Source organism: Salmo salar, chromosome ssa14, assembly GCF_905237065.1.
Source record: "Salmo salar chromosome ssa14, Ssal_v3.1, whole genome shotgun sequence".
NCBI classification, from domain to species: domain Eukaryota; kingdom Metazoa; phylum Chordata; class Actinopteri; order Salmoniformes; family Salmonidae; genus Salmo; species Salmo salar.
In genome coordinates, this window is record NC_059455.1 from 65,313,367 (window position 1) to 65,432,056 (window position 118,690).

General features: G+C 41.2%; 5 protein-coding genes and 1 long non-coding RNA gene across 18 annotated transcripts; 5 read left to right on the forward strand and 1 right to left on the reverse strand.

Annotated features, from left to right (window-relative positions):
* Window positions 1-9,538: 9,538 nt before the first annotated feature.
* On the forward strand, window positions 9,539-15,955 carry LOC106569939 (proteasome subunit beta type-7). The gene is made up of 8 exons (XM_014141713.2): window positions 9,539-9,839; window positions 13,963-14,056; window positions 14,172-14,269; window positions 14,436-14,576; window positions 14,827-14,942; window positions 15,193-15,251; window positions 15,335-15,486; window positions 15,610-15,955. Exons 1-8 carry the CDS (start codon window positions 9,775-9,777, stop codon window positions 15,719-15,721), a joined length of 837 nt encoding a protein of 278 aa, XP_013997188.1. The 5' UTR covers window positions 9,539-9,774; the 3' UTR covers window positions 15,722-15,955.
* Window positions 15,956-16,237: 282 nt separating this feature from the next.
* Window positions 16,238-21,229, forward strand: LOC106569940 (histone H3-like centromeric protein A). Of its 2 annotated transcripts, none has more exons than XM_014141714.2 (5): window positions 16,238-17,441; window positions 19,397-19,564; window positions 19,731-19,861; window positions 20,479-20,553; window positions 20,783-21,229. In XM_014141714.2, exons 2-5 carry the CDS (start codon window positions 19,438-19,440, stop codon window positions 20,909-20,911), a joined length of 462 nt encoding a protein of 153 aa, XP_013997189.1. In that variant the 5' UTR covers window positions 16,238-17,441; window positions 19,397-19,437; the 3' UTR covers window positions 20,912-21,229. The 2 variants fall into 2 exon arrangements, with proteins under 2 accessions (XP_013997189.1, XP_045550641.1); XM_045694685.1 differs by lacking the exon at window positions 16,238-17,441 and adding an exon at window positions 18,531-18,553.
* Window positions 21,230-21,427: 198 nt separating this feature from the next.
* On the forward strand, window positions 21,428-26,594 carry LOC106569937 (LIM/homeobox protein Lhx9). Of its 2 annotated transcripts, XM_014141711.2 has the most exons (7): window positions 21,428-21,886; window positions 22,174-22,306; window positions 23,178-23,380; window positions 23,675-23,783; window positions 24,791-24,920; window positions 24,998-25,212; window positions 25,398-26,594. In XM_014141711.2, exons 2-7 carry the CDS (start codon window positions 22,181-22,183, stop codon window positions 25,767-25,769), a joined length of 1,155 nt encoding a protein of 384 aa, XP_013997186.1. In that variant the 5' UTR covers window positions 21,428-21,886; window positions 22,174-22,180; the 3' UTR covers window positions 25,770-26,594. The 2 variants fall into 2 exon arrangements, with proteins under 2 accessions (XP_013997186.1, XP_013997185.1); XM_014141710.2 differs by having other exon boundaries at window positions 21,428-22,306.
* Window positions 26,595-29,631: 3,037 nt separating this feature from the next.
* On the forward strand, window positions 29,632-91,658 carry LOC106569936 (H-2 class I histocompatibility antigen, Q10 alpha chain). Of its 10 annotated transcripts, XM_045694675.1 has the most exons (16): window positions 66,613-66,878; window positions 68,328-68,600; window positions 68,710-69,003; window positions 69,107-69,391; window positions 70,083-70,202; window positions 70,430-70,483; window positions 70,824-70,868; window positions 76,051-76,095; window positions 76,990-77,034; window positions 78,038-78,082; window positions 80,461-80,505; window positions 86,759-86,797; window positions 88,340-88,390; window positions 89,416-89,454; window positions 89,635-89,712; window positions 90,202-91,658. In XM_045694675.1, the coding sequence occupies exons 1-15, from the start codon at window positions 66,815-66,817 to the stop codon at window positions 89,709-89,711; spliced, it is 1,521 nt and encodes a 506-aa protein (XP_045550631.1). In that variant the 5' UTR covers window positions 66,613-66,814; the 3' UTR covers window position 89,712; window positions 90,202-91,658. The 10 variants fall into 10 exon arrangements, with proteins under 10 accessions (XP_045550640.1, XP_045550631.1, XP_045550632.1 ...); XM_045694676.1 differs by lacking the exon at window positions 89,416-89,454; XM_045694677.1 differs by lacking the exon at window positions 76,990-77,034.
* LOC106569941 (uncharacterized) lies at window positions 40,039-49,377 on the reverse strand. Its single transcript, XR_001320590.2, has 3 exons — window positions 49,030-49,377; window positions 43,607-43,714; window positions 40,039-42,454 (listed from the first exon to the last, which is right to left on the reverse strand). It is a non-coding gene; the product is annotated as an uncharacterized lncRNA (long non-coding RNA).
* A 992-nt stretch (window positions 91,659-92,650) lies between the features above and the next one.
* Window positions 92,651-103,951, forward strand: LOC106569935 (major histocompatibility complex class I-related gene protein). Of its 2 annotated transcripts, XM_014141704.2 has the most exons (12): window positions 92,653-93,072; window positions 94,832-95,104; window positions 95,255-95,548; window positions 95,709-95,993; window positions 96,210-96,332; window positions 96,615-96,668; window positions 98,630-98,665; window positions 99,312-99,350; window positions 99,911-99,961; window positions 100,766-100,804; window positions 100,912-100,962; window positions 103,478-103,951. In XM_014141704.2, the coding sequence occupies exons 1-12, from the start codon at window positions 93,018-93,020 to the stop codon at window positions 103,489-103,491; spliced, it is 1,314 nt and encodes a 437-aa protein (XP_013997179.2). In that variant the 5' UTR covers window positions 92,653-93,017; the 3' UTR covers window positions 103,492-103,951. The 2 variants fall into 2 exon arrangements, with proteins under 2 accessions (XP_013997180.2, XP_013997179.2); XM_014141705.2 differs by lacking the exons at window positions 99,911-99,961; window positions 100,766-100,804 and having other exon boundaries at window positions 92,651-93,072.
* The last annotated feature ends 14,739 nt before the right edge of the window (window positions 103,952-118,690 follow it).

Here is a 118,690-nt window from a genome sequence, read left to right on the forward strand (position 1 = left end):
ACTCAACAGTTTCCCGTGTGTATCAAGAATGGTCCACCACCAAAAAAGACATCCAGCCAACTTGACGCTAAATGCAACGCAATTAAGAAGGTGTTCTTAATGTTTTGTACACTCAGTGCGTATACAGTTGAAGTCAGAAGTCTACATACACCTTTGCCAAATACATTTAAATTCAGTTTTTCACAACTCCTGACATTTAATCCTCGTAAGAATTCCCTGTCTTAGGTCAGTTAGGATCACCACTTTATTTTAAGAATGTGAAATGTCAGAATAATAGTAGAGAGAATGATTTATTTCAACTTTTATTTCTTTCATCACATTCCCAGTGGGTCAGAAGTTTACATACACTCAATTAGTATTTGGTAGCATTGCCTTTAAATTGTTTAACTTGAGTCAAACGTTTTGGGTTGCCTTCCACAAGCTTCCAACAATAAGTTGGGTGAATTTTGGCCCATTCCTCCTGACAGACCTGGTCAAACTGAGTCGGGTTTGTAGGCCTCCTTGCTCGCACACGCTTTTTCAGTTCTGCCGACAAATTTTCTATAGGTTTGAGGTCAGGGCTTTGTGATGGCCACTCCAATACCTTGACTTTGTTGTCCTTAAGCCATTTTGCCACAACTTTGGAAGTATGCTTGGGGTCATTGTCCATTTGGAAGACCCATTTGCGAACAAGCTTTAACTTCCTGACTGATGTCTTGAGGTGTTGCTTCAATATATCCACATAATTGTCCTCCCTCATGATGCCATCTACTTTGTGAAGTGCACCAGTCCCTCCTGCAGCAAAGCACCCCCACAACATGATGCTGCCACCCCCGTGCTTCACATTTGGGATGGTGTTCTTCGGCTTGCAAGCCTCCCCCTTTTTCCTCCAAACATAACGATGGTCATTATGGCCAAACAGTTATATTTTTGTTTCATCAGACCAGAGGACATTTCTCCAAAAAGTACGATCTTTGTCCCCATGTGCAGTTGCAAACCGTTATGGCAGTTTTGGAGCAGTGGCTTCTTCCTTGCGGAGTGGCCTTCTAGGTTATGTCAATATAGGACTCGTTTTACTGTGGATATAGATACTTTTGTACCGGTTTCCTCCAGCATCTTCACAAGGTCCTTTGCTGTTGTTCTGGAATTGATTTGCACGTTCATCTCTAGGAGACAGAATGCGTCTCCTTCCTGAGCGGTATGACGGCTGCGTGGTCCCATGGTGTTTATACTTGTGTACTATTGTTTGTAGAGATGAACGTGGTACCTTCAGGCGTTTGGAAATTGCTCCCAAGGATGAACAAGACTTGTGGAGGTCTACAATTATTTTTGGAGGTCTTGACTGATTTCTTTCGAATTTCCCATGATTTCAAGCAAAGAGGCACTGAGTATGAAGGTAGGCCTTGAAATACATCCACAGGTACACCTCCAATTGACTCAAATGTTGTCAATTAGCCTATTAGAAGCTTCTATAGCCATGACATCATTTTCTGGAATTTTCCAAGCTGTTTAATGGCACAGTCAACTTAGTGTATGTAAACTTTTGACCCACTGGAATTGGGATACAGTGAATTATAAGTGAAATAATCTGTCTGTAAACAATTGTTGGAAAAATTACTTGTGTCATGCACAAAGTAGATGTCCTAACCGACTTGCCAAAACTATAGATTGTTAACAAGAAATTTGTGGAGTGGTTGAAAAACTCCAACCTAAGTCTATGTAAACTTCCGACTTCAACTGTATGCAGGGGCGGAAATCCCAGGGGGGACGGGGGGGACACGACCCCCCCATCCTGGGAAAAATATGATTTGTCCCCCCCAATATATCACTGTAAACATAACTATGTAATTTAAATAATATTAATAATACGCAATGAAAGCAATTGTGCTGATTATAGACACTTAATAGCTCGTTTTTAAGTTTCAAAAGATTGCGACCCCCCCCCGCCCTTTGCCTCACAATGGTTTGATCCACTGCCAGTTCCTTAGTTGGCAAGGTAACAGAGGGTTCGTGTCTACTGTCTGAAAGGCACTCAATGCACGTAACTGGCGGGAGGTTCATCCAGTCAATCGTGCCAGGGTTCACACACACACTAGCTGAATATGCAGAGCTAGCGTGCAAATATTAACTATTAGTACACCGAAACGCAAAGTAAGAACCCTAGTAGCCTAATATCTCAAAGACTAGTTGTTAAAATGTTCATAAGAAAGCAGTGAAATGCTAATGGAAATGTTTCACAATGATGTCATTAGGCAGAGCAGGCAACAGATGGCACACAGACAGCAGAGTTGGGGACAGATATGCAGGGACAGACTGGCAGAGACAGGGAGTCTCAGATTAGTTTGTTGAGTCTTTGTTTGGCAACATTATGAAAGGTTCTCATTTTTTTTTACTTGTAAAATAGGAACATAATTGGAAAATGACATGGATACCCCCACTCTCAACTTAAACTGGTGACTGAACTAAGATTTGTTAAAGGCAATGGTATTGCTGTTGTGATTAGTTGTGTAGTTTTGGGTACCGGTAGTTAGGAGTACGGCAAACACCTTATTTCTTTGGTTCCTCAATATACATTTACCATATTACAACGTAGGCTATGTGTTACAGCACTACTTTTGGTGTCCCCCTCAGGAATTGCTCTTGAGAAAATGTAATGTCCCCTCCAATTGTCCCCTCCAAAGTTGATATCAGATTTTCGCCCCTATGTACTGTGTTCCATTTAATTCTGTAGACTGAGTTTTAATATTTAATTCTATCGGATTGATACCATTATGACATAGACCTTCCATTGTTCACTTCATGTATCACTGCATGCAATGTTCCAAGCACACACATTTCCTCAAACAGGTACACATTTCCTTCATATCCACCATGCTGAGGAAGGGGAGAAAGGTATGATTTTTAGGTTGTAGAATTATCAAATAAAAAATTGTAGAAAACATTGATATTACAGATTATTCTTCAACTATTATCGTTTATTCATGTACTGCTAATGTAAATACGATAAGTGTGTGTTCACAATGTGTATACATTTCTCACAATACACAGAAGAGAACAAGAATCCTGGCTAAAGCTACTGAGGCTCCCAGGTAATGACCTCTATTTCTACCTAACACACACACAGACAGAGTCCATCTTACCTGGTCAACTCTTCACAGGGATTCTGTAACACCCCAGGTGGAGGTTCCTGTTTCAAACCAGGTTTCTGATCAGCAAGTCCAAGTGAGGCCAGTGGTGAACCCTGTGGTGAACCTATTGCAAAAGGTAAACGGTATCCACATTTTGTTATGTTACAGCCTTATTCTAAAATGGATTAAAAAAATTATTCACATCAATCTACACACAATACCCCACTTTTGCAAATGTACAAAAATTTAAAACAGAAATATTGAAATACTCGACATGTTACTCAGGTGCATCCTGTTTCCATTAATCATCCTTGAGATGTTTCTACAACTTGATTAGAGTCCACCTGTGGTAAATTCAATTGATTGGTCATGATTTGGAAAGGCACACACCTGTCTATATAAGGTCCCACAGTTGACAGTGCATGAGCTCAGAGACAGGATAGTGTTGAGGCACAGATCTGGGGAAGGGTACCAAAACATTTATGCAGCATTGAAGGTCCCCAAGAACACAGTGGTCCCCATCATTCTTAAATGGAAGAAGTTTGGTAGCACCAAGACACTTCCTAGTGTCACGTCCTGACCAGCAGAGGGCGTAATTGTATTAGTTTTGGTCAGGACGTGGCAGAGTTTTGTGTTATGTGTTAGTTAATTGGGGTTGGACTCCCAATTGAAGGCAGGTGTGTTGAGTAGCCTTTGATTGGGAGTCCTATATAGTAGTGTGTGTTTTTCCTTGGGGTTGTGGGTAATTGTTTCTGTTTAGTGTGTTTCACCTGACAGGACTGTTTGGCTGTCAGTTTTCTTGTTTTGTAAATTGTATAGTGTTCGCTCTTTATTAAATGATGATGAACACTAACTCTGCTGCATTTTGGTCCACTTCCTCAGACAGCCCTTACACCTAGAGCTGGCCGCAAAGCCAAACTGAGCAATCGGGGGAGAAGGGTCTTGGTCAGGGAGGTGACCAAGAACCCGATGGTCACTCTGACAAAGCTCCAGATTTCCTCTGTGGAGATGGGAGAACCTTCCAGATTGACAACCATCTCTGCAGCACTCCACCAATCAGGCCTTTATGGTAGAGTGGCCAGACAGAAGCCACACCTCAGTAAAAGGCACATGACAGCCCGCTTGGAGTTTGACAAAAGGGCACCTAAAGGACAAGATTATCTGCTGATGAAACCAAGATTGAACACTTTTGGCCTGAATGCCAAGTGTCACGTCTGGAGGAAACCTAGCACCATCCCTACGGTGAAGCATGGTGGTGGCAGCATCATGCTGTGGGGATGTTTTTCAGTGGCAGGGGCAGGGAGACTAGTCAGGATCGAGAGAAATATGAACAGAGCAAAGTACAGAGATCCTTGATGAAAACCTGCTCCAGAGCACTCAGGACCTCAGACTGGGGCGAAGGTTCACATTCCAACAGGACAACGACCCTAAGCACACAGCCAAGACAATACAGGAGAGACTTTGGGACAAGTCTCTGAATGTCCTTGAGTGGACCAGCCAGAGCCCGGACTTGAACCCGAGCGAACATCTCTGGAGAGACCTGAAAATAGCTGTGCAGCGACGCTCCCCATCCAACCTGACAGACCTTGAGAGGATCTGCAGAGAAGAATGAGAGAAACTTCCCAAATACAGGTTTGCCAAGCTTGTAGCATCCTGTCCAAGAAGACTCTAGGATGTAATCGCTGCCAAAGGTGCTTCAACAAAGTACTGAGTAAAGGGTCTGCATACTTATGTTTTTTTATATACCTGTTTTTGCTTTGTAATTATGGGGCATTGTGTGTAGATTGAGGAGTGAAAATAAACTATTTAATCCATTTTAGAATAAGTCTGTAACGTATCGTATTAGGTCATTTAAGAGTCTAATGTGCTACATAAGAATAATATGTTAACAGAGTGACAAAGGATATTCATTTGTATAGCAATCGACAACAACCATGTACTTTCAAAATCCCTGTCAGTTATTTAATTAATTGCAGCAAGCCGTTGCCAACCCATTTGAAGCTGCTAGGCGACATGGCTACAACGTGGATAAATTAGAACAAGTAACTGGCATAACACCCTTCTGCCTCAATGTGGCAGAGAGATTCATCAATGATGTATGCAGGATTACAAGTCTAAAAGGATCCCTGTAGATCTCTCTGATTTCGCTTCAATTCAAGATGCTGGCGATCAGAGAGGCTTTAAGCAGTGGGAGGACTACACATCGGACGGGTTTACCTTGATTGTTGGCCGTCTGACTGGGCTCGTCCTCAATAACCTCATGGATAATTTCATGAAGGAGTGCAGGGGGACATTAGTAAGCACGAGTGTCTGACAGACCTGGGTTTCAACATGGACATTTGCAATTTTCTTTGTGGATGGGCGAATTTCGTAGTTAGCATGACCGTAGTAAACGGACAGGAGATCAGTCGCACTCCGGGACCACTGCCTGTTGGCCAAAGCGCCGTCGACGACCAACGCCGTCACCTGAGAGTGCTCTCACATCCACAAAGAGGTTTAGAGGAGTCCAAGGGGCCCTTAGTCTCCAAGAGCCACAGTCAGGTAGCCAGTAGCACACAGAGATGCCCAAACTGCAGCACGGACAGAAAGAGATCACAGGTTTATGGTTCCTTTACCAATTAGTCCCGTACACATTATTATTAGTATGTCCAATTATTAACAGTATGGGTGTTAAGATTTGCAGTAGGCCTAAATATTGCAAATTGTCCTTTCTGGAAACTCTTTGTCATGCTACTGCTATATTACCACATTAGAAAAATGTGGTATTTTGTGTTGATTGGAAACTGTTGCCCTCAATGTAGTTGCACAATGGCCGAGTGGAATCCCTCTTTCACATGTTAGCCTATGAACACTGTGGACACTGTTGCACATGGATAGCTCCCAGTGCTAAATTGCCAAACTCAGAATGTAGGCCTGCTTCAACATTAATGAGCTACTAATTGTAATTCTGGAGCAGGGGAAGGAACTGAACATAAAGAGACATACGTCAGTGTGGTGTCTTTTGCTTCACGTTCCTTATCAAGCCCCTAGAGCAGGGGTACTCAACTACTATTTGAGAAGGTCCAGTGATACACATTTCCTATGTGACAAATGTCCGGATGGATATCGTCCTTTATTGACGCTGTGGTACAGCATGCTCTCGATGGACGTCCTGTGGACCCTTAGGGGACAGGCTGAATTTCTTCAGCCACCTGAGGTTGAAGAGTTGCTGCCGTGCCTTCACCACGGTGTCTTTGTGGTTTGACCATTTCAGCTCCCAGGAGATGTGTACGCTGAGGAACTTTAAGTTTTTGACATTCTCCACGGTAGCCCCTCTGATGAGAATGGTGCGCGCCCAGCCTGGTTCCTCCTGAAGTCCACAATCAGCTCCTTTGTTTTGCTGACGTTGAGGGAGGGGTTGTTTACCTGGCACCACGCCATCAGTGTCTACATTCTCTCTGTAGGCCATCTTGTTGGTAATCAGGCCTACTACTGTAGTGTCATCAGCGAACTTGAGGGTGGAGTTGGAACTGCGTTAGGCCACGGAGTCATGCATATACAGGAGGGGACTGAGGACGCACCCCTGTGGGGCTCCTGTGTTGAGGATCAGTGTCGAGGAGGTAATTTTGCCTTCCTTCACCACCTGGGACGGCCCGTCATGAAGTCTAGGACCCAGTTGCATAGGGAGGAGTTTAGTCCCGCAAGCTTTGTGGTGAGCTTAGAGGGCACTATGGTATTGAAGCTGTAGTTTATGAACAGCATCCTCACATGCATTCCTTTTGAGGGTAGTGTGAGGGTAGTGTGCAGTGCAATGGCGATACCGTGGATCTGTCGGTGCGGTAGGCGAATTGGAGACGGTCTAGTGTGTCAGGGAGGGAGAAGGTGATGTGGGCTTTGACTAGCCTCTCGAAGCACAAGCAGACAATTTTGATCTTTTTTTTAGCAATTGGTCTTTTGACCAATCCGATCAGCTCTGAATAATATCTGATGTGATTGGTCAAAAGACCAATTTGTGGAAAAATATCAGCATTTGGTTACCTGTCTAAACGCAGCCAGAGGGGGACACTATTTCCCATTTGACCAGTAGTGGGGTACTGTCCTGACCACACAAATAAACCACTCCATCAGAAACCACACCCTAGCTACACGTACAGTGCCTTCAGAAAGTGTTCATACCCCTTGACTTATTACACGTGTTACAGACAGAATTCAAAATGGATTAAATCGATTTTTTTCTCAACCATCTACACACAATACCCCATATTTTTGTAAATGTATTGAAAATGAAATACAGATATCTAATTTACATAAGTATTCACACCCCTAAGCCAATACATGTTAGAATCACCTTTGGCAGCGACTAAATCTTTGGCAGCGACATGAGTCTTTCTGGGGATGTCTCTAAGAGCTTTGCACACTTGGATTGTACAATATTTTCCCATTATTTTCAAAATTCTTAAAGTGCTGTCAAATTGGTTGACCATTGCTAGACAACAAAGTCTTGCCATAGATTTAAGTCAAAACTGTAACACGGCCACTCCGGGACATTCATCGTCTTCTTGGTAAGCAAATCCAGTGTAGATTTGGCGTTGTGTTTTAGGTTCTTGTCCTGCTGACGGGTGAATTGTTCTCTCAGTGTCTGGTGGAAAGCAGACTGAACCAGGTTGTCCTCTATGATTTTGCCTGTGAGTAGCTCAATTCTGTTTCTTTTTTTTTAGCTTGAAGAACTCTCCAGTCCTTAATGATTACAAGCTCACCCATAACAGATTCAGAGCGGTTGGGTTAAATGCGGAAGATGCATTTCACTTGAATGCATTCAGTTGTACAACTGACTAGGTATCCCCCTTTCCCTTTCCATTGATGAAGCCACCACTATGCATGAAAATATGGAGAATAGTACTCTAATGTGTTGTATTGAATTTGCCCCAAACATGACAATTTTTTGGCAGTATTACCTTAGTGCCTTGTTGCAAACAGGATGCATGTTTTGGAATATTTTTTATTCTGTACAGGTTTCCTCCTTTTCACTCTGTTAATTAGGTTAGTAATTGTGGAATAGCGACAATGTTGTTGATCCATCCTCAGTTTTCTCCTATCACAGCCATTCAACTCTGTATGTGTTTTAAAGTCACCATTTGCCTCATGCTGAAATCTCTGAGCGGTTTCCTTCCTCTCTGGCAACTGAGTACGGAAGGACACCTGTATATTTGTAGTGACTGGGTGTATTGATACACCATTCAAAGTGTAATTAATAACTTCACCATGCTCAAAAGGTTATTCAATGTTTACTTTTGTATTTTTCTAACCCATCTACCAATACATACTCTTTGCGAGGCATTGGAAAACCTCCCTGGTTTTTGTGGTTGAATCTGTTTGAAATTCACTGCTTGACTGAGGGACCTTACAGATTATTGTATGAGTGGAGTACAGAGAAGAGGTAGTCATTCAAAAATCATGTTAAACACTTATTGCACAGAGCGAGGCAAGTGAGGAAAAAAACTCAATTTAATCCATTTTAAATTCAGGCTGTAACACAACAAAATGCGGAAAAAGTCAACGGGTGTGAATACTTTCTAAAGGGACTGTATACCTGCTATGAATCCAAGTCTCCTGAAATATGGGGCTTAGTGGCAGACTTCTTTGGTGGCAGACTTCTCCCTGCGCAGGATGTTGTTTCCCATGTGTTTCTGCTACCAAGCGTCCATCCTCCCCTGAGCAACATGAAGACCAAGTGCGAGAAAATAGAATGAAAGTTCACTTTACCCTACATATAATTATGTTGAGAAACTGTTTTGTATTTTAAACTAATACTAAACATAGCATATTTACACTGGCCTTGTCATTTCCATAACATGTTTCACACTCCACAAACTGATAATGGTGCAAATGGCCTAAGATATGCCATTGATAGCCTACTTATAGTATGACCGTAGAGGGCATAATTTTTTTTACACGCCATAGACATGCATATAAAAGTATGCCTATTCACACTTCACCCGTATTCATTGCTTCTTTCGTTTTATTTTCTATAATTCAATACGTTTTGCACCAATTATGCAGCTGTTCATTTTCCAAACAGCTGGTTGTGAACCTACAACGGTAGTGCTATTTGGTATCCTTAGGACATCTCAAAACTTAAGCCGTACCCTAGCCGTAACCCTTACATAACCTTAACCATAACCCTTAACTAACCTTAACCATTTTAAAACGTCCGAGTTGGGACGGCCCAAGGATCCCGTTCCTATCAGCCAACCAGCCATTGAGAATCCATTTTGTTCGGTTTTGACAAGATGGTATACAGTTTGTCAGATTTGACTTTTCGTAGCAGGTTAGAACTTACGCAGCAGTTTAGGAGAATTAGGTTAATGTTAAGGAAATGGGTTAGGGTTTGCTAAAATGCACAAAAGAAACTACTTTTGACGTTAACTTAACAAAAGCTGTATCCCTTCTAGCCATGACCCTTTGTTCTCCCTGGCCTATACGGTATTTTGATTCGTCTGAGGCTATGATGTGTTAAAATTGAAAGTGAAAGAGTTCTCCCCACTAAACGCTGACACATTTAGCTAACACAGTTTACCTTGACAGCGTTTAACAAAGTAATAGGGGTAGAAAAGTAAAGTGCAGTAAGCTGTCTCACCTTTCACAAGGGGTCTCGGTTTGTGGATTCGTTCGCCCATCTTGATTGAAGATGCTCAATAATTCTCGACCTTACCAACCTCAAAGCGCTGGTTTTTCCTTCGAAAACACTCGCAGGTGAGTTCATTTCTCTGAGGCCCACATGGTAATTTGATAAACATTTACTCCAACAACGAAAACATCTTTATAATAATCAGGGCTGTCAACTTTTTAAGAAATCTTGGAGTGACTTTCATTGCCCTCTGGCACAACCCCCTAGACAGGTTTTACAGTTTTAAAGCTAATTTCCTGCAATTCTACATATTTTGATATGGCTTAGGCCTACTGTATGACCAGGGTGGAAAATAAAATAAAACCACAGGTCAGGTGTATTCAAGATGCTTTGAACATTAAATAAACACTCAATTGTACAACTTTGTTACTTTGAGATCTTTGGGATTACATTTAAAGTATGCAAAATATATTTTTTAGGTGGTTTGGCACATTATTCAAACAGTAATGAGATGAGGAGACTGGCAAATGGGAGAAACCGTGGGAAGGTTGGAAGCAGGGACTGTCCGTTCTCTGGTGGAAAGTACGTGCCAGGGAGTGTTACTACACCAGGGTTCCCCAATTGGTGGGCTAAATTTGGCCCGCGGGTGGTTTTATTTGGCCCCCCCAAGTTTTCGGCGCAAAAAGAAATAAAACATTTGTGTGGAATTTTCATTGTAGGACATAAAAGACTGTAAAAAGATCAGGAAATCATCTCCAAGTAATCTTAAGAAGTCTGCTCCCAAGTATTCCCACACATAATCGAGAGACACGTGATCATATACAAATGTAAGCAAGGTTTGAAATTATTATGTTTTTGTCAAACAAATCTGTTTGGGCTTCTTGCTGCCATTTCGCATTCTTGCTGCCATTTCGCAGTCTACAAATTATTTGTAATTATTTTCCGGCCCCTCGACCATCCGCTCCAGACAAATATCGGCCTGCAGCTGCATCTAGTTGATTATCCCTGCACTACACCAAGGCTCTGCACAGGAAATATTAATATTAATGGGTGATGGCAGGGGATAACCAAATCATAGATTTCAGTCTCCTTGTCAATAGACTGCTTTCAAGCTAAGGACATACATTTTGTAATTTGGGTGAACTTTCTTTAAAATCTTCCCTGTGGCTCAGTTGGTAGAGCATGGTGTTTGCAACGCCAGCATGGTGTGTGCAACGCCAGGGTTGTGGGTTCGATTCCCACGGGGGGCCAGTACAAAAAATAATAAAAAATGCATGAATTGAAATGTATGCATTCACTACTGTAAGTCGCTCTGGATAAGAGTGTCTGCTAAATGACTAAAATGTAATGTAAAATAGGTCTGGAAGAAAATCCTGCTTGCTCTCCAGGAGGGTTCACCACCCCAATCTATGTTTCCCAAGTGCTGGGTTTTTCAAAATGTTCTTATTATAACAATTAATATCTCAATCACAAACCTTCAAGAAAAATCGAATGAATATCACTATTCAGGTGATTTATGCCTACTAGTTTAAGATCCTTGCCATTGTCGTACTCTACATAGACAAAATATGACGTGTTTATGTGTTGTGAGTCCCCCTACCATCTCTGCTTAGCATGTGCACAATACCAAAATGTCAAGTTATATTTGAGGCCTGGAGCATTTAATATCCGATGTTTATTTGTAGGACTTATACAAAACTGTCCATGAATGGCTGCAAAAAATACATAGCCTCATATACTTTATTTTCAAACGCTCAAGTAGGCATATCAGATTTCAAATATGTGATTACACTGGCATAGTTACACATCAAGTCCCCTTAACAAACCTTCCCTGCTAAAACATATTGTAGGTCTCTGTCTACTGCCCTATCGTTGTCACAGCCTTAATGCCAATCACCAAACGAGGGGACAAATGCAAGTGTGGATTAAATCGACTTTAGTAAACACTGTCAAACAGATGCATTCTGCAATAGGCACGGGAGCAACGCCTCCATTACACCGATAGCGTTATTGCATTTTGGTACACCAGAAGTACATTTATTTCCAATGGAATGCTGCGTTTGCCTTGCGACATTGCATTGCAGAGGCAGTTGCGGTGCATTCTGTGTGGTGCGTACGTTGGATATATTGAACATATACATAAAACCGTATGCATAGACGGCTTGACACAAAAGGTAGTTAAAGGTGAATGTTAAACTTTTGTTGCACACATATCCAGATGATGCTGCGTACCATTTAGCGCAATGACGCTGTCGGTGTGATCGAGGCATAACAGCAACCTCATTTTGTTGGCATTGTACATAAAACAGTGCTGCTGTGCTGCTCTCTCCATCCAGCTCCACTCTGATCTTGATTAATCCTCTTGATCCCTTACATAACTAGACCAATCATCTGCTTCAAAGTGCCGTGGCGCACAGTGCTGTGATAGGACAATGATAGAGGTTCCGCTCGTGATGTTAAATTGCAGGTGCAGATGCTCTGATTTCAAAACGATTTGGAGCACAGTTGAAAAGTCAACGCACTGATTAGGCACTAACTAGTCAGGACGTGACTATAAAAATAAAAGCAGTACTTTTCAATGCGTGAGATATGAGGTGTGGCGTCTGAGCATGAGAGGAGGGTCAAATGCGTCACACGGCCAATGCGTGAGAGTTGGCAGCTCTGTTTAATAAGATGTTATGTTTGTACCACAGTGTTGTGAAAGATCTTGAGGTGGATGTGAGGGGCTCGAGTCAAGACCCAATTCATGCACAATTAAAGGGCTACTCGACCACTTTTCAACCTAATTTTCATTATCTCCAGCGCAATACAAGTGTCAACCAGAGGAGGCTAGTGGGAGGCGCTATAGGACTACTGGCTCATTGTAATGCCTGGAATGGCATGAATAGAACTGTATCAAACATATCTCAACCACATGTTTGACCCAGTTCCATTTAGTCTATTCCAGACATTACAATGAGCCCGTCCTCCTATAGCTTCTCCCACCAGCCGCCTCTGGATTGTCAACATATGTGAAAACAGCACATTTGTACGTTTTGTCTGAAAGAAATATAACGTTAAGTTCTACCCGATGACATCAAAAGTTAAAACAGAGATTCACGGTGCCGTGGGGAGCAAGAACACTCTCCCTTGGGCTAGAAACTCATTGCAGCTTTTGAAAATCACTTTTTTACTTTTAACCCTGCCCTGTGATTAACAATGCTTTAGGACCTTATCTTTTTAACCACATATCATAGAAATGTGCTGTTTTCACATACAGTGACTACCTCATGAAGCTGGTTGAGAGAAGAGTGTGCAAAGCTGTCATCAAGGCAAAGGGTGGATACTTTGAAGAATCTCAAATATAAAATATATTTTGATTTGTTTAAAAAAATGTGGGTTACTACATGATTCCATATGTGTTATTTCATAGTTTTGATGTCTTCACTATTATTCTACAATGTAGAAAATATTACAAATAAAGAAAAACCCTTGAATGAGTATGTGTGTCCAAACTTTTGACTGGTACTGTATGTAGACACTGGTTTGGTGCAGGAGATGAATGAGGTTGAAAAGTGGCGGAATTGTCCTTTAATTACTGTGCCTGTCTGAAATTGTTAAAGAAACTGATATAAAATGTCATTTATTCTGAATATGACACATTTTTGTCATTTTTGTAAATTTGTGAACCTACAGACTGTGCTATACTAAGAATATAGCACAGTTTAAAACAGGTTAATTACTGCAAGCCTACATATTGTTACCATGTAAATGCATAGTTTTAGCAGAGACTGTAGAGGAAGCTTTCCTGAATAATCTCTGCTTTTAGTAGGCTTAGGTTTAGAGCCCGACCAATATGTTTTTTTTGGGGGGGGCAAAACTTATGATACCAATATATCTCCTGACATACTATTTTACAGCAGGGAAATTAAAAAGTGCCATTTTCCCATACTGAATTTTCATAAATTGCCATCCAAAAGAGCAATTATCCAATAACTATGCTTAAAATGTTGATTTCATACTTTGTGACAATAATGACACATCATAAGAATGGCCGCAAGTGTTCAGATGAGCACGAAATTCCCTTTTTTTGTTCAATTTATTGAATATCGGTTATCGGTGGAGTTATCGACCGATGTAGCATTAAAAGGCCAATAATCGGCTGATAATATCAGTGAATCGATATATCGTTCTGGCTCTACATAGGCTAACACAATGCCAGTTCCTCTAAATACTCCCAACATTGCATAAAAAGTGCTCACTTTGCAGGAATGCTGTGTTGGAGGGGAATTTGTCTGAGCTTGGTTACAGTTCTCCTAAGGCAAGGAAGACTGGAACCACCATCGCTGGCATAGTCTTCAAGGTGAGAATCAGTCATTACACATTTTCTGCTTACTGTGATGTAGCTGTTTCAGGGTTGAGCTCAGCACAATCAATACCCTAAGTGTGATTATAGTTTGGGTATCCTCCCTCCACAGGATGGGGTGATACTTGGAGCTGACACAAGAGCCACTGATGACATGGTGGTAGCTGACAAGAATTGCATGAAGATCCACTACATTGCACCTAACATTTAGTAAGTGCCACAAAGAATACACCACGTACAGTATAATAGTGTAGCTTGTGTAACCCCTATGTAGATCAGCATCAGCCCCTGCACAATGGTAGGCACAGACTGGGGCTTTTGTTGAAGTCTATTTGAGCCACCATGCTTCACCCACTAATCTCAGTTTTTATTGTAGCTGTTGTGGAGCAGGTGTGGCTGCAGACGCAGAAGTCACCACTCAGATGATGTCATCCAATGTGGAGCTGCACTCACTTAGCACAGGACGCCCTCCCCTTGTTGTCACGGTTACCCGACAACTGAAACAGATGCTCTTCAGGTGAGCGAGAGCATGAATGAGTCTGTGACGATGGGAAAATAAGACCACTACAGTGGCCACTCTCATAACAAGGTTTGAATGCTCACAATCCAGTTACTTTCCAGACCATAATATAAAATAACAGACACAGCAGTGCCTTCGTTGATAGCACATCCCTCATTTGATTACAACATCCAGGTTTTATCATGAACATTTTGATGATGCTGTTACATTGTAGCGCTCTACACCTGAATTGTGACTTCCGCTCCAGGTACCAGGGACATATTGGCTCCTCTCTGATTGTTGGGGGTGTGGATGTGACTGGCGCTCACCTCTACAGCGTCTACCCACACGGCTCCTACGACAAACTACCATTCCTTACCATGGGTATGCTCTCCATTAGTTTATCTAGTCAATTCTTGACTCTGTCATTGATGGAGATTTTGTTTTAACCATCTGTCCATGTGTTTCAGTTCATCCTAATCACAGGTAGTGTTGTCTGTATTGTTTGTCTTTGGTAATCGTCTATTGCCATCAAATAATTCATCTGGGCCGTGTGAAGAGCTTCTAATGGTGTGAAGTTGTATTGAATATTGAAACATTAGATAAGGTGACATTACTGCCGTTGTTTTTGCAGGTTCAGGAGCAGGGGCAGCGATTTCAATATTTGAGGACAGATACAGACCAAACATGGAGGTGAGATGCAGTTATTCTCATTGAACAGTTGTTCATTTCATAAAATGTATTGCTCACCTGTCTTAACTGTCTATCTTGCTCAGCTGGAAGAGGCTAAAAAGCTGGTGCGGGATGCCATTGCTGCTGGGATTTTCTGTGACCTGGGCTCTGGCAGTAACGTGGACCTGTGTGTCATCACCCAGGCAGGGGTTCAGTACCTTAGGAGCTATGACCAACCTGCCCAGAAGGGGAAAAAGTGAGCAATACAAGTTTCTACTAGGCTACAACCAACAAAATGTTGTGAATATTACTTGATTATTCATAACGGGAATTTACAATATGCTCTCTTGCTCTCTTTCCTTTCTCTGTCTGTTTCCAGGGAAGGACAGTACAAGTACAAGCCTGGCACCACTGCAGTTTTGACAAAGACTGTCACACCCCTGCCTCTGCATGTCGTTGATGAATCAATTCAGCTCATGGACACTCAGTGAAATGTATGCTGCTGCAGGCATCATCAAACACACTTGTGAATTCCAACACTCATTAGCAAAAGTATCTACTTTAATTCTAAATAGCTAAGATGAACTTATGAATTTATAATGGCATTGGTTTTTGCATAGCTTATTACACATACTTGGCAGCTTTTGTTATTAAATAATTTACTTTCAAAACAGTATTGCAGTGTATGAAACATTAAAAGGCAATAAAATATTTCTTACATGCGATAATGGCATTAAGTATCAGCAACAAGCATTGGTAATTTGCATTGCGATCGCCTTACTGGTACGTAATACCAAAATACAATGAATGCATTTAGACATTTTTATTAGACCTACATGTATTAGCAGGTTCTACAAGAACATGCATGCAATAGTACATCACTGAGTACAGTTCCATGCACACAATAATGTAACTATTGTGGCTAGTCAGATTAATGTAATAGTTTGATTAAAACGTTCACATGCTTTGCAAGAAGAACGATTTGGTCACATTTGAAATCAGGCTAGCTGACGGAACTCTGATAAATGTGAAAAAATTGCCAATCAAAATAAACGTTCAACCATGTTTTTCTACCATGTTATTTTTGGGAAGAATATTTGATTCTGAGTTCGGACATAAAGCTTTAATGTGAAAACTACTTCTAAACACCGATTTATGCAGAGGAGTATTTAAAAAAATAAATAATAATGTATTCTTTTTTTAGTTTTTGCCCAATCTGATTGGGTGGGCCTGGCAGTGCCTGGCTCCCCAGTGGGTCCACCCAGGCCCACCCATGCCTTCGCCCCTGCTTAGAATTAGTTTTCACATATATCCTTTATATGTCCAAACTCAGAATCAAATATGCTTCCGAAAAATAAAGTGGTACAATGTTTATTTTGATTGGCGATTTTCTGCACTTATCAGAGTTCCATCAGGTAGCCTGATTTCAGATGTGTCCATGCAAACAGGATTATTAGGGAAATCGTTCTTCTTGCAAAGCATGTAAACGTTTTCATCAAACTATTATATTAATCTGACTATCCACAATAATCACATTATTGTGTGCATGTAACCGCACTCACTGTGATAACCCCCACCCCAAAACCATACACACATCTGAATCTAATAATTGGAATATTTCTGTCTATAATTTGTATTAGTAGAGTTATTACATATTACTGCTAGATATGCTGTTACTACTGTTATTTGAACCCGATTTATGCATGATCTGGCAATGTGCACCGGAAGCACCGTATGGAGGGTGTGACACGCATTTGCGGAGCCTCGGGAGGCTTGCATAGGCCAAATCAAGCTCCATACCACATCGTCATTGCTTCCCCAAAAAAACGTTTACAATGCAGAGGGCTCTGTATAGCTCCGCATTGACATAATTGGTTGATGGCTCTGCGCTGCTGAGCGAAGCTCTGACTTCTGCAGAGGCCCGGGTCGCAGTAAATGCTGTATGTCCAAAACAGACAGCAGCGTGACCATACATTCGTTTACCTCATGGAAAAGCAGATGCTCGATATGACGGATGGTTACATGTCCACAAACTCTAACACCACCCATTGGTGTAACGGTAAACAGGGCGTTTTTACAAGCCCATCATGAATCTCATTGGCTCTGCAAAGAGAAGGACACAACGAGCGTCGTTTGAATTTTGAGCTTGTCCTTGGGTCACGGAAAATATGAGTGTCAAAAAGTTCTTCACATAATATTTTGTATCGGCTGGTAAGTGTGTAATTTTTGCATGTTCTAAAGTTATGCTAGCTCTGCATTGTTTGCTATGTTAGATATGGCATGCTTGCTCAATATAACGTGAGCTACCTAATTGGGTAAGTTAGATGCCCAACGCTCTCTGAAGAACTATCGCTAGCTTTCTTTGCTCAAATGAACTTGTCAGTTAGCTAGCTAACTTTTGTTATTCTTGATTTGCCAAGATCTTTGCTTTCATACCGATGCCCGTTTACAAGTTAGCTTGTTGTGTGGCCAGTTCGCTAGCTATCTTTTATATTGTTTCCAGTTTGCCCCCGGCAAAAACAACATTCATTCAAAGATAGTATGTGTCACTGAGGGGGTTCGATTAATCTGGCCTATGGGTACACCGGAGTATAGCCGGTCACGTTATCGAGAGAAAAGTGGGGGGAGAGGCTTGCCGTCTCAAATAGAACATCAATCTGCGCCTCTGTCATTTTGTCAACAAGGCAGCATGGTGCATCGTCCAGACACCTCCATCTTTGTGTATTTTTGTGTGCGCAATTTTAGCATTTGTAAGAATTTCCTGCTATTCTCAGAATTTCTCCATGGCTAATGCTGTGTTCTTTTGCTCCAAATTGAATAAATAAAATCAATACTGTTAATTGCATTGGTTTTGGAATGTAATTCCCTTGAACGTTTGGCTTTTATTTTGGTGATTGTTGTCAAAGATTATAGTATTTAAAAAAAAAGTTGTATTATCTTTTCTACATACACTGAACAAAAATATAAACATGTAAAGTGTTGGTCCCAAGTTTCATGACCTAAAATAAAATCTAACTTTCCATATGCACAAAAAGCTTATTTTTCTCAAATTTAAAGGCCACTTTAAAATGTGCAGTTTTCTAACACAATGTCACAGATGTTTCAAGTTGAGGGAGTGCGCAATTGTCGTGCTGACTGCAGGAATGTCCATCAGAGCTGTTACCAGATCATTTAATGTTAATTTATCAACCATAAACTGCCGCCAACGTCGTTTTAGAGAATTTGGCAACGCGTCCAACTGGTCTCACAACCGCAGACCAAGTGCAACCACGCCAGCCCAGGACTTCCACATCCGGCTTCTTTACCTGCGGGATCATCTGAGGGTGAGGGGGTGCTGAGTATTGACTGTAATAAAGCCCTTTTGACGGGAAAACGCATTCTGATTGGTTGGGCCTGGCTAATTAATTTATTTAAATTAATTGATTTCTGTAACTCAGTAAAATCTTTGAAATTGTTGCATTTATATTTTTGTTCCAAATGCTTTATATTTGGTTTTAGTTGTTTTAAGTTTACACTGAAAGTGTTTTTCCATCCCAAAAACTATTTTTTTTATTGGGAAGACAGATAGAAAACCTTCATCAAATCAATCACTTTTTGCATGTGAAATCCTACTCATTACTACAAGTGCTTACTTATGGAACTTTTAGTTTTGCGCTGACTTCACCTCAGCAGAGCGGGGCACCTGGCTCACTTCAAATCGAATGCAATCAACTTTCAGCCAGTGCAAAACACACCTACACTTGCGCCCGCCCGAGATGAATTGAAACCCCTCACTCATTCCATGGAGGGCCGAGTGTCTGCAGGTTTTCACTCCTCCCTTGTACCTGATTAATTAATGTAATATCATGAATTAGTTAGGAACTCCCCGCACCTGGTTGTCTAGGTCTTAATTGGATACAATTTTGAAAGGAAATAACAAAAACCAGCAGACACTCAGGCCCTCCATGGAATGAGTTTGACGCCCTTGTCATAAAGGGAAATGATGCCTTTTATTTTTTTATCCAGTTTGAGTCCAACCCTTTTACCAACCCTTTTTACTTATTGGCTAACAGGTCAGGTGTGTGATGATGACATGCAAGATTAATGATGAAGTCCAAGAACTTATATGGTCAATACTGGATCAAGTCACTAAATGCATCTTTTCTCCATATTCTCTTTGCCATCAGGCGTGTGGCTTTAACGCAGTGTTGTGAACTAGTATTGGAGGATGCCTCGTCGCGATCCTGACAGCTCTTCTGCAAGCCGGCGCAAGGGTGCAACACCCAAGCGTCGGCCTCCAGCCCCAACCGCGCCTGCTTCAACATCACCGGCAGCACGGCTGAGCGGACCATCAGGTGAGGAAGATGGGGAGGAGGGGAAATGTGGGTTGACTCATGCCTTCTCAATCCTGACACTGAAGCAAACTTTTTGTTTAGCTATGTATGTGACCACTAGTTGAAAGTGTTATAATAATAATAAAAAGGTTCTCATTGTTTTTAAAGATGATTTGGATCTCTCTAGCCCCTGCAGGTCCAGCTCCCTCCCTGAAAAATAAGAGGAGGTTTCGCCCTGGCACCCGAGCTCTGATGGAAATTCGAAAGTACCAGAAGAGCACTGACTTGCTTTTGCGCAAGGGACCGTTTGCGCGCCTGGTACAATACCACTGGCTTTGTCGCCTCACTGTCTTGCCTCGTAGAGGTTGATTAGCACATGGCTCCTGTGGACCGATTTACAACCACCATTTTGTCTATAGGCACCTTACATTCTTAGATGGATGCTGCCACTCTAACAATACATTACTTGTTGTTGATGATACATAGTTAATCCTGTAAAGCACTGTGAACTCTGCTGTGTATGTGGGTAAACCTGTCTCTCCAGGATTTTGCGATTCCATATTTCTTTGCAAAATCGACAATTCCCCACATATTATGCGAGAGCTTGCATATTTGACCTATCACGGCACTATTACTGCATACAATAGTCAAATAATCTCAACATTATCACATAAAAATGACCAATCACGCACTTCAAAATGGGTCTTGCTATTTAGACTAATGAAGCCACACGTCAGCGTTTTTCCATATAAATAAATAAAATGCTGCAAAATCCTGGAGGAACTGGTGGTGTCTTAGTTTGGAATAAATAAAAGAAAGATTAACTAAAATACTTGTTTTTACACTTAAAGTTACTACCCCGAGTAAATATTTCCTATTAGTGATTATTTATCTTCAGTGAATTTCAAGGTTGTTTACTCAGGTTGTCTACTTAGGTTCGGGAGGTGTGCCAGACGTATAGCAGGGACTTCATGAGATGGCAGGTGTATGCTCTTCTGGCATTGCAGGAGGTAGTTTGGTTCCCACTCCTGTGCTTATTTGAAGAACTGTTATATCAATACTCTAAACCTTTATCTTACAGTTTTAAAATGTTTGATTATAATAACATCATAGTACACTTATTTTGAAAAAAGTTTTATTTACATATCTGCAATAAAAATAAAATCGTATCCCTATTAACTGTTGTCAATATGAACGTTTCCGGGTCATCAATTTTTGACACCATTCTTTCTCTTCCAGGCTGCAGAGGCTTTCCTCGTTTTACTGTTTTCCGACGCTTACCTGTGTACCATCCACGCCAAGCGTGTAACGCTATTCCCCCGTGACATTCAGCTTGCCCGGCGAATTCGAGGAGTGGATAATCTCTGAGAACACTCACATGAGCCATTGAGGAGCGAGCAGTGTGGCTTGGGGTGGGCCTGTTATAGCCTATTTTTATAACCTCAGTATATTCTATAACAAAATTCTCACCCAGGCAAGGACTGTTGACCAATGTTTTGATTTTAGAAAAAAGTATTTTTATACATTGAAGGAAAAACACTGTTGGGTATACTGCTTTAGTTCATCTGTGTTTTGGTCCTCATACCACCTAAGACAAGTTAGTATAGTGGTCAAATATGAGATTTACTGTAAATAATGTTTTAATGTTGGATTTCAATAAATGTTTTTATTCGGTAGGAAAAACTATTAGAAATGCCTCACATTTGTCTACCTGTTCCCATACAGCTATTGTAGGATTACAGATCCATACTTAGAACCTGGAAATTCATGTTATATTTCATGCCCAAATTTAACATGCATCTGTGGTGTTTGTGTGCATGTGGTTTTATCCACCGCCTTTGTCTCATTGTATTTTCAGCCTATGGTGTGGTGTTCCCAGATGCCCCTTTTGGCTCTCTTTTCTTTTTTTTTTTTTTTTTTAATTGGTCTCTTGGGACAGCTTTCTGCTGCCTCATGGCCCCTGATCTACCTGCTTTCCCAGCAGGCAGCGCAGCCAATCCGATCTTCTCACACCTGCCTGAAACAGCTCCTGATGGTCCTGTTTACAGGTGTGCTGAGGCTTCACTTGGGACCGAGAAACACACCAGGCAACATTTAGGGAGTTAGATGTTTAAAGTTAACGGCACACCAGTTGAACGACTACAGAGGAGCGGGAACACTGTTTTAGCGTATTATCACAATAATGGTGTGGACATGAGGATTTTTGGAGTCAAAGAGAAGGGGTTGGACAGAGAATAGTACGGTTCATTCAAGTGCCATAATGCACATTAAGTTGTCCTTTTAAAGGGGATATTGTTCAGGGATCCAGAAGAAGTGCATTCTTTCAGGACATCAACACGTCAGGTAAGATCATTTTATGCTCATGGGTCTAGTCAAGCCAATTCATTGAATAGTTATGTTAAAGAGAAATGTATTTGTTTGCCAAGATAATCTAAATCAGTTCTAATTCCACATTGTCTACTTGCATGTATTGTACATGTTTGTAAAAGGTGCATTTTAGGATTGGAGATGGAAGTATCAACTGCAAGGATAGTGTTAGAAATAAACATAATGAAGTCGTGTAATGAATCAGCAAGAACTTAATGTTATTTGATGTGATCCATATCCCTCATTTTCCCCTCTGTCACAAGGGCAATCATGATGTCACCAGAGGACAGCAGCACCATGGAGGGCTTATTGTATGGCAGCCTCCATGGTGACGAGGGGGAGGAGTCAGTGAACCAGGGGAGCAGACGATTAGGAGAGGATAATTCAACAGCCAGTGTAAGCCCCAGCTAGCCTGAACCAAGGATAGATATGAGCTATGCTTGTCTGTAGCCTGGTCCCAGACTGTTCTGACGTCCATACATACTTGTTATGACAACAATAGAGGATTTGGCGAAAACCCATACAGTACTGTATATGTGGACTATAATAATAGCATATGCCCCATATTTTTGTTGTTAACATTCCTAAACAGGCATTGTATCTGTAAAACAAATAATAATAATATGGAATTGGATAAATTCTTGACTAAGTATCTTCACATTTTGATAGTATTTTTTACAATGTAGTCCTGTGAGAACAGTCTCAATGCATGTCCAAGGGCCCTACACTCCATTTATCTTCTATGGGTTTTTATGAATAGTTCATGACTTCCCATAAAGAGAAGCTTTGCTCCTTTTTTGCACCGCTCCAGTAGCGCATGTCTGAGAACTGTTCCCGGTATAAACTGGGTTCAACATAATGCACGTGCATGTGCACGCTTCGGCTAACAGGCTTCAGCTAACAGGCTTCAGTTTGTGCGTTAGACCAACCACAAAACCACTATGTACACAAAATAAGCAGGAAATCCATGACCTACATTCTGAGTTGTCTTGTTTGATGGAGGTAATGGCGATTGCAGGGAAACCAGGAAATGTGGCTCTATTTTTATACACAGTGGTGGCCTCCACGATCCCCTAAAATGTCTCTTCGTGACCCTGTTAAATTATCTAGCGTTAATGATTGATCTGACATGAGTCCGTTTACACCTCTCCAGTCATGTCAAATCAGTGATTACCTCAAGTAACGGAGGAAGGAGGGATGCATTTGTAAAGTATTACAACGGAGCCCTTGTGACCTGGAATGACCTTTTTCTATTCTTGCTTTGCAGTCTCCAGCTACAGGCTTAGTAGAGGAGCCGTTGGTGTGTGCCGGCTGCGAGGGACGTGTTTGCGACCGCTTTGTCCTATTGGCTGCAGGGCGGGCGTGGCATGAGGCATGTCTCCGCTGTAGCCAATGCCAGTGTGAGCTCCAGACGCACCTCACACTCTTCTGCCGTGACGGCAGCATCTACTGTCAGCAGGACTACTGCAGGTGACTACAGTCTTCACCCACTTTAGACACTTATGTTCTGGTTGCTTTGATTCTGCCTCTACCTACTTATCTGCACCAGACTACTCATTTGGTTGTTTTGGTCCCATCTTCATTTTCTTGTACGGTAATACTCTGTAGGCTACTGACGACAGTCTTCTATTTGTACACTTTTCTCTTCTGTCTAAGAGGATTTCCTTTAGTGGAACATGTTAATGTTGTAAAAGACATGCTCAGTCCTCATATTGTTCAAGAATGATGAGTGCTAACAGAGATCTTATTTCTCTAACTGGCCAGGTTATTCAGTGTGGGACGATGTGCCCGCTGCTCCCAGCCAATCCCGTCGTCAGCAATGGTCATGAGGTCTGGTGATCTGACCTTTCACCCTGAATGCTTTTCCTGCCAGGTTAGCTATTTTGGATCTATAATTAGCACTTACAGTACCTGTCCAATTCTACTTTGACCACTAGCCCCTACCCTACCTCCTAGACACTTCTGTATAACTTTTTCAGCTCAAGGCCCAAATGAGAAATTTGCATCCTCCAATGACCCAAATTAAGAAGAAATGGTGTGAGATTTTGGATGTCTTTTCATAACTCGCGATCCACCTCTCACATGCCGACCCATAGTTTAAGAAATCCTGCCTCTCGAGTGGTGCAGTGGTCTATAAGGCACTGCATCGCAAGGCTAGCTGCGCCACCTAGAGATCCTGGTTTGAGTCCAGGCTCTGTCACAGCTCGACTGCGACCGGGAGACCCATGGGGCGGCGCACAATTGGCCCAGCATCGTCCGGGTTAGGGGAGGGTTTGGCCGGCAGGGATGTTCTTGTCCCATCGCGCACTAGCGACTCCTATGGCGGGCCAGGCGCAATGCACGCTGACACGGTTGCCAGGTGTATGGCGTTTCCTCCGATGCATTGGTGCGGCTGGCTTCCGGGTTAAGCGGGCATTGTCAAGAAGCAGTGTGGCTTGGCTGGGTTGTGTTTTCTGAGGACGCATAGCTCTCGACCTTCGCCTCTCCCGAGTCCGTACGGGAGTTGCAGCGACGAGACAAGACAGTAACTACCAATTGGATACCACGAAATTGGGGAGAAAAAGGGGTGAAAATAAAGAAACCCTGCCCTAGCCTTTCCGAGTATAAAGTGGAGCAATTACCCCCACCGTAAGCTAGGGGGGAGAATTCTTGTTTATTACTGAAACCTGTGGTAATGGTGATGTGAAATGCATAAAATCAAATAATTCTGTATTAGTCAACCTGGGTACACTTTCACTTTTAAAAGCTCTGACGAAGGCCAAGAGGCCCAAATGTAAGCTTGAATACACTTTAATAGGAACATAATAGGAGGCTATTGAAGTCACTCTCTCCAGGCACTGTTTTTAATTACATCAATGGTGGTAATTCTATATTTCATAGGAGTGTGATGTCACCTTGATGCCTGGAAACCTATACAGTCAACAGGGGCAGAGCCTGTACTGTCAATCACATTACCATGATGACTGCAGTGCTCCACCCTCTCACAAGCTCCACCTCAAGCAGAGAGAAGGTGAGTTATTCAAAGATGACAGATGGTATTCACGTTTACAAATGGACAGTCTGCTATATCAACCTACCTTGATACAGGAGAAGGGGAGGAGTCTGTCAGCAGCCCTGAGCCACGACTGGAGGATGGCGTTACAGGTGGCCGGGCCCGCAGGCGGACTAAGCGAATAAGAACATGTTTCCGCAGCGAACAGTTGAGAGCCATGGAGTCCTATTTTGCCCTGAAACACAACCCTGATGGCAAGGATTGGAGCTGTCTGTCTCACAGGACCGGTCTGCCCAAGAGAGTGCTTCAGGTTTGAGACATAGAACATAGGATTTTAACTGTGAACAAATTTTGACAGGAGTAGATCCCCCAAAAAATCAGTACAGGATTATGCGGACAAACTGTCGCCAATGGACATTTAGGTCATGCTTAAAATTATTGTGATTTCTCATCTCTATCTCTCTCTTATACATTCACACACACACACACTCTCAGGTGTGGTTCCAGAATGCAAGGGCCAAGCTCAGGCGTTCCCTCTCAGCCGACGAGTCGCAGAGCAACTCACCCGCCCCCCAGAGGTTCGACACCATGGCTACAGCCTCCCCGTCCCTAGTGACCTCCTCCCACCAGTCACAGTCCTTCCAGACCAGCACCATCGACCAACTGGAGCTCTCTCTGCTCACCGCCCCTCTCAGTGACCCGCCCCAAAGCCCCGCCGACCAATCAGCAGGCTTTAAAGACTCGTTCTTCCTGGACTACAATTCCCAGGGTGCACCAAGGCTCTCCCCTTTGATGACCTATAATTTTGGGGAGTCTGGATTGGAGAGAGAAGGCGATTCTGACACGGTACTTCAACCATATTATTGACCATGTTTATATTATTCTGGTGAGCACTACGCTATTTAGTCTTCCAGGACAACAAGTTATGACAGAAGAAGCTGCAAGTATCTAACTATAGTTGACAAACAAATGGCCTACCAAATGTCAGAAATTATAATATGGCCTGCAGAAATGCATCTAAATTATGGGTGAAAGTAGCCTAAGCCAGTAGGCTATACAGTCCGGTACAGAGTATCAGCAAAACAAATTACTATGGAATTATGATGGATCGAACTGCACAGGTAGCCTATTTTTTTCAAGTGAGTTTGACAATCAGATAAAAACTTCACCCATGATATGCGAAACTGAGCTTGCGCAGACCGCGAAAAACAACAGTAAACGGGATTCGATGTTTACATGCTACAGTATCCCGTCCAAGATCAGCATGTCCCAGCGTTCTTATCCGGGTGTCTCATAACCGGGATATTGTAATCGGGATATGATGTTTATATGAGTCAACTCAAAAACAGAATACTTGAGTATCCTGAATAATAAGTGGATATTGGTGTGCATGTAAACGTGGTCAATGTTAGGCATGTTGACGGTTCAGCTCTGTGAACTGATAGAATTTTAGTTATAGTAATGTTATGGTAAATTATGCATTTTATGATTATTCCTTGCTCCACGGTTTGTCATGGCTGTTATGGTATCAATATGCGCAAGTAGTTTAGAGATGTATAGATGCTTGTGTTTGTTATGATATTGTACACACTGAGTGCCAGGGAATGTGTGTAAGATCATGTATCTGAATCCCACCACAAATGACTACGAGCTCTTTGTACTTTAATAAATGGGCTGTATTAACTGATGGAAGTATAGGTTGTCTGTTTACTCATTGTCTAAAAGCATTTTTCAACAGATAAGATAATACAGTTCTTTAGCGATCAATCGGTCAAATCTGATAATTCATACCTTGCTAGATTATTTTTAACCCCATTATCTCCTCAATTTCGTGGTATCCAATTGGTAGTTAGTCTTGTCCCATCGCTGCAACTCCTGTACGGACTCAGGAGAGGCAAAGTTCGAGAGCCGTGCGTCCTCCGAAACCCAGCCAAGCCGCACTGCTTCTTGACACCATGCCCGCCTGACCCGGAAGCCAGCCGTACCAATGTGTCAAACCTAACGACGCCGGGCCAATTGTGCGCCGCCCCATGGGTCTCCCGGTCACGACCGGCTGCGACAGAGCCTGGACTCAAACCAGGATCTCAAGTGGCACAGCTAGCACTGCGATGCAATACCTTAGACCACTGCACCACTCGGGAGGCAGAGTTTCTTATCGCCACTCAGGAGGCACCCTGTATTGGTTTTAACAGACCAGGTAAAGGATGAATAGGAAGAGGTCCTGTGTGGCTCAGTTGTTAGAGCATAACACTTGCAATGCCAGGGTTGTGGGTTCGATTCCCAGGGGGGACCAGCACGTAAAATGTTGAAAATGTACGCACTCACAACTGTAAGTCACTCTGAATAAGTTTGTCTGCTAAACAACCAAAATGTAAAATGGCTACAATCTTCTTAAAATGTCAATTTACAAAGCACACACGACAGTCCTCTATGAAGATGACCGCTCTGTTTAGTAATTCCTTTAATCTATAGTGTGACCTCAATGGTTATATGATGTTTTTACTTGAATCGTTCAATTGAGAAAAGTGACTGATCCAGAGTATTTATGAATGTCTCTGATGATTGTCAGGAAACCGGACAATGGAATTCCTTCAGGTGTGTCGTCCTCCCCGTGAGATGATCATAATGACTGAGACCTTGACAAGGTTTATTCGAAAGTCCTAAAGAATCACTTCACAATAATTGGACACTTTCGAATCCATCAGTTAAGTGAGACCAGAAGAATTTAGATGTTGCATTGCATGTGCGTCAAGGGCCCGATTAACCAATCGCGGACAGAGGACACGATGCTGTCAGCTGAAACTCTTTACATTTATGGGGGTATTTGAAGGGTCAAGGCAGAAACACATTCTACAAGGTAAGCCAATGGATCCATCAATGCTAATGTATATGGTATCAGGTATGGACGTTGATATTCAGTTTGTCTGTGTACAGCAGGTACATATGATTCAGTACTTACATAGTAAATAGAACCATATACCTGTAGAAATATGCATGTTAGGACATGGTGTCTAGCAGCACACCTATCTTAACCCACTTGGTGCTATTTTAGGGTATTTGTGGGAAGGAGGAATGCTTGCTTGTTGCTCCACAGTTAATTTAGCCTTTTTCTTAAGAATCAGCACTTTGCGAATATCTGGATAGATTTGCAATCTATGATGCATTTGAGTCTTTTACTTTTTGTGATTTATTTCACAACTACTTTATATTTCCAACAACCTATAGATGAGATTATCCTCGTTCCTTCTCTGTGCCTCTCAGCCGATGCTCACTCTTTTCTCCCTGGCTCTTCTGGTTCCCAACCCGGGGGCACACGGGCACCCCCACTTCCCCCTTGCCATCCTGCCCACGTTGGATAACCCTGAGTGGGAGGCGGCCTTACTCCAGCTCCAGGACTCCCTGGATGTCCCCGAGGGCTGTAGCTGCGGCGGGCTTCCGCCCCAGGGGTCCACTTCTGGAGTTTGGGCCAGAGGACCCACGCCCGGCTTGCTCAGGGAGCTGGTGGCTGAGAACAGCTGGAGACAAGAGGGCATGAGGAGGGGCCAGAGGGGGGATCTGGAGAGGAGGCCCCTGGGTCCCTTCCCCGGCCACCCCATGGACACTCTGCACTACCAAAAGGGGGGAGAAGAGGGAGGAGGGCTCTTACGTCGCCGGAGGGCTTCAGGCTTTCAACAGAGAAAAGGGAGGCTTTGGGTTCCGTTTTGGAAGGAAGTAAAAAAGGAGGAGGGACTAAGACTTGTGGAGGGTGGGGAACTAGGAAATGGGTGAGGCAGAGGGATGAGCTGTCAGAGCAATCAATTGTGAGATTATGATTAGATATGTATCATGAAATAGACTTCCAAACCGTTAGACTAGATTTTACATTTTGTTTATCATAATTGTTACATACAATTATTGAGGATATGTGAATGAATATGATGTATTTGATGTCTATGATTGAATTTATCAATGCAAGCCTACAGTGAAAACAGTATTGTCATAGTGTTTATATTTTCTCCAGGTCTGCACAATTAATGAATATGAATAGAACATACAGCACTACAGAGGGTAGTGCGTAGGGCTCAGTACATCACTGGGGCCAAGCTTCCTGCCATCCAGGACCTATATACTAGGCGGTGTCAGAGGAAAGCCCAAAAAATTGTCAGACTCCAGTCACCCAAGTCATAGACTGTTTTCTCTGCTACCACACGGCAAGCGGTACCAGAGCACCAAGTCTAGGACCAAAAGGCTCCTTAACAGCTTCTACCCCCAAGCCATAAGATGGCTGAACAATTAATCAAATGGCTACAAGACTATTTACATTGACCCCCGTTTGTTTTGTACACTGCTGCTACTAGCTGTTTATTATCTCGACTAACTTGTACCCTCGGCGCACATTGACCCGGTACCAGTACCCCCTGTATATAGCCTCGTTATTGTTATTTTATTGTTACTTTTTATTTTTTACTATAGTTTATTTTGTCAATATTTTTCTTAACCAACAGTGCAGTTCAAGAAAGATTTAAGAGCTTGTAAGTAAGCATTTCACGGTATGGTCTACACTTGTTGCATTCGGCGCATGTGACAAAGTTTGATTTGACACCAGTAAGGGAAACAAATAGGCTTCACAGCCACTGAAACGTTCATTCGTCTATTTTACCTGATAGCAGCCTAAGTTTTTCAGTCCTCAAAAATCATTGGATGAATAAAAGCACTTTAGGCAACGAATTATGCCGCGTTCATACGCTAGTTGGTAACTGAAATGTCCAATTTGCTAACGTTGAACACGGCACGTTTATCACTACAACCAGTTAGCAAGGCAGAAATGTCCCATTTCCGAATAGTACATGAACGCGACAGTAATTAGTTGTAGCAGACCGGACTTTGAGGTTGGAGGTATTGTGTTACTGTACCTCCAACATATACTGTACCTCTCAAGGAAACTGCAAAACACGTAGTTCACAGGATGTATACGTTTATGTTATTTGTTTTTTATTTCTCGACGGAATGTATTGTTCAGAGCCAAAGCGGTAAGTTGTATACCACTCGAATGTCAAAAGTGAAAGTGAAAGTAAAAGTTGACTGCTGGATAAAAATAAAACGCATAATAAAAATCGTTTACCTACTGATATGATCGGTCTGTTGTAGCATAGTCGACAATATATTAGATTTATAGGCTATGTAGTCAACCTTATGTGCGTTATTCCACTTTATTGATGACCGTTACTCGCTAATGCGCACTTACAGGCCAGCCATAAGGCAAGATGATACAGTTACTTTGTTTAGGCTTAGGCCCCCATGATCAACCTTTTGTAAAACACATATGCTGCCTGATCATATTGCTAGCTGGTATGTTTGACATTTTACATTGTAGCTAAATTACTTCTGCTGTTTAACAAAAATATGAAACGCTCACACAGGAAGCAGGAAATTCATTGTTTTCTTAATAGTTTGACGACTCATCCCTAATCAACAAGTTCCCAAAAATAGTTTAACTTAATCAATAGTGTTAATTGATTAATGATTAGGTTAATACATTTGTTTTTGATAAATTGCAGAATGTGTTCCACTTCACTACTTCAATAGGCAATGAATGTAATAGCAGAGAGAAATCATACTACGCCTTGCATCATGATGTCCAAATGGTAGTTTAGGTTACATTGATGTATTCCTTATAGGCCTATTAAAAATCTAATCTAACCTAACTTGTAAGTAAGCATTTCACGGTAAGGTCTACACTTGTTGTATGTGACAAATTAAATTTGATTTGAATTGATTTGTAATAGGCCTGTATGGGCTACATCAATGTAACCTAAACTACCATTTAGACATCATGATGCAAGGCCATAGTATGACTTCTCTGCTATGATATTTCATAGAAGTTTCTTTTTTTGACTAGTTGGCCCCTTACAGAAACGATAGACCTAAGTATTTGACAGTGATTTCCTAGTGGCAATATGTAACTTTCTGGGCGACGCAACAAAATTCCCATAGAAATGTTAGTTATAGCTCTATCATTCTAATTGAAAGCACATCTAAGAAGCAGTAGATATGTTCTATGTACTCTTTCTATGCTTCCTGTTCTTAAGTTTTGTTTTTGCGTCTTTTACTTTTGTTTTTTTACACCAGTCAAACAGCTGAAAATAAAATATTTTTGGTTATGGAAAATGTATTTAACAGCGGTTTAGATGGTACAATGATTCTCTACACACTATACTAGCTTATTCTGGCACAAACTGAAATTAGGTTAACAATTAGAGTTTTAGCAACCAGGAAATGGCAGAGCTATTTATGCATAGTGAAATTTGAATGTTTTACAGCATGGCTGATTAACATGGAGAGAAGGCAAATTGAGACAAATTATCCCAATCTTAATTTTTTGACCTACAGAGATCTACTCTCTGAATTACATCTACACTGCCCTCTCAAAGCCAGTTGAATTGCCTGGTATCCATGAGTTCACTGCCATGGGTCTGATGAATGACATACAGATCGACTACTATGACAGTGTGGATAAAAAGAAGATTCCCAAACAGGACTGGATGAGGGAGAAGCTGCCAGCAGATTACTGGGAAAAAGGCACTCAGTCACGCAAGAGAAAGGAGCAGTGGTTCAAAGTCAACGTCAACATCCTGATGGAACGCATGAGGCACAACAACACTGGTGAGAAACTACACTTGCATTTTGTCCTACGCTCAACATTGATATTTTTCTTCAATTGTGGGTAATTAGTGGTCTACCTTTTCATTATTAGTTTTTTGTTTCAGATGTGCATGTCCTTCAGTGGAGGCATGGATGTGAGGTTGACAAACAGCCAGACGGCACATTGAAATTCATGAAGGGCATTGATCAATACAGCTACGATGGTGACGACTTCCTGGCCTTTGATGATGTCACTATGCAGTGGGTGGCACCAGTTGATCAAGCTCTGCCGACTAAGAGGAAGTGGGACGGGGTGCAGATCCTCAACCAGTACACCAAAGGCTACCTGGAGAAGGAGTGTGTGGACTGGCTGTCCAAATTCATGGAATATGGGGAGAAACATTTCAGTAGCACTGACTGTGAGTACTTATGAATATTAATCTCCTTAAATAGTGTAGCCTAACGATTGGTTTACAGAAAATGACCTACGAGATCAGAAATTAAATATGAATGTTCTCTGTTTATTCCCTCTTTAGCCCCTCCAAATATCTATGTTTTTACTAAAAAAGCCAAACCTGCAGGAAATGTCCACCTGACCTGCATGGTAACAGGTTTCTATCCCAAAGATGTGATAATTCATTTTAAGAAGAATGGGGTCCAACTGACCGAAGACGATGGAGTACTGTCGACAGGAGCCCGACCCAATAATGATGACACCTACCAGATCAGGATTAGTGTGCAGATCCCAGAGGCAGACAAGGACATGTATGAATGCTCTGTCAGCCATGCAATGTTGAAGGAGCCAATTGTGGAAAAATGGGGTAAGGTTATCCTAGTATTTAATATACTTTTATATATTTTCAACAAACCAGTTATTAGCATGGTTAGCAATTATGGTGAAAATCAGTTAGTCAAATGTTTGAGTCTGTTGTAAGGTCACAAATGAAGATTATTTAAACGTGAGTCAACAGTTTTTTCAAGCTCAATGTATAGGATTTTGTTGTTAGAGCTGGAATCCTTAGTTGCTACATCCATTTTTGGACTTAAATGAATGATGTTACGAACCGGCTCAGAGTTCGCAACAAAAGGGAGACAACGTGGAGACAAGGAGTATCAAAATATTTATTTATTAAATAAAGTAACTAAGTAATTAACAATGGTATCAGTAATCAGTAGTGTAAGTGAGTGTTTTGCATACCTGAATGTAATAATGCAGGGTGTTGAAAAGTGCCAAAGCAAATAACCAAAAAGCCACAAAAACTACACAACCAAAATCAACAAAGTGTCTGCGTGGAGAGAGTCTTCCCAATGACTGTGGAAGAGGTGCCTTTATCCTGGGACACACCCGAGCCCAGGTGTTTCCCATTTAGCTGACGACCCTTCCAACTCCGCCCACCGGCATCCTAATAAAGAAACAAGAACAAAGAGAGAGAATACGGCAGACAGAGTGGGAGGGTCGTCACCCCCCCCCCCATAAAACCGGGGACCAACAACGTACCAGCCTCTGCGTCCCAAATTGACAAGGGGTTACGTGTTCACAGTTCCACCTGCCCCAACCAACCTCCTCCCCAGACCTCAGCAACCTTTACACAGGAAGCAACTTTTAAGAGGAAAGAAGAAAACGAGACCAGGAGGGAACAGACAGGAACGACAGAACCTGATAACACCAAACAACGGTCAGTCACGTAAATATTCAGGAACAGGGCGCACGAGAGAGCGCATCAGCAATCACGTTATCAGTTCCCCGGATATGCCGCACCTCGAGATGGAAGGATTGTAAAAATAAACACCATCTCATTATCCTCTGATTAGGACACATCATGGACCTGAAAAAGGTGAGAGGGTTATGGTCGGTGTAGACCACAATAGGTACTACTCCCGACCCAACATACACTTCAAAGTGTTGTAGCGCCCAAATGAGTGCTAGCGCTTCTTTTTCAATGACCGAGTAGTTCAACTGATAACGGTTAAACTTTTTGGAAAAGAAACTAACAGGCCTCTCAACCCCAGACTCATCTGCTTGCAGCAAAACCGCCCCTGCCACCACATGACTAGCATCCACCTGCAAGGTAAATGACAAATCCACGCGAGGGGCAGCCAGCACCGGAGTTGAGGTAAGCAACCTCTTTGCATCTTCAAAAGCCTGTTGACAATGAGAAGACCATACGTAAACAGCCTTAGCTTTCAACAATTCTGTCAAGGGAGCGACCACAGTAGAAAAGTTCCTACAAAAGCCACGGTAGTAACCAATCATTCCCAAGAAACGCATAAGTTCCTTTTTTGTAGTTGGTGGTGGAAAAGCATCAATAGCTACCACTTTAGCCCGAACAGGACGCACTTGACCCTGCCCAACCACCTTTCCAAGGTATGTAACAGTTGCCTGAGCAAACTCACATTTAGCCAAATTGATCGTGAGGCGACCTGCAGCCAGACGTTCAAACAAGGCTTGAATACGGGACAGATGTTCCTCCCAGGTATCTGCATATATCACTACATCGTCCAGATAAACAGCGCACCCGGCCAGACCTGCAACAACCCTGTTCATAAGTCGCTGAAAAGTGGCAGGTGCATTACGCAGGCCGAAACTCATAACCGAATACGAGTACAGACCAGAGGGTGTAATAAAGGCAGAGATTTCACGTGCCCTACTCGTTAGTGGCACCTGCCAATAGCCCTTTAACAGGTCAAATTTGCTCACAAACTTAGCTGCTCCGACTTGATCTACGCAGTCCTCCATCCGAGGAAGAGGAAATGAATCTGGCTTAGTAACAGCATTTACCTTACGGTAGTCCGTACAAAATCTGTTTGTTCCATCCGGTTTACTGACCAAGATACAGGGAGAAGCCCAACTGGAGAAAGAAGGCTCTGCTATCTTACTCTCCAGCATGTACCTGACCTCAGCATCCAGACAACGCAGTTTCTCTGCAGAAACTCTATAGAACCGCTGACGAATGGGGTCAGCATCTCCAATGTCAATATCATGTTCTATCAAGTTTGTACGTGTTGGTGTATCAGAAAACGACTCTGGAAATTTCCGAATCAGACCAACCATCTCTTTTCGCTCATCAACAGGTAGATGAGTAAGAAGGTCGTCCAAAATATCCAGTGTCTCTGAATTTTTCAATCTACCTGGCAATATGCAATCGTCAAGACCAGGAACATCTTCCTCGTCATGCACAGACCTAGCATGAGAAGAACCACAGGATATAACGGTATCAGCCAAGAGAACAGGTTTACCGTCCTCTGTAGACTCCCACTGTTCAGTCTCCGTTGAACGTGCATAATAGGGTTTTAACAAATTTACATGGCACAGTTGGTGTGCTTTTCTCCGTTCTGGAGTGGCAACTACATAATTCTGCTCAGTGTACTGGCGCACCACTGTTTATGGACCTTGAAACTTGGCTTGAAAAGGAGAACCAACAATTGGCAGCAGAGCAAGAACCTGGTCACCTGGACTAAAGTGACGAGGCTCAGTTCGACGATCAAATATGCCCTTCATCCTTTCCTGTGAAGATGATAGTTTTTCTTTCGCCATTTCACCAACAAGCGTCGCCGGAAATCACACACATACGATAACAGGGACTGAGGAGGCTCGGGAGACTTCCAATCATCCTGGAGAACAGATAAAAGTCCACGCACCCTATGTCCAAACACAAGGTCATTTGGACTGAAACCTGTGCTCTCCTGTGAAACCTCCCTAGCGGCTAACAGTAACCAAGGCAACCCCTCCTCCCACTCCTTATCCATCTCAGTACAATAAGCTCTCAACAAAGACTTTAGTGTTTGATGGAAACGTTCCAGTGCTCCTTGACTTTGCGCATGATAGGCGCTAGACAAATTGTGTTTAATATGGAGCTGTTGGAGAACCTGACCAAAGAGATTAGAGGTGAAATTTGATCCTTGATCACTCTGAATGACCTTAGGGATTCCAAACAGTGAGAAAAACTGAGTCAAAGCTTTTAACACAGACTTAGTCGTGATAGACCGGAGAGGATAGGCCGCAGGAAACCTAGTGGTCTGACACATCACAGTCAACAAATAATTACTACCTTTTTTAGAACGAGGCAGAGGACCAACACAATCAATAATCAGGTACTCAAAAGGTTGACTGAGTACAGGAATAGGAAAGAGTGGTACCGGCTTAATAGCTTGATTAGGTTTACCAGTTAATTGACAGGTGTGACAAGTTTTGATAAAATCAGAAACATCTCTCTTTAATCTAGGCCAAAAGAAATGTCTTAATATGCGATTGTAGGTTTTCCTCACACCCATATGTCCAGCAACGTCATTGTGAGAAGTGGTCAAAACCAACTCACTAAGCTTAACTGGTACCACAACCTGACTAATCGCCTCCCCCAGAAAACAACTACCATGAGACATCCACTTTCTCATCAGGACATCCTCTTGGAGAAAATATCCATGTGCGACATCTCCCAACTGTTCCACAGGCACAATTTGGTCACGCAACTTCTCTAATGTGGGGTCAGTCCGTTGCGCATCGATTAGATCGGAGCGGGGTACAGATAATGGGATAACAGGGAAAACAGTAAGACTTCTTTGTGGTATTCTCATTTACCGACGCAGTAACTAGGTCGCCCTGGATCATAGAACGCGTCACTGCACACGCAGAGAACACCTCTGGGAAACTCCGCAGACTCTCATCAGGAATCCCTACAATTGACGGTGTAGTGGAAACCACTAGAGATGGAGACACAACAGGCCACACACGCTCACCAGCCAAGTTATTCCCAAGGATAACGTCAATACCCTCAATAGGCAATGAAGGACGCACCCCCACAACAACCTCACCTTTCACCAGTCCACAATCCAACATTAGTCTATGCAATGGAACTGACAGTGTTCAAACCTATTCCCCTAATTAGCACGCTATTCCCTGAATCAGTCTCAGCAGAGAAGGGTAACAGAGATTCCAACACAAATGATTCAGAGGCACCTGTGTCTCTTAGGATCTTCACTGGCACTAGGTTCTTACTTCCTAACAGAGACACAAAACCCTCCGTAATGAAAGGTAAATAGTCTGGATCAATATGGACTTTCACATGCCCCTGGGCATGAGACAATGTGTCAGGAGTGAACTGATGTGAAACAGGCGCAGCTAACGCCGTAGGCTTAGATTTAACAAAAGTACCTGTACTGAACTTATCCTTAGACCTAAGAACCGGACATTCGTTTTTCCAATGACCTGAGCTTTGACAGTAGTGACACTCTTGACCAAAGTCAGTTTTACCATGGGAGTCAGGCTCAACCCTAGTTGAATAAAACTCTGCCCGTGAACCAGAGTATCTCGGTGAGCGAGGTCCAAATCTCTCCGAACGTCTCCACTCACTCCGAATACGGGGCTCTACAAAAACAGTTTTGTGAGTCAAAACATATTCGTCTGCCAAAACCGCAGCTTCAGCGACAGTTTTAACTTTCCGTTCGTTAATGTACGTCGCTATACGATCAGGGACTGTGTCCTTAAATTGCTCTAACATAATCAGCTCACACAGCCCTTGGAAAGTAATAACTGCAGAGGCGGAACACCAGCGATTAAACTGTGAAGATAATTCTCGCGCAAACTCAACTTGAGTGTGCTTATCATCCCTTTTTAAAGTTCTAAATCGTTGGCGGTAAGCCTCAGGAACCAATTCGTAAATCTGTAACACCGCCGTTTTAACCTTATCATAACTGACACTGTCGGCTACACTAAGAGCTGAATATGCTTCCTGCGCTTTACCAGTCAGCACACACTGCAACATTAAAGTTCGGTCAGAACCAGGCCAACTCCTAGCATCAGCAACACGCTCAAACAACGAAAAGAATGTCTCAGGGTCCCTTTCATTAAACTGAGGCAACAACCGTAAATTCCCAACAATGTCAAATGTGTCCGGGGCACGATCAAAAGAGGAACGATTCCTAAGTAAATCTGCGTCACCTTCCCAGAGCAAACTCTCCCCTGAGAGCTTTCCTTCCCTAACCAACTCTAGTCGCTCTTGTTGCAGCTTGATTTTAGCACGCTCCATATCCTGTTTAAATTCCAATTCCTTTTCATATTTTAACCGATCAGCACGCTCCAAATCCTGTTTAAATTCCAATTCCTTTTCATATTTTAACTGATCAGCACGTTCCAAATCCTGTTTAAATTCCAATTCCTTTTTATATTTTACACGATCGTGCCCTAGCTGTAACAGAAGCAGCTCTTTCTGCTGTTCAAAAAGAAGACCACTAGGACTAACCGATGGAGCGGTCATTGTAGCATATCGGGGAGACGGCGAGTCCTCAGTAGAGGCTGCCCCAGTGGTAACGTCAAGAATACCACTCCATCAGATTGGCCTTCAATATTAACCTAATAGAATTTTTTAGACGTTTATCACTAATTTCAACCTTGTAGTGTTCAGCAACCTTCAACAGCTGTTCTTTAGTACATAAGTCTAACAGTTCCTCTGATGGAAAGCGAATGAACTCGTCTACATTAGACGCCATAGTCAGAGAGAGAGAGAAAAAAAAATCTCACTCAACCCCTCTGAGCACACCAGACCACAACAAGAGAAATAACAATCACACTGGCACCACAGAAAGAGAGATGAGATATGGAGCTTCCCCAAAACCTACAATAACTCAACCCTAATCTTCATGCAGATTTGCGGTGGGTAATTATGCACTGTAGCCCGCTGGCAAGGAAGTAACCCCCCAGCACGCTGGTAGATTCCACCAAGCCACGGATGTGCCCCCGAGACAACTGCTCAGTCCACAGACACCACACAAAAATAACAAACATTAACAATGCCCAACATATTCCAAAATGAAACACATCGCTAAGCCTATCAGGGGAAAAAGGCTATAGCTCCTGGTGGTAAGGTTCACTACCCTATCCAAATCTCCCACTGAGGTACACAGCTGATTGCACTCACGTCCTCAGACCAATGTCCCAACAGCAAGTAGAACAAGCGTTTCCAGGCTGGGCAGGGGCCTGGAAACTAACCAATGTACTCTCTCCAACACAGTACACGAACCAACCAAACAAAAGTAACCAGTACTGAGCACCAAACTCCAACTAACAAAATATACAAACAAAGTACCTACGGAATTTAACATACCTCCACGTTTTCTCCCAAACGCAATCCGTTCAAAATCCCGGATGAGCCCCCACTTGTTACGAACCGGCTCAGAGTTCGCAACAAAAGGGAGACAACGTGGAGACAAGGAGTATCAAAATATATATTTATTAAATAAAGTAACTAAGTAATTAACAATGGTATCAGTAGTGTAAGTGAGTGTTTTGCATACCTGAATGTAATAATGCAGGGTGTTGAAAAGTGCCAAAGCAAATAACCAAAAAGCCACAAAACCTACACAACCAAAATCAACAAAGTGTCTGCGTGGAGAGAGTCTCCCCAATGACTGTGGAAGAGGTGCCTTTATCCTGGGACACACCCGAGCCCAGGTGTTTCCCATTTAGCTGACGACCCTTCCAACTCCGCCCACCGGCATCCTAATAAAGAAACAAGAACAAAGAGAGAGAATACGGCAGACAGAGTGGGAGGGTCGTCACAATGATATATACCCATTGCATCTTGAAGAATATAACTTATGAATGCTTCCAATGAGCTTAGTTCTACTGTCGCACTCCATCAGAACCCAAGATACAGGCTTGTTTTATTCCAGTGTTTTGTAAATAATGTAAATGTAAACAAACACTGTATGGCTTCAGAACATGGTTAAAACTATAATTTGTATAACATGGATGGTTGGTCCTTGCATCCATAGCTCTGTCTATGAACTTGGGAGTGGTTACATTTCTCCAAGCCCATCGCACAGCTTTTTACCAAAATACAGGCGGTGTGACCACTTTGTTATTGTTTCTACGGACAGACAAACCTCTACCTACCTCGAGCATCACGCTTCCCCTTCACTATCTCAACTACCCCCCATTCCATTACAATAAAATCCTTCAAACTACTATGTTGAAGGTGTGTTCTGTACCTAGTGAATGCTTAATATGTCCTCTGGTCTTCCATACAGATGGAGACTGCTATGATTGTAGCCAATCCACAGTTGCTATCATTGCTATCATCATCATTGGTGGTGCTGCTGCCATTGGCATATTTATCGTGCTGTGGAAGACGTGCAAAATATCTAAGTTTCTTATATTGTGTATGAGAGAAACGGGAGCGATTATGGTAATTTCTGTAGAGTAGGGTTGTCAAGTACCCTTTTTGACATTAGTGCATAACTTTAGTAAATCTCAAGTAAGGAGGTATTGTATAATTATTTTTCCTACCCATGTGTTTCCACTGATTTTGTCCACTCTCATAATTGGTTTTAACACCTTGTTCCATTGTATTAGGTGCTGGTAATACAGGAGCTCCACCACCTACTGGGATCCAGGCCTCTCTAATTGGTACTGTTGATACAATATCATGCGTTTTACACCTAGAAGTCTGACAAGTATAGCAGTAGCACAGCAATACCAATGATCTGGTAGAGATGTGTGTAATGATGGGCCATCTCATGATTGTCATTTGCATTGATTTAATAACGTCTTGTGAGGATTCAATTAATGACAGCCCATCTAATCCATGTTTTTACACATTATCATGTTCCCATACTGATGAATAGCCCCATATTGTCTACATGTTGTTCTGGACAATACCGATCAGTATATATCACAACATCAATGAATCAAACTTAACCATGTACTTGCAAAGTTATTGTGTTCACATGACTCTCTTACTTTCAGGCAATGGGAATGGAGCGACCAATTTGAACTTGACCACCACACCAAGTAAGACATTATTTCAATACTTGTAGAGGACATATTATGTTTTACTGTTATAATAGTTGCTATAAGCAGAAAAGGTTCCATTTATTTTCTGAGAAGATTATGATTACAAATAAGAATGATTGACTTATAACATGAATTCCTGGCATTTAAGCAAATATGGCTTCATGGTGTTTTCCAGAGGCAGGTTAAGGAACAATACAATAAGGCCTGTCATGTTTGCTTTTATCACCTTTATCACAAATCATGTATTACATTCTTAGAAAAATGGGTTCTTTGACTGTCCCCATAGAAGACCCCTTTTGAGTTCCAGGTAGAATCCTTTTTGGTTCCAGATAGAACCCTTTTGAGATTGTTAGGTTCTAAATGAACTGTGATTAAACTCAGATGATTAGTAAATCTCCAACCAAGTGTTCATAGACAAAACAAAGGCCTTAAAATGTCCAAAATCTTCTGGGCCACATGTCATTATTACCACACTCCCTCAATACAGTTCAAATAACTTTCAAGCAACCTCCCTTTAAATAAAATGTAAACCCAATAGCATCTAGCAGGGCAATAATAGTCCAGCGACACTGAACATCAAAGGGAAGCGCATTAAAAAGAGTCTGCTGCAGTGAAAAGCACTGGAGCGATAGAGGGAAGAGAGAGAGAGAAAGTCTTAGCTGTTGACTTCAGGCTTGCACTGTCTGTCCGTCTGATGGTTTGTTTGTATGTCAAAGTTTCGCAGCAATGTTGCTACTAATCCATGCGAGCAATAACTGGTGCGGTCCCAAAAGATAACAACCACGACCTAGAGCGGTAACACCGATGATCGAGTTAAACACTTCACAAACTAAGCACGCTGAAAATAAACAGGACTTCTGCAGCATTGCACACACAATCAAACTGCCGCGCCAACCGAGAGCTACTTCTCTGAGAGCCGGAAGCGCTATCTTTATTTCCTCGTTCCTACTGCTGATGCGCTCTTAAAGTGGCAGCACACGGTGAAGGCACCGTGCAGGATTTCGCCACAGGTTTACTAACTCAGATACCTATGGTCTCTGTTCTATAATCACACCATGCACAATCTTATTTCCATTTCTCATCGAACACTGATAATAACATGTCCGCTGGAGCTGTTGACTTCCTCCATTTCAGCTTCTGGTTCCTAAGAGAGTGATAGCACAAGACTTGAAAAGCAAAAAGAAACACAAAACATAACAGTATTAACAATGTGTTAAGCTATGCATAATTATATATTTAAAGAAAAAAACGAAGTTTGATAACATGACGGTTCCCACACTCTCTTCACCTGACTCTATGCCTTTGGGATACTTCTCTGCTGGGTTCCAAAACAAATAAAGGCCCTAAAAAACCTCATGCTTTCCCCCAGTCTTCCCCATCCGGCCACAGGTTATAAGAGGTGTTCCCAAGCCATGTCATTTTCACTTTGTTCCCCATCTCCGTCTTCCTCCATGGCCACCTGATATACACCTGGGGTAGCCCTAATCATCGTTACCTCCTCTTGAGGTAACTCAGCACTGTATATACGTTTCACGTCAATGCCCTCAGAATGTTGTCCAGTGTACAATTACCCCAACATCTATCCTTTTTACATGGTGCATTAACCATTAAAGCAACTGACACAAAAACTATAGCGGGTAAAGTAGCTCCCAAACCCAACCCAACTGCATGCCTACAGTGGAATCTATTCTTCCTCTATCATGGCAACTTCCAGCTCACCCATTATGCAGCTGGATCTCTCTTCACGTGAGAAGTGTGAACCCACCGAGGAGAGACTGTGGTCTTTACCGCTGCAGGTGCTGCAAGGAATACTGTGTGTGGACCAGACCAATGCCGTCCAAACAACCCCCCCGGTGGATCTTGATGTACACTCGGTCTCCAGGATTCAGCCCGTGGTCTCCAGGATTCAGCCCGTGGTCTCCAGGATTCAGCCCGTGGTCTCCAGGATTCAGCCCGTGGTCTCCAGGATTCAGCCCGTGGTCTCCAGGATTCAGCCCGTGGTCTCCAGGATTCAGCCCGTGGTCTCCAGGATTCAGCCCGTGGTCTCCAGGATTCAGCCCGTGGTCTCCAGGATTCAGCCCGTGGTCTCCAGGATTCAGCCCGTGCTCTCTGTTAACTCCTGCTCTTCATGTGCAGCTGTCACCTGGGAAGATACACACTGCCAAGCATGGGTCATTTCCTGACAATAGGACTACATAGACTCTCCCATTATGGCCAGATGACTAATTTGTGACGTGAATAACAGCACCTGGTACTCCCATCGGTCTCCCAGTGACCACTTCATGTGGCATGAGTCCTGTGGTGGCGTTGGAAGAGTATCCAACCTAACAAAACTGTGAGTCACATGTCTTTTAATCACACTCTTCAGGAGATGTGATGATATTATTACAGCGAACTTCCCTTCCGGTGAGGTGGCTTCCTGTATAGCTGAATCTGTGGCTTTCCTTTCAAGTGTTATACGTTCTTTGACAAACCCCTCATTGAATGTTGACAATAGTGTCTGAAATAACAACACTATCTCTGCAACTCACCATGATCTGGGTCTGTGTAACGTTCAATTAAAATTCATAGTAGTCTCTATATTGTGCACAGTTAGCTGTACTTCCTCTCCTATGAGCTATACCCTGCAACAATATACACAGAGGAGTGATATTGTTTCCCAGAGAATCTATTACCCACTTAATTTATGAGCCACCCAGATCTCCTCTCCAGTCACATTCCATTCCACTCTCCCAATTCCCTATAACATTAATGCCTTGGCTTTTGGGACTCCATAGAATACACTAATAACTACATTTGCACATAAATCATTCCATCTAACACATAACACATCAGTCACTACTACTAATCTGCGTATATAATTATTAAACATACGAAAACATTCTCAAGTCAATTATTCAAATTCCAAAACTCTGTCACAGGATCCAACGAAAGTGGCGCCCCTCCTCGGTCGGGCGGCGCTCGGCGGTCGTCGTCGCCGGCCTATTAGCTGCCACCGATCGTTGTTTCTGTGTCTTTTAGTTTTGTCTGTCTGTTCCGCACCTGTTTTGTGTGTCATTAGTGGGGGCTTATTTAATGTGTGTTTTCAGTTGGGATTTTGTGCGGGATTGTTTATTGTCCACGTTGTGTTATCGACAGTTTTGTAGAGGGATTTACCGGGCTGCGCTCCTTGCCTTTTTGTGCCTTGGAATTATATTTTGTGTTTTATGGGCGCAGTTAAAAAATACGTGAACTTTGTATAGCGCCCTGTGCTTTTCGGCGTTTGTGTGTGTCAGGTTTATTAAAAGACACTCACCTCCAGCACCTCTGTCTCCTGCACTTGATTCCGCCTATCCGCCAGTTCAAATCAGACGTGACACACTCCCTCCTCTGGAACAATGATCACTCTTATGTTCCATGACACCTAGAAAACATATTGACTTGAACAGGGAAGAGAAAATACAAGCGTAATAATTTCACACCACCCTTGATGCGAGTGATATTGGAGAAAGGACCTTCCAATCGTTCTGTTCTATTCCAATGAAATGCACCCTCCCCACCCCGTGTAAGAGCAGACCTCGCACTCTCTTTATCTGAATCATAATTGAAATATTTGATCAATTATCCAACCCAAATTTAGAATGACAATCCTTAGTGCTTCACGTTGTTAAAAAGAAGAATGCTATTGCAACCTCTTTGCAATAAGGAATTGAGACCAAAAGCTTGAAGTTTCAAGTGTTTATTACCAAGGATGCTGTCAGCTGAGTTTATACTTTTAGAAAGTTTAAATCTTATAATCTTCCCTCCTTTTGGTCACCACCCTCTTGTAGGTGTCACTTCCCCAGCTATACATTTTATGACCCCAATGAGTTTCCCTTATCTCCCCTGTGGAATGTCCATGGTCCTTTCTTTGTTTAGCTAGATGTCAGAATCACACCCTGTCCATCTTCATTGTTCTGGGCCTGACCCTGCTCTCTGATCCTTGGCAATTTCCTCTTATCTGATTAGGTCAACCTTTCTAAATTAGCATACACACAGTTTCATGGTCTAAACTCCATTAATACTCACAGTAATCATTCACTAAACAGGATTCAAACAAACTACAGTTTAACTTGAATCATGTTACATTTTAACAGGATCCATTAATACTCACAGTAATCATTCACTAAACAGGATACAAACAAACTACAGTTTAACTTGAATCATGTTACATTTTAACAGGATCCATTAATACTCACAGTAATCATTCACTAAACAGGATTCAAACAAACTACAGTTTAACTTGAATCATGTTACATTTTAACAGGATCCATTAATACTCACAGTAATCATTCACTAAACAGGATTCAAACAAACTACAGTTTAACTTGAATCATGTTACATTTGAACAGGATCCATCAACGTTGAGTCTTACCACTCGAATTCGAGACCCTCAACTTACACTGTTAGAATGTACAGGGAAACCATATAAACAGTATGTACTACTTATATTACAGATATTAACTTTTCTCATGACGGCCCCCGTTTGTCCCTGTTTTAATGTCGCGAGTGACAAGTTAATGACAGATCGGTATCTCAATGCAATTTTATCCTAGATTACCATGCATTTCCCAGTGTATAGACCTAGACCTCTAAAATCAACCATGTACCCAAATAAACAGTTTAGGGCAACCCCTAAAATCATTTTACGGGCACAGTTGACCCCCCCCCCATTCTTCCCGGCACTTATTTTCTGACGTATCTTCAGATAGTGTAACAGTTCATCTTCCCAACGGCACATACGGAACTCATTCCTGTCACAGTTGATGGCCCTTGATAATTTCCTGATTTCAATCTCTGGGGAATAATCAAAATGTCCCAAGCAGTTTGAACATGATCTCTCTCCATACTCACTTCTCATGCACGTCTCCGGACTCGTACACCAGTTGATGGCTCGGACTCAGCTTTCCATAGTAGTGGTTCAGGACAGGGCTGTATTGAACTCCTTGATCGCTATTTCTTCAGTCGATTAGTTAGGTTGAGGTTCACACTGTTATTGGTAAAATTATCCCTGCCATGCATCAAGACACCATCTGTGTTCACCTTTACCATGACTTGAGAGAAGACCGAGCGAAACAACAGTTTAAGGCATTTCTGATTCAGAAAATTCGAACAACTATTTATCGTATGACAAGTATTACCTACCCAATTCCTTAATACAACATTCCTAAAACAAATGTCAAAGAGCATAACCACACACTGTTGAAACCATTTTATAAATTGGCTTATATTCCCTTATCATACTGTCGACCTCACTGCAGCTACCGGGTCAGGGAGTTAGAGCGCTAACCCTTAGGGAGAGATCCCGACAATACAACATACCCAATCTGGTGAAACTTGTATCAAAACAAGAACCAAAATAATAACACTGCCTATTAAATCAAAAATAAACAAATTAGAATATTAACATCCAATTAGAATTACAACTATTGATAATTCCGTAAGGAAATAATTGTATCCCATAAGGTAAAATAGACTATACTTAAAATCCTACTCTCTATCATTTCTAGTGAGGTTGATCAGGCCTCACCAGAATGTCAGGACAAAGGTCATTCAACACCATTTAAGTATTTTCTGTCCCTGTACTTTTTAAAAACCATTTAAACCATTTTAAAAACAAAAATGTAGATCAAGAACACACTAATGGCCAGGCCTTACTTATCTAGGAGCTCCCTCTACAGCCGAATCCGGATACCTTTATACTTATAACACTGCAGAATTTCACTAACTGCTCATTTCAAAGAGAGAGATAATGACTACCCCCATTCTCCTGGATGAGAAAGTGTACATTTCGTTAATATTCACTATACTACATCTTAATCATCAACCCAAAAGTTTTAATTACAAATAAAACATTATAATGTCCACTGTCCTCCCTCCAATCATTAATTGTTTGTTTTAATCTACCCCAACGGTTATGCATCTTTTATTTAGCATGTACTACCCTTAGACACAGCGACATTTATCTCGCCACCGAGTCTAGCGATTTAATCCCGTAATGACTGACTTCTCTTTTCCCCATGATTTTCCATAACCACGGCACTACAATGCCCTTCATGTTCATGAACAAACATTTTAAAAGGTCATTTTAGGTTTGGTAACCCCAATTATGTCACTTGACAGAATCTCTTCTCTCAAACTATACTAACACTTACTCCCGATATTAACTCCCATCTAATTTCCCATGACCCATCCACCCTTTCGTCTTATTCTATAAATCTATTTCAGAATAAGACGACATAAAATGTAAATCTATTTCATAATAAGACAACATAAAATGCCTCACGAGATTAAAAACCACCCAAGGTTTTCTGAGTTTGCAAGGAGTATTTTGCCGTTCTGATTCAAACTTGTTACCTTTTAAACTCCATTGTCTTTGATTCTCGCAAGTATTATCCAACCCCAAAATCGGCTCCACTTCTATCCATGTAAAATGATCTGGGCATTGTTACTGGACCTATGTTCAAAGACATGGTTAATAGCAGTATCGCCTTAGATGGTGCCCCTATTACCCGCTTAATGTCATTATTTTCCCTGTTGCAAATTTAGCATATATCTCATCATAAGGAATCAGTGATATTTGATTCCAGGCATCTTTTAGAAAGTTGTGTGATACGTGGTCTCCTGTCTCCCTTCACATAAAAACTGTCATCTCTATGTACCACTATTGATCGAACCGAGGCCATACACCGCTATTTAAAAGTTTCCTGCTCCGCTGCCTTTAAGTGTTTGCTGCTTTTCTTTTGTCAAAGATGCAAACGCTTGCATTGCTGCGTTCCCCCAGAATGCACCGGGTGCAGTAAGCTCCATTACCACACTCTACACTCATTCTTCCAATAAATGAAACAGGGATCTGTCGCCCTACACTTTGATGTTTTTTAGCTACTTTTCACTCCCTGTTTCTTTGTCTTACCTTGGCCATTAAAACCACCATTAGCGACTTTCACTGTGGCTGTATTAACCCCTTGCGCGACTGCGAAGTGAGCGGAGTTAGATTCCACTCCTGTTCTATTTCATCCACTACCCCCTGCAATAGCCGTTTTGATAATAGGTTTCAAATCTGCCATCAACGCAGACATACAAATTCTATCAATGTACTCACGTACCCAGTCTTTTTGTAGCTGAGTACATCTACTAATTTTGGGTTTATCAGTTTGTCTTTTGTGTTGAAAGAATGCTGACATCAAAACGCTTGTGTATTGAGCTTTTGATGCTTTTTATGGCATTGTGTCAAGTCATAATTGCATCTCTGAACTCTCTATTAGATTGGAAATTTACATCAGCAGTGAAATGCTGACCAATTTTATTGAGTTCTCAATTTCTTCCATATTCAAGACGAATTGGTAGAATGCTTGTGCGCCTCTATGGCTTTATTAAACTGTTCTTCCCCTAGCCCCCCTTTACAGGGAGACTTGGGGCCGCCGGTCGCCATTTCAGTTATTATTATTTCTAAGCCTCTCCTGATGGTGTCCAGGGTGTTTAAATCTCCGCATCCACGCTCTAATACGTGCCAATTTCAACTATTTTTCAGGTTGTGATATCCACTTCCCGGAGAGTAGTCACGGTATCGGTACCTAATAATTTGGTCACTGTACCTGATACCTTGTATTAGTCACAATCTTGAAGCTTCTGCCAATTTACTACTGGAGAATAGGTGACCTAATGTCTTATTCCAGTGTTACGCCTCAAATATCAATGTTGTTGACAACCCACATTACCAAAAATATTTCCACATAATATGTCACAATTCTAATATGGTGGTCCCGTGTGGCTCAGTTGGTAGAGCATGGTGTTTGCAACGCCAGGGTTGTGGGTTCGTTTCCCACGGGGGACCAGTACGGAGAAAACATTTATGAAATGTATGCATTCACTACTGTAAGTCGCTCTGGATAAGAGCGTCTGCTAAATGACTAAAATGTAAAATGTAAAAAAATATGTCACAATTTTCTGCCCCTATAGGGCATAAACCAACACGTCTTCTTATTGCTATTGCTAATACACCCAAATCATGTTCAAAACAACGTTCAAATATCTTTCTGCTTTTCTAACCATGAATGAGGCTGTCCTCCAGAACTTATAGGCAACCGTTTATCCCTATCCATAATCACTCTGCTGCCTCACTGCCACTGCAGCTGGGACTTTCGTCCCCCTTACAGATCTCGCAGGGAAATACCCTCACTAGGGACCTATCCTATACGGAACCTACCCTACACTGTATTTTTACCTGGATCTCGCAGAGGAAAACCTCCACTTGGGACCTGTCCTTAAAAGGAACCTACCCTACAGCATATATTTACGACCTGGATCTCGCAGAGGAAAACCTCCACTTGGGACCTATCCTTAAAAGGAACCTACCCTACACCATAAATAGTACACAAGGACCAGTACACAAGCATAACAATTTATCCATACACACACACACTCTACAGCCTCCTGGCCAGCACAGCTGGGCTTTCACCCTACCTTTATGGGTTTAGTAGGGAACCAACCCCACTCTGGATTTACCACCTAGGACTTACCCTCTGCAGGTTCTAGCCTGCTCGGGCTTACCTTCCGGAACTTACCCTATACCATGAAGCTATGACCGGTCGTAATACAACAAAAGCTCAGGCTTTCTAGGTCAGTATCCTAGGTTCAGCCAACGACTCATCTCCCAAGGATGTCAGAATGAGTGTTAACATGTGTAGGAACTATGCCTACCTTGTTTTTGGGGCCGCCTCCTGCTTCACTGATTCGGACTCTTTAGTTTGGTTGTAAATCGCAGTGAACCCTGCTTGCAGCGCCAATTGTTAGGTCTAAATGAACATAGTAAAACTCACGGACGAATAAAAAGGTCCAACCAAGTGTATTCACCCACTGGGTCACACAGCTGCATGAGACAAAAAACATTCACACAAGCACTGGTATTTACCCTTCCTACGTGGAGTCTCCTCCTCACACATATGGTCAGTCAATACATCTCTGTTGCGAGGCAGAACTTCAGTGATGACTGTTCTTTCTCACTTCATCGGACCTGCCTCAGCCCGCATTCCTCAATTCTCCCCACTCATAGCTGTGCTGTTGACTTGTACCAGTCTGTGGCCCCCCTCCTTCGCATAGGATCCCTAATGTCTAACAATAACATGTTCTGACAGTATTTACACATCCTGCCTTCCTCTCTCTCCCTCTGTGACATGATTAAGGATGTTTGAAGTTTATAGGTCAGAACCCATCAGTTCCTGGTAGAACCCTCTGTGGAAATTGTTCTACATGGATCCAAAAAGGGTTCTTCAAAGGCTTCTCCTATGGGGACAGGCAAAGAACCCTTTTAGATTCTAGAGGTTTTTTTTCTAAGAGTTTGTACCTAAAATGGGAGGATAATAAGTCATAATCAAGAACTAGGATTTAACACTAGAACTGCCGTAGGCCAACGGCCACTGACGTTTGATTTTGTAAGTAAAAAAATTCAGCCCCTCAAAAAAGCTATGTCCTGCTCGTTCCCTGACTCTTCCTAAATGTTTGTATTTTACACTGCTCATTTGTCAGAATTTTGAAATTACAAACAAAAAAGTATTTAGAGCCTTTTTACCTGTTTTTTCACAACTATTCCTATCTAAATCCGCCAAGACAATGTGCTGTAGCCAGCCAGGTGCTAATGCGTCTCTCTCTTCTCACTGAATGAATGACAAATGGATGAAGTCACTTCACAATCGAATTCAAATTAGGCCTAAATTGATCCCATTCTCGTTTACATTTTACTTTGTAAAAATACGCTCTTATGGGACTGTTTTATTTACTATAACTGTATTACTAATCAAATGTATTGTAGCATGTTTTACTTTCCCTTACGTGTTGCAGTACGCCTTTAGAATAATGTAAAACATATCCTTGACTATTATCCAAGTTGATGAGCGGGAAACAAACAATGCCAGTCAGCCCATGCCACACAGCCAGCCCATCGAAACTACACCTGTCACATCCTGACCCTAGTAAGATGACAGGGGGTGTTTTGGGTTTTTCTATGTTTTCTATTTCTATGTTTTAGTTCTAGTTTTTCTATTTCTATGTTGGGGTTGTTTGGGTTGATCTCCAATTGGAGGCAGCTGATCCTCGTTGCCTCTGATTGGAGATCGTATTTAAGTAGGGGTTTTTCTTCCTGGGTTTTTGTGGGTAGTTGTTTTACATTTTTTCTGTTGTACCTGATGGAACTGTTTGGTCGTTTTGTTGTTTTCTGTTAAAGTGTTTTCATTCAATTAAAATATGAGCACTCTACAATATGAGCACTCTACACCCTTTATACGACCCGTGTTACAACACCTAAACTATACCAAAACTAATTTCATACATAAGAGTTAGCCTACGGACAAGATTCAGTTGACAATAACTTGAGGAGAGAGAATATTAGGCCTATAAAATTGTACATGAAGAGATGGGTGCATCTTGTAATTGACAGATACAGGGAACGGAGCATCGCTTTATCAAATTGTCCTTCAGAGTCACATGCAGGTAAAACATTGTGATTTTTATAAAGTATCTGAAAGAGCATATTCTGCAGTTTCTATGACACTTTCCTTTTTCAAATAACTCTCAAAATTCAAGTGGTGCAGCTCTTTTTCCAAATGTCACTTTTTTCAAGAATATCTGTGCTGTCCATGCATTCAGCACATGACCACTTGTCTGGCATCATTCCTCTGGCTACTAAGCAAAAACTAGTAACATAAAAAAACATACAATTAAAATATGCTATTCTGTCGTGAATGGGTGATAGAAACCCGATAGAAAGTGATAATGGTGCATTTGACTTCAGTTAAGTTCTGGTTAGCCACCGATGTCAAAACCAATTCCTTGCTCAATGGCTTTCCATATCTGAGGAAAGATGAAACCAGGCTAGCGGGTGAGCGACTGTCTGAGACTGTGGTTTTGAGACTCATGGAGCCTTAACATGGGCAAAGGCAGAACTGTGACCATGTTCACATCAATTTCCCTAGCAGACAAGTTGATTGCAAAGAAGACTAGCCCACTTGGAACAGTGAACAAACAAAGGCGGGAGCTGCCCCCCTCTGCGCAAAACAACATACCAGCAGAGCTGTAGTCCACATCTGTGATGGAGAGTGGTAAAGCAACACGATGTAATAAGAGTGTTTGCATCCTCAGCACCATGCATCTCAGCACCATGCATCCCACTGGATCTGGCATGTGAGTTTCGTGAGAACCATATAAACGGCAAGATAGAAGCTACAGCAGCCAAGCAGGCCGCCAAGGCAACAAGTCCTGCTCTCTCTTTTCCCCCAAGCACCACAGTTCCCACTCGGGAAGAATAACACACAATGTCAAGTCGGCAGATGCACACGAAACAAGGCCCATGAAAACTGTGCAGTGCAACCGATTTGTTTGTGGGGCCTGCTCACACAAAGCCCCTAAGCTGTGTGCTGACTGTGGAACCGAAGCATAAAGAGAAGACACGATTGATTTGTGTGTAAAGGCACAGATATAAGGGCACTGTCACGAAATTCATCGTGGTTTTGCAGGGAAGACCAAAATGCAGCGGGTATATGGATACTCATTCTTTTAATTCACAAAAAGAGTAAGGCATCCACAGAAAAAACAAAACAATAAATGATACTCACAACTAACAATAGTGTGGCAGGCTCAACAAGCAGTGCTCACAAACAATCTCCCACAAAAGACAAACACACCCTACTATATGGGACTCTCAATCAAAGGCAAATAGACAACACCTGCCTTCAATTGAGAGTCCCAACCCCAATTAACCAAACATAGACATACACATACAACCAGCTAGATCAACATAGAAATACATAAACAAGGAACAGTGCCCAAAAACCCTGGAATACATAAATCAAATCCCCTACAACAAACACACCACCCCGAACCACATAAACCAAATACCCTCTGCCACGTCCTGACCAAACTACAATGACAATTAACCCTTATACTGGCCAGGACGTGACAGGCACAATACAGTGTCTGATACAATCAACAAATTACTGTTTTTATATCTTGTCATGAATATATTTCCACTAATATTTCTTTATGCAATTAATCCTTTACTATTGTTCATGCACTGGTGCTTTTGTTTAGAAATACAGCAGATAATTCACCTGCACACCTGGCTGTATTTAGGGAGTTTCTCCCATTCTTCTCTGCAGATCTTCTCAAGCTCTGTCAGGTTGGATGGGGAGCGTTGCTGCACAGCTATTTTCAGGTCTCTCCATAGATGTTTGATCAGGTTCAAGTCCGGGCTCTGGCTGGGCCACTCAATGACATTCATAGATTTGTCCCGAAGCCACTCCTGCACTGTCTTGGCTTGAGGTCCTGAGCGCTATGGAGCAGGTTTTCATCAAAGATCTCTCTGTATTTTGCTCCGTTCATCTTTCCCTTGATTCTGACCAGCCTCCCAGTCCCTGCCGCTGAAAAACATCCCAACAGCATGCTTGCGACCACCATGCTTCACCGTAGGGATGGTGCCAGGTTTGCTCCAGACATGACGCTTGGCATTCAGGCCAAAGAGTTCAATCTTGGTTTCATCAGGCTAGAGAATCTTGTTTCTCATGGTCTGAGAGTCCTTTAGGTGCCTTTTGGCAAACTCCAAGCGGGCTGTCATTTGCCTTTTACTGAGGAGTGGCTTCCGTCTGGCCACTCTACCATAAAGGCCTAATTGGTGGAGTGCTGCAGAGATGGTTGTCCTTCTGGAAGGTTTTCCCATCTCCACAGAGGAACTCTGGAGCTCTGTCAGAGTGACCATTGGATTCTTGGTTACCTCCCTGACCAATTCCCTACTCCCCCGATTGCTCAGTTTGGCTCTAGGAAGAGTCTTGGTGGTTTCAAACTTCTTTTATTTAAGAACGATGGAGGACACAAAAGTTGTTTTTGTCCCAGCTCGTGATACGTTCAAATCTTTCCCCACACGGCCGGCACACAAATTAGAACAGTGCAATAAATGTTCAAGCGACAAGATTCTCAGGGAGAATCGAATAGAAAAACATCAGACCATGGACCAAACACAAAGGTCTAAAGGTTTATTTCCTTACTCTCAGAAACAAGCCCTTTTAGTGTGATTGTAGTCTATTTTATGAGCTGTGTGTCTGATGCACTGTGATAATAAACATGCAGGGCAACAGATCTGTTAGTTTCAGTATGCCAGTATGCCAGAGAAGAGGTTTGTAAAATAAATACAAAGACACATCACATGCTATGTAAGGCACACATACAATATGTTGTATGCGGCACTATGAACAAAAATATGGAAGAATGGCATATCTTGTTTATGGTTGTTTTTGTTAGCTTTTGTTTACATTTTTTATTATTGTCATATTTAGAGTGAAATTAGGGACTGTGTTTTCTCCTTTTTAGTAGGCGAAGATGGTGGAAGTAGCAACTCATCAGACTCTGGTAATCTAATATTCCCTTGACCCATAATAATAATGAATAAAAATAGCAGACATGCTTTTATCCAAAGTGACATTCAGTCAGTCATGTGCATACATAATATCAATCAAAGACTTAGATTGTGTTTGTTTACAAATGATTTTGAGACTGTAGAAAGACAGTTTCCCTCTGCCACTATTTCAGGTAAAGGCAGCCAGAAGGAAAGGTCTTCAGACGGAGCCAGTGAGGAGGAAGTTAAGACGCCGATGCTGCTTAATTGAAGTAAGTCGATGGATATCAACCCTTCTTTCACCTCTTCTGACCCCAGTTTAATACAGAAATGATTTACTGAGGTAATTATGAAGATAGCATAAAATAAGAAGGAATTTCAATGCTGCATTAGTTTGCCTCCATAGAAGTGGTTACTTTTATGTAAAAAATGTATTCCCTCTGTTTATCCTACAAAGTTGGCATGTTCGATAAATAGACAGTTTTGAACATAAGGAACATCGGTTTGTTTTAAAATGTCAACGGGCAACACTTATGTTTTGTCACTAAAAGAGAAAGTTAAAGATCCTAACTGATTGGTTCATGTGAGGCCAAGCCATCGGCAGTATTTGACACCATCTATTTGTAATTAGAGCTCACTTATGTGTTATTCATGTCATTTATTGTAATACATAAGAAAATGTTTTACAACATTGCGCTGTAATGTATGTGTTCAATCTAATAATGCACATCTTTTCCATGTTGTGTATTTATGTGCAGGTGGCTAGATGACTTGGTGGCCTAACTTCCTGACCGGACCGGTCAATTCATTTCATATTATGGCTATTGATAATGCTTGTTATTCAGTTACACTGCTCAATTCTTATAAGCTTGTGATGGAAATGATAGTTACTTATAGTTACAGTTAGTATGTGCTGAAAAGTGCTGCATTTAATAGTGTTTGCTGTTCTTCAGTAAGGTTCTGTACTTCCAAATACACTACAGTTCAATGTAGCCTTCCCTGTAGCTCAGTTGGTAGAGCATGGTGTTTGCAACGCCAGGGAAGTGGGTTCGATTCCCACGGGGGGGCCAGCACAGAAAAAAAAATGTATGAAATGAAATGTATGCATTCACTACTGTAAGTCGCTGTGGATAAGAGCGTCTGCTAAAATGTGTCCCTTTCTCCTCAATGAATTTATTCTGTCGTACATTTCATGTTTTACTGTTACACTGGATGTTACTGTATGGAGAGAGGTTAACACACAATGAAAAGGCATCTTTATGGTATTTGTATCAGTCTTCAGGGATTGTAACTAGACCTGTACTAGATCAGGGTTATATAGGCCTAGAAGTATACTGTATGTTAGTATGTTTTCATTCCTCCGGTCTCTGCCCAATCGGTGACAAACTTTTCTTTTAAGTAATATATCAAAATAGTTATCGTACATTTTCAGTAATATTTGAGTAACAAAATAGCACTGTTATTCCGTTGGGTATTTGCAGTATAATTTTTGGGGGATTCTTTATATTAACCTAGGGCCCATTTCAAATCCGTTCACTGGGTTTCTAAGCTAAGACAAAGCTACACTCTTGAATTAATATGTACTGGATTTTCTGTTTCTATCACATTTTAACATTGTTTTATGCAGGACACAAATAATCTCAACATGCAGTCTTGAAGCGATGGTAAAAAATATTTTGTCTCTTGTCCCAAAAACCTTTTTTTTATTGAATATGGCCTTTTGTGTTACGCATGCTACGTGTGGACAAACTTATTTTGCCGAATGATTTCAATAATTTTGCATGGCATTGCTCTGTTACTATGTACTAACCAGTATGCTACATCACGTATCACTTATTTTGCATTCAGATGCACTCAGAAACACACATGCGCACATTGTTTATAACCTGTACATGCTTTTGAAAATCACCTGTATGATTTTTTGTTTTTGTGACACAAAAATATAAAAATTATAAAATACTCAATTTTTTGCACATTCTATCATTCAAAATAGGGTCTACCATACATTGTGTGTGTGTGTGTGTGTGTGTGTGTGTGTGTGTGTGTGTGTGTGTGTGTGTGTGTGTGTGTATATATATATATGCATGCATACATACAGTTGAAGTCGGAAGTTTACATACACCTTAGCCAAATACATTTAAACTCAGTTTTTCACAATTCCTGACATTTAATCCCAAGTAAAAATTCCCTGTCTTAGGTCAGTTAGGATCACCACTTTATTTTAAGAATGTGAAATGTCAGAATAAAAGTAGAGAGAAGGATTTATTTCAGCCTTTATTTCTTTCATCACATTCCCAGTGGGTCAGAAGTTTACATGCACTCAATTAGTATTTGGTAGCATTGCATTTAAATTGTTTAACTTGGGTCAAACGTTTCGTGTAGCCTTCCACATGCTTCCCACAATAAATTGGGTTCATTTTGGCTCATTCCTCCTGACAGAGCTGGTCTAACTGAGTCAGGTTTGTAGGCCTCCTTGCTCGCACACGCTTTTTCAGTTCTGCCCACAAATATTCTATAGGATTGAGGTCAGGGCTTTGTGATGGCCATTCCAATACCTTGACTTTGTTGTCCTTAAGCCATTTTGCCACAACTTTGGAAGTATGCTTGGGGTCATTGTCCATTTGGAAGACCCATTTGCGACCAAGCTTTAACTTCCTGACTGATGTCTTGAGATATTGCTTTAATATATCCACATAATTTTCCTCCCTCGTGATGCCATCTATTTTGTGAAGTGCACCATTCCTTCAACCTCATGGCTTGGTTTTTGCTCTGACATGCACTGTCAACTGTGGGACCTTATATAGACAGGTGTGTGACTTTCCGAATCATGTCCAATTGAATTGACCACAGGTGGACTCCAATCAGGTTGTAGAAACATCAAGGATGATCAATGGGAACAGGATGCACCTGAGCTCAATTTCGAGTCTCAGCCAAATTTCTGAAGGAATTACTTTTTGTATAAATACAATACAAGTCAAAAGTTTGGACACACCTACTCATTCAAGGGTTTTTCTTAATTATTTTACTATTTTCTACATTGTAGAATAATACTGAAGACATCAAAACTATGAAATAACACATATGGAATCATGTAGTTAGCAAAAAAGTGTTAAACAAATTAAAATAGATTTTAGATTCTTCAAAGTAGCCACCTTGATGACAGCGTTGCACACTCACATTCTCTCAACCAGCTTCACCTGGAATGCTTTCCCCACAGTCTTGAAGGAGTTCCCACATATGGTGAGCACTTGTTGGCTGCTTTTCCTTCACTCTGCGTTCCAACTCATCCCAAACCATCTCAATTTGGTTGAGGTCGGGTGATTGTGGAGGCCAGGTCATCTGATGCAGCAATCCATCACTCTCCTTCTTGGTCAAATACCCCTTACACAGCCTAGAGGTGTGTTGGGTCATTATCATGTTGTAAACAAATGATAGTCCCACTAAGCGCAATCCAGATATGATGGCGTATTGCTGCAGAATCCTGTGGTAGCCATACTGGTTAAGTGTGCCTTGAATTCTATATAAATCACCCCCACACCATCACACCTGCTCTTCCATGCTTCATGGTGGGAACCACACATGCGGAGATCATCCGTTCACCTGCTCTGCGTCTCACAAAGACACGGTGGTTGGAACCCACAATCTCAAATATGGACTCATCAGACCAAAGGACAGATTTCCACCGGTCTATTGTCCATTGCTCATGTTTTTTTGGCCCAGGCAAGTCTTCTTATTGGTGTCCTTTGGTAGTGGTTTTTTTGCAGCAATTCGAGCAAGAAGGCCTGACGCACGCAGTCTCCTCTGAACAGGTGATGTTGAGATGTGTCACTGTTACTTGAACTCTGTGAAGCATTTATTAGGGCTGCAATTTCTGAGGTTAGTAACTCTAATGAACTTATCCTCTGCAGCAGAGGTAACTCTGGGTCTTCCTTTCCTGTGTCGGTCCTCATGAGAGCCATTTTCATCATAGCGCTTGATGGTATTTGCGACTGCACTTGACGAAACTTTCAAAATTCTTAACTTTCCGGATTGACTGACCTTCATGTCTTAAAGTAATGACGGACTGCCATTTCTCTTTGCTTATTTGAGCTGTTCTTGCCACATTATGGACTTGGTATTTTACCAAGTAGGGCTATCTTCTGTATACCCTACCTTGTCACAACGAAACTGATTGTCTCAAATGCATTAAGAAGGAATGAAATTCCACAGATTAACTTTTAACAAGGCACACCTGTTAATTGACATGCATTCCAGGTGACTACCTCATGAAGCTGGTTGAGAGAATGCTAAGAGTGTGCAAAGCTGTCATCAAGGCAAAGGGTGGCTACTTTGAATCTCAAGTATATATTTATTTGTTTAACACTTTTGGTTATGATTCCATATGTGTTATTTCATATTGTTGATGTCTTCACTATTATTCTACAATGTAAAAAATACTAAAAATAAAGAAAAATCTTTAAATGAGTAGGTGCAGTGGCGATTTTAGCATGTAAACCTTGGTTTTACAAAATTTTAGATGCTTGCCAGCAAAGCGACTACACAACACTAAACAATACATGAATTGCACTATTAAGGCAACAAGCGGTGCCCACAAACTGTCCTACATAAAGCTGTCCCAACAGCAGAGCTTTCTTTCCAGCACAATGGAGTGAATCCTTACCACGGCTACAGCTGGCTATCAGCGGAGCCTTGTCTGGCAGTGAAACAATTAATTCAGCCTCGTTTACTGTCTTTTTAAAAAACATAGCTGATATGGCTGACCATATCTTCCTGGCATATTGCAGCATTTAGGCCATTTTTGGACTCACCTTGTTGTGCGCGGCGGTCCTTCGTTGGCAAAGTTTGTCATCAAAGAAAGAGAAAGATTTACAATTCCGAGTTGCCACTGTCACCGATTCCTTCCAAACAACTAATTGTTGAATTTGCGATTTCCTACTTGTTGTGTAATGTTTATGGCCGATGAGCACCGATACACTTTATCTTCATTATTTATTTTCATATGACAAGGATTAAAAAGGATTTGCCAGTAGATCGTCTACTTGATTCATGATGACTGCAAGCTAAGATTTTGAAAGTAAGATATTGACAGTCCAATCAAAGCTACTGTAGATATAACGTGATTTCACTTAATTTTATCTGTGGCCAATAACCTTGATTCTTCTAATCTAAGTCTATGGCAGAACTCAAAGGGCCCACATTCTTGATGTCTACCCTTACTAAAGGCGGGTGATGAAGTGTCCCCATGAGTGACAGAACACTGAGCCAATCGCAGCGCAATGTTGAACCAATCACGGTGCAATGCTCCTATTTTCTGCTGGCCTGCCCCACCACCACAGAAAGCACTGAGCTAGGCTGGAACACCTGCATTTTGGAGCTGCCTGTTTGTATGCAGCTTTATTAACTCAATGATATATATATATATATATTTGACATTGTTTGCAAACTGATATGTGACACGTATTAATGCCAAATAACATGCAAAACAAGCAACCCCCCCCCCCCCCCCCAAAAAAAAATGTGGGGCCACTGAGTAGGTGTGTACAAACATTTGACTGGTATTTATCCTGCTACTGGTCACTATTACTCCTGTTTACATGTAAATAAAATAACATTTTATTAGTCACATGCGCCGAATACAAACTGAATGCGCACAACAGTAAACCGATAATCTCATAGATAACCTCACCTGAATACCATATTCATAATGTATCAAATAATGCTTACTTATGAGCCCCAAACCAACAATGCAGTTTAAAAAAATACAGATAAGAATAAGAAATAAAAGTAACAAGTAATTAAAGAGCAATAGTAAAATAACAATAGCGAGACTGTATACACGGGGTACCGATACAGAGTCAATGTGCAGGGGCACCGGTTAGTTGAGGTAGTATGTACCTATGGGTAGAGATATTATAGTGACTATGCATAGATGACAACAGAGAGTAGCAGTGGTGTAAAGAGGGGGGGCAATGCAAATTGTCTGGGTAGCCATTTGACTAGATGTTCAGGAGTGTTATGGCTTGGGGGTAGAAGTTGTTTGGAAGCCTCTTGGACCTAGATTTGGCACTCCGGTACCGCTTGCCGTGCGGTAGCAGAGAGAACAGTCTATGACTACGGTGTCTTTGACAATTTTTAGGACCTTCCTTTGACACCGCCTGGTATAGAGGTCCTGGGGATGGCAGGAAGCTTGGCCCCAGTGATGTACTAGGCCTTGTGGTCGGAGGCGGAGCGTTGCCATACCAGGCAGTGATGCAACCAGTCAGGATGCTCTCGATGGTGCAGTTGTAGAACCTTTTGAGGATCTGAGGACCCATGCTAAATCTTTTCAGTCTCCTGAGGGGGAATAGGTTTTGTCGTGCCCTCTTCACGACTGTCTTGGTGTGCTTGGACCATGTTAGTTTGTTGGTGATGTGGACACCAAGGAACTTGAAGCTCTCAACCTGCTCCACTGCAGCGCCGCCGATGAGAATGGGGGCGTGTTTGGTCCTCTTTTTCTTGTAGTCCACAATCATCTCCTTTGTCTTGATCACGCTGAGGGAGAGGTTGTTGTCCTGGCACCACACGGCCAGGTCTCTGACCTTCTCCCTATTGGCTGTCTCATCATTGTTGGTGATCAGGCCTACCACTGTTGTGTCATCTGCAAATTGAATTATGGTGTTGGAGTCATGCCTGGTCGTGTAGTCATGAGTGAACAGGGAGTACAGGAGAGGACTGAGCACGCACCGCTGAGGGGCCCCTGTGTTGAGGATCGGTGTGGCGGATATGTTGTTACCTACCCTTACCACCTGGGGACTGCCCGTCAGGAAGTCCAGGATCCAGTTGCAGAGGGAGGTGTTTAGTCCCAGGGTCCATAGCTTATTGATGAGCTTTAAGGGCACTATGTTGTTGAACGTTGAGCTGTCGTCAATGAATAACATTCTCATATAGGTGTTCCTTTTGTCCAGGTGGGAAAGGGCAGAGTTGAGTGCAATAGAGTGCATCATCTGTGGATCTGTTATGGCGATATGCAAATTGGAGTGGGTCTATGTTTTCTGGGATAATGGTGTTGATGTGAGCCAATACCAGCCTTTCAAAGCACTTCATGGCTACAGACGTGAGTGGTACGGGTCGGTAGTCATTTAGGCAGGTTACCTTAGTGGTCTTGGGCACCAGCACTATGGTGGTCTGCTTAAAAGATGTTGGTATTACAGACTCGGACAGGGAGAGGTTGAAAATGTCAGTGAAGACACTTGACAGTTGGTCAGCGCATGCTCGCCGTACACGTCCTGGTAATCCATCTGGCCCTGCGACTTTGTGAATGTTGACCTGTTTAAAGGTCTTACTCACATCAGCTGCGGAGAGCGTGATCACACAGTCTTCCGGAACAGCTTGGGCTCTCATGCATGTTTCAGTGTTATTTGCCTCAAAACGAGCATAGAAGTAGTTTAGCTCATCTGGTAGGCTTGTGTCACTGGGCAGCTCTCGGCTGTGCTTCCCTTTGTAGTCTGTAAAGGTTTGCAAGCCCTGCCACATCCGCCGAGCATCAGAGTCGGTGTAGTACGATTCGATCTTAGTCCTGTATTGACACTTTGCCTGTTTGATGATTCGTTGGAGGGCATAGCGGGATTTCTTATAAGCTTCCGTGTTAGAGTCCTGCTCCTTGAAAGCGGCAGCTTTAGCCTTTAGCTCACTGCGGATGCTGCCTGTAATCCATGGCTTTTGGTAGGGGTATGTACATACGGTCACTCTGGGGACGACGTCATCGATGCACTTATTGATGAAGCCAATGACTGATGTGGTGTACTCTTCAATGCCATCGGAGGAATCCCGGATCATATTCCAGTCTGTGCTAGCAAAACAGTCCTGTAGCTTAGCATCTGCTTCATCTGGCCACTTATTTATTGATGTAGTCACTGGTGCTTTCTGCTTTAATTTTGGCTTGTAAGCAGGAATCAGGAGGATAGAATTATGGTCAGATTTGCCAAATGGAGGGCGAGGGAGAGCTTTGTATGCATCTCTCTGTGTGGAGTAAAGGTGGTCCAGAGTTTTTTTTTCTCTCTGGTTGCACATTTAACATGCTGATAGAAATTTGGTAAAACCTATTTAAGTTTCCATGCATTAAAGCTCCCGGCTACTAGGAGCGCTGCCTCTGGGTGAGCGTTTTTTTTGTTTGCTTATGGCGGAATACAGCTCATTCAATGCTGTCTTAGTGCCAGCTTCTGACTGTGGTGGTATGTAAGCTACAAAGAATACAGATGAAAACTCTGTAGGCAGTGTGGTCTACAGCTTATCATGAGATACTCTACCTCAGGTGAGCAATAGCTCGAGACTTCCTTAGATATCGTGCCCCAGCAGTTATTTACAAAAATACATAGTCCGCCGCCCCTTGTCTTACCAGAGGCCGCTGTTCTATCCTGCCGGTACGTCGTATAACCAGCCAGCTGTATGTTGATATTGTCATCGTTCAGCCATGACTCCATGAAGCATAAGATGTAATAGTTTTTAATGTCTCGTTGGTAGTTTAATCTTCCGCGTAACTCGTCGATTTTTATTCTCTAAAGATTGCACATTTGTTAGCAGAATGGAGGGAAGTGGGGGTTTATTCGATCGCCTACAAATTCTCAGAAGGCAGCCCGCCCTTCGGCCCCTCTTTCTCCACCTCCTCTTCACGCAGATCACGGGGATCGGGGCCTGTTCCCGAGGAAGCAGGATATCCTTGGCATCAGGCTCGTCAGAGTCGTGTAAGGAAAAAAAGGATTCTGCTAGTCCGTGGTGAGTAATCCAGTCCTGATGTCTAGAAGTTATTTTCGGACATAAGAGACGGTAACGGCAACATTATGTACAAAATAAGTAAAAAAACAAGTTACAAACAACACAAATAAACAAACAAAAAAACACAATTGGCTGGGGCACGTAAAATGTCTGTCTTCTTCCCCGGCGCCATCTTAATAAAGGGATATTAGTGTGCATGTAAACGTGGTCAATGTTAGGCATGTTGACGGTACAGCTCTGTGAACTGATAGACTTTTAGTTATAATAATACTATGGTAAATTAAGCATTTTATGATTATTCCTCGCTCCTACTTGTTTTGCTCCACGGTTTGTCATGGCTGTTATGGTATCAATATGCGCAAGTTGTTTAGAGATGTATAGATGCTTGTGTTTGTTATGATATTGTACACACTGAGTGCCAGGGAATGTGTAAGATCATGTATCTGAATCCCACCACAAATGACTATGAGCTCTTTGTACTTTAATAAATGGGCTGTATTAACTGATGGAAGTATAGTTTGTCTGTTAACTCATTGTCTAAAAGCATTTTTCAACAGATAATACAGGAGCATACAATACTTCAGCGATCAGAAGGATAATTCATACCTTACTAGATTGGTTTTAACAGACCAGGTTAAGGATGAGGTCCTGTGTGGCTCAGTTGGTAGAACATGGTGCTTGCAATGCCAGGGTTGTGGGTTCGATTCCCACAGGGGACCAGTTTGAAAATGTATGCACTCACAACTGGAAGTCATTTTATTTGTCACATACACATGGTTAGTAGATGTTAATGCGAGTGTAGCGAAATGCTTATGCTTCTAGTTCCTACAGTGCAGTAATATCTAACAAGTAATCTAACAATTCCCCAACAACTACCTAATACACACAAATCTAAAGGGGTGAATGAGAATATGTACATTTAAGTATATGGATGAGCGATGGCCGAGCGGCATAGACAAGGTGCAATAGATGGTATAAAATACAGTATATGCATGTGATATGAGAAATGTAAGATATGTAAACATTATTAAAGTGCCATTATTTAGAGTGACATTGTATAAAGTGACTAGTGATCCATTTGTTAAAGTGGCCAGTGATTGGGTCTCAATGTAAGCAGCAGCCTCTCTGAGTTAGTGATTGCTGTTTAGCAGTCTGATGGCCTTGAGATAGAAGCTGTTTTACAGTCTCTCGGTCCCAGCTTTGATGCACCTGTACTGACCTCGCCTTCTGGATGGTAGCGGTGTGAACAGGCAGTGGCTCGTGTGGTTGATGTCCTTGATGATCTTTTTGGCCTTAATGTGACATTGGGTGCTGTAGGTGTCTTGGAGGGCAGGTAGTTTGCCCCGCCTGGAGAGCCTTGCGGTTGAGGGTGGTGCTGTTGCCGTACCAGGCTGTGATACAGCCCGACAGGATGCTCTCGATTGTGCATTTGTAAAAGTTTGTCAGGGTTTTGGGTGACAAGCCAAATTTCTTCAGCCTCCTGAGGTTGAAGAGGCGCGGTTGTGCCTTCTTCACAACACTGTCTGAGTGAGTGGACCATTTCAGCTTGTCTGTGATGTGTACGCCGAGGCTACAATCCTCTTAAAATGTAAATTTACAAAGCACACAGAACAGTCCCCTATGAAGGTGACGGCTCTGTTTAGTAATTAATTTAATCTATAGTGTGAGCTCAAACCATTTATATGCACAAATACGTCCCCAATTACCCACTGCACAAAATACAGGATATTTTGTAGACACCCAACAACTTGAAAACCAATATACCTATAAGAAAACATAAAAAAAACGAATGCATCCAACTACCTATATAAAATGAGGACTTGACATGGCAAACAGAAAACAGAAGATAAGTTGTTTTGTGTTGGAATTGTAGCCATCGTTGGTGTTGTATGATCATTATAGAAGTCTATGGTTAAATTACATTTTTACTTGAATTGTTCAATTGAGAAAAGTGACTGATCCAGAGTATTTATGAATGTCTATAATGATTATGTCAGGAAATCGGACAATGGAATTCCTTCAGGTGTGTTTCCTCCCTGTGAGATGATCATAATGACTGAGACCTTGACAAGGTTTCTTCGAAAGTCCTAAAGAATCACTTCACAATAATTGGACACTTTCGAATCCATCAGTTAAGTGAGACCTGTTTCCAAGTCAGAAGAATTTAGATGTTGCATTACATGTGCGTCAAGGGCCCGATTAACCAATCGGGGACAGAGGACACGATGCTGTCAGCTGAAACTCTTTACATTTATGGGGGTATTTAAAGGGTCAAGGCAGAAACACATTCTACAAGGTAAGCCAATGGATCCATCAATGCTAATGTTTTTGGTATCAGGTGTGGACGTTGATATTCAGTTTGTCTGTGTACAGCAGGTACATATGATTCAGTACTTACATAGTAAATAGAACCATATACCTGTAGAAATCTACATGTTAGGTGTGCTGCTAGACACCATGTCCTATCTTATCTTAACCCACTTGGTGCTATTTCAGGGTATTTGTGGGAAGGAGGAATGCTTGTTTGTTGCTCCACACAGTTAATTTAGCCTTTTTCTTGAATGTGGCCCTAAGAATCAGGGCTTTGTGAATATCTGGATAGATTGGCAATCTTTGATGCATTGACAGTCTATTTTTCCATTTTGTGATTTATTTCACAACTACTTTATATTTCCAACAACCTATAGATGAGATTATCCTCGTTCCTTCTCTGTGCCTCTCAGCCGATGCTCACTCTTTTCTCCCTGGCTCTTCTGGTTCCCATCCCGGGGGCACACGGGCACCCCCACTTCCCCCTTGCCATCCTGCCCACGTTGGATAACCCTGAGTTGGAGGCGGCCTTACTCCAGCTCCAGGACTCCCTGGATGTCCCCGAGGGCTGTAGCTGCGGCGGGCTTCCGCCCCAGGGGTCCACTTCTGGAGTTTGGGCCAGAGGACCCACGCCCGGCTTGCTCAGGGAGCTGGTGGCTGAGAACAGCTGGAGACAAGAGGGCATGAGGAGGGGCCAGAGGGGGGATCTGGAGAGGAGGCCCCTGGGTCCCTTCCCCGGCCACCCCATGGACACTCTGCACAACTGAGGCTTTCAGCAGAGAGAAGGGAGGCTTTGGGTTCCGTTTGGAAGGAAGTAAAAAAGGAGGAGGGACTAAGAATTGTGAGGGTGGGGAACTAGGAAATGGGTGAGGCAGAGGGATGAGTTGTCAGAGCAATCAATTTTGAGATTATGATTAGATATGTATCATGAAAGAGACTTCCAAACAGTTAAACAAAATGTAAAATCCAGTCTAACATAATTGTTACATAATACAATTATTGAGGGTATGTGAATGAATCTGATGTATTTCATGTCTATGATTGAATTTATCAATGCAAGCCTACAGTGAAAACAGTATTGTCATAGTGTTTATATTTTCTCCAGGTCTGCACAATTAATGAATAGGAATAGAACATGCAGCACTACAGAGGGTAGTGTGTAGGGCTCAGTACATCACTGGGGCCAAGCTTCCTGCCATCCAGGACCTATAAACTAGGCGGTGTCAGAGGAAAGTCCAAAAGATTGTCAGACTCCAGTCACCCAAGTCATAGACTGTTTTCTCTGCTACCACACGGCAAGCGGTACCAGAGCACCAAGTCTAGGACCAAAAGGCTCCTTAACAGCTTCTACCTATTTACATTGACCCCCGTTGGTTTTGAACACTGTTGCTACTCGCTGTTTATTATCTATGCAGTCACTTCACCCGTATCTACACGTACAAATTACCTCGACTAACCTGTACCCTGAGCGCACATTGACTCGGTACCGGTACCCCCTGTATATTACCTCCTTATTGTTATTTTATTGTGTTACTTTTTATAATTTTTTACTTTAGTTTATTTGGAAAATATTTTTCTTAACTCTTTCTTGAACTGCACTGTGGGTTATGAGCTTGTAAGTAAGCATTTCACGGTATGGTATACACTTGTTATATTCGGCGCATGTGAGAAAGTTTGATTTGACACCAATAAGGGACACAAATAGGCTTCACAGCCACTGAAACGTATATTCGTCTATTTTACCTGATAACAGGTCACGTTTTTCAGTCCTCAAAAATCATTGGATGAATAAAAGGACTTTAGGCAACGAATTATGCCGCGTTCACACGCTAGTTGGAGAACTAGGAAACTGAAATGTCCAATTTGCTAACATTGAACACGGCACGTATAACTAACTACAACCAGTTAGCAAGGCAGAAATGTCCCATTTCCGAATAGTACTTGAACGCGGCAGTAATTAGTTGTTGCAGACCCGACTTTGTGGAGGTTGGGGCTCCAACATATACTGTACCTCGCAAGGAAACTGCAAAACAAGTAGTTCACAGGATGTATACGTTTATGTTATTTGTTTTTTATTTCTCGACGGAATGTATTGTTCAGAGCCAAAGCGGTAAGTTGTATACGACTCGAATGTCAAAGGTGAAAGTAAAAGTTTACTGCTGGATAAAAATAAAACGCATAATAAAAATCGTTTACCAACTGATATGAGCGTTCTGTTGTTGTAGCATAGTCTACAATATATTTGATTTATTGCGTTTTATAGGGTATGTAGTCAACCTTATGTGCGTTATTCCACTTTATTGATTACCGTTACTCGCTAATGCGCACTTACAGGCCAGCCATAAGGCAAGATGATACAGTTACTTTGTTTAGGCTTAGGCCCCCATGATCAACCTTTTGTAAAACACATTTGCTGCCTGATCATATTGCTAGCTGGTATGTTTGACATTTTACATTGTAGCTAAATTACTTCTGCTGTTTAACAAAAATATGAAACGCTCACACAGGAAACAGGAAATGCATTGTTTTCTTAATAGTTGTACGACTCATGCCTAATCAACAAGTTCCGAAAATAGTTTAACTTCATCAATAGTGTTCATTTATTAATGATTAGGTTAATACATTTGTTTTTGATAAATTGCAGAATGTGTTCCACTTCACTACTTCAATAGGCAATGAATGTAATAGCAGAGAGAAATCATACTACGCCTTGCATCATGATGTCCAAATGGTAGTTTAGGTTACATTGATGTAGTCATTTACATTTACGTCATTTAGCAGACGCTCTTATCCAGAGCGACTTACAGTCCTTTATAGGCCTATTAAAAATTGAATGAAATTATATTTGTCACATGCTCCGAATACAACAGGTGTAGACCTAACTTGTAAGCATTTCACGGTAAGGTCTACACTTGTTGTATGTGACAAATTAAGTTTGATTTGAATTTTAATAGGCCTATAAGGGCTACATCAATGTAACCTAACCTACCATTTAGACATCATGATGCAAGGCCATAGTATGACTTCTCTGCTATGATATTTCATAGACATTTATTTTTTGACTAGTTGGCCCCTTACAGAAACGATAGACCTAAGTATTTGACAGTGATTTCCTAGTGGCAATATGTAACTTTCTGGGCGACACGACCAAATTCCCATAGAAATGTGAGTTATTGATCTATCATTCTAATTGAAATAACTTCTAAGAAGCAGTAGATATGTTCAATGTACTCTATTTCTATGCTTCCTGTTCTTAAGTTTGGTTTTTGCTTCTTTTACTTTTGTTTTTGTACACAAGGCAGAAAGCTGAATATAAAATATTTTTGGTTATGGAAAATTTATTTAACAGCGGTTTAGATGGTACAATGATTCTCTACACACTATACTAGCTTATTTTGGCACAAACTGAAATTAGGTTAACAATTAGAGTTTTAGCAACCAGGAAATGGCAGAGCTATTTATGCATAGTGAAATTTGAATGTTTTACAGCATGGCTGATTAACATGGAGAGAAGGCAAATTGAGACAAATTATCCCAATCTTAATTTTTTGACCTACAGAGATCTACTCTCTGAATTACATCTACACTGCCCTCTCAAAGCCAGTTGAATTGCCTGGTATCCATGAGTTCACTGCCATGGGTCTGATGAATAACAGACAGATCGACTACTATGACAGTGTGGATAAAAAGAAGATTCCCAAACAGGACTGGATGAGGGACAAGCTGCCAGCAGATTACTGGGAAAAAGGCACTCAGTCACGCAAGAGCAAGGAGCAGTGGTTCAAAGTCAACGTCAACATCCTGATGGAACGCATGAGGCACAACAACACTGGTGAGAAACTACACTTGCATTTTGTCCTACGCTCAACATTTATATTTTTCTTAAATTGTGTGTAAGTTAGTTGTCTACTTTCTTTTTCATTATTAGTTTTTTGTTTCAGGTGTCCGTATCCTTCAGTGGAAGCATGGATGTGAGGTTGACAAACAGCCAGACGGCACATTGAAATTCATAAAGGGCACTGACCAATACAGCTATGATGGTGACGACTTCCTGGCCTTTGATGATGTCACTATGCAGTGGGTGGCACCAGTTGATCAAGCTCTGCCGACTAAGAGGAAGTGGGACGGGGTGCAGATCCTCAACCAGTACACCAAGGGCTACCTGGAGAAGGAGTGTGTGGACTGGCTGTCCAAATTCATGGAATATGGGGAGAAACATTTCAGTAGCGCTGACTGTGAGTACTTATGAATATTAATCTCCTTAAATAGTGTAGCTTAACAATTAACCTGTGAGATCAGAAATGAAATATGAATGTTCTCTGTTTATTCCCTCTTTAGCCCCTCCAGATATCAATGTTTTTGCTAATAAGGCCAAAACTGCAGGAAATGTCCACCTGACCTGCATGGCAACAGGTTTCTATCCCAAAGATGTGATAATTCATTTTAAGAAGAATGGGGTCCAACTGACCGAAGACGATGGAGTACTGTCGACAGGAGCCCGACCCAATAATGATGACACCTACCAGATCAGGATTAGTGTGCAGATCCCAGAGGCAGACAAGCAAACCTATGAATGCTCTGTTAGCCATATAACGTTGGTGCAGCCAATTGTGGTAAAATGGGGTAAGGTTGTCCTAGTATTTAATATACTTTATATATTTTCAACAAACCAGTTATTTGCATGGTTATCAATTATGGTAAAATCAATTAGTTAAAATGTTTGTCTGTTACAAGGTCACGAATGCAGATTTAAATGTGAATCAACAGTTGTTTCAAGCTCATTGTATAGGATTTTGTTGTTAGAGCTGGAATCCTTAGTTGCTACATCCATTTTTGGACTTAAATGAATTATATATACCCATTGCATCTTGAAGAATATAACTTATGAATGCCTCATGAGCTTAGTTCTACTGTCGTACTCCATCAGAACCCAAGATACAGGCTTGTTTTATTCCAGTGTTTTGTAAATAATGTAAATGTAAACAAACACTGTATGGCTTCAGAACATGGTTAAAACTATAATTTGTATAACGTGGATGGTCGGTCCTTGCATCCATAGCTCTGTCTATGAACTTGGGAGTGGTTACATTTCTCCAAGCCCATCGCACAGCTTTTTACCAAAATACAGGCGGTGTGACCACTATGTTATTGTTTCTACGGACAGAAAAACCTCTACCTACCTCGAGCATCACGCTCCATTTTCACTACATCAACAATCCCCCATTCCATTACAATAAAATCCTTCAAACTACTATGTTGAAGGTGTGTTCTGTACCCAGTGAATGCTTAATATGTCCTCTTGTCTTCCATACAGATGGAACATGCCGTGATTTTAGCCAATCCACAGTTCCTATCATTGCTATCATCATCATTGGTGGTTCTGTTGCCATTGGCATAATTATCGTGCTGTTTCTTTCGAAGAAGGGCAAAATATGTAAGTTTCTTATATTGTGTATGAGAGAAACTGGAGCGATTATGGTAATTTCTGTACAGAGTCGGTTTGTCAGTGCCCTTTTTGGCATTAGTGCATGACTTTAGTAAATCTCAAGTCAGGAGGTCAAACAAAGTGAAGTATTGTATAACTATTTTTCCTACCCATGTGTTTCCACTGATTTTGTCCACTCTCATAATTGGTTTTAACACCTTGCTCCATTGTATTAGGTGCTGGTAATACAGGAGCTCCACCACCTACTGGGATCCAGGCCTCTCTAATTGGTACTGTTGATACAATATCATGCGTTTTACCCCTAGAAGTCTGACATGTATAGCAGTAGCACAGCAATACCAATGATCTGGTAGAGATGTGTGTAATGATGGGCCATCTCATGATTGTAATTTGCATTGATTTAATAACGTCTTAAGAGGATTCAATTAATGACAGCCCATCCAATCCATGTTTTTACACATCAATCATGTTCCCATACTGATGAATAGCCCCATATTGTCTACATGCTTTTCTGGACAATACCGATCAGTATATAGCACAACATCAATGAATCAGACTTAACCATGTACTTGCAAAGTTATTCTGCTCATATGACTCTGTTACTTTCAGGCAATGGGAATGGAGCGACCAATTTGAACATGATCTACACACCAAGTAAGACGTTATTTCAAAACTTGTAGAGGACATATTATGTTTTACTGTTATAACAGTTGCTATAAGCAGAAAACGTTCAATTTCTTTATTTTCCGAGATGATTCTAATTACAAATAAGAATGATTGACTTATAACATGAATTCCTGGCATTTAAGCAAATACGGCTTCAAGGTGTTTTCCAAAGGCGGTTAACCTCTGTAGGGGTGTGGGATGCTACCACCTGGCCAACATCTGGTGAAATTGCAGAGGGCCAAATTGAAATTCAATTACTATAAATATTTAACTTTCATAAAATCACAAGTGCAATACATCAAAATAAAGCTTATCTTGTTGTTAACCTCTTACATCTAGACGTTCCGCTAGCGGAACACCTGCTCCAATATCCAATGATAGGCGTGGCGTGAATTACAAATTCCTCAAAAATACAAAAACTTCAATTTTTCAAACATATGACTATTTCACAGCATTTTAAAGACAAGACTCTCCTTTATCTAACCACACTGTCCGATTTCAAAAAGGCTTTACAGCGAAAGCAAAACATTAGATTATGTCAGCAGAGTACCAAGCCAGAAATAATCAGACACCCATTTTTCAAGCTAGCATATAATGTCACTAAAAACAAAACCACAGCTAAATGCAGCACTAACCTTTGATGATCTTCATCAGATGACAACCCTAGGACATTATGTTATACAATGCATGCATGTTTTGTTCAATCAAGTTCATATTTATATCAAAAACCAGCTTTTTACATTAGCATGTGACGTTCAGAACTAGCATACCCCCCGCAAACATCCGGTGAATTTACTAAATTACTCACGATAAACGTTCACAAAAAACATAACAATTATTTTAAGAATTATAGATACAGAACTCCTCTATGTACTCGATATGTCCGATTTTAAAATAGCTTTTCGGTGAAAGCACATTTTGCAATATTCTCAGTAGATAGCCCAGCCATCACGGCTAGCCATTTAGACACCGACCAAGTTTAGCCCTGATCAAACTCCGATTTACTATTACAAAAGTTTCATTACCTTTGTTGTCTTCGTCAGAATGCACTCCCAGGACTGCTACTTCAATAACAAATGTTGGTTTGGTCCAAAATAATCCATCGTTATATCCGAATAGCGGCGTTTTGTTCGTGCGTTCCAGACACTATCCGAAATGGTAAAGAAGGGTCGTGCGCATGGCGCAATTCGTGACAAAAAAATTCTAAATATTCCATTACCGTACTTCAAAGCATGTCAACCGCTGTTTAAAATCAATTTTTATGCCATTTTTCTCGTAGAAAAGCGATAATATTCCGACCGGGAATCTCCTTTTCGGCAAACAGAGGAAAAAATCACAAAGACGGGGGCGGCCAGGTCACGCGCCTAAGCCCACAGTCCCTTGATCGGCCACTTGAGAAAGGCGATAATGTGTTTCAGCCTGGGGCTGGGATGACGACATTCAGGTTTTTCCCGGGCTCTGAGCGCCTATGGAAGACGTAGGAAGTGTCACGTTAGAGCAGAGATCCTTAGTAAAAGATAGAGATGGCAAAGAAGTTCCAGAAATGGTCAGACAGGCCACTTCCTGTAAAGGAATCTCTCAGGTTTTGACCTGCCATTTGAGTTCTGTTATACTCACAGACACCATTCAAACAGTTTTAGAAACTTTAGGGTGTTTTCTATCCATATATAATAAGTATATGCATATTCTAGTTACTGGGTAGGATTAGTAACCAGATTAAATCGGGTACGTTTTTTATCCAGCCGTGAAAATACTGCCCCCTAGCCATAAGAGGTTAATCCAGCCGCCTTGTCAGATTTCAAAAAGACTTCACGGCGAAAGCAAACAATGCAATTATATGAGAACAGCGCCCAGCAGACAAATCATTACAAACAGTAACCAGCCAAGTAGAGGAGTAACAAAAGTCAGAAATAGCGATAAAATTAATCACTTACCTCTGATGATCTTCATATGGTTACACTCACAAGACTCCCAGTTACCCAATAAACGTTAGTTTTGTTCGATAAAGTCCCTCTTTATATCCAAAAACCTCCATTTTGTTAGCGCGTTTTGTTCAGTAATCCACTGTCTCAAACAACATCTGGTGAAATTGCAGAGCGTGAAACTCAACAAAACAGAAATTCTCATAATAAACATACATAAAAGATACAAATGTTATACACCAGCTTAAAGATAAACTTCTTGTTAATCCAACTGCTGTGTCAGATTTCAAAAAGGCTTTACGGCGAAAGCAAACCATGCGATTATCTGAGAACAGCGCCCAGCAGACAAATCATTACGAACAGTAACCAGCCAAGTAGAGGAGTAATAAAAGTCAGAAATAGCGATAACATTTATCACTTACCTTTGATAATCTTCATATGGTTGCACTCCCAAGACTTCATGTTACATAATAAATGTTTGTTTTGTTCGATAAAGTCCCTCTTTATATTCAAAAACCTCAGTTTTGTTGGTGCGTTTTGTTCAGTAATTCATTGGAACAAAGCGCGGTCATAGCAGGCAGACGAAAAATGAAAAAGTACCATAAAAGTTCGTAGAAACATGTCAAACGATGTTTATAATCAATCCTGAGGTTGTTTTTGTCATAAATAATCGATCATCTTTCAACCGGACAATAGCTTCGTCAATCGAAAAGGAAAAACAAGAAAGGCACGCTCCCGGTCACGCGCAGGACTCATGTCTGGACATTTCAACTGTCCTCTCATTGAAAGTGGTGTTTCTCCCTCATTTTTCAGAGTAAAAGCCTGAAACAATGCCGAAAGACTGGCCACATGTAGTGGAAGCCATAGGGATCGTGAACTGGGTCATAAGTCTTTGTATGGCGGATAGGCTTTCAATGGAAAAACAGCCATTTCAAAATAATAGCACTTCCTGGATGGATTTTCCTCAGGTTTTCGCCTGCCATATCAGTTCTGTTATACTCACAGACGTTATGTTAACAGTTTTGGAAACTTTAGAGTGTTTTCTATCCAAATCTACCAATTATATGCATATCCTAGCTTCTGGGCCTGAGTAGCAGGCAGTTTACTTTGGGCATGCTTTTCATCCGGAGGTGAAAATAGTGCCTCCTACCCTAGTGAAGTTAACTTCTCTAGGGCCAGTGGGACGATTTCGTCCCACCTACGTAACAGCCAGTGGAATCCCGTGGCGCGTTATTCAAATACCTTATAAATGCTATTACTTCAATTTCTCAAACATATGACTATTTTACACCATTTTAAAGACAAGACTCTCGTTAATCTAACCACACTGTCCGATTTCAAAAAGGCTTTACAACGAAAGCAAAACATTAGATTATGTCAGCAGAGTACCCAGCCAGAAATAATCAGACACCCATTTTTCAAGCTAGCATATAATGTCACATAAACCCAAATCACAGCTAAATGCAGCACTAACCTTTGATGATCTTCATCAGATGACAATCTTAGGACATTATGTTATACAATACATGCATGTTTTGTTCAATCAAGTTCATATTTATATCAAAAACCAGCTTTTTACATTAGCATGTGACGTTCAGAACTAGCATACCCCCCGCAAACTTCCGGTGAATTTACTAAATTACTCACGATAAACGTTCACAAAAAACATAACAATTATTTTAAGAATTATAGATACAGAACTCCTCTATGCACTCGCTATGTCCAATTTTAAAATAGCTTTTCGGTGAAAGCACATTTTGCAATATTCTAAGTAGATAGCCCGGCATCACAGGGCTAGCTATTTAGACACCCAACAAGTTTAGCCCTCACCAAAGTCAGATTTACTATAAGAAAAATGTTATTACCTTTGCTGTTCTTCGTCAGAATGCACTCCCAGGACTTCTACTTCAATAACAAATGTTGGTTTGGTTCAAAATAATCCATAGTTATATCCAAATAGCGGCGTTTTGTTCGTGCGTTCAAGACACTATCCGAAAGGGTAAAGAAGGGTGACAAAAAAATTCTAAATATTCCAATACCGTACTTCGAAGCATGTCAACCGCTGTTTAAAATACATTTTTATGCCATTTTTCTCGTAAAAAAGCGATAATATTCCGACCGGGAAATCGTGTTTTAGTACAAAGAGAGAGAAAATAAAAATATGGTGTCGCCCTGTGCACGCGCCTCAGTCTGATGGTCCTCTGATAGACCACTTACCAAAGGCGCTAATGTTTTTCAGCCAGGGGCTGAAATTACATCATTCAGCTTTTTCCCGGGTTCTGAGAGCCTATGGGAGCCGTAGGAAGTGTCACGTTACAGCAAAGATCCTAAGTTTTCAATAAACAGAGCCAAGAAGCCCAAGGAATGGTCAGAGAGGGTACTTCCTGTACAGAATCTTCTCAGGTTTTTGCCTGCCATATGAGTTCTGTTATACTCACCGACACCATTCAAACAGTTTTAGAAACTTTAGGGTGTTTTCTATCCAAAGCCAATAATTATATGCATATTCTAGTTTCTGGGCAATAGTAATAAACAGATTAAATCGGGTACGTTTTTTATCCGGCCGTGTAAATACTGCCCCCTAGCCCTAACAGGTTATGGAACAATACATTAAGACCTGTCATGTTTGCTTTTATCACCTTTATCACAAATCATGTGTTACACTCTTAGAAAAATGTCCCCATGGGAGAACCCTTTTTGGTTCCATCTAGACCCCTTTTGAATTCCGTGTAGAACCCTCATAGGAGAACCCTTTTTAGAACTCTGTGGAAATGTTACTACATGGAACCCAATTGGGTTCAACCTGGAACCAAAAGGGTTCTACCTTGAACCAAGAAGGTTTCTTCAAAGGGTTCTCCTATGGGGACAAGAAGCTATACCGCCTGCTGGGATCCAGGCCCCTCTAAATGGTACTGTTGATACAATATCATGCGTTTTACCCTTAGAAGTCTGACATGTATATCAGTAGCACAGCAATACCATTGATCTGGTAGAGATGTGTGTAATGATGGGCCAACTCATGATGGTCATTTGCATTGATTTAATAACGTCTTGTGAGGATTAAATTAATGACAGCCCATCTAATCCATGTTTTTACACATTATCATGTTCCCATACTGATGAGTAGCCCCATATTGTCTACATGTTGTTCTGGACAATACCGATCAGTATGTAGCACAATATTAATGAATCAAACTTAACCATGTACTTGCAAAGTTATTGTGTTCACATGACTCCGTTACTTTCAGGCAATGGGAATGGAGCGACCAATTATAACATGATCCACACACCAAGTAAGACATTATTTCAAAACTTGTAGAGGACATATTATGTTTTAATGTTATAATAGTTGCTATAAGCAGAAAAGGTTCAATTTCTTTATTTTCCGAGAAAATTATGATTAGAAATAATAATGATTGACTTATAACATGAATTCCTGGCATTTAAGCAAATATGGCTTCATGGTGTTTTCCAGAGGCAGGTTAAGGAACAATACAATAAGGCCTGTCATGTTTGCTTTTATCGCCTTTATCACAAATCATGTATTACATTCTTAGAAAAATGGGTTATTCGACTGTCCCCATAGGAGAACCCTTTTTGGTTCCAGGTAGAACACTTTTTTATTTATGTAAAACCCTCATAGGAGAACCCTTTTTGGTTCCAGGTAGAACCCTTTTTGGTTACAGGTAGAACCCGTTTGAGTTCTGTGTAGAACTGTATGTGGAAAGGTTTCTACCTGGAATCCAATTGGGTTCTACCTGGAACCAAGAAGGTTTCTTCAAAGGGTTCTCTCTCCTATGGGGACAAGAAGCTATACCGCCTGCTGGGATCCAGGCCTCTCTAAATGGTACTGTTGATACAATATCATGCGTTTTACCCCTAGAAGTCTGACATGTATAGCAGTAGCACAGCAATACCAATGATCTGGTAGAGATGTGTGTAATGATGGGCCATCTCATGATTGTAATTTGCATTGATTTAATAACGTCTTGTGAGGATTCAATTAATGACAGCCCATCTAAGCCATGTTTTTACACATCAATCATGTTCCCATACTGATGAATAGCCCCATATTGTCTACATGTTGTTCTGGACAATACCGATCAGTATGTAGCACAACATCAATGAATCAAACTTAACCATGTACTTGCAAAGTTATTGTGTTCACATGACTCCATTACTTTCAGGCAATGGGAATGGAGCGACCAATTATAACATGATCCACACACCAAGTAAGACATTATTTCAAAACTTGTAGAGGACATATTATGTTTTAATGTTATAATAGTTGCTATAAGCAGAAAAGGTTCCATTTCTTTATTTTCCGAGAAGATTATGATTACAAATAAGAATGATTGACTTATAACATGAATTCCTGGCATTTAAGCAAATACAGCTTCAAGGTGTTTTCCAGAGGCGGGTTAAGGAACAATACAATAAGACTTGTCATGTTTGCTTTTATCACCTTTATCACAAATCATGTATTACATTCTTAGAAAAATGGGTTATTCGACTGTCCCCATAGGAGAACCCTTTTTGGTTCCAGGTAGAACCCTTTTTTATTTGTGTAGAACCCTCATAGGAGAACCCTTTTTGGTTCCAGGTAGAACCGTTTTTTATTTGTGTAGAACCCTCATAGGAGAACCCTTTTTGGTTCCAGGTAGAACCGTTTTTTATTTGTGTAGAACCCTCATAGGAGAACCCTCTTTGGTTCCAGGTAGAACCCTTTTTGATTACATGTAGAACCTGTTTGAGTTCTGTGTAGAACTCTATGTGGAAAGGTTTCTACCTGGAATCCAATTGGGTTCTACCTGGAACCAAGAAGGTTTCTTCAAAGGGTTATCCTATGGGGACAAGAAGCTATACCGCCTGCTGGGATCCATGCCTCTCTAAATGGTACTGTTGATACAATATCATGCGTTTTACCCCTAGAAGTCTGACATGTATAGCAGTAGCACAGCAATACCAATGATCTGGTAGAGATGTGTGTAATGATGGGCCATCTCATGATTGTCATTTGCATTGATTTAATAACATCTTGTGAGGATTAAATTAATGACAGCCCATCTAATCAATGTTTTTACACATTATCATGTTCCCATACTGATGAATAGCCCCATATTGTCTACATGCTTTTCTGGACAATACCGATCAGTATATAGCACAATATCAATGAATCAAACTTAACCATGTACTTGCAAAGTTATTGTGTTCACATGACTCTGTTACTTTCAGGCAATGGGAATGGAGCGACCAATTGTAACATGATCCACACACCAAGTAAGACATTATTTCAATACTTGTAGAGGACATATTATGTTTTACTGTTATAATAGTTGCTATAAGCAGAAAAGGTTCCATTTCTTTATTTTCTGAGAAGATTATGATTACAAATAAGAATGATTGACTTATAACATGAATTCCTGGCATTTAAGCAAATATGGCTTCATGGTGTTGTCGTGTCTTTGGGGTACCATTACACTGAAGATATGTTTATCAATTAGCTCCCTGTAATTATTATCACGCGATTAAACTGATTAATCGTTTAATTGTAATTAACTAGGGGATCGGGGCACCAAGGAGAATATTCAGATTACAAAGCTATAATTTTCCTAATATAACTTTCCTGTACTATAATATTATATTCTATTATAGTATAGGCCGATTATCTTCTTGTTTAAATGGTGTATTTTACCTCTAGTCCAGTCTCATTCCAAACGTCGTAAATTGTTGTATCTGCACGAACCCAGTCTTTACTGAAATCATCCATACATCAATTGTCTTAAAATCATTTATTTACTACACTAAGTAATTAACAGAAAAACATACAAACAGTAATTATCGTCACAAAGGATTGGTAGAGGAATGTGCCCTTGTGGGCTAAACAGGCAGGTCGGCCTGTTGAACAATGGGTCATAAACGGTCCGCTGAGAAGTTGCACAGAGTTCATTAATATTAACAATTGACAATTGAAGGCTCACTCATTCGGGAACAATTGCAATCAATATATATTTACGCTCAGTGTGTCGTCGTGATCCTTGTTCGAGAGTTCTGTTCTGTTGGGGAGTTTTGTCCGCATTCTCTCTCTCTCTCTCTCTCTCGGTTAGAATGGATCTTTCAGAGCGACATTCATTAATGTCGTCATAGAATGGTTGTTTCGTTGGTCTTCGCGTTCGATGATATAATTTACTTAGCTGCAGACTAATAATTAATATCAAAGACTTGTTCTTATTCTGTCGGTATCAATAGTCTAAAAGTTAACCACGTGGTATGGTTCACTTTCAGTAGAGGAATTGGAAGGTAAAACCTATTAGCCAACGGAGTGTAGGCCTGGTCTGAAGAAATGTAAATCAGGGGGTGTTTTATAGTGCCCATAGAACAGCTTGTCAAATGACGCCTGGTCCTGTATGGGTCCCTGGGGGCGTGCCTATGACTGAGTTAGATTTGGTTACAGAAATACAATTCTATCACATTACATCAGTACATAGCATCTCAATGTCTTACAAAAGCTTTATCCTTATTAATACATTCTATACAACCATTATGATGCTATTATATAAACAGTTTTATGGTAATATGGCTATATTGTCTCTTCTGAGTATCACAAAATTGTACCAAGCGGATCAGTTCGTAGCTGGATTCTTCACCAATCTTCCATACCTTCTCCAGAACACAAAATGTCGCTTGGCTCTCCAATTCTATGAGTTGGAAGAATTTCCTGTGTCTCTCTATGGGCCATGTGGCCAGAGACTCTCCTGGAATTTTAGAGTTTTTACGACCCTTTACACACAGGGTGGATTGGGGGGAAGGTAGGGGGTGGTTTTGCAAAAGGGAGGGGGGTCAACTGTCCTCCCTGTACCAAAAGAGGCCAACGTCATGACAGTGTTTTCCAGAGGCGGGTTAAGGAACAATACAATAAGACTTGTCATGTTTGCTTTTATCACCTTTATCACAAATCATGTATTACATTCTTAGAAAAATTGGTTATTCAACTGTCCCCATAGGAGAACCCTTTTTGGTTCCAGGTAGAACCGTTTTTTATTTGTGTAGAACCCTCATAGGAGAACCCTTTTTGGTTCCAGGTAGAACCGTTTTTTATTTGTGTAGAACCCTCATAGGAGAACCCTCTTTGGTTCCAGGTAGAACCCTTTTTGGTTACATGTAGAACCCGTTTGAGTTCTGTGTAGAACTCTATGTGGAAAGGTTTCTACCTGGAATCCAATTGGGTTCTACCTGGAACCAAGAAGGTTTCTTCAAAGGGTTATCCTATGGGGACAAGAAGCTATACCGCCTGCTGGGATCCAGGCCTCTGTAAATGGTACTGTTGATACAATATCATGCGTTTTACCCCTAGAAGTCTGACATGTATAGCAGTAGCACAGCAATACCAATGATCTGGTAGAGATGTGTGTAATGATGGGCCATCTCATGATTGTCATTTGCATTGATTTAATAACGTCTTGTGAGGATTCAATTAATGACAGCCCATCTAATCCATGTTTTTTACACATTATCATGTTCCCATACTGATGAATAGCCCCATATTGTCTACATGCTTTTCTGGACAATACCGATCAGTATATAGCACAATATCAATGAATCAAACTTAACCATGTACTTGCAAAGTTATTGTGTTCACATGACTCTGTTACTTTCAGGCAATGGGAATGGAGCGACCAATTTGAACATTACCACCACACCAAGTAAGACATTATTTCAATACTTGTAGAGGACATATTATGTTTTACTGTTATAATAGTTGCTATAAGCAGAAAATGTTCCATTTCTTTATTTTCTGAGAAGATTATGATTACAAATAAGAATGATTGACTTATAACATGAATTCCTGGCATTTAAGCAAATATGGCTTCATGGTGTTTTCCAGAGGCGGGTTAAGGAACAATACAATAAGGCCTGTCATGTTTGCTTTTATCACCTTTATCACAAATCATGTATTACATTCTTAGAAAAATGGGTTATTCGACTGTCCCCATAGGAGAATCCTTTTTGGTTCCAGATAGAACCCTTTTGAGTTTGTTAGGTTCTAAATTAACCGAGTAAAACTCACGGACGATTAGTAAAGCTCCAACCAAGTGTATTCACCCTCTGGGTCACACAGATGCATAAAACAAAAAACAAAGTCACACAAGCACTGGTATTTACCCTTCCTATGTGGAGTCTCCTCCTCACACATATGATCAGCCAATACATCTTTGTTGCTAGGCAGAACTTCAGTGATGACTGTTCTTTCTCACTTCATTGCACCTGCCTCAGCCCGCATTCGTCAGTTCTCCCCACTCATAGCTGTGCTGTTGACTTGTACAAGTCTGTGGCCCCCCTCCTTCGCATAGGATCCCTGATGTCTAACAACAACATGTTCTAACAGCATTTACACATCCTGCCTTCCTCTCTCCCTCTCTGACATGATTAAGGATGTTTGAAGTTTATAGGTCAGAACCCATCAGTTCCATGTAGAACCCTCTGTGGAAATTGTTCTACATGGAACCAAAAATCAAATCAAATCAAATGTATTTATATAGCCCTTCTTACATCAGCTGATATCTCAAAGTGCTGTACAGAAACCCAGCCTAAAACCCCAAACAGCAAGCAATGCAGGTGTAGAAGCACGGTGGCTAGGAAAAACTCCCTAGAAAGGCCAAAACCTAGGAAGAAACCTAGAGAGGAACCAGGCTATGAGGGGTGGCCAGTCCTCTTCTGGCTGTGCCGGGTGCAGATTATAACAGAACATGGCCAAGATGTTCAAATGTTCATAAATGACCAGCATGGTCAAATAATAATAATCACAGTAGTTGTCGAGGGTGGAACAAGTCAGCACCTCAAGAGTAAATGTCAGTTGGCTTTTCATAGCCGATCATTGAGAGTATCTCTACCGCTCCTGCTGTGTCTAGCGAGTTGAAAACAGCAGGTCTGGGACAGGTACCACGTCCGGTGAACAGGTCAGGGTTCCATAGCCACAGGCAGAACAGTTGAAACTGGAGCAGCACACGGCCAGGTGGACTGGGGACAGCAAGGAGTCATAATGTCAGGTAGTCCTGAGGCATTGTCCTAGGGTTCACGTCCTCCGAGAGAGAGAAAGAGAGAATTAGAGAGAGCATACATAAATTCACACAGGACATCGGATAAGACAGGAGAAATACTCCAGATATAACAGACTGACCCTAGCCCCCCCGACACAAACTACTGCTGCATAAATACTGGAGGCTGAGACAGGAGGGGTCAGGAGACACTGTGGCCCCATCCGATGATACCCCCAGACAGGGCCAAACATGAAGGATATAACCCCACCCACTTTGCCAAAGCACAGCCCCCACACCACTAGAGGGATATCCTCAACCACCAACTTACCATCCTGAGACAAGGCCGAGTATAGCCCACAAAGATCTCCGCCACGGCACAACCCAAGGGGGGGCGCCAACCCAGACAGGAAGACCATGGTTCTTCAAAAGCTTCTCCTATAGGGACAGGCAATGAACCCTTTTAGACCCTAGAGTTTTTTTTCCAAGAGTGTGTACCTAAAATGGGAGGATAATAAGTCATAATCAAGAACTAGGATTTAACACTAGAACTGCCGTAGGCCAACGGCCACTGACGTTTGATTTTGTAAGTAAAGAAATTCAGCCCCTCAAAAAAGCTATGTCCTGCTCGTTCCCTGACTCTTCCTAAATGTTTGTATTTTACACTGCTCATTTGTCAGAATTTTGAAATTACAAACAGAAAAGTATTTAGAGCCTTTTTACCTGTTTTTTCACAACTATTCCTATCTAAATCCGCCAAGACAATGTGCTGTAGCCAGCCAGGTGCTAATGCGTCTCTCTCTTCTCACTGAATGAATGACAAATGGATGAATTGGCGATAATTGTACAAGTCACTTCACAATCGAAATCAAATTAGGCCTAAATTGATCCCATTCTCGTTTACATTTTACTTTGTAAAAATACGCTCTTATGGGACTGTTTTATTTACTATAACTGTATTACTAATCAAATGTATTGTAGCATGTTTTACTTTCCCTTACATTATTCTAAAGGCGTACTGCAACATGTAAAACATATCCTTGACTATTATCCAGGTTGATGAGCGGGAAACAAACAATGCCAGTCAGCCAATGCCACACAGCCGGCTCATCGAAACTACACCTAAACTATACCAAAACTAATTTCATACATAATAAGAGTTAGCCTACGGACAAGATTCAGTTGACAATATCTTGAGGAGAGAGAATATTAGGCCTATCAAATTGTACATGAAGAGATGGGCGCATCTTGTAATTGACAGATGCAGGGAATGGAGCATCGCTTTATCAAATTGTCCTTCAGAGTCACATGCAGGTAAAACATTGTGATTTTTATAAAGTATCTGAAAGAGCATATTCTGCAGTTTCTATGACACTTTCCTTTTTCAAATAACTCAAAATTCAAGTGGTGCAGCTCTTTTTCCAAATGATACTTTTCCCAAGATTATCTGTGCTGTCCATGCATTCAGCACATGACCACTTGTCTGGCATCATTCCTCTGGCTACTAAGCAAAAACTAGTAACATAATAAACATACAATTAAAATATGCTATTCTGTCGTGAATGGGTGATAGAAACCCGATAGAAAGTGATAATGGTGCATTTGACTTCCGTTAAGTTCTGGTTAGCCACCGATGTCAAAACCAAGGCCTTGCTCAATGGCTTTACATATCTGAGGAAAGATGAAACCAGGCTAGCGGGTGAGCGACTGTCTGAGACTGTGGTTTTGAGACTCATGGAGCCTTAACATGGGCAAAGGCAGAACTGTGACCATGTTCACATCAATTTCCCTGGCAGACAAGTTGATTGCAAAGAAGACTAGCCCGCTCGGAACAGTGAACAAACAAAGGCGGGAGCTGCCCCCCTCTGCGCAAAACAACATACCAGCAGAGCTGTAGTCCACATCTGTGATGGAGAGTGGTAAAGCAACACGATGTAATAAGAGTGTTTGCATCCTCAGCACCATGCATCTCAGCACCATGCATCCCACTGGATCTGGCATGTGAGTTTTGTGAGAACCATATAAACGGCAAGATAGAAGCTACAGCAGTCAAGCAGGCCGCCAAGGCAACAAGTCCTGCTCTCTCTTTCCCCCAAGCACCACAGTTCCCACTTGGGAAGAATAAGACACAATGTCAAGTCGGCAGATGCACACGAAACAAGGCCCATGAAAACTGTGCAGTGCAACCGATTTGTTTGTGGGGCTTGCTCACACAAAGCCCCGAAGCTGTGTGCTGACTGTGGACCCGAAGCATAAAGAGAAGACACGATTGATTTGTGTGTAAAGGCACAGATATAAGGGCCCAATACAGTGTCTGATACAATCAACAAATTACTGTTTTTATATCTTGTCATGAATATATTTCCACTAATATTTATTTATGCAATTAATAATTTACTATTGTTCATGCACTGGTGCTTTTGTTTATAAATACAGCAAATAATTCACCTGCACACCTGGCTGGTTATATTATTATCATATTTTTAGTTTCTACTTTGTCAAAAGAAGCTGTAACTGGTCTTTATTACTAATCAAATCTACAAGTAAAGGTGATCAAATGTTTTTATTGTAAGGGAAACGATAGGCCTACGTTTTTTTCTATGACTTATACAAAATATATCCTTGACTCTACCCAAACAAAACTACTGTTCTTTTTTTAATATATATTTCCATGAATACTTCTTCATGCAATTAATCCTTTACAATAGTTAATGCACCATTTATCAAGCATGATTGCGCACCTTGCAGGTTGAAATGCATCTCATGCATATGCTAAATGGGACTCCCGGCAACGTTCTCTATCGGGTACTTACAGTGGGGAGAACAAGTATTTGATAACCTGCAAAATCGGCAGTGTTTCCTACTTACAAAGCATGTAGAGGTCTGTAATTTTTTATCATAGGTACACTTCAACTGTGAGAGACGGAATCTAAAAATCCAGAAAATCTCATTGTATGATTTTTAAGTACATCAGAAAAGCAGAATTTAATATTTGGTACAGAAACCTTTGTTTGCAATTAGAGATCATACGTTTCCTGTAGTTCTTGACCAGGTTTGCACACACTGCAGCAGGGATTTTGGCCCACTCCTCCATACAGATCTTCTCCAGATCCTTCAGGTTTCGGGGCTGTCGCTGGGCAATACGGACTTTCAGCTCCCTCCAAAGATTTTCTATTGGGTTCAGGTCTGGAGAATGGCTAGGCCACTCCAGGACCTTGAGATGCTTCTTACGGAGCCACTCCTTAGTTGCCCTGGCTGTGTGTTTCGGGTTGTTGTCATGCTGGAAGACCCAGCCACGACCCATCTTCAATGCTCTTACTGAGGGAAGGAGGTTGTTGGCCAAGATCTCGCGATACATGGCCCCATCCATCCTCCCCTCAATACGGTGCAGTCGTCCTGTCCCCTTTGCAAAAAAGTATCCCCAAAGAATGATGTTTCCACCTCCATGCTTCACGGTTGGGATGGTGTTCTTGGGGTTGTACTCATCCTTCATCTTCCTCCAAACACGGTGAGTGGAGTTTAGACCAAAAAGCTCTATTTTTGTCTCATCAGACCACATGACCTTTTCCCATTCCTCCTCTGGATCATCCAGATGGTCATTGGCAAACTTCAGACGGGCCTGGACATGCGCTGGCTTGAGCAGGGGGAGCTTGCGTGCGCTGCAGGATTTTAATCCATGACGGCGTAGTGTGTTCCCAATGGTTTTCTTTGAGACTGTGGTCCCAGCTCTCTTCAGGTCATTGACCAGGTCCTGCCGTGTAGTTCTGGGCTGATCCTTCACCTTCCTCATGATCATTGATGCCCCACAAGGTGAGATCTTGCATGGAGCCCCAGACCGAGGGTGATTGACCATCATCTTGAACTTCTTCCATTTTCTAATAATTGTGCCAACAGTTGTTGCCTTCTCACCAAGCTGCTTGCCTATTGTCCTGTAGCCCATTCCAGCCTTGTGCAGGTCTACAATTTTATCCCTGATGTCCTTACACAGCTCTCTGGTCTTGGCCATTGTGGAGAGTTTGGAGTCTGTTTGATTGAGTGTGTGGACAGATGTCTTTTATACAGGTAACGAGTTCAAACAGGTGCAGTTAATACAGGTAATGAGTGGAGAACAGGAGGGCTTCTTAAAGAAATACTAACAGGTCTGTGAGAGACGGAATTCTTACTGGTTGGTAGGTGATCAAATACTTGTCATGCAATAAAATGCAAATTAATTACTTAAAAATCATACAACGTGATTTTCTGGATTTTTGTTTTAGATTCCGTCTCTCACAGTTGAAGTGTACCTATGATAAAAATTACAGACCTCTACATGCTTTGTAAGTAGGATAACCTGCAAAATCAGCAGTGTATCAAATACTTGTTCTCCCCACTGTATATGCTGAAAGGCCAGGCAGTTCTAGTGTTAAAAGCCCTTACACACTCAACAACCTAGTGGGGAACAACATGACACCTGAATTCTAACCAATAAATTATCTGTACTGAGTATGATTATTATAACACTGAAGTTAAATGTCAAAAGGGGGAAAACTAAATATAACATTTCAGATGTCACATGGTACTTTCCCATTCAGGAAGTTCATTTTAATTACTTTTTTACATATTAGTCATTTAGCAGACACTCTTATCCAGAGCAACTTACAGTAGTGAATGCATACATTTCATTTCATGCATTTTTTATTTTTTTATTTTTGTACTGGCCCCCCGTGAGAATTGAACCCACAACTCTGGCGTTGCACACACCATGCTGGCGTTGCAAACACCATGCTCTACCAACTGAGCCACAGGGAATTAATGAGCTGGAAACTGGCCATTGTTTGCTATAAGGATTTTTCAGTTCATTTTGGAATATACATGCCTATAGAGGACCAATGATCATCACTATATAACTGTATCTAACTAAAGATTGATTCTCTTTTCCCAGTGACAATGGATGGCGCTAGCAGCACTTCCTCTGACTCTGGTAATGTTCTTCAAATATATTGCCAGTTATTTTATCTTATACAGTGCATTCGGAAATTATTCAGACCCCTTGACTTTTTCCACATTTTGTTACGTTACAGCCTTATTTTAAAATTGATTAAATAGGTTTTTTCCCCTCATCAATATACACACAATACCCCATGACGACAGAGCAAAAACAGGTTTTTAGAAATTTTTGCAAATGTGTAACCCCCACCCCCAGAAATATCATATTTACATCATTATTCAGACCCTTTACCTGTATTTGGGGAGTTTCTCCCATTCTTCTCTGAAGATGTTCTCAAGCTCTGTCAGGTTGGATGGGGAGCGTTGCTGCACAGCTATTTTCAGGTCTCTCCAGAGATGTTAGATCGGGTTCAAGTCCGGGCTCTGGCTGGGCCACTCAAGGACTTTCAGAGTTTTGTCCCAAAGCCACTCCTGTGCTGTCTTGGCCTGAGGTCCTGAGCGCTATGGAGCAGGTTTTCATCAAAGATTTCTCTGTATTTTGCTCTATTCATCTTTCCCTCGATTTTGACTAGTCTCCCAGTCCCTGCCGCTGAAAAACATCCCAACAGCATGATGCTGCCACCACCATGCTTCACCGTAGGGATGGTGCCAGGTTTGCTCCAGACATGACGCTTGGCATTCAGGCCAAAGAGTTCAATCTTGTTATCATCAGACCAGAGAATCTTGTTTCTCATGGTCTGAGAGTCCTTTGGGTGCCTTTTGGCAAACTCCAACCTGGCTGTCATTTGCCTTTTACACAGGAGTGGCTTCCATCTGGCCACTCAACCATAAAGGCCTAATTGGTGGAATGCTGCAGAGATGATTGTCCTTCTGGAAGGTTCTCCCATCTCCACAGAGGAAGTCTGGAACTCTGTCAAAGTGACCATTGGGTTCTTGGTCACCTCCCTGACCAAGGCCCTTCTCCCCCGATTGCTCAGTTTGGCCGGGTGGCCAGCTCTAAGAAGAGTCTTGGTGGTTCCAAACTTCTATTTAAGAATGATGGAACTGTGTTCTTGACGACCTTCGATGCTGCAGAAATGTTTTGGTACCCTTCCCCAGATCTGTGTTCTGACTTAATCCTGTCTCGGAGCTCTACGGACAATTCCTTCGACCTCATGGCTTGGTTTTTGCCCTGACATGCGCTGTCAACTGTGGGACCATATATAGACTGGTTTGTGCCTTTCCAAGTCATGTCCAATCATTTAAATTTACCACAGGGTGATCAATGGAAACAGGATTCACCTGAGCTCAATTTTGATTCTCTTAACAAAGAGTCTGAATACTTATGTAAATAAGGTATTTCTGTTTTTTTATTTTCAATACATTTGCAGACAAAAAACAATTTTCGCTTTGTCATTATGGGGTATTGTGTGTAGATTGAGGAAAACATTTATTTAATCAATTCTAGAATAAGGCTGTAACAAAATGTGGAACAAGTCAAGGGGTCTGAATACTCTCTCAATGCACTGTATTACTTACATGGACATTGAATGCAGCTGAAACTATGGAAGTACTTATGTTAGTTCTGCTGTTCCAGGTCAAGGCATAAATGAACATCTAGAGAGAGAGGCAATGCTGACAAATGGAGGTAATATAATCAATATTATTTTTGTATTAATATAATCATGTCCTCCCAGTCTCATTCTTCAAAGTTACATGTTTTTCTTGTGTTAATTGTTGTTGAGTGTATTATTATGCATCTAAGCACTTAACGGATTTGGTGCCAGTAGCCATACCACCCTGCATCCAGCTATGCTACTGGTGCCTGCCCATTGACAGTACAAACCATATACAGTGTCTAGTGAAAGTTTACAAACCCCTTGCACAGTTTTCATTTTTTTTTGCCTTAAATTAATTCTAAAAAGGGATTAAACTGGATTTATTTCCTACACAACCTAGCGGTACTCCACATTTTCAATGTAATTTTTTTGGGGGGGTCTTAATTAATTAAACATTTAAAACGAAGATGTCTTGATTGCTTATGTCTTCACACCTCTGATTTAATACTTGTTGGAAGCACCTTTGGCAGCCATTACAGATGTGAATAATTCTGAATAAGATTCTACCACTTTGCACAACTCGGTAAGGGCAACATATATCCACAGTTATGTGAAAGTTGCTTTTGTCCCAGCTCGTGATACCTTCACATTTTTCCCCACACGGCCGGCACACAAATTAGAACGGTGCGATAAGTGTTCAAGTGACAAGATTCTCAGGGAGAATCGAATAGAATAACATCAGACCATGGACCAAACACAAAGGTCTAAAGGTTTATTTCCTTACTCTCAGAAACAAGCCCTTTTAGTGTGATTGTAGTCTATTTTATGAGCTGTGTGTCTGATGCACTGTGATAATAAACATGCAGGGCAAAAGATCTGTTAGTTTCAGTATGCCAGTATGCCAGAGAAGAGGTTTGTAAAATAAATAAGACAGTACAAAGACACATCACATGCTATGTAAGGCACACATACAATATGTTGTATGTGGCACTATGAACAAAAATATGGAAGAATGGCATATCTTGTTTATGGTTGTTTTTGTTAGCTTTTGTTTACATTTTTTATTATTGTCATATTTAGAGTGAAATTAGGGACTGTGTTTTCTCCTTTTTAGTAGGCGAAGATGGTGGAAGTAGCAACTCATCAGACTCTGGTAATCTAATATTCCCTTGACCCATAATAATAATGAATAAAAATAGCAGACATGCTTTTATCCAAAGTGACATTCAGTCAGTCGTGTGCATACATAATATCAATCAAAGACTTAGATTGTATTTGTTTACAAATGATTTTGAGACTGTAGAAAGACAGTTTCCCTCTGCCACTATTTCAGGTAAAGGCAGCCAGAAGGAAAGGTCTTCAGACGGAGCCAGTGAGGAGGAAGTTAAGACGCCGATGCTGCTTAATTGAAGTAAGTCGATGGATATCAACCCTTCTTTCACCTCTTCTCCAACTGACCCCAGTTTAATACAGAAATGATTTACTGAGGTAATTATGAAGATAGCATAAAATAAGAAGGGAATTTCAATGCTGCATTAGTTTGCCTCCATAGAAGTGGTTACTTTTATGTAAAAAATGTATTCCCTCTGTTTATCCTACAAAGTTGGCATGTTCGATAAATAGACAGTTTTGAACATAAGGAACATCGGTTTGTTTTAAAATGTCAACGGGCAACACTTATGTTTTGTCACTAAAAGAGAAAGTTAAAGATCCTAACTGATTGGTTCATGTGAGGCCAAGCCATCGGCAGTATTTGACACCATCTATTTGTAATTAGAGCTCACTTGTTATTCATGTCATTTATTGTAATACATAAGAAAAAGTTTTACAACATTGCGCTGTAATGTATGTGTTCAATCTAATAATGCACATCTTTTCCATGTTGTGTATTTATGTGCAGGTGGCTAGATGACTTGGTGGCCTAACTTCCGGACCGGTCAATTCATTTCATATTATGGCTATTGATAATGCTTGTTATTCAGTTACACTGCTAAATTCTTATAAGTTTGTGATGGAAATGATAGTTACTTATAGTTACAGTTAGTATGTGCTGAAAAGTACTGCATTTAATAGTGTTTGCTGTTCTTCAGTAAGGTTCTGTACTTCCAAATACACTCAATAGTGTGTGGTTAGGTACCGGTCGGGTCGATGTGTACATTTCTCTTCAATGAATTTATTCTGTCGTACATTTCATGTTTTACTGTTACACTGGATGTTACTGAAGGCATCTTTACGGTATTTGTATCAGTCTTCATGGATTGTAACTAGACCTGTACTAGATCAGGGTTATATAGGCCTAGAAGTATACTGTATGTTAGTATGTTTTCATTCCTCCGGTCTCTGCCCAATCGGTGACAAACCTTTCTTTTAAATAACATTTCAAAAGAGTTAGCGAAAAATTTTGAGTAACAAAAAAGCTGTACAACACATTTACTGTGTTTCATGACTGTTTTTACATTTACATTTTAGTCATTTAGCAGACACTCTTATCCAGAGCGATTTACAGTAGCAAATGCATACATTTCATACTTTTTTTTTCTTTTTCGTACTGGTCCCCCGTGGGAATCGAATCCACAACCCTGGCGTTGCAAACACCATGCTCTACCAACTGAGCCACACGGGAACCATATTGTATTGTATTGTATATCTTGTTTTAAGTTCCTGCAAATATATATAAAAAAATATGTTTAATATTGTGGAGTATTGTTAATACTTTTGGTATTTGCAATATAATATTTTAAGATTGTTTATTTCAACCATTTCAATGGGTTGCTAAGCTAAGACAAAGCTACACTCTTGAATTAATATGTAGTGGAATTTCTGTTAATATCACATTGTAAACATTGTTTTATCGAGGACACAAATAATCCCAACATGTCGTCTTGAAGCGCAGGATTTAAATAGTTTCTCTTATCCCAGAAACCTGGTCAGCGTTTTTTTTTAAAGGGGCTCTTGTTTTATTTCAATAATTTTGCATGGCATTGCTCTGTTACTATGTACTGACCAGTATGTTACATCACTTATTACATGCCCACGGATGCACGCAGAACACACACACACACACAATGGTTATAACCTGTACATGCTTCTGAAATCTCCTGTATGATTTTTTTTTTATGACATTTTTTTTAATGATGTTTTTTGAACATTCTATCATTCAAAATAGGGTCTACCATATATATGTACAGTGGATTTAGAAAATATTCAGACCCCTTCACTTTTTCCACATTTTGTTACTTTACAGCCTTATTTTAAAATTGATTAAATAGTTTTTTCCCCCTCAACAATCTACACACAATACCCCATACTGATGAAGCAAAAATGTATTATAAATAAAAAACTGAAATATCACATTTACATAAGTATTCAGACCCTTTAATCAGTACTTTGTTGAAGCACCTTTGGCAGTGATTACAGCCTCGAGTCTTTGGTATGATGCTACAAACTTGGCACACCTGTATTTGGGGAGTTTCTTCCATTCTTCTCTGCAGATCCTCTCAAGCTCTGTCGCTGCACAGCTATTTTCAGGTCTCTCCAGAGATGCTCGATCGGGTTCAAGTTGGGGTCTGGCTGGGCCACTCAAAGACATTCAGAGACTTGTCCCGAAGCCTTTTAGCCTTTAGGTGCCTTTTGGCAAATTCCCAAGTGGGCTGTCATGTGCCTTTTACTGAGAAGTAGCTTCTGTCTGACCACTCTACCATAAAGGCCTGATTGGTGGAGTGCTGCAGAGATGGTTGTCCTTCTGGAAGGTTCTACCATCTCCATAGAGGAACTCTGGTGCCCTTCTCCCCTGATTGCTCAGTTTGGCCCGGGCGGCCAGCTCTAGGAAGAGTATTGGTGGTTCCAAACTTCTTCCATTTAAGAACGATGGAGGCCACTGTGTTATTGGGAACCTTCAATGCTGCAGAAATGTTTTGGTACCGTTCCCCAGATCTGTATCACAATCTGGCCGTGATTGGGAGTCCAATAGGCGGCACACAATTGGCCCAGCATCGTCCGGGTTTGGCCGTGGTAGGCCGTCATTGTAAATAAGAATTTGCTCTTAACTGACTTGCCTAGTTAAATAAAGGTTAAATAAAAAATGTAATTTGTGCCTCGACATAATCCTGTCTCGGAGCTCTACGGACAATTCCTTCAACCTCATAGCTTGGTTTTTGCTCTGACATGCACTGTCAACATTGAGACCTTATATAGACAGGTGTGTGCCTTTCCAAATCATGTCCAATCAATTGAATTTACTGCAGGTGGACTCCTATCAAGTTGTAGAAACATCTCAAGGATGATCAATGGCACATGAGCTTAATTTCGAGTCTCATAGCAAAGGGTCTGAATACTTACGTACATAAGATATTTCTGTTTAATACATTTGCAAGAATAAAAAAAAAAACGATTTCACTTTGTCATTATCGAGTGTTGTGTGTAGAGTCATGGGGGAATGATTTAATCAATTTTAGAATAAGGCTATAACGTAACAAAATGTGGAAAAGGTAAAGGATATGACTGACAATTGCTTTTGAAGTACAGTCATATCAAAGAAAAGACTTTGGACTTTGTACCAACACCTGTTCCACTTTATGATCAGGCTCAACACAGGAGTTTCCTTGTTAGAAAAAGCTAAGAGCGCGCAGTCGTAGCACTGTGGGGGATTCTGAATTTGACACAGAATTTAGGATATTTGTATATTTTTGGGTAATTTACAATACATGAGGATTCGAAATGTATTTTGTCGTAGTTTTGCTCTTGTTTGGGACACTTTCAACGGTGAACAGTGGTAAGAATGATTTTACTTCTAGAAAATGTGTCATAAGTTAAAGTAAAAGCTCTTGGCAGAGCCATATATAGCCTAAATTATTTTTCAAGTCAATAATAAACTTAAAAAGAACATTTCAGTGACTAGCCTATTATGTTGGTGGACTGAAGTTGATGTTTTGATATGTTGCCTCCTTAAATATATAAAAAAAAGGATTATTCAACAACTTTCAAAATATATATATTTTTTAATGTTATGTTCATGTTATTGATGACGACTCCAACTTTTTGTTTAATGGTAGGCTAGTTATGTCAGCCCTTATATTGTGATGTTTCCTTGTTGCCGCTGACAAGTTCCATTGATTGCACACCTGAGAAAATGTTTTTTACCCAGCAACATGATAAGACAGTTTGATTGGTTGGAACTGCCAGGTGTCAGGTGATAAGGCTATACACACACAACAAAAATATAAAGACAACATGTAAAGTCTTAGTCCCATGTTTCATGAGCTGAAATAAAAGATCCCAGAAAAGTTCAATATGCACAAATAGGTTATTTCTCAAAAATGTTGACACAAATGTGTTTACATCCCTGTTAGTGAGCATTTCTACTTTGCCAAGATAATCCATCTACCTGACCGATCGGGCATATCTAGAAGCTGATTAAACAGCATGATCATTACACAGGTGCACCTGGTGCTGGGGACAATAAAAGGCCACTTTACAATGTGCAGCTTTGTCACACAACACAATGCCACAGATGTCTCATGTTTTGAGGGTACAATTGGCATGCAGACTGCAGGACTGTCCACCAGAGCTGTTGCCAGAGAATTTCATGTTAATTTCTCGACCAAAAGCCGCCTCCAACGTCGTTTTAGAAAAATATGACAGTACGTTCAACCGGCCTCACAACCGCAGACCCTGTGTATTATTATATATTTTTTATTTTACTAGGCAAGTCAGTTAAGAACAAATTCTTATTTACAATGACAGCCTAGGAACAGAGGGTTAACTGCCTTGTTCAGAGGCAGAACGACAGATTTTTACCTTGTCAGCTCAGGGATTTGATCTAGCAAGCTTTCGGTTACTGGCCCAACGCTCTAACCACTAGGCACATGCCGCCCCAGGTAGGTTGCCTAGTGGTTAGAGCATCAGCAGTGTATGGCATCGTGTGGGCGAGATGTTCTGCTGATGTCAATGTTGTGAACAGAGTGCCCCATGGGGGCGGTGGGGTTATGGTATGGGCAGGCATAAGCTACGGATAACAAACACAATTGCATTTTATCGATGGCAATTTGAATGCACAAAGATACCGTGACGAGATCCTGAGGCCCATTGTCGTGCCATTCATCCGCTGCCATCACCTCATGTTTCAGCATGATAATGCACAGCCCCATGTTGCAAGGATCTGTACACAATTCTTGGAAGCTGAAAATGTCCCAGTTCTTCCATAGCCTGCATACTCACCAGACATGTTTGGGATGCGCTGGATTGACGTGTACGACAACGTGTTGCAGTTCCCGCCAATATCCTGCAACTTTGCACAGCCATTGAAGAGGAGTGGGACAACATTCCACAGGCCACAATCACCAGCTTGATCAACTTTATGCAAAGGACATGTGTCGCGTTGCATGAGGCAAATGGTGGTCACACCAGATACTGACTGGTTTTATGATCCATGCCCCTACCTTTTGTTTTGAATTCCCATCACTTCCTCAATTCTTTTCCATCTCTACTCAGGAGTTCTGACTAACCCATTTGCTCCCCTTTGTAACCATTAGAGATCCACTCGCTGAATTACATCTACACTGCCCTCTCAAAGCCAGTTGAATTGCCTGGTATCCATGAGTTCACTGCCATGGGTCTGATGAATGACAAACAGATCGACTACTATGACAGTGTGGATAAAAAGAAGATTCCCAAACAGGACTGGATGAGGGAGAAGCTGCCAGCAGACTACTGGGAAAAAGGCACTCAGTCACGCAAGAGCAAGGAGCAGTGGTTCAAAGTCAACGTCAACATCCTGATGGAACGCATGAGGCACAACAACACTGGTGAGAAACTACACTTGCATTTGTATCACTCTACATAGCCTACTGTAGATTAACTTCTAAGTATAATGCCAAAAAATAAATAAAAGACGTGACTTGACCATACCATAGGTAAGTCATTCCCTCTCCTGTTCTACTTGTTTTTCCTCTCAGATGTCCATATCCTTCAGTGGAGGCATGGATGTGAGGTTGACACACAGCCAGACGGCACATTGAAATTCATGAAGGGCACTGATCAATACAGCTACGATGGTGACGACTTCCTGGCCTTTGATGATGTCACTATGCAGTGGGTGGCACCAGTTGATCAAGCTCTGCCGACTAAGAGGAAGTGGGATGGGGTGCAGATCCTCAACCAGTACACCAAGGGCTACCTGGAGAAGGAGTGTGTGGACTGGCTGTCCAAATTCATGGCATATGGGGACAAAGAATTCATTAGAGCTGACTGTGAGTACTGATGAAAGAGGCTAATAAGCACTGTGAGTATTTTAAAAAAGCTAGCATTTGAATGGTGATCTGAACTTCAAATAGTGTAAATGTGGGTTACAGAAAAGGAATATTTGTACATGTGAAATCAGAAATAAAACACTCTTTCTTCCCTCTTCAGCCCCTCCAAAGGTCTATGCGTTTGCTAAAAAAGCCAAAACTGCAGGACATATCCGACTGACCTGCATGGCCACAGGTTTCTATCCCAAAGATGTACTAATGCATATTAAGAAGAATGGCGTCCAATTGACCAAACAAGATGGAGTGCAGTCTGATGGAGTCTTACCCAATGATGATGAGAGCTACCAGATCAGGATGAGTGTGCAGATTCCAGAGGCTGACAAGGAAACTTATGAATGCTATGTCAGCCATAGAACGTTGAAGGAGCCAATTGAGGTCAAATGGGGTAAAGTAGTCCTTAAATGTAATATACCGGTGCTGTACATATTTTCAACAAACACGTTATTAGCTGTTATCAATTGTGGTAAAATCAGACGTTTATGAGTCTCTTATGAGGTCATGAATGCAGATTATTAAAATGTGACTCCTGTTTTTTCAAGCTCATTGTATAAGATGTTATTGTTAATGGTGAATATGTACTCTTGTCTTGTCTTCCATGCAGATGGAAAATGCTGTGATTGTAGCCAAGTTGTCATAGTTGTTGTCATTGTTGCTGTTGTTGTGGTGGTCCTCCTGTTAGCCTTGGTTACCTCACTGTTGGTTCTTCGGAAGAAAGGCAAAATATGTAAGTTTCTCACATTGTGAATTAATTTCAAGTCTGTTATTTTTCTTATTATTATTGTTCTGTGAGATAAACTGAAGCGATTATGGTCATTTCTGAAGAGAGTAGGCATGTTGCAACCTTTTTTGATATCAGGGCATTACTTTAATTAAATCTCAAGTCAGGAGGTCAAACAAAGTTAAGTATTGTACCCACGTGTTTCCACTGTTTCTTCCCAGTGTTTCTGATACTCATTTCATAAAAACCTGTTATATTTGGCATTAACACCTTGCTCCATTGTATTAGGTGCTGGTAATACAGGAGCTCTATCACCTACTGAGATCCAGGCCCCTCTAAATGGTACTGTTGATACAATGTCATTTTCCTTTCTTTAACAATTACATGTACAGTTGAAGTTGTACGTTTACATACATTTAAGTTGGAGTCATTAAAACTCGTTTTTCATCCACTCCACAAATTTCTTGTTAACAAACTATAGTTTTGGCAAGTCAGTTAGGACATCTACTTTGTGCATGACACGAGTCATTTTTCCAACAATTGTTTACAGACAGATTATTGAAGTTATAATTAACTGTATCACAATTCCAGTGGGTCAGAAGTTTACATACACTAAGTTGACTGTGCCTTTAAACAGCTTGGAAAATTCCAGAAAATTATGTCGACATTAGAAGCATCTGATAGGCTAATTGACATAATTTGAGTCAATTGGAGGTGTACCTGTGGAATGATTTCAAGGCCTACCTTCAAACTCAGTGCCTCTTTGCTTGACATCATGGGAAAATCAAAAGTAATCAGCCAAGACCTCAGAAAGAAAATTGTAGACCTCCACGAGTCTGGTTCATCCTTGGGAGCAATTTCCAAACGGCTGAAGGTACCAAGTTCATCTGTACAAACAATAGTACCAAGTATAAACACCATGGGACCAGATGTCATACCGCTTAGGAAGGAGACGCGTTCTGTCTCCTAGAGATGAACGTACTTTGGTGCGAAAAGTGCAAATCAATCCCAGAACAGCAGCAAAGGACCTTGTGAAGATGCTGGAGGAAACAGGTACAAAAGTATCTATATCCACAGTAAAACGAGTCCTATATCGACATAACCTGAAAGGCCGCTCAGCAAGGAAGAAGCCACTGCTCCAAAACCGGCATAAAAAAAGCCAGACTACGGTTTGCAACTGCACATGGGGACAAAGATCGTACTTTTGGTCTGATGAAACAAAAATAGAACTGTTTGGCCATAATGACCATTGTTATGTTTGGAGGAAAAAGGGGGAGGCTTGCAAGCCGAAGAACACCATCCCAACCGTGAAGCACGCGGGTGGCAGCATCATGTTGTGGGGGTGCTTTGCTGCAGGAGGGACTGGTGCACTTCACAAAATAGATGGCATCATGAGGTAGGAAAATGATGTGGATATATTGAAGCAACATCTCAAGACATCAGTCAGGAAGTTAAAGCTTGATCGCAAATGGGTCTTCCAAATGGACAATGACCCCAAACATACTTCCAAAGTTGTGGCAAAATTGCTTAAGGACAACAAAGTCAAGCTATTGGAGTGGCAATCACTAAGCCCTGACCTCAATCCCATAGATATTTTGTGGGCAGAACTGAAAAAGTGTGTGCAAGCAAGGAGGCCTACAAACCTGACTCAGTTACACCAGCTCTGTCAGGAGGAATGGACCAAAATTCACCCAACTTATTGTGGGAAGCTTGTGGAAGGCTAACCGAAACGTTTGACCCAAGTTAAACAATTAAGGCAATGCTACCAAATACTAATTGAGTGTATGTAAACTTCTGACCCACTGGGAATCTGATGAAAGAAATAAAAGCTGAAATAAATCATTCTCTCCACTATTATTCTGACATTTCACATTCTTAAAATAAAGTGGTGATCCTAACTGACCTAAAACAGGGAATATTTACTAGGATTAAATGTCAGGAATTGTGAAAAACTGAGTTTAAATGTATTTCGCTAAGGTGTATGTAAACTTCCGACTTCAACTGTATATCAGTAGCACAGCAATATCAAAGATCTGGTAGGGATGTGTATAATGATGGGGCATCTTATGAGAGTTAATTGTAATGATTGAATTATGTCTTGTGAGGACTAATGACAGCCCCCCTAATCCTTATTTTTACACATCAATCATGTTTATTAATCACATACTGATGAGTAGTGTGGCCCCATATTGTCTATTTGTTGTTTTGGACAATGCCAATCAGTATATAGCGAAATGTTAATCAAACAGACTTAACTATAGACTTGCAGAGTTATTCTGTTCACATGACTCTGTTACTTTCAGGCAATGGAAATGGAGCGGCCATTTTGAGCATGCCTGGTAAGACTGGTCATATTATATTTTACAGTTAAGGCTCCAATTTATTTCATACAACAGAGTGTAGATTATAATTACAATTAAGAATAACTGACTGAGAACATTGATTCCTGGTATTGTAAAAAAAAAAAATACCTTCATGGAGTTAACGGTGAGTTTTACAAGGAACAATACAACAGGGCCTGTCATGTTTGCTTTTCGGTGCAAAAGTTGCTTTAATCACCTTTATCACAAGTCATGTGGTATATAGACTTGTAAAATGAGGACTGTGAGTCATAGTCAATAAAAGGTTTCTCAAGGAAGGGAACACCTAAAGAACAACTAGCAGTTAGACACTGAACAATTTGGGGAACAACATGACAAATGAATTCTAACTAACTAATTAATAATCTGTACTGAATTGGAGTATTATGACACTGACGTGAAATTTAAAGTCACATCTTCTATGTACTAGGCGGGTATATTTCGAATCAGTCAAATTAGGAAGTGAATTAAATTCATACTTTTTAAATTGCCCGTTGTGTGCTATGAGGATTTTTAAGTTAATTATTTTAATTTCGATTGGGAATATGCATGCCTATAGATGACCAATGATCATCACTGAATACTGTATATCTGTATCTAACTAATTGATTATATTCTATTTTAGTGACAATGGATAGCGCTAGCAGCACTTCCTCTGACTCTGGTAATGTTCTTCAAATGTATTGCCAGTTATTTTATCTTGTATTACTGTCACGGATGTCATAGGGTTGTGACCAAGACGCAGCGGGAAAATGTACACTCATCTTCTTTTATTTAAGTGAAGAAGGGAAAAACGTATACAAAACACAAAACGAACTTGACAATCTTGTCAGGCACACATAGCTAAACAAGAACAATCTCCCACAAAATACTAACACAAACACATACCTATTTATAGGACCCTCAATCAGAGGCAACTAGAAAACACCTGCCTCCAATTGAGAGTCCAACCCCCAATTACCTTAACATAGAAATACAAATGACTAGACTAAACATAGAAATACATTAACATAGAACAGTTCCCAAAACCCGGAATAATAAATCGAACACCCAACTACTAACACAACCAGCCCGAACCACATAAAACAAATACCCCCTGCCACGTCCTGACCAAACTACAATAACAAATAACCCCTTTTACTGGTCAGGACGTGACAATTACTTACATAGACAGTGAATACAGCTGAAACTAGGGAAGTGCTGATGTTAGTTCTGCTGTTCCAGGTCAAGGCAGCAATGAACGTCTAGAGAGGGAGGCAATGCTGACAAATGGAGGTAATATAATTGATCCTTTTTGACATTTCGTTAAATGATCTAACAATCATGGCCTCCCAATCACATTCTTGAAAGTTCCTGTTTTTTCTGGTGTTAATTGTTGTTGTATGTAATATTACATATCTGAGCACTTAACGGATTGGGTGCCAGCAGCCATACAATCCTGCATCCAACTACTGGCGCTTGCCCATTGACAGTACAAACCACGTACAGTATATTAACCAACATCCCCTAACATCATTTGAATTATAACATGAATTACTGGCATTAATATAAAATACGTCTTCATGGTGTTTTCTGAAGGCAAGAACAATACAACAAGGCCTGTCATGTTGACTTTTCAGTGTAAAGGTTGCTTTCATCACCTTTATCACAAATCATGTGGTATAATTATACACTTGTAACATGAGAGGAGGACTGTGAGTCATAATCAAGAACAGGCTTCTCAAGGAGTTAAAAGCCGTTAGACACTGTAAACAACATGACAAATGAATTCTAACTAACTAATGAATGATCTGTACTGAGTAGGAATATTATGATACTGACGTGAAATGTAAAAAGGTAGGAAAGTAAATAGAACATATTTTAGAAGTCACATCTATCTACCAGGGTAGTTTTCAATTCAGTCAAATCAGGAAGTGAATTCAACCTATGAACTAGAAATAGCCCATTGTTTGTTATGAGGATGGATTTTTCAGTTCAATAATCTAATTTCAATTGGGAATATGCATGCCTATAGACGACCAATGATGATAACTGTATATCTGCATCTAGCTAAAGAGTGATTATATTCTCTTTTCCCAGTGACAACGGATGGCGCTAGCAGCACTTCCTCTGACTCTGGTAATGTTCTTCAAATGTATTGCCAGTTATTTTATCGTGTATTACTTACATAGACAGTGAATGCAGCTGAAACTAGGGAAGTGCTGATGTTAGTTCTGCTGTTCCAGGTCAAGGCAGCAATGAACGTCTAGAGAGGGAGGCAATGCTGACAAATGAAGGTAATATAATTTGTCCTTTAAAAAAATATATATATATATATATATACACAGTACCAGTCAATAGTTTGGACACACCTACTCATTCAAGTGTTTTACTTAATTTTTACTATTTTCTACATTATAGAATAATAGTGAAGACATCAAAACTGAGATAACACATATGGAATCATGTAGTAACCAAAAATTAGCAATTCCAGGTGACTACCTCATGAAGCTAGTTGAGAGAATGCCAAGAGTGTGCAAAGCTGTCATCAATGCAAAGGGTGGCTACTTTGAAGAATCTAAAATCTAAAATAAATGTTGATTTGTTAACACTTTTTGGTTACTACATGATTCCATATGTGTTATTTCATAGTTTTGATGTCTTCACTATTATTTTATAATGTAGAAAATAGTAAAAATTGAGGAAACACCCTTGAATGAGTAGGTGTGTACAAACTTTTGACTGGTACTGTATATATAATGTAATACAATCTCATTCTTGAAAGTTAGTTTTTTTTCTGGTGTTAATTGTTGTTGAGTGTATTATTATGTATCTGAGCACTTAACAGATTTGGTGCCTCCAGCCATACCACCCTGCATCCAACTAGGCTACTGGCGCCTGCTAATTGACAGTACAACCCATATTAACTAACATGTCCAATGAAAGTACAACCCATATATTAACCAACATCCTTTTACAAATATCAGCATCATGAGACTACATGGACATGTAATACCAGTGATGTAATATACTTTAAAGTACTACTTAAGTCATTTTTTGTGATATCTGTACTTCACTATTTATATTTGACAACTTTATACTTTTACTCCACTACATTCCTAAAGAAAATAATGTACTTTTTACTCCATACATTTTCCCTGACACCCAAAAGTACTTGTTACATTATGAATGCTAAGCAGGACAGGAAAATTGTCTAATTCACACACTTATCAAGAGAACATCCCTGGTCATCCCTACTGCCTCTTATCTGGCAGACTCACTTGAGGGTTGGAGCATGCCCCTGGCTATCCGTAAAAAAAACACAAAAAAAATGGTGCCTGGTGGGTTTGTTAATATAAGGAATTTAAAATGATTTATACTTTTACTTTTGATCCTTAAGGATATTTTAGCAATTACATTTACTTTTGATACTTAAGTATATTGTGGCAGACCAGGGGGTTTGGTCAAGATGTTTACACAGATCAGACACAGTATGACTAGCTCGGTTTCAAGGGTGTTTATTAAATAATAAATCAAAAGAAAAGGATAAGTCTCCCCCATGAGACCCTCTCCTGGATACCGTCTCCTGGGCTCCGCTGTATCCTGTTTCGCACTCAAACTCCCTCGTTTCAGCTCGGGCACCGTCTCCAACTACATGGAAATCACCTTACTTCCCCCAGTCCTCCCCTGTGTGCTGCCCTTCTGGCAGCTTTATGGGGCTTGTACAGCTGGTGAGCAATCAGCCCTTGATTACTCACTCATCAACTCCCCAATTAGTCCTGGGCGGAGAGCCCGTCGAGACCTGGCACGTCCAGCAGATGGAGCCATCGCCTCGTGATGTACACTCCGTCTATCACCAGGCCTCAACGAGTCTCCCCTTCCCCCCTGACAAGTCTCCCCCCTCCACCTGCTGTACACCACAATATTTAAAACCAAATACTTTTAGACTTTTACTCAAGTAGGATTTTACTGGGTGACTTTCACTTTTACTTTAGTTATTTTCTATTAAGATTGGGTACTTTTTCCACCACTGTGTAATACTAACTGCTCCGTTAATATATTTGCTTAGGTCTAATTCTTAGTTATCTAAATTATTGTACACTGAACAAAAATGTACTGTAAACGCAACATGTAAAGTGCTGGTCCCATGTTTCATGAGCTGACATTTTCCTTACTCACAAAATTATAATTTTTCTCAAATGTTGTGCACAATGTGCTTACATCCCTGTTAGTGAGAATTTTATCCTTTGTCAAGATAATCCATTCACCTGACAGGTGTGGCATATCAAGAAGCGGATGAAACAACATGATCATTTCACAGGTGGACCTTGTGCTGGGGACAATAAAAAGCCACTCTAAAATGTGCAGTTTTGTCACACAACACAATGCCACAGATGTCTCAAGTTTTGAGAGAGCATGCTATTGGCATGCTGACTTCAGAAATGTCCGCCAGAGCTGTTGTCAGAGAATTGAATGTTAATTTCTTTACCATAAGCCACCTCCAACGTTGTTTTAGAGAATTTGTCAGTACGTCCAAGCGGCCTCACAACCGCAGATCACGTGTATGGCATTCCCTGCCCAGTCATGGGAAATCCATAGATTAGGACCAAATGTATTTATTTTTATTTCAACTGACTGATTTTCTTATATGAACTTTAACACTTCAAAATCTTTTAAATTGTTGCATGTTGCATTTATATTTTTGTTCAGTATATTATTGTCATTAGCATTCATACTGTTAGTGCAGCTGTAGCCGGAGTATAAAAAGCAAGCACCCATTCCCATAATGACTATCACTCTCTATTCTTTCAGCCATTGGGGAGTGACTGACAACGCATTCAAATCCAGCAAAGAACGTGTGATTTTGTTTTGTTAATCAACAAATATTGTCAATCTAGATGTGGCCATTCCCAAGCATTAATAATTTTGATCAGATTGGCTTGGATATGAAAAACGTATTTATTAACATTTTGATCTTTTGAATATTGTAGTGGAATTCCTTGTTTGAATAAAATGTACCAAATGATTTTTCAACAAATAGATTGGTAAATCCATAAATATGTTGAACATTTTCATTTATTGGTATTGGAACCTTTAGTCTATTTCTATTGTAAATTGAAATTATTGGTTTCTAGTTTAAAATAATATTTTTACACACACACACACACACACACACACACACACACACACACACACACACTGAACTGCTTTTAAAATATGTTTTGTTTTTGTTTTTTATGGAAAGTATAATAAATAAATAATTAATAAAGGACTGCTTTGAACCAATGTGCAAGCCTCAGTAGCACTTGTGTGTTCAACAATACATTCCACATTTGACTGTTCCAAGAATTATTGGACCCCTGTTGTGCTTTTGAGTCATTATAATAATAAAAGATACCAATGAATAAAGATAAGATTATGCGCATATTGCATGATGTAGGCCTAGCTACAATTACAGTTTACACAACCAACCAAACTTGTTTGACCATGTTCCATGCGGAAAGACTGGGGGTTCACTTGACAGAGAAAGCCAAGCTGCACTGTTGTCGGACTGCATCTCACGGGGGAATTTGACCCAGACCTTATTTAAGCTAGCCCTATTATTCTTATTATTGTTGTCATTATTGTTGCTAAAAGTGAAAGTAAAATGTTGTTTGGGCCAAGTTGCTACATTTTCTTTTTGTTTTCATCTGGAGAAATTATTATTATTATAGAGGCACATTTCATGGATTCATGTTGAATTGTGTCATGTGAAAATGGAATGTTTTGTTAAATTATTTATTATTCTGTTGAATTATACCATTATTCTGAATGTGTTATTTTATATCACGTTTCAGGTAAGACCCAGATGCAGACAACGTCGAAGTAACAACAGTTTATTAATCCAGCAGGGGTAGGCAAAAGACAGGTCAAGGTCAGGCAGAGGTCAGTAATCCAGATAGGTGGGGCAAAGGTACAGGACAGCAGGCAGGTTCAGGGTCAGCAGAGTGGTCAACACCGGGAAACCAGGAACAAACGAGAGACAGGAGCAGAGGGAAAACCGCTGGTAGGCTTGACGAAACAAAACGAACTGGCAACAGACAAACAAAGAACACAGGTATAAATACACAGCGGATAATGGGGAAGATGGGAGACACCTGGGGGGGTTGGAGACAATCACAAAGACAGGTGAGACAGATCAGGGTGTGACAATTTACTTAGTAACTACAATGTAGTTCTTAAAACTGTAAAGGTAATTGGGCTACAATGTTTATTTTGTACCTGTTGCTGCCAAGTGCCATTGACTGTACCTGACTGTAGACCTGTGAAAACCATCTCACCTGGAAACATAAAAGGACAGTTTGATTGTTTGGAGATGCTATGGTGCGACTAGCCTATAGAGTCGAATTTCGTTGAGCCAGGATCCGTTTTAGTTTGGTCTCTTTCAATAACCATTGCAGGCTAGGTGGTGTACAAAAATGTAAGGATTATTAAAGGAAAACTTGGTATTTGTTCCATTGACATAGTTTCAAAATGTTTTGCTTGTCAGCAATCAAGTTTTCAAGATATGTAACTTTGAAAATACAGAAATCATCCCCATATGATGCATGTTGAAAGCCCAGGACCTCAGACTGGGGCAAAGTTTCACCTTCCAACAGGACAACAACCCTAAGCACACATCCAAGACAACGCAGGAGTGGCTTCGGGACAAGTCTCTGAATGTCCTTGAGTGGCCCAGCCAGAGCCCAGACTTGAACCCGATTGAACATCTCTGGAGAGACCTGAAAAAAGCTATGCAGCGACAGTCCCCATCCAACTTGACAGAGCTTGAGAGGATCTGCAGAGAAGAATGGGAGAAACCCCCCCAAATACAGGTGTACCAAGCTTGTAGTGTCATATCCAAGAAGACACAAGGCTGTAATCGCTGCAAAGGGTGCTTCAACAAAGTACTGAGTAAAGAGTCTGAAAACGTATGTAAATGTTTTTATTTTTAATATATTTGCAAACATTTCTATGGCCTGTTTTTGCTTTGGCATTTGGGGGTTTTGTGCGTAGATTGATGAAGGAAAAAAACGATTTAATGAATTTTAGAATAAGGCTGTAACATAAAATTTTGGGGAAAAGTCAAGGGGTCTGAATGCTTTTCGAATGCACTGTATATCATTGAATTGAGCCCTTAGTGTTCATGTTTAAAAAAGTGTCTAATAATGCTTTGCACTTTCCAAAGACATTTTCTTTACCTCAACAAATCACATGGTAAACTTGATAACATGTGAATCTTAGTTCTTACATCAACACATTAAACAATGAGTACGTTTACATGCACACTAATAGTTCCATAATGGCAGTTTGCCGATTATGACATTAGTCATGTAAACACATTACTCTGCTCATCTTAATTGGCATAAGGTCATAATCGAAGTAAGCACACGACAATTAAAACACCTGTTTTTCTGAACAATATTTCGAATTATTAGAACATGTAAACGGCTTAATTTGTTTTTCCAGCTGTGTATTTGATCTGCGCATGTGCAGAACTGGGTAGCACAAGCCACCCTCTGTTATGCGCGAGTGAAGTGTGTTCGGAAAAAGTATGCGTCTTAAATATACTGAACAAAAATATAAACGCAACATGTAAAGTGTTGGTCCCATATTTCATCAGATGAAATAAAAGATCCCAGAAATGCTGTCACATCTACCCCCGCTCCCCGTCTCCAGCTCTCAGCGCCGCCGGTCTACTTTTCACCGGTACTGGCAACCATCATTACGCATTCCTGCGCCTCATCAGACACACCTGGACTTCATCACTTCCCTGATTACTCCTTCTTTATTTACACTCCATTGTATTCATGCCTTAGGCAGTATTTGTTATGTTTTCCATTTTAGACATGTCCCGTGTTTTGTATCGTTCCATGTTCTTCTAATTAAATTCATTAACTGCACTTGCTTCCTGACTCCCTGCGTCCATGTTATACATGCACACAAAAAGCTGATTTCACTCAAATGTTGTGCACAAATTTGGTAACATCCTTGTTAGTGAGCATTTCTCTTTTGCCAAGGTAATCTGTCCACCTGACAGGGGTGGCATATCAAGAAGCTGACTAAACAGCATGATCATGACACAAGTGCACCTTCTGCTGGGAACAATAAAGGCCAATCTAAAATGCCACAAATCTCTCAAGTTTTCAGGGAGCGTGCAATTGGCATGCTGACTGCAGGAATGTCAAACAGAGAATTGAATGTTAATTTCTTTACCAATGTCGTTTTAGAGAATTTGGCAATACAACCAACCGTCCTCACAACTGCAGATCACTTGTGTGTGGGGAGGAGGGGGTAATTTCTGATTGGCTGGTCCTGGCTCGGTGGGCCTAGCTCCCAAGTGGGTGGGCCTATGCCCTCCTAGACCCACCCATGGCTGCGCCCCTGCCCAGTGATGTGAAATCCATAGATTAGTGCCTAAAGATTTTATTTCAATTGACTGATTACCTTCTATGAACTGTAACTCAATAAAATCTTTGAAATTGTTGCATTTACATTAATACTTTTGTTCAGTATATAGTTTTCACAAATCAAATAGTCTTCGCAAAAATAACATGGTCACTGTGGTAAAACGTTTATTTTGATTGCCGATTTTCTGCATTTATCTAAATCCCACCAGTAGCCTGATTTCAGAAGTGTGCATGTAAACAGGATTATTAGGGAAATTGTTATTCTTGCAAAGCATGTAAATGTTTTATACAAACTATTATATTAACCAGTCTATCCACAATAATTGCATTCATGTGTTCATGTAACCGTGCTCAATGTTACCCCCTTCTGAAATGAAAAGGGGAATTACTACAGTAAAAAAAGCCTAATCCAGGAAGCACAGACATCCCAGTACCGTTATTGTTATTTGTTGTTATTCTTAAAATGAATGAATGTTTTCAATATTGACCAGGATGTAAAGACTGTCAAAGGACAATAATTCCATCTACTCATCTTTGAGATGAGATTAATTCATACTCACCTTTACACTTACTTCTTCTTTGACCATAGGGCAAATGCGAATGCAACGAAACCCCAGTGTTGCTTAGCAACCTGATGTCACTGACAGAGTACACTGTGACCATCTTGGCTTTGTATGACGGGGGTTGCCAAGCCCCTGACTGGCAGATTTACCACCAGTAAGGCTGCCTCTCTTCTCCCCTCTATTCTCCCCAGTTGTTAGTGTTGGAGAGCAGTATGGTACAGTGGTACTGAAGGAGGAAGACTGATGGCCAGATAGTTGCTAGTCCAAAATATTCCTCTACTCTACTGTACTGTACTGTACTGTATTGCTCTTCTGTGTTGCGGTCCTGAGCTGCTTTTCTTTATCCTGGGAATTTAATAATAGGATTTAGTGTAAAAATATGTCATTTGATTAACTCATGTTCCCGCAGACGACAGGTAGGGTTCTGAGGTGCTAAAAAGAGTCACTGGCAGGGAATTCGTAACACTTATTGCCACCTTACATCCAACCTATGCAGCTATTTCATTTGGTTACACTATGAACTACCTGTGTGCAACGCATTATGAATGTTTTTAGGATGCAATTTAGATGGAAAATGTATGTCATGTGTATTCTCTTTAAATGACTCACCCTTTGTGTAATCCAGAGACGGTCCCAGAGCGTCTCAACCTGAGGAGCAGTGAAGTCTCCACAGAGAGCTTCAGGGTCACCTGGGAACACTCAGCCCAAGACGTGGTCCTCTACAGACTGTTCTGGATCCCAACCAGAGGAGGAGACACTAAAGAAGTCTGTCTGTCTGTCAGGTTTTCTGTCTGTATGTTGATCTTGGTCTGTTAGTTAACCTCTTCCAAGCCGGTCTTCAATGTGTTTTCCCTGTTGCTTACTGAATCTCTCTCTCTCTCATTTATTTTCTCCTCTTTCTCCCTCTGCATGGTGAAGATGCAAATGAATGGTAACATGAACACCTACATTGAACACAAGGTGGCTGTGTCCACCATATTCAGAGACAAGTTCGAAAGTGACGCCATGACATTCAAAGTGTCAACAGATAAACTACAGGATATATAGCTAATGTAAACGCTCTCAAAGACTTTGTAATTGCACTTTTGCACATTGAGCATAACAGGGCCAATGTAGTGTATTATAGCTGAGTATGTATTGTATAGTGATACTATTAGGTAACGTTTAGATGAAAAAGACTTGGGTTTACCAAAAAATTATACAAAAAAGACAGCAGGGTTTACGAAAATATTATATGAGGAACGATTACAAATAACTTGAAATGGGAATTTTTATGTTTGTTCTTTTCTGATAACTAATTTCTGTGTTCTAGTCAGGTGCTGTTCTAATAACCAATTTCTGTGTTCATGCAAGTGACTGATTTAACGAATCCTCACTTATTAGTATCTCCAATTTGGCAGTACACCCAGATCTTGTTTTGAGAAAGAACAAAAGATATTTCAGTTTCAAGGTCTCAGCTTAGAGAGAAGAAGCCTCGTGAGGTGTTGGTCTGTCACATGTTATGAACCAGTATTGGTCGGTAACATGAATGAAACAAACCGGTAATGATGAATTAATTATGCTAAATCATGCAAATATAACTTGTCTGTGTATAGCCATATATAAGACAACTGCTGGAATTGCCCAGGAAGAGCTTGTGATTGACATGTGTTCTATGGTGCTGTCACACCCTTATCTGTTTCACCTGTCTTTGTGCTTGTCTCCACCCCACACCAGGTGTCTCCCATCTCCCCTCATTATCCCCTATGTATTTATACCTGTGTTCTCTGTTTGTCTGTTGCCAGGTTGTTTTGTACGTCAAGCCTACCAGCGGTTTACCCCTTGCGCATGTCTTTTCTATAGTTCCTGGTTTCCCAGTTTTCCCGGTTTTGACCATTCTGCCTGCCCTGACCCTGCCTGCCATCCTGTACCTTGCCCCACCACACTGGATTATTGACCTCTGCCTGCCCTGACCCTGACCCTGAGACTGCCTGCCGTTCTGTACCTTTTGGACTCTCTGGATTACTGACCTCTGCCTGCCCTTGACCTGTCTTTTGCCTGCCCCCTGTTCTAGTAATAAAATGTTCTTACTTCGACACTGTCTGCATCTGGGTCTCTCTAAAACGTGATAGGTGCATTGGAGTTGGTTGAAACCTCTCCAGCACACTTACAATAAATTATGATTAATTTAAGATTGACTCTGAGTGTCCCTGTGTAAAAATTTCCACGACAAACTCATGCTTGTTTTCATTGCAAAGGTTGCTTTTATCACTTATCGTAAATCACGTGGTACATTACTCATAAACAGGAGAGAAAGATCAGTTACTGTAGTTATGATCAAGAACAGGTTTGTCAAGAAAGTAAAACACTCGAATAACAAGCATGCTGTTTGACACAATGAACCTATGATACTTCACATACTTTCAGCTTTAGTATGAAGATCGACAAGGATAAGATCATCATCCTTCGAGGTCAAATCAACTTACTGATAAATGTTATGTTCCCACACAAGAGCCACAAAGAGGAGCATTATTGTGGCAGAATACAATGACTTTGAAAAAAGGCCAAACTTTGTTTAACGTCAGTTGACTTATCTTTTTATATCTTTTTTATATTTTTTTAAAGGTAATTTCTGACTTTAATAAACAGAATAGAGAGACGATGACAGTGGAGAATGATAGAGGTTGTGTCAAAGGGCAGTAGGCTGGATTCCAACACCGTAGACATGACAGTAATGTCATATTTTGCTTTATTATTTGTGATAATATAAACATTTAAAGAACAAAAGATATCTATGAAGGCCACAATCACAACCTCTTGTTCAAAGAAGACCAATGACAACCCCTCTTCTTTTACATCCATGTTTTATAAGATTTGGTTTAGACTAGGTCTAACAGGTATACTCTGTAGGTGACGGGGTTTGACTGTTATTTTTTCAGGTCAGGGTTCTAGTGAAGGTTCTAGGGAACATTCTAGTGAAGGTTCCAGTCGGGAGGGAAAACCAATCAGAAGCCGTGATGATATCGATGAGAGCCAACGACTGTTACCTGGTGAAGGTCTGTATATCAACCTCCCTCTCTATATCAATTACACCCTTTCAGGTTTGGGTCATCTAAATGAGTAACTAAAATTCGATGTTTCATTCAAAAGTAAATATGAATTGGAATTACAATACAAGTATATACACTGCTCAAAAAAATAAAGGGAACACTTAAACAACACAATGTAACTCCAAGTCAATCACATTTCTGTGAAATCAAACTGTCCACTTAGGAAGCAACACTGATTGACAATAAATTTCACATGCTGTTGTGCAAATGGAATAGACAACAGGTGGAAATTATAGGCAATTAGCAAGACACCCCCAATAAAGGAGTGGTTCTGCAGGTGGTGACCACAGACCACTTCTCAGTTCCTATGCTTCCTGGCTGATGTTTTGGTCACTTTTGAATGCTGGCGGTGCTTTCACTCTAGTGGTAGCATGAGACGGAGTCTACAACCCACACAAGTGGCTCAGGTAGTGCAGCTCATCCAGGATGGCACATCAATGCGAGCTGTGGCAAGAAGGTTTGCTGTGTCTGTCAGCGTAGTGTCCAGAGCATGGAGTCGCTACCAGGAGACAGGTCAGTACATCAGGAGACGTGGAAGAGGGCAACAACCCAGCAGCAGGACCGCTACCTCCGCCTTTGTGCAAGGAGGAGCAGGAGGAGCACTGCCAGAGCCCTGCAAAATGACCTCCAGCAGGCCACAAATGTGCATGTGTCTGCTGAAACGGTCAGAAACAGACTCCATGAGGGTGGTATGAGGGCCCGACGTCCACAGGTGGGGGTTGTGCTTACAGCCCAACACCGTGCAGGACGTTTGGCATTTGCCAGAGAACACCAAGATCGGCAAATTCGCCACTGGCGCCCTGTGCTCTTCACAGATGAAAGCAGGTTCACACTGAGCACATGTGACAGACGTGACAGAGTCTGGAGACGCCGTGGAGAACGTTCTGCTGCCTGCAACATCCTCCAGCATGACCGGTTTGGTGGTGGGTCAGTCATGGTGTGGGGTGGCATTTCTTTGGGGGGCCACACAGCCCTCCATGTGCTCGCCAGAGGTAGCCTGACTGCCATTAGGTACCGAGATGAGCTCCTCAGACCCCTTGTGAGACCATATGCTGATGCGGTTGGCCCTGGGTTCCTCCTAATGCAAGACAATGCTAGACCTCATGTGGCTGGAGTGTGTCAGCAGTTTCTGCAAGAGGAAGGCATTGATGCTATGGACTGGCCCGCCCGTTCCACCGAAAACCAATTGAGCACATCTGGGACATCATGTCTCGCTCCATCCACCAACGCCACGTTGCACCACAGACTGTCCAGGAGTTGGCGGATGCTTTAGTCCAGGTCTGGGAGGAGATCCCTCAGGAGACCATCCGCCACCTCATCAGGAGCATGCCCAGGCGTTGTAGGGAGGTCATACAGGCACGTGGAGGCCACACACACTACTGAGCCTCATTTTGACTTGTTTTAAGGACATTACATCAAAGTTGGATCAGCCTGTAGTGTGGTTTTCCACTTTCATTTTGAGTGTGACTCCAAATCCAGACCTCCATGGGTTGATAAATTGGATTTCCATTGATTATTTTTGTGTGATTTTGTTGTCAGCACATTCAACTATGTAAAGAAAAAAGTATTTAATAAGATTATTTCATTCATTCAGATCTAGGATGTGTTATTTTAGCGTTCCCTTTATTTTTTTGAGCAGTATGTATTAAGGCCTCTATTTAATCTCTTTGTGACCTATTCATAGTATAAAAATATTGTATGTATACTGATAGTTTTATACTGTGTGGACTACAGCAGGGGTGTCTAACAATGAATCGCTGGTCAAATCCGTCCTGCAGGTGGTTTGTGTAAAAACAAAAGGTGTAAATATTTTTGGGGGGGCGGTGAAACTAACTCAATATACTTAAAAATGACTAAAACCAAATCGAAACTGTGTAGAAATGATAATGGACCTACATTCATTTATTGACTGCATAATCACAGGAATGAAAGCTAGACAGTCAGGGAGCATCGTAAATTCCAAAAACGATGGATAGAGGACTGTTTTGCTAATTTTGCCAACGAGAAAATATAACCAATATTCGGTGCTGCCCTACGGACCTCATTGAAGACCGGATGCGTCCGCCGTAGTGTAGCGTCAGTGTCGTACATATCCTAATGAGTATCCCCATCTTTTTATCTTAAGGGAGCGAGAAGTGCATCCAACTCCAGTGAAGAACAAGCGACCCAGAACCCTCTGCTGGGAAAGGATGGAGCTAATGTGTGTTTTATGCTGCTTTTAAATAGATTATTGTATCAGCTATCAATAATGTAAACCTAGATACGCTTTCCCCCACATATTTGATTATTTGTATTCTGGACATTTAACTACATGATCCTAATATATCTGTAATGAATACTCAGGGAGAAAAAGGTGTAGATTCACCCGCAGAGCACGGCAGGTGTTTATTTCGCCTTTGCAGAAGGCAGGAATCATGGTCACAGGCAGGCAACGGTCATACACAGGCAGGCAAACAGGCAGGTGAATCAAAACTAGGACTGAAGGCTATATAACTGGTTCTCACAAACGAGCTAGGAACAAGCTTAGTAGAGTCAAAACGAACAATACCTCACAAAGGCACAAACAGAATGAACTGAACTAAATAAGCTGATGAGAACAGGTAACACAGGTAAAATCAGTGAACAAAAATGAAAGACAGGGCTACTGTTCAAGAACACAACGAAACAGAACACAAGGTTGACTAAGAAAATAAATACAGAACCTTACAATATCATACTATTATATTTAACATTCTATTATAATTATCCTATTATATATCCTGTGATGTATGCTGCATGAGTATTTGCAAAAGCGTAACCGTTAGTGTTGTCTTGTAACTGTTTGGTACACCTTCTATCACTAAAGGGATATGTTTACAATATATACTGTAGACATTAGTTTTCCAAATGAAATATCAAAGGGGCATGACGATGAGCGAACACAGATATGAGTTGGCTAAATCACAAACAGACTGGACCACCAGGCTAGCATAGTATAGACAAATAATATAGAATGGAACAAAGAATTTAAGGGAAATTCCATTACTGTGGATTGTTACAATCACTATTACTTTAACTACTGAAGTAAGTACTGAAATTAAACAAAAAACATAGATATAATGGGGTATGGTTTATTTAATGGTTTATATAATCTTGGGTGTATATTGCTGCTAGCCTTTTTTATACTTCAACAGAATGTGCTTCTTCGTGGTTATTTTACCTCATACATTTAAGGGGATTTGTCGTTACATAAACTTAGAAAATACTTAGAAAACAGTAGTAAGGAATTTAATAACCCAATAAATTACATATGAAGGATTTCATATGAGCCTTTGACTCGTACATCAAGTAATAATGCAATAATAACTTCATTTGATTTAGCTAAAAAAATGGGATGGGTTTGTTTCTTCTATAATTTTTTGGTATCTCATATATAATTCTCAGACCTCTGACCTGATTTCTGTCTTTCAACAAATTTCATTAAATGACATTGTGCTGTTCAAATGTGAAAGTTAATCTGATTATTTGGTATTGGTAAATAAATACATCAAATAATTTTTTTAAAATTATTTTTATAATTTAACCATGAAATAACATTGTTTTTGGAAACGCACATCCCATATTTTATTTTAGTTCATGCAAGAAATTATCATCCTAGATTACCCTTTCATTTTGGATAACTACTATTTAAACACCCCAAATGTTCCTCTCGGCCCACATTTTATCCCTTTACCAATGGTCTGTATCTTGTAGTAAAATCTCCTCGACCCAGGGGCGCTAATTTGTTTTTCTGGGCTCACCATACTGATAAGAATAAGAAAAAGACAACATGGAAGTACAGTGGTGGCCAAAAGTTTTGAGAATGACACAAATATTAATTTTCACAAAGTTTGCTGCTTCAGTGTCTTTAGATATTTTTGTTAGATGTTACTATGGAATACTGAATAATTACAAGCATTTCATAAGTGTCAAAGGCGTTTATTGACAATTACATGAAGTTGATGCAGAGAGTCAATATTTTCAGTGTTGACCCTTCTTTTTCAAGACCTCTGCAATCCGCCCTGGCATGCTGTCAATTAACTTCTGGGCCACATCCTGACTGACGGCAGCCCATTCTTGCATAATCAATGCTTGGAGTTTGTCAGAATTTGTGGGTTTTTGTTTGTCCACCCGCCTCTTGAGGATTGACCACAAGTTCTCAATGGGATTAAGGTCTGGGGAGTTTCCTGGCCATGGACTCAAAATATCAATGTTTTGTTCCCAGAGCCGCTTAGTTATCACTTTTGACTTATGGCAAAGGTGCAGCATCATGCTGGAAAAGGCATTGTTCGTCACCAAACTGTTCCTGGATGGTTGGGAGAAGTTGCTCTCGGAAGATGTGTTGGTACCATTCTTTATTCATGGCTGTGTTCTTAGGCAAAATTGTGAGTGAGCCCACTCCATTGGCTGAGAAGCAACCCCATACATGAATGGTGTCGGGATGCTTTACTGTTGGCATGACACAGGACTGATGGTAGCGCTCACATTGTCTTCTCCGGACAAGCTTTTTTCCGTATGCCCCAAACAATCGGAAAGGGGATTCATCAGAGAAAATGACTTTACCCCAGTCGTCAGCAGTCCAATCCCTGTACCTTTTGCAGAATATCAGTCTGTCCCTGATGTTTTTCCTGGAGAGAAGTGGCTTCTTTGCCGCCCTTCTTGACACCAGGCCATCCTCCAAAAGTCTTCGCCTCACTGTGCGTGCAGATGCACTCACACCTGCCTGTTGCCATTCCTGAGCAAGCTCTGTACTGGTGGTGCCCCGATCCCGCAGCTGAATCAACTTTAGGAGACGGTCCTGGCGCTTGCTGGACTTTCTTGGGCGCCCTGAAGCCTTCTTCTGTCACGACTTCCGCCAAAGTCGGCTCCTCTCCTTGTTCGGGCAGCGTTCGGCGGTCGACGTCACCGGCTTTCTAGCCATCGCCGCTCCATTTTTCATTGTTCCATTTGTTTTGTCTTGTTCCCTGCACACCTGGTTTTCATTCCCTAATTACACTGCATGTATTTATCCCTCTGTTTCCCTCCATGTCTTTGTGTGAAATTGTTTATTGGTATGTGGTTATTGTGACGCGCCAGGCTATGTTTCCATGTTCTGTGTTTGTGCACGTTGTATGTTGATTTGGTACATTAGCTTTGGTGAGTGTTTTTCGCGGTTTGCACTTTTGCCTTTTGGCTGGAGGTTTTTGATGCAGATTCAGTTGATTTGCATGGCAAAGAGGGACTTTGCAATGAATTGCAATTCATCTGATCACTCTTCATAACATTCTGGGGTATATGCAAATTGCCATCATACAAACTGAGGCAGCAGACTTTGTGAAAATTAATATTTGTGTCATTCTCAAAACTTTTGGCCACGACTGTAGATAGGGATGTCCTCTATGGTTCCTCCCAGATCCTGTTGTTGATCTAACCTTGGTAGGGAAAAGGAAAGATTGGTCAGAAGTCAGTGATATAGGGAAACGGGTTGACAATTACATTGGTAGAAGTTTTTATGCATTTTTACCGCTTTTCACAGATGGATCCAAGGACCCAGATAGTGGACGCACAGGAATTGTCAACCCGTTTCCCTATATCACTGACATCTGACCAATCTTTCCTTTTTTTAATAACCACAAAACAATTACTGTATTTGAATGCGTTTCTTTCTGAGCGTTTAACGGATGTTTGGGGCAGTTGAGAAAGTGGTAGTTGAGTACCAGATCCCCCGATCTAAACAGGAGAATGATTGGCTACGAAGACTGCTGGTATGGATCACACCGGAGATAAAATGATGTACAATAGGTTTGTAGCTATGTAGATATTATCTACTCAATTAATACATTGTTTAGGGCTGACTAACATCGATTCACCTATCAACAACTTTCAAGTTTAACTTTCACCATTAAATAGCTAGCTAGTGCTATCTCGAAAACCTTGTACTAGTAGCCACTTAGACATGTCTAAAGGCTTTAGCTAGCTATAACTCAGCTTCTCTCTTATTCCCACCAGACTCCCAGCAGCTCTCTCTCCCCGTCTTTGAAGGGGAGGTTGGCCCTGAGCAGCAGCACTGTAAGCAGTGGTGCTCCAGTCTGGGGCAGGAGGACCCAGAGCCCACACAGATTAAAGAGGCACAGGAGGAACTCAAGACCAGCCCTGAGGAAGTGCAACTTCAAGGGCAAGAGGCTAATACGAAATAGTTAATTTCTTGCTGTGTGAAAAGTGAGTGGGATCAAGAGGACCCACTTCAGTCCTTGTTTCTTCCCAAAACTCAGACTGTGGAGAACAAAGAGAGTGACTCAAAACTAGTGGATCGAAAATATTTTGACACTGTGACCCAGCGAAAGTGTTTCGACATTCCCTGTGACCCTCCAGATAATCAAAACAATGCCTCCAGCTACAGCTCAGCCGTAAGCAGCAACTCAGTAGGACTTTACAGCAACGCACCATTGGATCCAGACCCACCAGTGGGAGAACACTGTTCAGAATGTAGCACCACGTCTAAGAAATCTCACTGCTGCTGTGATTGTGGCGGAGCATTTGCTCTGAAAGCTGGCCTACAGAGACACGTCGCTCTTGCAAGGGAGAGACCCAGCGAATGCCCCATCTGCAAAAACTGCTACAATTTCACCTGTCAACTGAAGGCTCATGTCAAACTCTGTCAGCCTGCAGAAACCTGCCGTGCTACAGCGCTTCAGTACAACTAAGAAGAGTACGTATATCAACTACCTCCGAACACAGCAGTGCTGGCCAAAACTAAACGCCGGGCACTGGTTGGACCACATCTAATCATGCCAAAGATACCTGCACAGAGGCAGCTATTCACCAAAGCACCAGCTGTCTGTAGCACCAGTGGTGGTCTGGTTGTTCAAGTCCCATCTGTCTCTGGACAGTGCTTCATGCAATTTGTTCCCCGTGTGACGTTCCAGACGGCACCCACTGTTACTACAACAGCTTCATCCGTGACCATTCCCACCCACAGAAAGGGCCGTGCCTACAAAAGGAAGGTCGGTAGCAACACATGCCAAAAATGTGGGCAGTTCAGAACCAAGCAGACTGGGCACAGCCAATGTAAAGGGGCGGCAGGTAGCCTATTGGTTAGAGCATTGGACTAGTAACTGAAAGGTTGCAAGATCAAATCCCACAGCTGACAAGGTAGAGAAATCTGTTGTGCTGCCCCTGAACAAGGCAGTTAATCCACTGTTCCTAGGCCGTCATTGAAAATAAGAATTTGTTCTTAACCGACTTGCCTGGTAAAATATATATATTTTAAAAGGGACTGTTTACTGCCCACAAGCAGAGACTTTCTCCAAAGAGGAGTGGCTGGAGACAATGCGCAGGCAGCAGCAGTGAAAAACTCAATATTTATGTCACCAAATTGACTCGTTTTCTCATAAAATTAGCACATATGTTTGAACCTTTTTTTAAACGTTTTGTTTTGTCCGTGTCTCTTTTTATTGTAGCCTATTGCTGTGTTTTGGCAACTTGGCCAGGCATTTTTTGCAAATGAGAACTGGGTCCGGGAGATAAATCATTAAACTGTGTTGACTGCAGATAAAGTTTCAATCAGAAGGGGAACCTAACCCAACATATACGGACTCACACAAGAGAAAAACCATTTAGCTGTGGTGACTGCTGAAAACGCTTCAATCACAAGGGGCATCTGACGATACTGACTCATACAACATTAGCCAATGAACAATTCCTGGTCGAATGTTTTGGAATGTCTCTCAGGGTGATGAGAAAATGGTCAGACTGATGTTATTGATAACATTAAAGAATATTATATACATTCCAGAAGAGGTCTCCTTGTATTTATCTTCCATTTTCACCTGATGCTGCTCATTCATGATATACAATAGACTCCTGTAAAGTGCAAACTATTTTTATATGCATGTGCACTGCAGTTGTTCAGTCCCAATTCGATTACATTCATTTTAATTCCTTCTG

Excerpts from the sequence above, each read along its gene's own strand:
- LOC106569936 (XM_045694675.1), top strand. The coding sequence starts at position 66,815 with ATGTATACGTTTATGTTATTTGTTTTTTATTTCTCGACGGAATGTATT. Across the intron at positions 69,392-70,082 it reads GCCAATTGTGGTAAAATGGG|ATGGAACATGCCGTGATTTT; the intron begins GTAAGGTTGTCC and ends TCTTCCATACAG. Across the intron at positions 89,455-89,634 it reads TAGCAACTCATCAGACTCTG|GTAAAGGCAGCCAGAAGGAA; the intron begins GTAATCTAATAT and ends CCACTATTTCAG.
- LOC106569935 (XM_014141704.2), top strand. The coding sequence starts at position 93,018 with ATGTATTTTGTCGTAGTTTTGCTCTTGTTTGGGACACTTTCAACGGTG. Across the intron at positions 95,105-95,254 it reads CATGAGGCACAACAACACTG|ATGTCCATATCCTTCAGTGG; the intron begins GTGAGAAACTAC and ends TTTTCCTCTCAG. Across the intron at positions 96,333-96,614 it reads TCGGAAGAAAGGCAAAATAT|GTGCTGGTAATACAGGAGCT; the intron begins GTAAGTTTCTCA and ends CCATTGTATTAG.
- LOC106569939 (XM_014141713.2), top strand. The coding sequence starts at position 9,775 with ATGCTCAATAATTCTCGACCTTACCAACCTCAAAGCGCTGGTTTTTCC. Across the intron at positions 14,057-14,171 it reads TCGCTGGCATAGTCTTCAAG|GATGGGGTGATACTTGGAGC; the intron begins GTGAGAATCAGT and ends CTCCCTCCACAG. Across the intron at positions 14,270-14,435 it reads TACATTGCACCTAACATTTA|CTGTTGTGGAGCAGGTGTGG; the intron begins GTAAGTGCCACA and ends TTTTTATTGTAG.
- LOC106569940 (XM_014141714.2), top strand. The coding sequence starts at position 19,438 with ATGCCTCGTCGCGATCCTGACAGCTCTTCTGCAAGCCGGCGCAAGGGT. Across the intron at positions 19,862-20,478 it reads AGGGACCGTTTGCGCGCCTG|GTTCGGGAGGTGTGCCAGAC; the intron begins GTACAATACCAC and ends TTGTCTACTTAG. Across the intron at positions 20,554-20,782 it reads CTCTTCTGGCATTGCAGGAG|GCTGCAGAGGCTTTCCTCGT; the intron begins GTAGTTTGGTTC and ends TTTCTCTTCCAG.
- LOC106569937 (XM_014141710.2), top strand. The coding sequence starts at position 22,181 with ATGATGTCACCAGAGGACAGCAGCACCATGGAGGGCTTATTGTATGGC. Across the intron at positions 23,784-24,790 it reads CTGAATGCTTTTCCTGCCAG|GAGTGTGATGTCACCTTGAT; the intron begins GTTAGCTATTTT and ends TATATTTCATAG. Across the intron at positions 24,921-24,997 it reads CCACCTCAAGCAGAGAGAAG|GAGAAGGGGAGGAGTCTGTC; the intron begins GTGAGTTATTCA and ends ACCTTGATACAG.